General features: G+C 32.9%; 4 protein-coding genes across 5 annotated transcripts; 3 read left to right on the forward strand and 1 right to left on the reverse strand.

Moving 5' to 3' along the window:
- Positions 1-8,424: 8,424 nt before the first annotated feature.
- LOC125049498 (synaptic vesicle glycoprotein 2B-like) lies at positions 8,425-26,389 on the forward strand. 2 transcript variants are annotated; one of them, XM_047648836.1, is made up of 12 exons: positions 8,425-8,443; positions 9,233-9,353; positions 9,845-9,922; positions 14,132-14,293; positions 16,088-16,255; positions 18,006-18,122; positions 20,643-20,875; positions 21,019-21,191; positions 22,222-22,447; positions 23,064-23,344; positions 24,245-24,372; positions 25,156-26,389. In XM_047648836.1, exons 2-12 carry the CDS (start codon positions 9,320-9,322, stop codon positions 25,266-25,268), a joined length of 1,713 nt encoding a protein of 570 aa, XP_047504792.1. In that variant the 5' UTR covers positions 8,425-8,443; positions 9,233-9,319; the 3' UTR covers positions 25,269-26,389. The 2 variants fall into 2 exon arrangements, with proteins under 2 accessions (XP_047504792.1, XP_047504790.1); XM_047648834.1 differs by having other exon boundaries at positions 8,428-8,443; positions 9,230-9,353.
- Positions 26,390-26,828: 439 nt separating this feature from the next.
- Positions 26,829-39,401, reverse strand: LOC125049500 (organic cation/carnitine transporter 7-like). Its single transcript, XM_047648838.1, has 10 exons — positions 39,308-39,401; positions 34,917-35,075; positions 34,268-34,430; positions 32,070-32,191; positions 30,552-30,796; positions 29,918-30,066; positions 28,907-29,051; positions 28,032-28,312; positions 27,384-27,511; positions 26,829-27,270 (listed from the first exon to the last, which is right to left on the reverse strand). The coding sequence occupies exons 1-10, from the start codon at positions 39,357-39,359 to the stop codon at positions 27,212-27,214; spliced, it is 1,503 nt and encodes a 500-aa protein (XP_047504794.1). The 5' UTR covers positions 39,360-39,401; the 3' UTR covers positions 26,829-27,211.
- Positions 39,402-51,245: 11,844 nt separating this feature from the next.
- Positions 51,246-65,476, forward strand: LOC125049499 (synaptic vesicle glycoprotein 2C-like). Its single transcript, XM_047648837.1, has 11 exons — positions 51,246-51,656; positions 52,765-52,926; positions 57,146-57,308; positions 57,740-57,861; positions 59,865-60,103; positions 61,817-61,959; positions 62,294-62,417; positions 63,695-63,836; positions 64,228-64,384; positions 64,759-64,886; positions 65,035-65,476. Exons 1-11 carry the CDS (start codon positions 51,512-51,514, stop codon positions 65,112-65,114), a joined length of 1,605 nt encoding a protein of 534 aa, XP_047504793.1. The 5' UTR covers positions 51,246-51,511; the 3' UTR covers positions 65,115-65,476.
- A 21,115-nt stretch (positions 65,477-86,591) lies between these two features.
- On the forward strand, positions 86,592-87,660 carry LOC125049608 (protein atonal-like). The gene has a single exon (XM_047648995.1). It carries the CDS (start codon positions 86,803-86,805, stop codon positions 87,259-87,261), a length of 459 nt encoding a protein of 152 aa, XP_047504951.1. The 5' UTR covers positions 86,592-86,802; the 3' UTR covers positions 87,262-87,660.
- Positions 87,661-107,617: the final 19,957 nt, after the last annotated feature.

Here is a 107,617-nt window from a genome sequence, read left to right on the forward strand (position 1 = left end):
TTAGATTTAAAAATGATCATGAAACAGATTCAGAAATCTGAGGAGATCTGGAGAACCAAAAGACTACGCCACTGATTTATTTTATTTAGATATTTAAATTAGATTTGGGATCAATTGTCCCATTATTAGTCAAGACTCTATTTGGTAAAGAAATACCGTTGGCAACATCAGCCTGTCTAACTCCTAGAAGCGCTAAATCGCTTCAAGTAATCGCAAGCTTCACGACGGTCGTCGAAGATTCCTCCTGCTAGGTAATTCCTGTTTTACAAAAACCAAGATTTATTTAGAATTGTCATAAAAGTCTTCCACTGCCAATCAAGTCTTACATAATGTCAGTAGTATATTAAAAAAAACTTTATTACGCGTTATAAGTTATACTTCTTTGACAAAGACAAAAATCTTTTTAAAAATTTTATCTTTCTCCTTATTCTACGTTAGTAGAAAAAACGACACTAACAATAGAAAAAAGGTATTTAATATATTGAAAGTTTTATAATAAATCATTATCTAGTTAAATGTCACAAAAATATGTTTCTACATAATTAAAAAAATTAACATTTTTATTTTAAAATATTTGTATGCTAACTTCAGGGTGTCGGTTTTTTGTGACGGTGTGCGCGCGCATTGTAAAAAATTACTCTCATTATTTTTCCCTAACGCGCCAAAAGAAGTATACCTTCAAAAATCAGTGCCGTTACAACCTTTTTAGGTCTGGGCCTCAGATTTAAATAATCCTACATAATGTCATATGTAGTATATTATTATGTATTAATTCCAGAAAATACTTTTGCATTTTCTACAGTGGAAAAACATTAAGTAAGCAGTAATTTATGACAAAGTAACTTTAAAAATACATGAAATATACATAAATTCCCCATTACCCTTAGATTCTTGAGGGTGAATGATCGGGCTCATATTTGCTATAAACGTGTATCACTCGAAGCTGTCAAAACGTTTGCCCATTAGAAAATGATACTTTAATTGATTGGAAAACTTGTATTTTGTTAATGAACCTAAGAATAAGTGCAAGTTTTAAGTGAAATAAGTTAATACATTATGAATTCTAAGTTAAATCTAAGAATGTTGAGAACGTTTAGAGGTCTGGGATTCAAAATCGGGAATTAAACAAAAGACGCTTCCTACAAAAAACCACGTCAAACTAATAAGAGGTGGTGCTGGACTTTGCCACCGGAGAACTTATAGAATGGAGAGAGGGCTTGTCTTAGCGCACATTTAAATAATATAAGGAATATATTATTTAAATGTGCGCTATCACAATCAGTGATAAGCTAAGTGTGGAGAAGATTTTTATACAGCATTAACAAGATTTGGTAATCAATGGTCTCGAGATTGAAATGAAAAGGGGAATGGATCATGTGACTTCGCTGAAGCCAGAGTTCTTGTAAAGTTAATAGTTAATACGTATTTTATGGATTAGTCATGAGGAGGGCTAGGTTGACTGATTATTAAAAATATATTTTTTTATTGCCTCGAGTGTACATTTGATTTTTCCTCTCTTTGTTTCGATATATGTATGTTAACGTAAAATTGTAAAAACCGTTAGATTGTAATCTATCGGTTATCGGTTATCGGTATTCGGTAGATTGTAGTACACTAACTTAGTTATCATTCAAACTTCTTTGGTCAATTACAGATTAATTTTACTTCCCAACAATTTCATATAACTACCGAATAATAATACGTTAAATTGCAAGCAGTATGTTGAGTTGACAATCTTTCGACAGTTTACAATCTCGCGAGATAGATTACAATCTAACGGTTTTTACAATTTTACGGTGACATGTATATCAGAAACTTCTAGAATAGCAGATTAAAGAAAAAAACATTACACTAGAAAAACTTCTGGGCTTCCGATGTTAGAGACTAATGAAGAGTACTAATAGCAGTTGCTAATTTATTTGATAAACGCATCTTTCAGGATCAAAGTGTTAGGTAATTAAGTAACGAATATTGGCCTCAATCCCCCAAATTAAAAAGTAAATGATGGCTTTTGAGAAAGTTATTAACAAATATCATGTACCGTTTCCTGATAAATCCTCAACAATTCGATGTTATTATATTCTTTGAACTTGAATCCGTCCTTGGAATTGATCGCTTGCAACATAAATACTCCACGAAATTCAAGTGTGAGTAAGGGATCTTCATATGAGCGGCCTTTTTATAACGCTCAAAACATTTTAGAATGTATCTTCGTTAATAACGCGCTGTAATTCGTTAATAGGGCCAATTTCAACCGCATTACACACTTAAAACGTACCTTGTTCTTTAAAAGAAAAAAAAATTGCTATCTCTCATTCTTATTTTGATTAATGTTATTTTGTGTGTTTCCGTGTGTGTATTTTGTTAGTAATAAATGTTATGTCTATGTCTAATTCTAAATTGGGTATACTTATTCAATCTTTATAATAATACTAGCAAACCGGCCAAGCGTTGCTGTGGCTAAGTTTTTTGTTATATTACATAGTAGTAAACTATTTAAGGGAAACGGTAGGAGAACACCAGTCATGGGGACCACCATGCTTTATTGGTGGTTATGCCATTAAATTGTAGCTTATGTGAAACGTTGGTACTTTCAACGCAGCGCCATCTGTTAGAATTGTGACTATTAAATAATAAACGTCGTTGCAATAAAATAATATTGCGGGTATAAATTGAGATGTAAGCTATCCTATCTTTTAAGTTAGATCAAACCGCACACGGTGTGCAAATTCAATTGAAATCGGTTCAGTAGTTTGGGAGTCCATAGCGGACAAACAACGTGACACGTAATTTATATATATTAAGATTAAGCCTTTATTTATCCACATCTTATTTACATACAAAATAAGTGAGGGCCAGCGGTGAATCCCGAAAAAAATAAATAATTTTAAATAACTTTAATCAATTTATTACAGTTATTGAACTTAAATAAATATGACAATTAAATCGGCCCGATATGAGGTGCACGATCTATATTTTAGACTTATTACTAATTTGAGGATTAGACCGGTCCGATATGAGGTATCCGATCAAAGCAATCGACGTTGTGCTTCATGCTGCGTACTCCCTCGAGAGGGGTGAGCTTTTTTGAACATAGATGTAACGCTCGTATGAATTGCCCTTACAGCAAAAAGTCAAGTAGGCACATAACCGTACGTAACGTATGAACACTTTTGGGCGCGACGCAAACACAATTGGTTTTACTTTTGTTTCGGCGAAAAATTCCAAGATTGTACGACGGACAGTCCTTCCCATTATTCATATTTCATAATAATTCAATGGTGAGATGATCACACAATAGTTCGTTCGTGTCGGACTACATAACCCCATAATATATTACTGTCTTTATTGTATTCTAAAAGTCTTTGAAGTGTAGGAGACTTTCATGTGTACAATACATTGAATTATGAACTGTTTATTGATAAATTAATAAACGCTTTTTAGATATCGTGTTAAGTTATGTGTGTTTTGAATACTTAAATAATATTTAAAACGCTTTCGTCCGCGACTGTCCAAGTTCAAAGTCAAGTCTTGGATGATTTACGAAGGCTCGATACTCGTTTTTGATTCCTGGATACTGAATAATTACTTCGTACTAACTGTTACTAAAGATTTAAATTTGATTTTTGACACTTTGGCATGAGGTCAATGGCCTCAATACAATGCTAATCATAATTACAACACAAAATTATTTTTTTAACCTTATTAATATTTCTTATAAACATTTTTTCATATCTATAAAATAAATAAAAAATGTAATAAAAGCTTCCCAGTTACATAAATCTTTTAAAGGTATTAAAACAGTACTTTCGTATTTAGTACCTATCTGTGGCAAGTTGATTGCGTTTATAAGTATCTAATGAAATATTACAAGACATAATTTGATTTTAATACATAGGTACGAGTGAAAGTTAAGACGTAGGACGCGCGACTGTTTGACGCCGTCATTACCTAGACTTTTATTTGTTTATTACAATTTACTAGATTAGCGTTAACTAAGATGAATGAGAAGAAAACAAAGTATTTATCACCAACAGTATATGGAGTAGGCCTAGTCAAGTAAAAGATCCTACCTATTTTAAGCCTTCCACTTCCAGGTAATTTCTTAGGCTCGGAGGTCGGTGTTCCGGCCTGGCATGGCTAACCTAGATGTTAGTTGTTTCGACTATGTATTTGCGTGTTGCTCCCACGAGAATGTAAGTGCGTGCTCCTATTTCACCATGCCTCCTGCTGATAGAGGACAAATCTTTGTTAAACTTAAGATGTCATGTGGAACATGGTGTAATGGTTGCAGCTCCTTACAAACGTTGTGTAACACAAATACTTGGCGATTAAAAAGAGTGGCGGAGAGTTTATTGCCAGTTCTTCTCTTCCGTTCTACGCCCTTGATTTGAGAAATGGCAGTAAATGTAAAATTAGAAGCATTTAATGTATTTTTTTTGACGTTCATAAGTGTACATTGTGTTACCTACATGAATAAATGATTTTTTTAGAAACATTCAAGCGTAATACACAGAAGGTTAATAGCCTATTCGAATTTATTTAACTAAATACAGAGTTTATTGTATATTTCAGAACTATTAGATTGAAAAACTGCTATCATTTTAGCTCGGTCGACGCTGGATATTATTAAGTTGCAATCAATGTTTCCAACAAAAACGTTGTTGTGAAGCCTAACGTCCTCTAGGAATGTCTAAGTGTTCCATAAATAGACTTGCAGACGATTTATATACCGCCTTGTCACAGGACGAGATCTCGGCTACAGAGTTCATGTACAGTAAATACAACATGATTAGAATTTTGGTTTTAACAATCAAAGAAATTATTCAGTAAAGATTTATGGTATGGTGCAGGTAGCTGAAACAAGAATATACTGTATTCTAGTCTCCCTTAGGTGGTTGGAAGGATATCTTTTAAATAAAAACAGTTACGGAAACGGAAAATAGCAAAGTTTATAACGTCGATATTGGCTAAGTATTGTATGTATGTTAAGACCAAGACATGCCATCACTTTTTAAATAATTCCTACAGCCAATTTTAATGCATTTATAGCAAATGAATATATACAGATCCGTGTCTACTTTTCACAATCTATTTATTACAAGGGAAAAAGAAATACCTATAACTTAATATATATAAAAATAAAGGAATTTTTAGGTGCCTATCTCATACCTAACCCACTGGTAATTTTTTTTAGCTCGACAATTAGCAAAAATTACTAGTGTTTTTATTGTATTGTATTTTTAGTAACATTTATGTTTACCATAACAGTCAAGTATTTTAGAATAGATAGCTTGTAACATATACTGTAGATAAAGCATTATATATGATGTGGTAAACTTAAATAAATAAATAAATTATTGCCGGATCCGCATTGTTATGCAAACAATAAATAATAAAAACTAAAATTGGAAATGTAATATTTTTATTATATTTATCATTTAATTTTTTGTAACATGTATGATTATCATAATTGTCGTGAAATTTAGACAAAGATAGCTTATAATGTATACTGAAGATAAAGCATTATATATGATTGCTGAAATTTAATAAATAAATAAGAAAATACCATCTATTTGTTACAAAAAATTAAATTCATAGCGCGTTTGAGACGCCTTCTTAACGGCTAATTAAGTCACTTAAATTTCAATTTACCATCGATAAAAGAAATAAATTTTCTCTACGACTAGGATAGATCAGCGGTCTATACAAATCGAAAATCTTGATATTTCTTGGTAATTATAACTTACGAGACAGGGCTGTAAAATGAATATAATTGCAGAATTATATCTTACAAAACATAAAGTTTTAAAGCACTAACAAATTTTCAGAACTATCATTATTCTTCTAAGTTCTCTCTATATTTTTGATATCCTGCTTTGGATTTAGTATTTTAATAGACAGTATAAATGCCTAGACTATAATAATCAGTATTGAACAGGTATATAAATTATTAATTACATACATAGACAAATAGGACCGTGCATTGTCAAAAAATCTCCTTTATCAATATATATAATCATTTAATACATTTGAACAGATATTTAAATTAATTTTTAATGGTTTAACAAAAGACATAAATTGGGAACCCTATGATGTGGCTAAGTTCCTAAGTTATTAATGCGGCTACAGGCGGCGCCAGAGACTGGAATCTTCGCAAGAGAAAAGGCGGAATGTGGAAAATACTAAAATTATCTCATTTATTTTTAGAATAAATAACTTACATTAATCACATGATTAGCTAATCTCTGTCGCATATTAAGTAAGAATATTATTTCTTAACGGTGTGTTGTGTTATGAGAAGTCAGTAAAACCTTTTGAGTTCTTAAAATTATACTAAATTTAATTAAGCAACAATATTTTTTTCAATAGAAAAAAATTTAGAATAGAAATACAGTCAAACCTGGGTAAGTGAAAACTGGATAAGTGAGAAAACTCTATAAGTGAGAGTAATAGCCGGGACCCGTCATTTTAAGCTCCCAAAACCTCTATTAGCGAGAAACAGAAACCTCTGTAAGAGAGAGTCGTTTTTCCCTCATGGACCTCCGTAAAAATTCCATCCAACTGATAGGTACGCGGGCCTGATATTAATCGATAATACAATAAAATAAAAAAATAATAAATCAGTGGCTCTTCAACCTATTTTAGGTCCAGATCTCAGATATCTGGATCTGTTTCATTATCATTTGTCAAAAGTATGTCGTGTCTGACACACGCCGTCGATTTTTTGGATCTAAGGCAAGGCGGTTTCCTCACGATGTTTTCCTTCACCAAACAAATAAATACGCACACAGAAAGAAAATCCATTGGTGCATAGCCGATGATCGAAACTACGACCTCAGGGATGAGAGTCGCACGCTGAAGCCATGAAGCCAACACTGCTCAAAAAGTAATACAATTTATTTCTTAACATAAGAATTTATACCTTTTATATTTTTTTAAATTTAATTTATAATAATTTAATTTTTATTTAATTTAAATTTAATTTAATGAATTAATAATAATAATAAACTTGACGATAAGCTTAAAGCTATGTATTATACAATAAAATATAGAAATAACTACGCTTCATTCGCACTAATTTGATACAACAAACGTCACGGAAAACTTCATAACTTAACATTTTTGTAATTTTTCTAAGACAAAACTATTTTAATATTAATTGTTAGTTTATATTATGTCACCTTATCCTCACATACTCGGAAATAATCATACGATTAAATGTTAATGCATAATAATATGAAAAAAGATATGTCGCAATAAAAAATTACTTTAAATATTAATTGTACAAATTGGAGCCTAATAACCACTAAGGAATGATACACTGTTGTCTTGAAGAACCCTAACTCGAATTGGTTCCGAACTACTTCAGTGGGCAGCTGGTTCAAAATCGTGGCAAAAACGGCCCTGTAATGATTTGTCGTAATAAAGATATTTTTATTCACATTAATAGGATTTTTTCGCAGATTAAAGTTAGCTTGAGATGACGAAAATGTTTTTGGCTTTTTATAATAACACTCGCCTGTTACAAAAATCATAGCAAAATCACAAATTTTAACGCAGACATTAAAAAGTAATGATTCAAGTTAAGTCAAATTATTTATTTCAATACAAATATAAAGATACATCTAGTTGCCCCTTCCAAAAGGTAGTTTCGTGTGAAGAAGAATGGGCAAGGAACTCCAGACTTACTCTTTCTATTTAGATTCTAAAGACTGAATTGATTCCAAAGCCATTAAAAGTGATAGGAAGTGTACAAAAAACCTATGAAATATAGAACGAGAACATAAAAGAGTTGGCGTATGAACTCAGACTGAAAAAGAACATCATATCAGTATCGCTGTTGACTTGGAGGTAAAATACTTTAAAACAACTCGATCACACGAGTTCCCTTTTTTCGACACTAAGTTGACGCGCTATAACTTTTGTACCACATCCCAAATAAAAATGTTGTCTATAAGTGACTGAATTCTTCAAATTGTCCAGGAAATTGAATATCTCGACCAAGTATAATATACATCATATTCAAAAGCTGTAATGTACAGACACAGAAATGTCCCTGTTGTTGTATAGAACCTCCAGTATATAAAACAAGATAATTCTACCTCAGAAATAGAATTCTCCTCAGAGCTCATAACAAAAGAGAGTTCACAAACTTCATAATAACCAGCATCGATTTAAGTATACTTTTATGCAGTTAAATTATACACCTTATCTTAATTTAGAGGGTAACAAAACATTTTCGAATTAATTGCGGGTAGATCGAGCCGATAAGCTGTCTCTATCAATCGTTACTTACGTCCAACTGTCAAATGTTAACACATTATTAGACACGTGTCGCATCTATTTCTAACAGAATTGAATCGGAACAACAAATAAGTGAGAAAATGGCGATTCTACCTTGTGATAACCGTGGAAAGTTGGAAAAATATGAAAATTACTCGTAAGTAACGCAATTACGTTGGTACATATTTGTAGAAACCTTTCAGATATTTATAGTACATGACATATTTTAAATATTTTTATACAATACAGTACAATAAAATATAGTGTGAATAGAAAACATTGCTTTTTTCACGCTACAGTCATGATGTCTTCAAGCTGGCCTAAGCGTAAATTTATTAAGATTTTTTATAGGAAGGCGCTAGCCCCCGGTAGAAGGTTAATCTGATGTTAAGTGATATCAGCGCGCGTGGAAATTCACATTTAGAATAGGCTCACGAGTCTCTTTTAAGATTTGATTCCGTTACATATAATATATATTATATGTTTAGATGTTTATGTTCTTGTTTGAGGTAACTCAAGAGAAACAATAAGAAAAAATCATATTCGGCAAAATGCTTGGAATAACAATATATGCAACAAGCGTCGTATTTATACCCATTTTGACCATTAAAATTTCCAGATCTTCTCTATGGACGTGGGAAGCGCAGAAGCGCGATCTTTGAGAATGCCCCAGAGAGAACAGCCACAAGTGATATGTTTAATTATCAGGGATCCTTTCGATAGTTTCATCAATTACTATATCCCTACGTATATACCATCCTATATGTCTCACGAAACAGGACTTACACATATATATTATTTCGCAAATCATCGGATATGACGTTCATCATTGTACTTGATTACCTATATGAATAAAGTTATTTTGAGTTTGAACGAAAGGATATCTTTTATGATCTATGTATCCACTACACTTTCTCTATGTATGATATGTGATAAACATTAGTAGCAATGCCATGGTCGGTCAGTGCCTGGACGGACGCAGAGACACACGCACGCGGAGGCTTCGTAAATGCGTTTGTGAACCAGTGGCAAAATGGTGTGTAAGGTAGCGCCGAAGACCAGTAATCGTAAGTCATATTTTATTAATAATTATACAGTTATCTTAGTTATATTATTTATTTATATTGCGTCTTGTGCAGTATAATTTTTTTTTAATAAATTATATTGATTAATTATTCATAATTATTATAATTTTTATTTATAGAGATATTGATATTTTATATAGTTAATTTTGTTTCTGAAACTTTATCTTTAGAGGAAAATTTTTGTTTTATATAAATAAGAACTGTAAAGAAAACATATATTTAAATATTCAAGCGTTTGTTCAAAGAATAGCTGTACAATTTGGTGTATTAAACAATTTTTATCACGAACCAAACAACGCGATAAAACAATTGTGAAGTTTGTAAACGCAACTGGTCATTGGCAAACTTCGATTTTATAATTACATTTATTTCGATAAAACAATGCAAGAATATTAAAATAATAAAAAATATTGATAGTCGATTTTTTGCAGAAACATTTTTATTATTTATTTGAAGATTTTTATATATTGCAGCATCTCAGAGAGTTAATGGGGACTCACAAGAAACACCGCTGGAAATTGCTGATTTTGAAACTGCGTTAGACACAGCCGGTGAGTTTGCAAAACCAATCTTAGTTATAAAATCATATTAAATATTTTTAAAACACATGAATGTAAAAAAATATGATATTTTTTACTTTAAGAATTTACAAATCTCTTTGAACTGCATGACTAAAATCTCTTTCTACTTATAAAAAACTAATTATAAGCTCACAAATCCGTAAAAATATTTTGCCGTTTGATTCGTGCATGTTATTTCGGTGATAATAAAAATTTAATAAATCCCAACAATTAATTTAATCCGGAGATAGTGCTTTCATTCTAAGAAACTGTCGCTCACTGCTCAAAAATATTTTTTCCTGGTTTTGAAACATTTTTCATTAACACTCCGGCTTTACTAGCGAAATATTATATAGCCTCATTACTCGCTTTAAATGCGGTGATACAATAAAATCAGTCCAGTAACTGTATTTATCTATTTCAAACAAGAAATAAGTAATATTAGTGGTTGCAAGACGTAATTTCTATGTACTGCAGAATATTTGTATGCAATGAATAATACAACTGTTAAAAATTGTTGAGAGTTTATATTTAACAGTGTTAATTTATAAAGCCGTTTCACCATCAATCAAAGTTTTAAAAACTCTTTTGGGCATTTTGACAGCTGATGCAATAAGATCCTTTCCATCGTCATTAAACGGTATTTAAATTATTGTTATTCTTTTCTGACATAATTGTGACAGGCTTTTCTTGTGTTCCATTTTAAAGATAACTGGTTAGGAGTCAAACAACTGTGTAAAAACTAATTGATTCGTTCACTCTAACCTGCAATGCATTATACATTATATAATTTATAAATAAACACTTTACATTGAAAGTTGCCCTATTTAAAAATATTTTAATTAACTATTCTAATAATTTCATTCGATAGATTCGACTAGTTATATATTTATTATTTATACTTCAGATATCTGTCAGCATTATTTAGCTAGAAACGCGTGTTAATCAATACTTCAAAAACTGCTGAATTTAATAAATTTTGTACTGGGCCTAACTCACAATATGTAAGAACAAAAACTCACTACAATACTTTGTATAAATAAGAAATGTAGGTCGGAACAACTACTTTTATTTATTTTCTTGACTTCCTAAATATATCATCATACTCAAATATTCTCTTGAAAATTGTTACAATTTAATTTTTTTTATAAAAAACCAAGAACATTTTTAAATTAATTAAAATATAAATAAAAGATACTTTAACGAGTAAACATGCCTCTTGCCAACTTGACGCGTTAAAATCTAAAAAGAAAGATCTAAAAAAATTAAACGTAACATTGATAGTGGATTTTTTATTTATATTAATGGCTGCATCAGCACGTGTGTCGGAAATAGTGCACGTATCCATAGATAAAACCTAGTTTCTGCTAGATGTGTACTGTCTTATCTTATATTAACTTATTGCGCAACCACACCCCTTTTTGTAAGCTATATCTGCCGCCCGCAGCTTCGCCCAGATATCGTGTAAGATATTAGCAATATATATTTACCTTCTTCAGAAATACATTAGCTAGTTGTGAAACTACAATACTACATTTTTGAGTGTATCGCGTTAAGACTCGGCCGCGGTACTTCATTATATATAAAGATTTATTTTTGAATTAGATTTAGAGGCATTCCAAAAAAAAAAATTAAGAATCCAAATGTAATAACTTGTGTTTTCTAACAGGCAAGTAGATGATCAGGCTTGACCTGACACACGCCGTCAATTTTTGCAAAGCATGCCGGTTTCCTCAGGATGTTTTCGTTCACCGTACGAGCGAATGTATTGGAGACAGAAAGAATTGGTGCATCGCCGGGGTTTGAATGGGTCAAATTAAGATTAGGAATGAGAGTCAAACTGCTACAACCAAAATTACTGGGGGCAAAAAAAACAATTAAGTTTAAATATAGAATGAAGTTTTATTTTGCTTTAATGAATATTTACAAACAATATTCACGAATAACAATGTACCTACTGCCCTTGACATTGTGACGCTACATCAAGCTTAAATATTTACATTTTATTAAAGCTGACTCTTTTAGCTTACGATAATATAATCTTTATTTTTATAACATCTAACAATGCGGTAACAAGGCGATAGTTATATCTATATTATATAATAAAATTGTACTATAGTTAGTTTCTAAGAAGCTTTCTTAATAGCCCTACTGACCTCACATTGGCAAACAAACTAAATATTTTCATGACCCTTAGCACGACCTCGGAATGCGTTTTCAGTCGTAAAATGGACAAACCTTTCCAGTAGCTAGTTTATGGCACTTCTCTTTAATACGTATCGATGATATTTATTTATGACCCTGCACCTCTTGACGTATGCCAGTCCTAAAAGGAAATTATTAGTTTGGCCTGTATTGTTGGAGTCGGATAATATTTGAATGTTAAAAGGTTTCTTAGTTCCTATATATTTGTCGATATCAAAATCGCTTTCAACGTATTGAAAGTAGGTTTTATTTTTTGTAAATTACTTTTTATTTGGTTTCAATTTAGTATCAGTGGCGTCACCATCTGGGGCCCGTGGCAAATTCTTTTGATGGGGCCCTATCTGTAAAAATCGACACGTTGTACTCAGTTTAATTTTAATAAACTTCCAGATTTTCAGCGTACTCAATTACACGTTGTATAGGTCCCACTAATGTCCATAGGCCTCCTCTCTTAGGCGAGAGGGAATGGTCTGTAGTCCCCACGCTAGATGAGACTTCACTTTCATCCATAGAACATAATATCTCTTGGTCAGGGGTCCTTTTGGTTCGGGGGCCCGTGGCATTTTGCCAGCTGTGCCACCCTATTGTTACGCCACTGTGTATGAAACATGTTAAAAAATCCAATGACATTCGTATTTTTTTAGACAAAAGACTGCTACCTATTCGTCTACGACAAAAAATTATTTAACCTTACACCGAAATTTGTTCCACACTCGCCATTGGCAGCTTTCCATAAGAGTACCAACCGGTGAAATAGAATCATATAGATTGGAATTTGTAAATATTTTTTTTCATTTCAATAAAAATGTATGTACATACGAAAATTAACTACGGGCAAAAAATACTGAGGGGATTAACATGGTGCCTGGATAGTCATACCGAAGTACTAAGGTTCCTGGGTCATCGGGGTGCGTTGATTAATTAGATAAGGATATTATTTTTACCATATATTAATCACTATCGTATAACAATAAAGTAAATTCGAAATTATTAAATTCTAGCTATGAATCGAATGCTAAATGAATGTAATGTAACAGTTGGAGAGAGGGCCTACTAAGAAAGCCTGAGTGAGCAAAATGTACAGCCTTAGCTCTTACAACTCCTTTATCCATATAAAGTACTCGTATCTATCTTCATAAGCGTAAACCCAATTGGATAGAAGAAGTCGAAGGAATTCTTTTTATAAGAGTACGATTTGAATTGATTTTTTCTATGAATAATTTTAAATTTAAATCTCACGTCGTTATCTCATTTGCTAATCTTGTTGTGAGTATTATTATTTAGATCATCGTGTCATCTCAGACAATGCTTAGTTATTTAAACACGGTGAGTGTGTCATTGTTCGATATATTATTGTTCAATAAGATATGCGGTGAAGTTTATTGCCAGCCCAATTGGCCGGTAATCGTAAAATATATTGTAAACTAGCTGCCCCCGCGAACTTTGTTTAGCCTTAATATGATTTACTTAGCCTTCTTTTTAGTACATACCTACATATGGAACATTTTGCTATACAACCCCATAGAGACTGTGCGCTTTTCCGGTAAAAAAAACAGGTTTTTAGGTTTTTCCGTGCAATTTTTTTAATTTTCTCTCCATAAAAATCCCTCGAATTGGTCCTGCCGTCTTTGAGTTATGCATTTTTTTTAAATTTATCTATAGGTAAATTAGGTGACGTACGCATTTTTGTTATATAAATATAGATTTTTAAAGAAAATCAAATTCAAAATATATTTATATACCTAAGATTAGTAAACTTATCAACGTAAAAATTATGGAATGTCTCTAAATTTACATTTATCAGTTCATGAAAACCGTTGCCTTTTCCTAAAGGATATTTTTAATTTTTAATAAGGAAGTTTTTAAGTCTATCGGCTAAAAGATAGTAATGCACAAGAGTGGCAAGGGTATGTATTATGGCTGTCATGTGGTATAATGACTTCTTCAAATATATTATTATTAGACTATAAATTATAAATGTGAAATTCATTGCAGGTTATGGCCGCTTCAGTCGCAGCGTCCTAGGGGCGTGCGCTTGCGCGTTCTTCACTACAGGCGTGCAGAACTGCGTGATGTCTTACGTACTTCCTGCTGCGCGTTGTGAGCTCCAACTGACCACGTATCAGGCTGGATTAATTAACATGGCTTTTATGAGTGGTAAGTAGATACGGTGAGTGGTAAAGAACTCGTTTCGGGTACTTTACAGTAATCGTTGACACATTAATAATCGTTGATAATGATTGATTAATTATAAAAAAAACCCGCACAATCAGCCATATAATAGGCATGCAAACGTTATTTAACTTATCATAATGTCATAATAATTTTTATAATTGTTGTCAAAACTTATGGTCTAAATATTCTCCCATAGAGGCACTTTGCATTTATAAAAATATTAATCTGCATTTAAAGGAATATTAATTTAATATAATTTTAACGCTATATTATATATGAGTCATTGAGAATTGGAATGTAGGTTGTATCTCAGAAAACCTAGAACTCAAACGCGTCGCAGTATTCTTGAATTTAAATCAATTGATTGATAGCCGATTAAAACCTTCCGCCAAATGAAGTAAACTACGTAATCGCCTGAGACGTCTGTTAGCGAAATTAAGAATAATAGATACCTTATATAACGCAAAACGTAAAAGTTACATATATTCATTTGGTTTACAATTATTTATTCGTACTCACTAAAAATGGGTGGCCATGGGCTTCGATTATTAAGTGTTTTTTTATAAAATCATCAAAAAACATCTTGCTATCCATTTAATAATAATACATTTTTAAATCGTAGTATATTGCCACCCCCCATGAATAAATGCTAATAATAATTTATTTATTGCAATAATATGATACAAAATGTTAAAGTGATACAATCGTAAATCGTTCGCATATTCTGCCACATACGATGGCGCGCAAATTTGTCTTAAGGAATTTTACATTATTAGTCAAAGTCAATTCTTATATTATCTAGTCTATTATACTATATACATTACATCATAAATTTTATATCAATTACGGTGTTTCACGCAAATAATCATTTATTGAATAGTACATTTTTTCTAAAAGTAAGTCGCTTTTTAAATACTCTAGTCTAGACGAAAGATCTTTTAATTCTTTAGGCAATTATTGTAAACTTTAATTGCCATACAAAAGGTGTAATATGAATATACATGAATGCAGCTGGGGCATGGTCACGTCAAAACTATATCTACTAAACTATATTAAATGGCTACTAATGAAAAAACTTATTCAATATTTTTACTATTATAGGACATAAACAGTTCCACTGTTTTCTATCAATTTTATTATACACATGCTAATAACTCCAATTAGGGAGTTTCTGCTTATTATTATACGGAATTACTTTAAAGGCATGTTTATTCTGGCACACAATACCCACTTGAGTGCTAATTTTACAATTATTTAGTAATTATTACGTCATATTATTAAACCTCTATTTTTTTAACACCTTATACATTTTTGATAAACATTTAAAATTTTAATTGTATGTAGAGATAGTTCATGCTAAGTTTGATTCTTGTAAGCCAAACCCAATACATTTTTAACATATCGGAGTCTAACTTATGGCTCAATCAATAGTTAGTCAGTAATAAGAATAGTTTTACTCCGAAGTTGAAGTAATTTGCGAGGAGTGACATAAGAATTTTAACAGTTTCAAGGACAAAGTGACATTACGACAGCAGCCCTGCGATTCTGTAACTCACTTTTCTGAAAAGGTGGGAGCTTGTAGTTTATTGTTTATCAGAATGCCAAATTATAAAATGACTGCTTCACGACTGATTTGAGAGCGACCGCCGATGCGAAAACCGCTGTGTGAGTTCGAAAAGTAAGTTACAGAATCGCAAGGCAGAAGAGCGAAGTACATTAAGTTTATATTCACTTGTCTCTGGATAGCCCATCCTCACCATGATGTTTTCTCCACAGGTGGCGTAGCGTCTGCATTTTTCTGGGGCATCGTAGGAGATGTTTTTGGCAGAAAAAATATACTCAGTATCACACTCCTGGTAGATTCTGCTCTATTGCTGGCCCAGAGTACTGTAACGGACTACAGACTGCTTTTAGCTGCTAGATCGATTAACGGATTTCTAATAGGTAAGTTTAGAACCCTAAAGCTTAATCTTATTATTAAATACCATTTTTAATGCAAGGTACCTTCAATAAAATAATTTCTTAGAATTCGGCCTTGAAAATCAGGAGGTCTACTATGAGTTAACACGTTCGTTGCATTACGAGATCTATCAGATCTCTTGCAGGACTTTCGTATTGTGCGTTGAACATAATCGTGTTTTTTCACTTCTTGCGGGAGGATGTAACTTGTAAAGTTCTTTAAGGATGAGCAGGACAAATATACATATTTGCTTCCTACTTAAAGCTGAATTCAAGGACATTAAAAAATAAATTAGAGATGGATTAGGTCTCTAACGCACAGTACTGTAATTGTTTTAATTCCTTGCGTTAGGAGATATGTCGGTACTCGTGAAATCGTACGCCTCGTAGACGCAAGAGATGGAGGATGGGATTTTTAGTGTTGTCTTAGAATCGAAGTCGCGGGCACGTTTTGGAAACAACACTCGCGTATATACCAGCGTGTTGATTATTTTTGATAAACAATGAGTGATTATAAAAGAAAAAAGTGTAAAAAATATATTTTATTGGTAAGGTTTCTAACAAAAAATCAACGCCGGATTATACTGCTGCATCGTCCAGTAAAATATTTGTTTTGGAAAATGTTCAAATTTGCCTCCCATTGACTAATAATGACAGTGATTCTGATTATGAAATATTTAACGATAGACCTTTTTCGATGGAGCACAAGCAGTTAAACAGCACTGACGCTTCTAAAAAAAAACTAAATGAATTGTTACCATTTGCGCGTAATGTGCAAGCAATCAATGTGCTTACCACGTTTTAATGAAAAACACTTTGCATAATTAATAAAACTTTTACAATCGATAACTGAGATATTATTTTATTCCCATCACTACTTACTACACATATTGAACTATCTTCGGTTGCGGTACGAGATACTATCGATATCTAATTTTTTTTTTGGTATTTGTAGTTTATTCAAATGTCGTAACTGCGTGCGAACCTAGCAAAATATAAAGCAATTAGCTATCTTTCACCCACAAAAACTTCAAAATATATGTCATTGTTTTTTTGGAAGATATAAATTATTTTCAAAAGTGTATTTTTAGGAGACTGATTAGGTCTCAAACGCACCCAGGGATAGGCTTGTTACGAGATCTTTTAGGTATCCATAGCACCAGCTGAAAGTTCTTTAAAAATGATGGCGCAGTGAACGTGTTAAACATACATAAAACGCCAATTTAAAATTCGTTTGTGTATGCACATATATATAGATTACTACGAAAAATCTGTCAGCCAGATTGTTCATACAAAAAATTTTCATCAGTAAACCTCCTATCCCGGTACAAAAAAAAAATTTTGCTCTCAAATATCAAACTTGTTACAAGGACAATGAAATACTTATGAAAATATGTTATAGAAAACGTGTGTAAAAAGTACGAACTTCAGAAGGCGTAGTGCTAACCAGAGCCATGCAACTTCATTACAATCAAGTAGCCAGAAATAGCTCAGCCCTTAACTCCCGAGGGGAACCTTTGTATTGAAGAAGTCGCATGGGTTCGCCATACATCCGCAAAAATACACTGTAAATACATAATTATGTAGGAATACAGAGAATAATAATAATAGAAAATAACACAGTAAGGTTTCTAAAACGACTCAGAGAAAGGTCTTCATGGAGTAGCTGAAAATGTCCACCGATTGTTCCTCACCGTTTTATTGTAACCATTATACAATTTGTAATTTTCCTTAGGTGCGCCTTCTACGCTGGTGTTCACATATCTATCTGACCTGGTTGGTGTTAAGAGACGCCAGTTTTATTTGGACATAGTTGGTATGAGCTTTGTCGCAGCTTGGCTTATATTACCAGGTAAATTTTAATTCTTATTACTTTAGTTATTGCAGAATATAAAAATACAATAATAAAAATACATAGCTAAATGTTTTGCTCGTTGAACTAATACATAGAAATGGCTGAACAGAAGTCGAATAGACCATACAAAAAAGCTCATGAAATTTAAACTGGACTTAAATTTGACAGAAAAGAACAAAAAAAAACCCTTTATTACACATAATAAAAACGGATTAACATTTAAATATAATACTTAATTTTTAAAGACAATTTGAAAAACATCTTGATTTTATAATAAAACTGCACCAGAAGAATACTTTTCGTTTCAGCCTAGGACAGGTTGAGAAGTGCCTTGAGATTGTTAGTAAATGTATAAAGATTCAAATCTATAGAGAAAATTTTGTTTTAAGGATAGTGGTAAAAGATGAAAGGACTATCTATGAAAGATAAATATAGTAATACTGACACATTAAAATTCGTCAATTCGGCAATTATCGAAAGAGCAAATTAATAGTTTTAATGACTTTAAAGAAGCGAACGTGGCCTAGGTTCAATATAATACGGTAGATTTTGATATTTGTGTAAATCTATAAATAAATAAGAGTAAAATCGACTCTTATAACAATTAATTTTAAACCTGGGCCTAATAGAACCGTCATCTTCACCGTCGGCTTCCATTTTACGATTAAATCGAATCCAAATTGAATGCATACACATATTAACAGTTAATCACGGATTAGTACTCACATAAAAACATGAGGTTAACATTGCTGTCATTCAAATAGCGATCTAGGACATTTAATTCGGCACTTGCTGACCCGTTCAACGGTAAATCAATCTTAATGTATGATTGATAAATTTAAGAATTTATTTTAATGTTATTTAAATATTTGTATGAATCGTTAAAGTTTTTATAAGCACATGAGCGTAGTGTCTAAGGTGATGTGAATTTACATTTGACGTTAGCTTACATATAAAGTAAACAAACTGAACAAAATAAGACCTAGCTGTATCTATTAGAGTCCTTTGGAACTTGCTTACTATCTAATATATAAAATTCTCGTGTCGCGGTGTTTGTGGTTAAACTCCTCCGAAACGGCTCGACCGATTCTCATGAAATTTTGTGTGCATATTGGGGATGTCTGAGAATCGGACAATATCTATTTTTCATCCCACTGAATGTTAAGGGAAGTCCACCCCTAAATATTTTTTTTTATTTTTAGATATTTTTTTCTGTTTTTATTTTTTTATGATACAGCATTAAAAAATACATACAACCCCTAACTTTCACCCCTCTACGATCAATCCCTATTTTTTTATTATAAATGATATACGTGGCAAAACGACGTTTGCCGGTCAGCAAGTATTTCTATAGATTTTCAATGCTATTTTTGCAAAAGAATTCAATTAAAAGAACGAGTTAAGCATGACGTTCAGACCCGAGCTGTAACGCAACTTCGGCTCTGTACTTCGAGAGCAAACAACGTCTATGTGGAGAGAACGTCGCTACTAATAAATGCACTACCCGGTCAGTTATTAGATAACCCAACGTTAAGCAACATAAAAAACGAGTTGAAGAATTGTTTTCATATGCATTTGTCGCGCTCCTGACAAGACCGCTGTTACTATTGTAACCGAAAATGAAAATGAAAATGAAAACCACTGTCGTGTGTATTATTATACACACGACAGTGGTTTTCAAATTATTACCTTTAACTTACCAAGATTTAGATTATATTATTCTGTAAAATAAATAAATAAAAAAATTATTAATTTTTGTATGTGCAAATAAAATAATAATTTATATTCTATACAGTATTATCTATAACTGTAACAAAAAGTTTAGGTCAAATGAATAATTAATTAGCTTAGCTTTTAAGTGAGTGGGCTCGCATCATTTGACTAACGATTACGAAGAGAAATGTCAGTATAAACAAAAAATATTAACTTTGCATTTCATTTGCGATTGAGCGTATTGACTATTGATACAATAATATCTAGGTGACCTAGACTTTCTATGATCTTGAATCCTAGTTTAAGATCTTTTAAAACTAAATGTCTTAATTTATTGTATAATAATTTATATATTTATGCATCTGTTACGATGTTTTCTGTGATATAAAATAAATCAGTGGCGCTACAACCTTTTTAGTTCTGGGCCTCTGATTTATGTAAGAAGAGGAAGGAAGAAGCTGATCAGCCTCCTGAGACATGTTAAATGCCCACATAAAAAGAAAGATCATTGGTGCACAGCCAGGGATCGAACCTACAACCTCAGAGATACTAGTCACACTCTGTAGCTACTAGGCCAATACTACTCTTGTAGATAACACTTCAGTAATAATTACTCAAATAAAGATATATTGAAGTTGAAAAAATATTTTTTTTTGTAAATTTTATCAGTCTTACCATACATCATAACTTACAAATGGCGACGCTATTTTTAACGCGTTGCGTTTAGATATTTGGTTATAGTTTTAATTATAAGCAAGTAGGTACGTTTGTTCAATTTATACACAATAATATTTAAATTCACAGCTGTAGCATGGCTAGTCATTCCTTTCAACGTTGGAGCATCAACAATCTTCCCCACTCATTCCTGGAGGCTGTATATTGCTGTTGGAAGCATACCCGGATTCATCGCAGGCCTTTGGTTGATCTTCTTGCCCGAAAGCCCTCGACTTTTGACTGATACAAATAGAGCTGATGAGGCTTTGAACATTTTGAAACATATCAACAAGAAGAATAATGGTTCTGATACTCAGTTTAAGGTACGTTGTAAGGTCGAGGCAGGAACGTAATTTTTCTAAAAGTGAGCTTCAATTGATTTTATTTGAGATATTCGTATACATATTGTTTTTGCTTAATGAATCCTCGGCCAACTAGCATTACAGGTGTCTTATTGCCTTTCCAGATAAAGAAGATAATTCAAGACAACATATTTGTGACTAAATCTCTAAGCGGAGAAGAGAGTAGAACCAAAGCATTATTTGTAAGCGTACTCAAAGATCTGAAACTGTTTGTATCCAAAGCATACGCGATGAAGTCTTCTCTTATTTTATTCATTTTCTTCGCGAATATGGCAGCGTAAGTGTTTTTATTAATTATTAATTACTTTGCCACATTACAGGTTTGTATAAATGAAACAGACTCACTTCTGAATGAATGTTCTTTTTTTGCATAAAAAAATGATCGAACATCCCACCTTACTAAGTACAATTTGTGATTGATAACAAAACTTAACAGATAAACCCCAGCTGTTAATAAATTTGATGAATGAAGTAAAGCTGTAGTAGGAAGGAGGAGTAGGTGTAGCTATGGCACCTGGTAATGAAGTTTTAAAAGGAAGGAATCCGAACAGACCCTAAAATAATTAAAGCTCGGATTACCCAAGAACAAAAATCTACTTTCATTAATTCTAAAAAAAAACCCTAAATTAGCCCGATTAGATAAGTTAGTTCGGCATTATAAGATGTTATATTCTGATAAAAAATCATGTTTTTACCTAATAAATAAAATAAAAGCGCATTTACTATGGAGAGTGTTCAGAGGAGTTGTTCGGATAAACCTGCAGCTGAGTTTCATCATCGGACGTCGAGGCACAATACGAAATTCCAAGCGTATCACCTCGATGTCCGTGGTTCCACAACTAAGCGTTTTTAAGGCAGTTTTTGCCGCGCACTATGTGAAACCAGTTGCCTTCAAGAAAAGAGCGTACCTTTCTTAAATAGCAGACAACGCGCTTGCGGACCCTCTGGCGTTGAGAGTTTCCAGGGGCGGTGGTATCACTTAACATCAGGTGAGTCTCCTGCCGTTTGCCCTCTGTTCTATGAAAAAAGGAAAGGAAGTTTATAATGTCACTATAATCTTTTGGTGAATGATTTACAAATTAATTATTACAAAAAAGTTACATATATATGTATAACTTGTATATTTTTTTGTACTTCTTATTTATACTAAGTATTTTTCCTTACTATGTATGCCTGGAAGAGATCGCTTGTTAGCGATAAGGCCGCCCGTTGCATTCCTTATAATTTCTTTCTTGTATTTATTTGTACATGAATTGTTTAATAAATTAATTTTTGTAAGTTGTTATTATTATTATTCTTTATTTAAGTGGTTTCGGCCTCAACCTTTGGATCCCAGAATTGCTTCTTCGAATGCAAGGCAAGGACTGTAAATCATCATTACCTGAACATGCCAAACTGTTCAATGCTACCAACATAGCTTGGAAAGATTTGCCTAAAATTTACGATAATTTCGCTACTGAAGTGGACAGGTACAATGGAAGTACGAAGCTTGAAGACTCTCGCGAACCATGTCACGAGGGAATAGACGAATCTGTGAGTATTATGTAATTAACCTAATATTTCTTTAGTATAGTTTGGTCACCGTCACCTTAGACCCAAAGTGTCAGGTACAGATGGTTGATCACCTACTTGCCTATTAGAAATAATAACGGAACATCATCACAACAATCAGTGTCGCTACAACCTCTTTTAGGTCTTGGCCTCAGATAACTGAATCTGACTTTTTGGGTCTAAGATATGTCGGTTTCCTCACGATGTTTTCCTTCACCGTTCGAGCAAATGTTAAATGCGCACATAAAAAGAAAATCCATTGGTGCACAGCCGGGGATCGAACCTACGACCTCAGGTATGAGAGTCGCACGCTGAAGCCACTAGGCCAACACAAAACCTCGTGTAATACAGTGTATTCCATTTGCAATCACTTTCAACGAAACGGAGATATTTTAAGGAACTCAACTACCTTCAATACTACCTTAACTTCAGCTGTTCGTGGCTAATTAACTTACAAATTTTAGCATATATTATACTATTTGACTTTTTTATAGTAGAAAATATCGAATTTGTTATTTCCACACTAACAAAGAATGAAAAAAGAACTATACGATATAAAACATTTGAATAAATCATCTCAAACTTTCTAATTTTTTAGGTTTTTACTTCTGGCTTAATTGTGGGGGCATGCTGTGTCCTTGGGAACGCAGCGTGTGCCCTAATATCCTCCCGTGGTGGGGGCCAGGGGGTCAAAAGGGCCGCTACCATTTGCACATTAGCTTGCGCACTGGCGTGTGCCTGTTTGGCAGCCTGTGTGTGCGCATGTACTGCGTCAAGTAAAATTGCAGTTGCGGCGGCTGCAGCATTGAATGCTGCATCATTAAACGGGAATGTCCTGCTTATAAGGCTGTTATTACATGCGCTACCAGCGAAACTAAGGTACATTTAGTTTATATTCTTATTTGGCAATAGATATTATATGATCGTAAAAATCAAGACCAATACGTGACTTTTGTGAATTGTAAAATACAATATTGTTTTGTTTATATTTTATTAATAGAAAGATGCTGTGTCAAGAGATTTCAAAGTAAATAAATATTTCTAACAAGGTCAGACATCTTCATGCAAAATATACTTCAGTAAGTTTTTAAAAATTAGTAGTTTTTAGTAAAACTGTTGTGGATTCACAAAAACTCTTTTGCAGTGTAAGTGAAAGTCATGGTATGAAACAGTTAACTGTTTCGTTAACTTTTAACGTCCTTCTTAACCTCATCCTGTTGAATGACCCAATTAGATAATACGTTTGATCTAATCTTTAGATCAACTGCTCAGAGAACAAGACAGTACATTCCTACGAATTAGCGCTATTCCGTCGCATATATACTTATTTGTTAAGAAATTCTTTTATGACCATAAAATAAATTATACAAAAAAAAAATTGTATTTGATTTCAAAGGCATGATAAATATGGTCTCATGGTAACTGTCTACCAATGTATTTCCGAACCAATTCAACTTAGGGTTCATTAAGAAGTTTATTAATAGCTCGCTAGCTGTTCATAAAAGGCCGGCAACGCACTTACGAGCCCTCTGGCAATGTGAGTCTCTATGGGCGAAGATATCACTTAACATCAAGTGAGCCGCCTGCCCGGTAACAGGGAGGTACCCTGTTACATAAAAAATATAGGATAAGAAAAATATATTATTATAATAGTCCTTAATTAATTAAAAATCATAATTATAGTTTTATAAATAAAACAATAACCTATTTATATTTGAGAGAGAATGTATGTATCACCTTTCTTCAATATTCGTAAAAAGTGATTTTGTTATTTTTCAGTGGTCTCGGAGTGTGCTGGGGTGCGTGGTGGGGTCGCGCTGGAGGAGTTGCCTCCAACCTTGCTGTGGGTGTGTTGCTTGACTACTCCTGCCCAGCACCGTTCGTGTCGGTCGCTGCGTTACTGGCACGTATGTATTACCAGGACTTTATATGTCATTATATCTTAATTAAGTATTTAATCCATGGTGTATCTGTAGTACGTATATGTATGAACAGTAAAACTGTTTTCCTATATTTTATTGCGCCTGTCAAAATATTTATAGCCAATTTTGCAGAAGCAATATATAAATTAGTTCAGGCGCAGTTTTATCTTCATGTATGCCTTTTAATTCCTATCTTATAAAATTAATAAATTCTGAATAAAATATTATTTATATTTATTTATTATTATATTATTCCCTTGTATTAAATGCATATGTCCTTATTTCTATTAACAGAGGACTAGATACTAAGCACTGTTATATGTGATAAAACAACTTTGAAGTGCCGTGCATGTTTTTTCATATATGTGGTAATATTTCTGTCTGTAAATTACTCAAATATGCAGAAAGCTGTTAGTGACTTCCTAATTTTTTTATAGATTAAGCCTTCTGCCTAAAAGTAATTTTCTAGTTCAGGTTACTCAATGTACAAAAGAAATAACTTCATTCCAAGGTCGTATGTTAGGTTTTTCTTTCGGTAAGAAAAACATCGTAAGTAGACGTGTATTAAATCCGCCTGGCAGGCTTCTTGGCTGTACATAATATAACAGTTATAAATTATAATAGTCCCCGGAATGTGTTGGGGTTACAACAATTTATACTTTTAGGTTGGCTATATAAATATACAGATTTTATTCGATACAATGATAGTAGTTATTCTCATACCTAGTTATGATTAATAATTATTAATAGTAAAATACATTGTTTCAGTATCCATTGGTGGCATAATGATGATTAAACTAGAAGAGACTAAGGACCAAGAAGAAAAGACGGATACAGATAAAACACTCGGCTTAGAACGATACATATCAACACATATGTAGTAATAAGTCTGATAGTCTATCGGAGACAGTATTTATAGCCATTGAATTGGGATCTAGAACCTGATTGAACCAAGTGCCTTTTGCTTATAAATCTTCATCCATGGGTTTGACAATGTATAATAGTGCCGTGTATAACTGAAGCGTTTTATACTTTGTCAAACTGGTGGCGTTGGCTCTTTTGTACAAAATAAGCCGTTTTTCATATATTCAAATTAGGTTAAAAGATAATTTAGAGTCCTCTGTATTTTTGATAAATGTTTATATTTCACCATTCGGAAACCGATTCGTAGTAAATAATAAACACATATCACACAATTTCTTCAGTACGAACGAATTGGGAAAGTGTGGAAAATGCTTTTGGAAAATGTATTCAATGTTTGCTATTGCTATAATTTTAGAAAAAAATATACATATATATATAAATATATTGACTTGAATTTAGTAAAGTATCAATCACAATTATTTAGTAGCAATATGAAATTGGTACCAAAATATTAATTTTAATTTGTATCCAGCAGCTTTTAGAAAAATTATAACTTATTTTATTATATATAATAATACCACCAATAAATACAAAAAGGGCTTTCTAAAGATGGCTGGACTTGGAATTAGATAAAATTTTATATGTAAAACAATTACGTCTATAAGGTGATGACGTGGTTGCGTGGCGTCCAAAAGGCCACATCATACTTCATCAGATGGGTTGTGGCCAAAGGTCGGGCCACTTCTGTATAAAAAAGGCCGCGTTGCAAGCAATGACTATTTGTAATAGATTTCTATATATCTCTACGATATAAAATAATATTGATTCGTTTAAAAAAATCTATTACACTTTAGATTTTAGCAGTGTTGTTTTTACTTTTTATAGATAATAGTCGGTTTTTACCAAGTCCAGGATTTAAAACTACTTAAAACATTTATTCATTTTTATTACTTTGGATTTGAGTATATTATATCTATTTTTATAAAGGTGTATTGTTAACATACAATAATGCTTTATTCAGAGCATAGATCTCTTAAATCTAATTAAAATATGTTTTAGTAATAAGTAACTGTGATAGGTGTAATATTAAAGTATGTAATACTTAGGCATTTATAATTTTAATATATGCTTTATTTCATATTTGTTTTAATTCCTATTATTTTCTATTAAGTATTTGTCACAGATAATATTTATTTGATAATTTGTTCAAATATCCAAGGGGATATAAATATGTATGTAATTATTTTCGAAAGTATTAACATTAGATTTTTTATTTTCACTGGGTTAATTTGAATTTAAATTCAGTAATATTTATAAACAAGTATCTCTACCTCTATCTTACTTTTAAAATTAAATCACAGATAGTACATTAACGTTTTTTAACTAAATATCAATATAATAGAACCAATTAACTTTATAATTAGCATACTTAAAAAATAAGATAAATGTGATTTCTTAATTTTTATATAGCATATAAAATGTGGTGGGTCTTAGCGTGTTACCTGCGTAGATGACTTTCATATATGCAAGTGACAGTTTTTTCAAGTTTTTTGCTTAAAAAAAAAGTATTTATTACAAATCTAATATTATCGTGCTTAAATTACACTTGAATACTGACTAAATATATAATTTAGCCCTTATATACTTCTTTTTATAAGTTTCAAAGTGCTAATATTTATTGTCTACATTGGAAAAAGTAGAGTAACTTCATATATTCCAATATGTCAATTTCATTCGTTCTATTACAGTAAAATTTAATTCACCTCTTGCAACTTGTTAGGTTGAGTTATACATGAGTCTCTTTTCATGAAGAACAGGCCATTAGACTGGCGTGCACATAGACGTACCACTTCATTACCTCAACCCAAAATTGTATTAGTTTGAATAAAAAAGTCAGACGTCAACGCTTCATACACGAAATTGTTCTAGTTATAAAATATGTCTACTTAGGATTAAAATTTTAACTGGGAATTTCTTTGACTTTGTCTGGCGGAAGAAACCACGCCACGAGAACGCTGCCTGTAATGTAACATTGAAAAATTAGGGAAATTCTACTGTATGAACCTAAAAAAACAGATATATTATGCCACTTGTTTAGAAATTAAATTTAAATGTACGGTAATAATACTTACTTAAGACCAATAGAGCCCAGAGGTAGAAAGTTACTTCACAATGTGTAAAAATTGTGTTCCCGACGATATTGATACCAATAAAACTACTGGTTCTTCCAACCATTATACTGAGGCAGGTGGCCATTCCCCTGTAATTGAATTAAATTTATAAAAAAATGTAATAGATCAATGTTTGCCTAGTGGCTTCAGCATGACTCTCATCTATCAGGTCGTAGATTCAATCCCCGGCTGTGCACTAATGGACTTTCTATCTAATTGCGCATTTAACATTCGCTCGAAAGGCGAAGGAAAACATCGTGAGGAAACCGGCTTGCTTTAGACCCAAAAAGTAGACGGCGTGTAGGAGGCTGATCACCTACTTGCCTCTGTTCTCATCTCTATTAGATTTAAAAGGTCCCGGGCCTAAAAAGGTTGTAGCGCCACTAATTTATTTATTTTTATTTTTAAAATATGTAATAGAGATACAGATATTCAACATTCAGTTACGCACAAATATATGAGCATAGCAAATAATTATCAAGTAGCCTACTGTGGAAATGTAAGTATAAAGATAGAAAAATCCATTGGATTCCAGCCGGGACACAGCTTTGCGTGCCTCAGACTGATAATACAAATATAATTTTAAAATTGAATTAAAAAAGCACTAACCTACAAGACGTAGGGTATAGATCCACGAAGTACGATGCCAAAATGCCCATACCCAAATTGGTACATGTGAACATCATAAATAATACTACACTGGATATTGGTTCTGGCATAAAACTGATCAGCAATCCACTTAGGGTTGATAGGCTTAATATACTTAGGAGAACCAGCCGTCTCCATTTCATCAGGTAGGATATCACGAAGTTCAGAAACGAAAAAGTGAACTGTGAGATGACGAGAGTGAAGATTATGTTCTCCTCTATGTGGCCAAGACACGGTGGACCCTGGAATACAATTATAGGTTTTGTTTTGATTCCCGTGCCATTATAACTTCGCACGGGATTAAGGATAAATTCATGTTGATTAAGAATGTTTTCTGCAATTGAGAGCCACAAGAAGCAGATCACCTACTTGCTTATTGATTAAGATAATCACGAAACAGTTACGGAAGTCTGAAGCCAAGGCCAAGGGTTGTCAGTATCACGAAAAAGAAGTCACTAAAGTACAGGAGTCTGAGACCAAAATCAAGGGTTGCCACAGACAGAAGTCACTAAAGTACAGGAGTCTGAGACCAAAATCAAGGGTTGCCACAGACAGAAGTCACTAAAGTACAGGAGTCTGAGACCAAAATCAAGGGTTGCCACAGACAGAAGTCACTAAAGTACAGGAGTCTGATGTTAAGACTGGTTAAGTTAAGTTGTCCCGTTCTGATTATTTTTCCTAAATTGTCTATTCATCTACTATTCTTAAACGTCTACGATTACACATCACTTCATTGTATATCTTCAAAAACATTTAAGATAATAGATTTGAAATTATTTTTTAATATAGTTTAAGTTTTGTCGGAAACATAATTTTCTATAATAATGATAACGAACCTCAGTCGAGTTATCATGCATATATGTTTTATTGCTGGAATGTGTTGATATCAGCTCACAGAGATTGTTAAAATCGCTGGTCTTCTCCAAGGAAGCTCTCACAAGGTTCAGAATATATGGGAGCCACACGAGGAAACTATTGTTACTGAAATAAATGTTTCATTTATAAATTAAAGTAGTGAATACGATTACAAGAAAAAAAACATGGCATGTGAATGAACAAAACATAGCCAAGATTTTTATTTTATTTTCAAGCTATGAGTTTGGGACATCTAACTGACTACTTCTTTTGTTTTACATAGTAATTTGTTTTACACTTATAAAATTAACTTATTAATAATTTGGAATGAGACTCTTGGGCTCTGGGGTTCAAGTGCACATATTAAATTAGTAATTAAAGATTTAAGTTGTCGCCTGGTAGATAGTACCTACCGGTGACTTCAGAGCTGGTGGTTTCGAACGAATAGCGTTAAAGGTACACTGCCACAGGTACCAAACTTTTAAATTTGTTTTTATTAATGTTTAATTATTTTAATTATTACTATTTATGAATTAACTCTAGATTTACTAATAGTATATTTATTAACTGCATGTTTTAAAATCACATCGTAGACCGGACGAGAAGAACTGGCAAGAAAGGCTTCGCCAGTTTTTGAAATATTGACAAGATGTTTCTATGGAGTTCTAACCTTTACTCCACATGAAATGGAACTCATGTCTATAAAACTTGATTCTCCACTATAATATTTTTTTATTCCCCCTAAATTAACTCATGCCCGTGGGTCTAATCTAATACTAAGTAACCACCGGCTTCTTTATCGTACCACCAAGTATGTTTTCTGTAGTGACTGTACCAAGCTTTTTAACAGATAACAATTATTATTTTGGTTCTAGAAGACGGAGCTGAATGGTATGTATTAAGTATTTGAGGAAGGAACAAGGAAATATAAACCCGCGATGTTACTTAGCTTTATAAACTAAGTTAAATTAAGAATAAAACCTCTATCTCACGTCATGTACACGACGAAGACAATGAAGTAGAGTTGCACGGTCCGCAATAGAAGAGGCGGCTTGAATAGAGGGGAGCTTTGCTCTTGCATGGCGCGGAAGAGAGACTTATCCGTTTTTGAGGCGACATCCTCTATCACTAAGGTTGATAGCTGAAATAAATTTAGGCTTATTAAATGGTTTACTAAATTAACTCTTTAAAAATCCGTTGTGTCGATACAACAACCTTTTCTTTTATGTAACAGGGGGCAAACAGGCAAGAGGCTCACATAAAGTACGCCGCCCATGGACACTATCAATGTCACTGGGCTCACAATTGCGCTTCTGGCCTTTTAAGAATTGGTACGCTCTAGAAGGACCCTAAGTCGAATTGGTTCGGACTGCAGTGAACAGCTGGTTCCACATAGCGGTGATGCACGGCAAAAACTGCCTTAAAACGCTCAGTTGTGAAACGACGGACGTCGAGGTGATACGGGTGGAATTTCGCATTCTTGACGTTCGATGATCTTTCAGTCGTTAACATAACTATGGAGGCAGTAAACTAACTAAAAATTCTTGCTTGAAATATTATCAGTGACACAAGTCTTTTGACCTGAGCGATGGACAAAGAAACACGTCAATTAAAGATTGTGCTCACCTGCAAATCATGTTTATTCTTTCCGTGATTTATCCTATAAATCGATTTCAATACAGAAACTGCTTCCTCTTTCCGCCCACAATTTGCAAGGAACTTTGGTGATTCGTTAAAGAAGCATATGGCCAACCCTCCTAATCCAGCCGGTATTGCCAGAACGATGTTTAAAAATCGCCACGGTGTGAATGAAATTCCCAATAATGGTACGTTCCACTTGAACGAGAGCAGAAGTGTTGGGTATGTAAGTACTAAAAGAAAGAAAGGTTTTAATTTTTAATAAAATATAGAAATGAAACGGAAAGAAAAAACTTTATTACACATACTAAAAAAGAAGTGCACTAGCCACCACACTTAATGTAGCTGTAGGTAATCGTGTTATTCCCTGTGTCGTGGGTAGCTCGTTTTTTCCATTTAACACAATAATTTTTACATAACTATTACATTTTATACGTAAACTATTGTTGCATAGTAAGAATATTTTCAATTAAAGACAGGTTGAGATGTTGTTTAAGATTGTCAGAATGTATAAAGTTTTGAAACGTTACTGAAAATTTTGTTTTTAAAGATGAAAAGCTTCTGAAGGTGAAAAACCGCGAAGAAAGTGCGTTTTTGGGTAGCTTATAATATGTAGGTTTGCGTTGTGTATGATATGGTGTTACAAATAAAAGTATTTAAGGGTGATTCTCAGGAACGACACTCCCGAACTTCAAACATGTATTGAATTGTGTCTTAGATTTATTTAAAAATAAATCAGTGGCGCTACCATTGTTGGCCTAAGATTTCTGTATCAGTTTCATGATTATTTGTCAATGTAATAGACAAGTAGATAATCAACCTCCTGTACCTGACACACGCCGTCGACTTTTTGGGTCTAAGGCAAGCTGGTTTCCTCACGATGTTCTCCTTCACCGTTTGAATGTTAAATGCGCATATAGAAAGTATGTCCATTGGTGCACAGCCGGGGATTAAACCTACGACCTAAGGGATGAGAGTCGCAAGCTGAAGCCACTAGGCCAACACTGCTCATCACTGCCAAGAATTATTTACCTATCATTAATCTAGAAGCTAGGTGTGTCAAAGAGCGATGGAACGATGTATGATAGCGAAGAAAAGAAGAAAAAATAAAGAATACAGCGGTTAGAAAAATACCTAAGGTAACAGATGTTACAATAACAATAAATAAACTAAAGTGGAAATGGGCGGGTCACATGGCAAGAGGAACAGAAAAGTGAAGCAAAAACTACTAAACTGGTGCCCAAGGTACAGCAAACGAAAAAGAGGAAGACAACTCAGAAGGTGGATATACATTAAAGGAACAGCAGGTGGTACATGGCAGAGAGTGGCACAGAGCAGAGAGGAATGGCGGGATTTGGAAGAAGCCTTTGCCAAAAAAGGGCACACAGATACACTAGAAGAGGATTAAAATGGAGATTTGTTTAAATGTAAATGTATATTAATAAAGGCTATTATTATTATTATTAATCTAGAAGCTATACAAATTCTAGTTCGTGATCTACTTACTGGCTGCGACTGCTGGTGAAACAATAATAAGACATGTGATTATAAGCATGTACTTGCTACGAACGCGTGCAATACAGGATTCCCCCACTAGTGTGTACGTTGCCGAGTTTGCTGCGCAGGAGCTGAAATATTTTAATGACCGGAAATTAAGATCTATTCTAAGAAACAATTATTATTAAGTTATGTTTGAAACCTGATAACTTGTTTAATTAGCACAAATACAATCCATGTGCTTATTAATTATGTTATAAATAGATTTCTATTTTTTATTTCCAATCTGTACAAATGTGCAAACTTCCTTCAGTACCAATGGTCAGAACCCCTTTACGGGTAAAGGCATCTTCCGGCCTTTTCCAAAAAAAGGAAAACGGGCTCCAGCCTCCAGGCTCACCTTATGTTAAGTGATACCGCCGCCCATTGTCTCTCAAGGCCGATTTACATTATCTTAGTGTTTAGGAGAGTGCTTTAGGATAGTACTTTAGTTGAAACATGTAAACGCTACTTGCTTTAGTACGGTTCTACTTGACTTTCAAGTTGAATCAAAATAGAATCGCTTTTTATTTTTGTTTCAAGTGATACCCCTCCCGCGCCCGCGCAACCCCCGAGATCTTCCCTTGTTGTGTGTAAACACGTAATTTAGTCAAATCTTTAGGAGAGTGCATAAGTGCCGAGAAACGCGTGCGTGTTTTTTGATTTTTAAAGATGGCTAAATGGTCGGAAGATACAACTATCAAATTTGTGTCTGAATATGTTGTTCACGAATGTTTGTGGAACGTTAAAAACAATTTATACAAAAACAAACCGGCTAGGCATTAGGCATACACTGTCTTAAAATAAGCTATTTTGTTTATTATTTATATTTAGTTTATTTATTTCGAATAAAATCTCGTCTTCTATTTGTTCCATAACTACAGTTAGTATTTTGCGTAGAATAGAGCGTGTTTGCCGACATCGTTGCGCGTTCATTGTGGCGCTGTAATGATACTCTACTGGAAGAAATGTAAACGTTCACTCGCAACGCACTAAAGCACTAAAGAACTTGCCTTTCAAGTTGTACTAAAGCACTCTCCTTAACACTAAGATAATGTAAATCGGCCTTTATATTGCTATAACGCTCGCAAGTGCGTTGTCAGCCCTTTAAGAATTGGTGCTCTCTTTTCTTGACCCTAAGTCGAATTGGTCGTAAATACATTTATATGGTTCCACATAGTGGTGGTGCGCGGCAAAGACTGCCTTAAGAAACGCTCAGTTGTGAATTATCTGCTTCCTGTCTGCCCTCTAAATTCCACCTACGTATATTATTTACGCCCTAAATGCTGTATACTGCACGATACAAAGTCGTAAAGTAATAGAATATTCAATTTCAATTAATTTTTTGCTGCAAAACAAATGAATCATATTTACTATGTTGTGTAAGAATGTAGGAATTAATTCGACCCACTTTATTGATGAGAATGTTCCGGAGATGAATGTCAAGATCGTGTTTTTAATATTATGTTTTTACCACGTGTATAGTTGTTGTTTTGTAGTAACAGAAAATTTAAACCGATATAAATTATTCAATGATAGATTTCAGTGTTATAATTATTTTAATTATCAGAACACAATCACGAAATGAGTTTAGTTCTAAATAGCTCAAACACAAAATATCTTTATTCATATAGGTAAACAAGTACACTTATGAACGTCAAAAAAGAAGTTAAATTAATTGTAAATTTATATTTACTAGAACTAAAGTTCTCTATCATCAGTAGGATTGTAAAATCTCATCAAAAATGATTTCGTATAGCTCGTATAGCTTTATCTTCATTTATTGTTCATATAGCCTGGAAAACCTGTTTTTTAGCTATAAGGGAGTTTCGCTCTCCTTGTATGAGCCAAGGCTGTACATTTTTCTCACTCGGGCTTTATTAGTTTTATAAGCGTGGCAATTTCCTAAATCGACGGAGTTACGCCCCGAGAGTATATAGCCAGACGTAGGCACTCTCTTCAACTGTTACGTTGCATTCATTCGTTACATAGCAATTAACCTTTCATTATTTCACCTATCTTCTATTGTTGTACTCGAGTAGTCAATATAGAGTAAAAATAATCCTCTATTATTTAAAAGCACCCGATTCCCTGGTCATGGGAACGGTTCACTTCTGACGCCGATACCTTTGATTAATATAAGTGTTAAGATAATGTGAGAAACTTACAAGCAAACAGACACGAACTTGATCAGGCCGAGTAGTATCCAATTAGTGGCAAGACTAGCGAGGCAGGACAAAACAAATGCCGTCAGGACAGACACTATGAGAACGAACCGGCGTCCGCGCGTATCTGCCACGTAACCCCACGGATACGACACAAGAAGAATGCCTGAAAACAATTGCATTACCAAGTTCAGATGTGATTTGGCATTACAAATATTTAAGTATTAAGAATTCATTATAGTTCAGCAATGGTAAACTTTTTATAAATATATAGAAATTAATTGTATATATATTTGTACTTTATGAACCATATCAAGTAATGCAAAAACTAGCATTTTGTATATCTATATTTGAAAATTGAATATAAAAATATATTTCACGATAACTCATCAGACGTCATTGTCAAAATACGCAAATAAAAATAATTTTTAACAATGGGTACTTAATTATTATTAAAACAAATACAAAATTTGTAAAAATAATGATTGATTATTTATACAGATGCATTCAGTATAATCATTGAATGATACATTTTACTTAGGATTATTAATGTATGTTTTAATTTAAGTTTTTACTCACATTTACCCAGGTCTGAAAATAAATAACTGATGATTATTATGTATTGGTCGATCTTTAAAGGTTTACATCTTACCAATGAAGGGTAAAGAAGTGAGAATGCCTTTCTGACTGACTGATAAATTGAGGTCGCAGGCAGCAGCTACCACGAGACTAAACCCAAACAGATCAGCACCGATACCAAGAAGTATCAGCCCGCACGTAGCCACGAGCAAAATGTTGTAAAGTCCATTTCCTGCAATAACACAGGTTTCATTTATTACAATTTTTGTAGTTCGTTATCCTGCTGTGCCCGGGATATGAACCCTTGAAAGAAAGACTTTGTTTTTTGTATAATGTTTGAATGTAGGTAATAATATAAATATACTCACTGGAAAATAAAAAATGAATGAATCTTGGTTAATAACTGAAATACATAAAAAAATAACTAACAAATTCACACGTTTATAAATACAAACATTTTTAATTTGTTTGTATTGTCTATTTAGTCAAAATTATTTAATTTATCATAGGAGCGTGCCTAATATGAGTCGGCATGTAAGCAGTCTTTACTCGTAGGGCATCCCACGTTTTTATCATCCCAAATTTAATCAAAGTTAATTAATATTTACGCGGATAGACACTGCCTAAAATAATAAAATTGTAAATTATTTTTATTAAATTGTAAATTAAAAACCACACATAATGTTGACCACAGATCATAAGATTCAATAGAACCAAACAATTACTCATTCAATAACTTATAAAATATATAGTTTATTATGTGGTTGATAAATTAGGATAGTTTGTGTTAACGGAAATCATGGGGAAACCGACATACTCCCGTTGTATTAAGTTTAATACATTTTGACTTTTAATACTTATTTATAACAAGAAAAACTATCGTTCATTAATTTTGCAATAATATGTCTGCCCCGTGCCCCAATGGTTCCGGATACATGAAATAGTTATACATTATATTTTTATACATTTATACATTAAGGGATAGGATATAAGTTAAAACATCTCAATAAGGAAGTGAAATCACTTTCACAAAATAACTAACCCAATTTAAAATAATATTTATCCTTAAATATAAATAGTATTGTCTTATAATGGCTTAGTGGTTAATGAAAACGGTGGAGGTTGTGGGTTAGTCCCCGGAAAATAAATATTTGGGAGATTAGTTAGCGATAAGGCCGCGCCGTTAGCTTGTTGTTGCCAAAAGTTATATTTTTGTTATGTGTATGTTTTTGAATAAGGTAATAAAGTATATCTAAATAAATAAATATTTCGATTCGAAGGTACTTGCTGCAATTTCAACTTATATAGGTTTTTATATTTGTATACATTTCCTTAACTAAATTACTTGCATTGCGAAATTTAAAATCTTAATAGTTCAAAGTTTAATTCAGCAGAAATAATGTTATAGTAATCTTGACGATTATAGCTAAGTCTGTAATTTAAATTCATGTCAGAACTCACGAGCGCGTGTAAGTATAATTTATAGATTAACCGCTTAGCAATAAATACCCATCCAATTATCGCTACTGATACCAAGGAATCAGTACAATTAATCCTTAAATTTTTCAAATCATTTTACGTTTTTAACTAGAGACTATACGCAGAGACATATAACTATGCGCATTCGGCTATGTAGTAATTTTTTGTTTTATTATTTTTTAAATTATTAAATGGGAAAGTATTTATTTCTAACACACAACAACACAACACACAACAACAAATATACAGTATTTACAATACCTTACTAGAGACTATTATTTTCTGCCTTGGTACTTGATGCTACCACAATAAAGTAAGTATATGCTCCTATTTCACCGTGCCTTAATAAAGTTAAAGGTTTGGATTTCTTATTTGTTTATTATTCATATTATAAATAACTGCTTTAACATCTGATGCAAACTCATCAGTACCAATCTAGTGGATATTATGAAAAAGATACAGGATGTAGATTTCGTAAAGAAAATTTATGAAATATGTAGTATTTTATATTTTATGCAAAATATTTTATTGAAAACTCAAATAACGAATTGTAAACTAAAATTCCACGTGTTTTTATTATCGAAGAAATAGGAATATATAATATAAGAAATTAAAAAAAAAATATAATTTGTATTACTTACAATTAAAATCATAAAATTCCGCACTTTTTTGTCTATGGTTGTAACGAATAAACTAAATACATCGATTACACAAACCCTTTATCGGTGAGATAGGATTAATATTTTTGATGTTCCAGTGAGTTTTAGTGACAATCTTACGTAGCTGTATTCTTCTTGTCTTTACTACGAGTAAAGACAAGATTAAAAATATATTAGATGATATCATTATTATTAATTAAACTGACCGATATAGATTTTTCCGAGAAATAAGCTTTCAAACGTTTTCCTTGCGCTGGATTATATGAAGGCGGAAAATGTTTAAGGAAAATTGAAAAGCTAAGATTGGAAACTCTATACAACCGTCTTTTTATTTAGATGTTTTTCCCTATTAGTTGGCAGGCGTTTAATATAAAATATATTTTTTTGGTTTCCGTTTAGACACAACATTTTTTTTATTTATTTATTCTGAAGTTTACCCCATCATACTTAATACTATTCCACGGTATATGTTACACGCTCTTTTATCTTAAACATAATTGTTACAAAAAATTAAATAATTCATAAATTTGAATTATTTTATTTTTAATTAACGGTAAATCTTTGACCATACACATAGGTCAGTATCTTACTTAGAAATTTAATAATTTGCTTATGCTTGCAATGCATGCAGTTTATTTATAGAACAAACCATGGACACTCAAATTTCCAGAAAACTCGCAAGTACATTGGCGGCCTTTTAAGCGTTGGTACGCTCTTGCCTTAGTACCTTTGTACAAGTTGGACCTTAGTACAATAAATAGGTATAATTTTGGCCTAATAGTTTGCATAATCTGGCTTCAGCCTATAGATACCTTTTTTTATTTTACAGGAGGCAAACGGCCAGGAGGCTCATCTGATGTTAAGTGTTACCGCCGCCCATGGACACTCCCACTGCCAGGAAGCTCTTTTCTTGAAGTACCCTTATTCGATTTGGGTCGGAAATACTTCAGTGGGCAGCTGGTTCCACATAGTGGTGGTGCGCGGCAAAAACTGCCTTTAATTACGCTCAGTTGTGGAACGACGAACGTCGAGGTGATACGGATGGTATTTTGTATTTTGCCTTGACGTCCGATGATGAAACTAAGCAGCAAAAATATCTACATAGCTGTCAGTTGCCTTACTAATATAAATAACAGTACGTATAGAGAGGGTCCGTGTTGTCGGAACCCACTCCAGAATGTCGGTTTACTGGTTCGAAATTCAGCTAAGAATATACACAACTCCAAGTCCCCATCTGAAAAATAACCTATTTAGGCCGATAGTGTCTTATGTTACATTTATAATAGCTTGCAATGTGTTTGATTGTGGGATCATTTAAAGAATTGGCACTTCAGTTGCTACGCTATGATGCTGTATGATGCTAATGGAATGAATTTTGCACCAGTTTACGTTTTTGTGGCTTAGTCATTATAATATTATTGTTGTACACCATATTGTCTGTAATATCTGATAGAATGTAGAGCAAATTAATAACTGAATCTTGCGCATTAATTGTGAATAGGTATATATTACGCAATGCATAATAATTATCTATTAAATTGTTATTATGTTGCTACAAATTTGAAATATTTTGCAGAAGTTAGAGATACTTGAGCGCGGTCAGTGTGCTTCAGAATAATGTTACAGTTGTCAACTACGTTCTTTCAAAAATCATAATGATCAAAGTTCGTAAGGAGCATGACCACAGATGTACCTACATAGTCACATAGAATTATTAGATTAATGGAATATAAAGTCACGGATAACATTTCCAATAAAGATTAGCTCTGAATCGTTTTGTAAAGCTTTATAGCTAACTTCTGTGACTACAAATGCTTTAGGTAAAATTCGCAAAACTCGTACAACTGTGCACATTTCGTAGCAAATACCACTTATACGGTACACAGTACTCGGGCTATAATTATAATTTTAATTAAAAAACGTATTCATTCATGACGAATGTATTAGTGTTAAAAGCAAAAACGAACCGCCATAACAATAATTATAATATTTATAAAATAGTTAAGTGTTTTCATAACATTCATGCTTTATTAATTTTCGACCTTTCTAACGCTGTTACGAACTGTAATATAATATACTAGCATTTTATCGTTAATTAAAATACTAATTCACATTTCAACAATACATCTTTCAACGTGAGTGAAATGAGTAATGAGCAATATTTGTCAATTACGATCACTCTACAGTGGTAACTATACATGACATAATAATTTAAAAGTTTATTAAAACTTATATCATAAACAATATGTTTCATTTTCTAACGTATGCCAAAAACTCATCTCGTATCAAACAGAGATAGAGACATTATAAACAAAGCAATATTCACCAGTTCTCTCCAAAGCTGCCTCGAAGGTTGTTACATCTTCCTTCGTGGTCATGATCACACGACCGTCCACCGATATCTTCTAATTGGACTGAATGAAACTTCTGAAACGTTCGCAGTCACGGTATGACGCACAATAAAGCTAAGAGACGCAGCGCAAACGCGTCGTTTTCCGTCACACGTAAAATTATTCTTTAAATATTATTATAGTTATATAATCTTATATAGAAAACTACAAAGCTTATTAATAAGTCGACGAGAACTTTAGTTTTTCACGATAAAACTAAGTGGTTATAGCACGATACAGTTATTAAACACGCCACGAGTATGTCTTTGTTGCTAAGGAAAATACCCACCAAGTATTCTCCTTTTGATTGACTGATTATTAAAAGAAATCGTAAATTCTAAAGGTTAATCAGATGAAAATAAATTTTTCCGAAACCCTACAGAAATCAACAGAATGAAATTTTCGGACGATGTTTTGTTCAGTGATATCTCTTATACGAATAAGAGATATCTTTCTCGTTACTCTTAAATCGTTTGTAAAATCGTATATTTTTATAACATTACTTTATTCGCTGTTATCTATTGGGTTTCTTTTCGGGTATACTGTATGCTATGTATATCTCTTGAAATAGCGTTTCTTTAACTCAATGTAAAACTTTACTAATAGGGATGGGAAGTTTCGTCATCACGATCACTTCGCATAACTAGCAATATTTCTATATGAAACTGCGGGAGTAATGTACGTTTATTATATCTTTGTTTGAAGATGGCGTTCGGCCAAATAGGTATGAAATTGTAAAGACAAGGTCGGGAAAACTACACGTTCGAACCAAAATATCAATACGGCATGGCTTGCGTGTTGCCAGAAAGCTGAGATGTTTTTGATGGGTGACGTTTGCGATGCCAGCTGTTGAAAACAGAGAACGACACATATGTATAGATATAATGGCCGTATAATATATAATGGAGACACACTTCTTAAAAATGAATTCCAATAATAAAGTTTACTTAGGAAATGATTCTCAAATTTAATTCTGAATTTTAAACAAACGTCTCACTAAATACTACTTTTAAGAATCGAACAATGGCTGTTATGATTTTTTCTGTAAATTAAAATTCATGTGAACAGCGTAGAATTAACGCCTGATAGAACTTCGTAGCAATTTTACGTTATAACGAAGGAGTGATGAAATTTTTAATAATTTAAATGTTTTTTATTTATTAAACTTTTGTATTTTATAAAAAATAAATAGTTTTCCAATATATGTTATTTTAAAAATAATAAAAATGTTATCTGCCTGAGACCTATAGTTTTTTATCTACGTTATAAATTATTTCTCTTTGCTTTTGATCTTGTCTTGGGGTCCTTCTTGTACTTTTTATACTCTTATAAGACACACATACACACTAAAACACCCTGCTTAAAGTGAATTCTTCTTGTTAATTAAGGTACTGTACTAACATTTAACGCCTGCTAATAATATCTTAGCAAGTGCATGTTAAAAAATATTGCTATTTACATATTACAAGTAAGTTTTGGAAAGTATACACAAGTATTGAGTTTATAATGATGAGATGAAAAAAAATTATAGGGATTTGTATGACAATGAAACTAAAAACATTTTTAACAAACAGGAGTAGTAGCTCACCCTAACTCTCGTTCATCTCTCTCTCTCTCTCTCTCTCGTGTGAATCACAACATTAGACATTTAGAGCTCCTATATATCAAAAACCTATTGGATTTGACACAGTTTAAGTCATGAATCTTCCCTTAAACGTACACGCTAAAGCCTGTCTTTATGCCAGTCCTTTTGGAGGATTGCCAACCAAGATTTTAACTATATTGACTTTATTACTTGGTTTTAAAAGTGTTTTTACTACACACAATTTTTGAATAATATTTTATCGCAGTCTTTCATTTATCTTTTAATTTCATACAGTTTTTAATTTTAATATTACGGAAATAATTATATCATATGTGTAACTCAATAATAATATATTCGTTACAAGCATACACACATACAGAGTTATGAAATATTAGTATAGAAAACTGATTATTTATAGTAGATATTTATTCAACCCGTTTCCCAAAGCGTATACTAAAATTGTTAGTGCCTAATGCGGCTGAAAGTTAATCATAATAACAATATTTAGGTACTCGATCTATTTCTATTACTTAAATAATTATTTATTTTTATACATATATTTGTTTAAAAATAATAATTCTGTGTTAAGGTAGGCTATGGTTATAATTATTCCCGATTTAAATGGAATATGAAATATCGATCGTCAATTATTAGTTTTAGGTTCGCACGCCGCCGTGCATTTGAATCAGGGATCTTGAAACTATACAGATAATTGTGTGAAAATTTCCATATTCCCAGCATATACAATATGGCATATATTGCGAATGTCTAATGGTTGACGTCAGGTATTCTAAGGCTTAAGTACGACCTAATATGAAATACTGCTTACATCTCTGGGAATGTGTTTGCAAAAACCATCTTCTTCCTTATGCCAAATTCAGCTAAGGGCTTGTCGAATTGTCAATCTCTATGTATTATTGATCAGCTTGATTATCTCTCTCTACGCAGAGACATTGCGTCTCTATACGTATTCTACAAAGTGTATTATGGAGCCTCGTTTGCGTTGCCTGCTGCCTCGTGTCAACACCGTATTAACTCAAACTTTCATTTGCATCACCTTGATGGCTGGAAGGCAGACAATCCGCTACGAGAAATTTTATTTGCGTTAACGTACTGTGGAATCGACTCCCGGTGGGCGTCATCCTCGGTAAATACGACCTTCAACTGTTTAAAAAAGTGTATACTCATCCCGAGAAGGATCCTACTAAAATACACACCTACTTATATGGGAGTCCAAAGGCTGCGATGACTGCTCTTTGGGCGTCCCGCTCCTCAATCCCATAAAAAAATATAGTAATAGGCAAAGAGGCCGTAGCTTGCCTTGAAACAATCATATTTTGTTTACCAGAATTCAACCAGTGTTTCGACTTGTATTGCTTATTAATTACAAGTACGATAAAAGCAATTGTAATCCATTATAACGTTCGTTCTTGTAAGCACGAACGTTGTAAAATAAAGGTTATTTACAAGTTTGTTCCACAATTTATAAAAAATGGCTTTTCATTTATTTCTAAGAAAATCGTAACGTGAAAGCTCTCGTTTTGCTATTTTTATTTGTATATATATGTCAAACACTGTAAAATGTATTAGCAATAGTAAAAAAATAATCTACCTATATTTTATTTTATTTATTTAATTAAAAGTCCTAAATCAACATGAATGCTTATAATATGACCTCACAAATTTTACACACATACACATCAATTATACAAGAAATTAAATTTTCAAACTAACAAGAAAAAAATAAACAAGCAACCACATAATAAAAAAAACTAAAACTAAATGGAAACTTCAACCTCATTAAGAGCGTGATTGTAATTCAAACATAAGAGTTGGACAAAACAATCTATTTTTATTTTAAAATATTTAAGCGGATTAAAAGGTAATTATGACGCCAATAATTTTAAGTTATAACTTATTATAATTTACTATTCAAATTTTATTCTAGACAAATACTTAATTATTTTTCATTTTATATATTTGGTAGCTACTTTGTGTTTTTGGATATAATAACATATCACTTAATTAATTCAAATTATTTAAGTAAGTATAAAAGAAAAAACATTGTATTCAATTTTGTCTGTGGTGAGACTGGTCTAGGATGCTGGGAGCACCTTCCTTCCTCCACACCTGGAACTGGCACTATCTACGAAACTACCGGTACCAATAATTGTGACGTCATAACGAAACAATAATCATATATATAGTTCTTTCTACATCCGTCAATCTTAAAATTGTGTGGACTAACTATAAACTTAAACTCAAAATAACTTTATTCATATAGGTAACCAGTACACTTATGAACGTCAACAGATAAGATGTTAAATTGATTCTAAATTTACATTTACTACGAGTTCGCAACTCAAGGGCGTAGTGTGGGCAAGAACTATATTTATTTATTTATTAGGGAAACAAAACAAATATATTTCTATACAATAAAAAAATAAAACATAAAATAAACACATTGTATGTCTCCACAAAAAGTTTCACTAATAAAAAATATGATATAGAGCAAAGCAAAACAAAACATGACAACACAAAATTTATAAATCCGGAGAACGAAATACTAGTAGCTATAATAAAGATACAAGGATAAGAACATTAATAGTTGTTTTAAATTATTTTTAAATGAAGCATACTTTTGTGGTACAAAAAATTGGAAACAGAAACATTATTGATGTTAGAGTAAAAATCAAAGTAATCATTTCGAGGCCAAGGCACGTCTTATTTGTGGTAATAATAGGTAATTAGGTATGTACTAATTTGGGAGAGTTAAGTTGAAGGAATGGCAAGGAGTTCCTAAATTACCAAAACCATTCAACCATGCAACCATTCAATTCGAACTTCACGTTGCACAATAATTATGAAATTTTACAGGTTTTTGATACTACAATTTAAATTCTAAAAATAGCTGGACAACTTTTATTGTTTATAAGAATGTACTCGTATATCCGTATTTATTTATATATTAAACGATTGTATTACGCGTGCCATTTAAAATTAAACTTTACGGAAGACGAGTTTTACGACTTTATTACGTCAGTAAATGTTTATTTGTAATTTATAGCTTATATTCATATGTAATACCACAAGAGCTTCAAAATTATCGGGTATTTCCCGATAGGTTCGTTGCAAACAATTAATATAGTCGTCATGACGACTATAGTCGTCATGACGACTATATTTGTTTGCAACGAACCTTGAGGGAAATACCAGATAATTTTGAAGCTCGAGTGGTATTCGGGGGATTATTTTTCCGACCCAAATGTCGGCCAATAGAATTGCACCATGAGACGAAATGTACAGTTAACAAATAAGAATTTCATAATGAATAAAACAACTACTTAATACTTTTCTTGAAGCAACGACCAGAGAAAATTTTCACAAAAAATTTTCAGTATAATACCATGTAGGTTGTACCACGTGACGTCGAATGGTGCAATTCTATTGGCCGACATTAGGGTCGGAAAAATAATCATATATATTTTTTAAATCAAATTTATAAAATATTAATCAAATCACTCTAATATACCTACTACACCCTTTCTCCAGCTTACATACATGAATTTGGATATTAATTTCACTTAGATTTCTGGATGTAAGTTTGTGTGTTGGAGTGTTTCCTCACAATACTTTCGTTCTCTGAGAGTTTGCAGTGAGATAAATAAAAATTAATTAGTGTATCATAGTTCGAACAGACGAACTCGGGATTACAAATAGCAATTTTAAACTCAGTGAAAACAGAACTCTTTAATACGTAAAGTATTAGAAAATAAACTTACCGCAAACCATGCGGTCTTATAATTTCCCGAGGTCGTATTTGCCACAAACTACTCAACTTACAAGGTATTGGTTAAGCTTCCTTCCTACTTTTACTCATATTATTTTTAGCGCACAATTTATAGGGGTTATATTTTATGACGATCGATGGAAAATAATGGCGATCCGGTTGGAAGGCCCTATTGGGAAACGTAACGAAGGAAGACCGTTCACGAGATGGGCGGATGACATTATTAAAACGGCTGGCTCGAGCTGGATGCAACTAACCCAAGACCGAGACACCTGGAGAGCCTTTACCTGCGGAAGGGTTCTTGCAAAATAATTAGAAAATAGATATCTTAGTACAGGTAAAAAATAGGAAAACAAGAAGAAAAAAAAAAGTGTAATTTAAATTCTTAAATAAAAATAAGTTAAGTTCTTTTGCAAGAAATAGAATGGCTTCTTCATATTTTATTGTATTTATTTATAGTTTTATGAGATATACCTACATAAACACCTTCTTATACAGAGTGTTTTAAAAGGAAGTTCCTATTTAGTTGATCGATTTAAAAAAAAGTAGGTCGTCTATCAAAAAAGTGATTATTCATTATTAAAGAACACATTTGGGGACAAAAAACGTAATCCGTCTAAATGTAGAGCCTCGCGTTCGCGGCACTCATTTAATCGAACAATAAAATTACTTATGATGGCTCGGCAGATGGGCTCAATGATGGCTGCCATTTCGTGACGGATATTTTCTTTCAATTGCGCCAGAGAAGTTGGGTTATTGGCGTAGACTTTAGATTTAAGATAACCCCCCATAAGAAAATTAGAAAGTCCGTGCATACAAAGTAAACATGTCAGAAGTGAAACTTCTTTGGCAAACTAATTTTAACTCTTATTCATATTTATACAAATCTAAAACTTTAGATTTCCGAGACTTAGAGGGAGGGAAAAAGGAAGATATGTTAGGAATTTAATGAATTTATTTGTCATTAAAATAATAAATTAAATTTTTACTCAAACATCGATACTAAAAACACGTGGTATTTTAATTTACAATTTGTCATTTGAGATTTCAATAAATTATTTTGCATAAAATATAAAATTTTAATTTTAGAAATAGAATATTTATAAGGTAATTCGCCCTTCCTACTATCTTTCAATCGGTCTCAATCGCTCTCTTCCTTTTCTTGGACAAAAAAACTGCACATCTTAGTGATGTTACTTAAAAATTTTACCCTTATACTAAAGAAGTTTCACTTCAAAAATTCATAAGGGTTAAATCAGGACTGCGTGGAGGCCAATTTATGTCACCTCTCCTGGAGAACAATTTTCCTGTGAAAATTTCACGAACTTGTGGCAGAGACGTATTGGACGTGACGTTGCTCCGCCCTGTTGGAACCATATTCTTTGGTAAAGGCCAGAAGGGAAGTTCAGCCACCAAGAAGTCGTCTAACAGTTTCGCATAACGCTAAATAACTAAATGTAAAATTTATACCTTTTTGGCAAAAGAAATTTGACTAAAAAACAAAGAACGCAAGAAGCATAAATTAAATGGTTTCAACTAGTAAAATCTACTTAAAGGTACATTCCTACTGGTAAAATCAGCAGGCAATCGGTAGAGATAGGCGTTGCCTGTGACCAGCGCACTTTTTTGACCATAAATTATCATTTTATAATTGATATTTTGTGATCATGAATCAAAATAAAAAGTAACCTTTGGCTTTGACAATTTAAACTTAAGGAATGTACCTTGTCTGTATTAAGACTAGAGATGCTCTTGACATTTGAAACGAGGCAACATTTCGACTTTTACTATTCCCTGATGTTTAATCATGGCAATAAAAAATCAATGGCGTGTCAAGTTGGGTGGCGGTTGTTGGAGAGAAGTTCAAACGTGTGAAGGCCGGCAACGCACTTGCGAGCCCTATGGCTTTGAGAGTGTCCATGGGCGGCGGTATCACTTAACATCAGGTGAGCCTCCTGCCCGTTTGTGCCCTGTTCTATAAAAAAAAGTGTGTTAAAGAAAACTCTTTGTTTAAAGCTGGGTGTCAACTGGCTTTAATCGTTCAATACATGACCTTATAACTATAATTAAAAGCCCTACAGACGTAGGTACCCTGACACATAAATAGTGACTATATAAATAAGTACGGGATGTCTCCACCAAGAGACCTAAGGTAAGAGACGGAGCCCTACGGGTAGGATCAAAGGTTCGAGGTGGTGGGATTATCTCAAAGCAACCGGGCAGGCTCACCACGATAATTAAGGGCTTGAAGTAGTCTTCGCCACTTGAGAGGAAGCGAGAAATGAATATGTCAGAGCAATATTCAAATCTGATTTATTATTCAAAAACATTATCTTGAATACTAATTACACCTATTCACACATACATGATATTATTCTAGTGAGCTGTTGGTGTTTCGCGCATCTTCAGCTGTTAAGATTTGGAACACACGTGATCCGTGTCAGCAGTTGGTCAATATTCAAATAAAATATAATTAAAATTGCTCTTCAGCTGCTAAGATTTAGAACACACGATGTCAGCAGCTGGTTGATGTTCAGGTGATGAAATCTGAATAATCATTTGTCAATAATAAGCAATAATAGGCAAGTGCCTGATGATTACCCCTATTAAATAGGGGATTTAGGTGAACAGCCTCCTGTGTCTGATGCACGCCGTCGACTTTTTGGGTTTAAGGCAAGTCTTCATCGTTCGAGCAGAGTCGAACTGGGGATGACGAATTTCAGGTATGAGAGTCGCACGCCACTAGTCCATCACAGTTTATTATAGCATGTATAATCCAACGGAGTGTATTGGTAATACAATATTTAATTGAGCTATTTTTATCGCCGATTGCAAAGATGCGCAAAATAACATTGTTAATTGCAACTATGTAATGTAATACACCTGATATCTTTAACACGTGGCATCGTTATACAGTGATATACATATATGCTTTGTTTAACATAATTGAAATCTGACGACGTAGTTCGCAACTGTTTATGACCCGAATCACAATTGAATAGTATCTACCTCAAGAGGAAAATATACATGATACACATAAGGAACTTACCTATTATGCTTAAAAATATATAAAGATAACAGATTACTGAAAATCAGCCATAGGTCAATGTACTTAAGGGTTTATATTATAAATTATATGCCAATTATCGGTAAAAACTAATAATGAGCTAAATCAATTCCGCTTTATCAGTTAAAAGTTTTTAATTATGATTTAATATTAATTTTTGAAGGTTAATTAATAAGGAAAATTGAACTGTAAAGCCTTTCCGTGCTAAATATAGATCGGTATAGCTTAAAATTATTGAAATATTGATGAGTAAGAAACTCTTCATATGCACCTGGTCATATACCGCAATGCTGAGGTCGTAGGAATTAGGATCGAACCCCACAGCACCAATGGAAAGTTTTTATGTACACATTTAACATTCAATTGAACGGTGAAGGAAAACATCGTGAGGAAAGCGACATGCCTTAAGGCCCATTAAGATGGAGAGAGAAATCGTACGCGACTATCACCAGCAATAATCGCCATAGCATTATCTTTTAAAAATGTTTACATACAGACAAGAACAAAATTCTCACCTACGATTATGTCATACGAGTAATTTATCGTTAGGCGATGATTTCCTGCGTCTGTTTACACATCGAATTTTATAGTAAGAAGATTCTTTCTTAAGAGAATCTCGACTATTATAAACACGATCTCGTATGACATTTATTATGTTCATACGAGTATCATACAAATCGGTTTGAATTGTTTTGGGTGCGAGAATTTTCATACGAGTTTGGTGATTACTAGGGTAGTGTTCTCAAAAATCACACAAAAATCCTTTAAATTTGGCGATAGTATTAAGTTCATTTAACTCTATAGAAGTTACAAGTGTGTGTAGAACACGGAAAATTAAAATGATAAATACTGTGATGTGAGAAATGAAGCTCTTAATGCATTTACGAGAGAGTTGTGTTGAAGGATTTGATCCCAAAGAAATTAATGAAAATTTGATTTAATTACGACGCACTGCACTCGTGGTAGCAACTGGCAAAAAACCTCGAAATACGATTTTTGCTTTTGAAATTCTGTTTACACGGACACAATAAATTTTCCATTGCGAGGCAATTCTCGCCAAAGTGGAAGAGCGAGAGGTGTGAATGTTTAGACAAAGAAACTTTTTTATATTCTTTCGATAATTGTATCTTCGAGACGAGAAACTCAGGTAGTTGAGTTTCATATATTGTCTACGTAAGTTTTTTGATAGATTCTTAGTAACATATATATATATATTCTTGGTAACTTAGCGACTGAACTACCTCATATATCTAATTCGACATCGATGGTGGCCCATTTCAATAATGCGGAACTGATCCAATTACAAGATTAGGAGCAAGGAAGTTTTCATAAAATTGATTAACGTAGACCAATGTTCTGCCAAGAAGTGGTTACTTTTATAACTAAAAAAAAGTGCGTATAAAGTACACATTTCAATAAATTATTTTGTATAAAATTTAAAATACTAATATTTCATAAATTCTCTTTACGAAATTTAATTTTAATAATATAATTTCTATAAGGTACCACTCTCACTCTCTCTCAATCGGCCTCAATCGCTCTCTCCCTTTCCTTCGACAAAAACTCTGTACATCTTCCTGACGTTTTTAAAAATTTTACCCACATACGCCTAAAGAAGTTTCACTTCAAAAATCATGAATTACTAATATGGAATACTCTCGGTCATCAAGCAGTCTTATTGGGGAGCAAGAAGACTGATAGATGTAATCGACGGCTTCTGCCTTCTGTGTGTAACGTAGCGAATCTCTCAAACTTCTGTCGATTACATAGGTACATCCGGGCTCTACTAACGGATTTCTCCATAGATCCAGGCGCACATTTTACCCTTATTTGGTTGACATTCCGATTCTTGCAAGACCTGTTTCGTTTCATTTCGGTCCAGTTCGCACATTGCAATTAGAAGTGCTTGCGTCTGTTTTTTCGGATGTTGCTGTTCAAGGTTCAAGGTTGACAATTAAATTCCTAACATATCTTCCTTCCCTCGCTCGCACTTTTTTTAAATTTATATTAAGGCAAATGAAAAAAAAACGGGCTAGTTTGTTATATGTTCTGTGTTTGTCGATTTACTACTAATCAAATCATTAGCCTTATTTCTTTTAGGTAAGATACAAGCTAAACGGAAGCCAATCAAGTGTAAGCTTAAACAAACGGATTTACTGTCTTCAAAGATATATTATTAATTATTTATTATTTACCTCAGGTTTCCAATGCAAGGGCGAGGCTTCTTAAGAATGACCATGATTGTAATCCCATTTACTGAGACCGGAAACATGGTCATGTTTTGATCCTAATTTGTTAATTTTAATCTAAACCTATATTATATCCGTTAGTCGTGTGGGCAAAACGTTTCGGAATACAAACAGAATATAATCTTATTTAGTATTATTCCTTAATTAAATGCTAACAAATTATCTGTCATACATGTAATTTTGTGTGTGTGAAGATTACCTATAATTCGTATTAAGTAAGGACATGATCTATGTAAGTACGCATACGCAAGATTTAATGCATTTTTGTATTTGTTGGTGCGACATTTTTGGCGATAAAGCCTCCTCCGAATTTTCCTGCAAGAATCTTAAAAATAACTTCATTCGCTCGTTTAAAAATAACTTAAAAAGTTTACATAACATTTTACAACATTGACCATTCTAACAAACAATTGTGCTTTTCTAAATTTTTTCTATAAAAACGTTGTCTTAATTTTAAAAAAAACTAAAGCATTAAATAAAGCATTTCATTAATGTTTTTGGCATACGCACATTTTTGGGTCGTGCGGGTTTCCTCACCATAGAGACATTTACAGACATAGAATATTCATTGTTGCAACGCCGGACCTCAGACGTCTAGTCTAGTCTATATAATAAATATTTATTTTAAGTTTTAGTCAAATATGTTACATTTCATACAGAAATAAAATGACAGCTCTTGAAATTACATAAAAGTTTGGTTGAAGCAACACTGGTTTGTTATTTTAGACATTTTGTGACATCGGAGTTGGATTGAAACATGATTATAGGTTAACTGGATTAAAGTATGAGCTCTTGTAAGAATGTTACTGGCTTAGACACAAAATTATTCTACCCTTTTATTTATTATTTTGTAAAATTACCCAAGAATGCACTTAAGTAACACAATTTAAAATGTATCAATTAACACATTACTTAACAATTATACATTAAGTAAACTTTAAATATTACTCATGTTTAAGTTATTGGACCGATCCAAATAGTATCACAATTTAGTTGCACTTTCTCAAAAGGTTATATTTAACTTCCTTAAAACCAATATTTTATTGCGTGTTTAAGCTAAGGTATGTGCTTTTTAAATAATAATAAGACCTATGTCTAACACTGTAGAGCTAGTTTTCACTGCACGCGCATTCTTTGACACACGCGGGCGTTATTTATACGCATACGGCATAACCTATATTTTTGTTTAGTTCATTCCTGGCTATCATTCAGTGTGGACGTTGAGTTTATAAAAAGATAACAGGCGAAATTAAAAGATATAAGAATAAATTAAATTATCCCGCAAACTGGCTTAAAATTAAAAAAAATCGGCGAATTTGGAGTTTTTTGTTTTAATGACGGTTTAGAAGAGACAATAAAATTGTTATTGTTACGATTAGATAAAATGGTGTCAAAGATACACAAATTAACACGTTTTTGAGTTGCGTTAATTTTTATTTGTGAATTACGATGTCGGCAAATAATTCTGATAGTGATAGACTGAAAGAAAGTTTGAATTTAAAAAGAAATATAGATAATGATCGCTCCAGTGATGTCGAGAGAAGTTCAGAAAAATTAAACGAAGTTTGTTTCGAAGATGCATTCGAGTTGACTGGTATGTTCCCATTTATTAAATTCTGAAACGTCAAGAAAAAAGTATTTTTTATATAATCCTTAATTGAGATGGAATGATTTTTTAATTTGAGTCAGATCTAATAAAATATAAAAGTCCGTGTTAAATAATTTCAAATCGAAATGGTACCATGTCAAATTTATGGTTTTCTTCAGTTTACAACAAGATATTGGTGAAGGATAAATTGTGTGTATAACTCTGATTCAGAACTTAATTTGTTGATACATCGCTTATAATGTTTTACATAATATATTATAATGGGATATGTACGGCATAACATACGTTCATATTTAGCAAAATTAAATATTGATAAGTATAAAATATATGTAAGTACAAGAATTTGTGCTAGTAGAGTATATAATATTCCATATGGATACGGGTGATTATTGATTAATGCGACGCAAGCCCGCCGACTATCATTTTTGTTGTTAGACCTCAATTTGTAACAAATTATTAAATTTGTTTAAGCCACCAAGGACCAAACTTTTAAATTTATTTTGGGGTTTTTTATTAATTCAAATTTAAATTCATTTATTCATTTAGGTAACACAGTGTACACTCAAGAAAGATTTTTCCTCTATCAGCAGTAGGCAAATAGGAGCACGCACTTTTATTCTCGTGAGAACAACACGTAAAAACATAGTCGTAAAAACATATTTTAGGGAGAGAGACAACCCGACGCATGGATTAATGTATTGTAGTTTGAGTTTAATATTCAGTGTTTTATAAAATACGTTGTAAGTTTAATTAAAAACCGACATATTCTAAAATTTATAAAAAAGACATTCTTTTCATAATAATAATTAAACATTTACTTTTTCATTCGCTAGTTGTTATCTTATAATACGTTAATTATCTGTACCATTTATATAATATACTAAATTTATAGGTACATTAATACATATACTTAAGTATAATGCGTTAGGTATATATGTTTATTTAGACAATATCAATAAGTACATAGTAATTTAATTACGAATCTCCTCCATTCATCAAAAACTTCACACAATATATCAATTCTTTTATCAGTCGAAGAATGAATACTTTTTTATACGTATAAATTATAAAATTGTTTTGATATGGTTTCCAGGTCACGGCAAGTTCAATCACCTGGTGCTGCTGACATGTGGTCTGATCATGCTAAACGTGTCTATGGAGTCTGTCGGTATGAGCTACGTCATTACAGCTGCAGAATGTGAACTGGAGCTGACGAGTGAGCACAAGGGCCTGTTGAATGCTGCTGCGTTCATTGGTAAGATTAGTAACTATCGTATTGGTTGTTGAAAATTATTTATATTGTATGCGCTGTATTGGAGTTGGCTAACAACTTGTACGAGAAGTTCTTAAAAGACCGGCAACGGACCCGCAAGCCTTCTGGTATTGAGAGTGTTCATTAGGGGCGGTATCACTTAACATCAGATGAGCCTCCTGCCCCTTTTGCCCTCTGTTTTATAAAAAAGGGTACTCTACCTTAAAAGTACATATGTCCTTGGAAGTAGTCTTATCATTTCTAGCAAATATTCTACTTTCTGTCTCGTTCTGTCTTTCTATTCTTTCTCTTTAAAGCAAATTGGAATATGCTAAAGAATTTTAGTTGCCAATAACTTTCCCTTTGGATCCGTGTAAGGTGTGCAAGACTTTCTGGACGGCATTAGTTATAACTGGTATTACTTGAAACAAAAACTTATCTAAGTACTTATGTATTTTACTCTGATGGTTGTGTGTATAAATGTATAACACATACATTAGAGTAGCAGACTATATTTAATAAAAATATATATGGCCGATATAGGAACGAAACATCGAATAGCTAATGAATTTCAGAGAAAAGATTCTTCGATTATAAGTAGAGTTAGGGAGTGGCAGAAACTTCTGCTGTCATAATTAAATATAACCTTACACAATGAAATAATATCAACAATTACACATCGTCTTGTCAATGAAAGTTAACAAGTTAATTATTTAAATTCTCAATCAAGTCGTCAATATCGACAATTAATTCTCTGAAAACTAAAACTCAAAATAACTTTTATCATATAGGTAACCAAGTACACTTATGAACGTTAACAGATAAAATTTTAAATTGACATTAAATTTAAATTAACTACCCGTTCGCAAGTCAAAGGCGTAGAGCAAGAAGAAGAGTTACTTTAGCAAAAACTTGCAGCCAGTAGCGCTTGCTTGGTTGCTCAAACTTGATGTATTCAGTAGGTTCAATCCTTAATGGGTTGAATTTCTAGGCCTTTTTTGTTTTGTTTTTGGAACAAACACAAAAGATACACCTGCGAGGCTTTTTGGTAGATGGACGACGGTGGTGTAATATTTTACTTTTATGTTTTTATTTTAATTTAATCTAAGTGACATGTATGTTTTTGTTTTTTTTAATGAGAATAAACTTCTTTAAACCAAAGACACAGCATTATCTCTGCCACTTCATACAAAATTTACCAATTTTTTTTTACTGATTACATAAAATCACATGTGAATACCAGTTTGGTTTATTTATTAGTAATCTTACAGCTCACATACATATTATAAAACAAAAGACTTAGACAATATAGAAAGCCAAAACAGATTACATATATAAACAATATATATATGAAACAGAAAACATACGTACAATATATAAAAAAATTAAAGAAAATTGAAATTTAACATTAAGCAAACGATAACGACTCAAAGAAAAAACTAGAGTGTTATATGGGTTAATGATTAAGAAGCAATCCTTAATTAATTCTAATTAAAAAAGTAAGATGTTTTTTTATTGTTATCTTTATGAAGTAATTAAAAGGTTATTGCATCACTGACATGCCACTGGATTTATCGTTCGATGACCACGAGTTTTTTATAGCATTCGGATACTATAGTGTCCAATAATACTACTTACAGTCTCTATTAAGGGGAATACACTCAGTTTTTGTGTACTATATTTTCAACTTACCACTGTTTAGCACTTAAGACTAACGTGCTCACACTAATTCGAATGGTTTTGTCCATTTCAATCTTCTCACTAAAGTACGGGGCACTAGGAAAATCGAGGGCTGAGAAAGAAAGACGAAGAATTTTTGCACACACATAGGGTATTAAATGGGGCTTCAAATAAAGTTAAGATGTTTTATTTTTAATAGAGTCTGTATGTGTAAATAAAAACAACAGTTTAAAGAAACGTCCTTTATTTTATTTCCTTAACGAAAATATAGTGAATAAAGAGTTATTTTTTGATCACTTTATTATAAAACAACAATAATAAAGCTCATACATATATCAATAAGTAATTAACAGATATGATTACTATTTATTTCATAAAATATTTAAATTTTAAAAACAAATTTTGTAAAATTTATACTTAAGTACTTGTAAAAATATGTATATTAATGTGTAATTTACACATTTTATACTGCAAAATGAGTGCAAAATAAAGATAAAATGCCCAGATATTAATAAATAACAACATACTAATCAATTAATTAGTTCAACAGTAGAAACCACAATAAATAGAGGTTTTCTGTTTCCTGACTTACTCGTATATCATACTTTTCGCGATAACTTCCGAAACCGCACGTATCCGCATCTAATTTTAATAAATGTTATTCTTAAATATCTACGCTACAAAAAAAATCAAATTTAAAGCGCCGGGAGACGTTGGCAACTGTCAAAAGTCTCGACGAAGTTAAAATTTTATATTTTGCTTAAAATCTGCATACCTACCAGGTTTTATAAAATGTATTATACTTTATAACAGCTATTCCTACAAATATTTGAAAGAAATTAATTAAAAAAAACTACAAAACTAAAAATAAACTACATTATATTAAAGTTCCACTCTTATACTATTCAATTAACTGGGTCAATAACAACATTAGTAAAAACGATTTTTGATATGCCGTTGTTCTAACATTTTCCATAGTGCCGTGGTGTCTTGGATCTTGTGCCCCAACAATCTTTTTGATTATTGTGGTGACGTCCTCTACATTAAGGTCCCGATGGAGGTCGTCATTGCGAATATACAGGGAGAAATCGAGATAATTAACTAGCGTATAATTCTATTAATAGATCAAATAGCGTCGAAAACCATATCACACAATTATAATTACCAGAGTCAAAAGTATTAAAAATACCAAACTGGTTTGTTTAAAAATAAATACGAGACCATGACATTTCTGAAACCGTGTTTTAAAGTCTGATTAATATTGTATAACTTTCGATTACAGCTAGGTCATTGAACTTTCATACATGTTAAAGTTACAATGAAGTGCCACAGTTCACACATCTCTGTGCCCGCTAAGCTATTCTCATAACACAGATTGTGATGTTTTTTTTATTAGTATTATATTATTTGAATTTTGAACGGTCTATGTTTGTACATCCAAATATGCCCCTATTCTATAACAACGGTTATTATTATTATTACCAGAAACTTCTCACGAAAAAAACAACAATGAAATTTCGTTGGCTGTTTCTTTTATAGTAAACTTCTAGGGGTGAATTTAATGACTGTGGGTTGTGTTGCACCACGATGCATTCAAAAAATTGTTACGGCTATCAAACTATTTGAAATCACCTTCCTTGAATTTATAGATCACTGTCGGGTAATGGTTTCAAGGGGAAGGTGATTACATTTTTAAAGCCAAGGTGCTTTTATAGCGTGGGCAAGTATTTAGACCATAAGTATTGACAACAATTACAAATAACTTAACTTATTATTATGACATTATAATAATTAATATGACATTTGCATGCCTATTGTTATATGGCTTATTGTGCGTATTTTTATAATTAATCATTCTCAATGTACCACTTTCTTTGCAAATAAACGATTTTTATTATTATGTTTTACAAAAGGATTCTTAGATGTCAGGGACGCTTGAAACTTGTCTTTAACTATTCTCTTGATTAAGTTTTCTACAGAATGCAACCTTTTCTATAAAGTTGGTAACGCTAGCGGATTGTGACACGTCAATGCTCACTTTAAAATATAGAGTACCATAGGAGATTTGCTTAGTGAAGTGGGTTTATTTTTCTTTTGCATTTAAGACGCGGTCGTAAAGGAAAATATTCCGCTTTAGATGCCTCTACTATTAATTAGCAGATCTTTTTGAAGTGAAACTTCTTTAAGCGCATGAGGGTAAATTTTTACGGAAACGTCACGAAGGTGTGCAGCGTTTTTGTCGAAGAAAAGGGAGAGAGAGTGAGAAGGGTGAATTAAATTTTACATTCAAAGTGATACCGCCTTCCATGGACACTCAATGCCAGAGGGCTTGCGAGTGCGTTGCTAGCCTTTTAAGAATTGATACGCTCTTATCTTGAAGAGCCCTAAGAATAATTGTTTCGGAAATACTACAGTGGGTAGCTGGTTCCACATAGTGGTGGTGCGCGGCAAAAACTTAAAAAACCGCTTAGTTGTGAAACGACGGACGAACGAAATCTTCATAAGTCTGATATTTAAAATAGTAATTTAATGCTTTGCATAGGTATTATAAGCACATCATTTCTATGGGGATACCTGGGTGATCGATTCGGCCGACGGGCAGTGATGCTGCCATCAATGATAGCGTCTGCCGCTCTATCTATTACCTCATCGTTCTCAACTAATGTGTGGATGCTACTAATTTTGCGGATACTTACGGGCTGTTTGTGAGTATAAATTGTATTATCATTGTGGTAGTTTGTAGAGAAATGTTAGTTTTCGTATGATGTTTTCGTACTGCATAACTTTAAGTTAACATAAAAACTTACGCAATGTACAGTGTATGCGTAAATGTTTTTTGTTTTAAGGTTATTGGTAGTATATCTTTGAGCATATTATGAACTATATAGCGTTTATTGTGGAGAATTACAAAAGCGTAGGTATTCAATTATAAAAATATCAAATTTTTACATTATCATAGAGTAAAATTATGTACTTACGTTATTATGTGATGTTTGTAATTAGTAATATTTTCGGTAATATATATTTGTATTTATAGTTTTGCATTTCTACTTTTACTATAGTATTTTAAATGTTTTTCTTTATTATAGGTAGCTTAGCTTACTTAAGTTTTCTAATTGTGTATGTTTATTCTCAGGGTGTCAGCATCAAGCGCGACGGTGTATGCCTATCTTGGTGAAATGCACACCGGATCCCGTAGGGCGGCAGCTATAGCTTGGGGATCAGCCTTCATATCTTTCTCATTTATTATTCTTCCAGGTACTACATGAATTTTTATGGTTCTTGTGTGACCATAATTCTTCTTTATAGGTTAGATTTAATTAGCCGTCTTGGTAAACAGTATTGACAATATTATCGATAGAACATGATATTTACTGAACCACAAACGGAATTTTTATGACTTACTAGATTTAATGTCCCATAACCCCTAGATGGGGCAGGGGGCGTCCATCGCGTTCGGTCTTGAGCCTCGTACTTCACTCTTTGTACTTTTTAAGATTTTTGTACTTTTTAAATTTTTTATGGCTTTTTTTTCACGCAAACATTTAATTACCGAGTTGAACCATATCGGGGTAATTTTCTTTTAAGCGGTGTATTATTAGCGATGCAGGAGTTCAAGGTACAATAAAATGTATCAATACGAAGCAATAATTTATAAATTGATATGTAATTCATTTAAATGCGTATAAAGCTCGCAGTTTGACTCTTAGCTATCGTAGGGAGAGCTTCTTAATGAATAGTAAAAAGTGATGTATGATATAAAAACAGCTGTGATGCGAATAAAGGTTACAATAACATTTTCCTAATGGAGATCATAACACGATTAATATGTTATTGCATAGATTCTGTTATCTATGGGTCAACATGAACGTTGGTACGAAGATTTGGTACGCGCAATGTCAATGTGCTCTGAAACTGTGTTATAGCCTAGTTCTATTTATTAAAGTTCAACACATCATATATAATGCTATATCTACAGTATATGCTACTATATTTTCTTAAATACATGACAATTATGGTAAATAATATTACACTTCTAATTTTAGATTTTATTAGTATTTTTTTGCTTTATTATTTATTAACACTTCGTTGCATATAGATATATAATACAACTGAGATAATTAAATGAAAAGGAGGGCAACTGGCGGTCTTATGGCTTTGGCTTTATGGCGAGCGATCTCTTTCAGGCAACCACTATTAACATAGTTGCCAAGAAATAATTATATTTAAATAAAATATTAAAATAATTTAAATACTTAGGGAATCTTTATCCTCTGAAACTGACTTTAAGCTTGGAATCTGAAACAGTATAAACGAAGTTAATAATAATTGTTATAGTATTGTCATTTATTAACATAACTTTTACACATTTAAAGAAAACACTTTTTTATCACCGTGACCACGCACGCTGTAAAGCACGCGAAACGTCGGAAAATAAATTAATTATGTAAAATAACTATATATTTATAATAATACATAACTTCAATCCGGTAAAAAAAGTGTTTTCTTTAAATTATTGATATATTTTTACATATAGGTACATATTTTTAAAACAAGATTCAACGATCGGTGTCTGGCATGTTTTTTTTCACAAGAAAAACCTCAATTGTTCCCATAAGATCGCGGTGTTTGAACACGGTGTGGGAAATAGAATAAATAAGTATATTTGTCAAACGAATTGATCAAATGTACTCTAAAAATAGTTAACCCACTTAGATATTAGGCTGTATATGACTTTAGGTTCATTGTTAACTCTGATACTAAATGAAGACCTAGACAAACAGATAAATGAGAATTAAATTGCTCTAATCAGTTATCAGTCAAGTAATTAACGCCTGCACGTGAAACCAGTTAGTGATAAAGGTGACATAAAATATTATTATTAAAACTAATATTTTTTTATTTACTTTATTATTAAAAAGGAAGTAACATTTTTTATTTCTTCTTCCTTATTTTGTTATTTAATCATTTCGACTATTTATATGAATAATTATTAAAATAATACAGGTTACAATGATAATACAGGTTGATAAGTACATAAAAGTGATATCTATACTAGCCTTTTTTATAGTACAGGGGGCGAACGAGCAGGACGCTCACCTGATGATAAATGATACCGCCGTCGCCCATGGACACTCAATGACAGATGGCTCGCGAGTGCGTTGCCAGCCTTTAAACTGACTGTTTCATATGTAACTGAAGAAAATGATACGTTGATAGACACTAGAAAACATAAACAATACTTTAAATATACGTTCTAGGTCTTGCCTGGATCATAATTCCAGGCCAATGGTCCTGGACGATCAGTGGCTTCAGGATAGTACCTTGGCGAGCCTTCATATGGTCATGGTGTGCCCCTGGTCTCATAGCTTCGGTGTTCCTGTTCTGGCTGCCAGAAAGTCCGAGATACCTATTGTCTGCTAAAGGTCCAGACGCCGCAATGCCAGTATTGGCGAAAATGTATGCGTTCAACAAAAATGCTGGAAAGGATAATTTTCCCGTAAGTTTAATACGTGAGGTTTCTACCTACTACAAATAAACACCTTTCAATAGAAATATATAACATAGAAATCCTACAGAATCAAAAGCTGTTTAGACATGATTTGTTCTCATTCTTCTACGATTAGTCGGACAGTTGTTGCACAAAAAATACTCAAAAAGCGTATTCCATTTAAAACCAAGCCTAACCAGTTACTCTTTCTCGAGATGGCATAAAAAAACGCGCGCTCTGACAATAGTACTGTTACATTATTACAAACAACAGTGGTTTTCAAATGTAATATACCATGATTAAGATTGCATTATTCTGTAAAAACATATATAAAAATCATAATAATAAAATGTATGCGGCTCCATTTCCTCTCGGGGTGTAATTATTATAAAATTTGAGATTTGTCAATCACAACTACCGGAGCGACCTCACTGCTCCGAGGATTTCTGTACATTTATATATATTTTTTTTTTTTTTCAAGTAGGTAACTAAACTAAGTACACTTTTGAATAGTCAAGTTAAATTAATCGTAAATTTACATTTACTACCAGTTCGCAAGTCAAGGGCGTAGAGCGGGTAAGAAGAACTGGCAAGAAACTTTCCGCCACTCTTTTTAATCGCCAAGTATTGTCATACAAATTGTTTGAACTGGAGCAATTCAATCCCAAGGATTAGGATCATTTAAGTAGTCCTCAAATTTATAAAAAGCTTTGTTGATTAATTTTCGTTTAACGAGGACTTTGAATTTATTTAGTGATAATTCTCTAATTGCGCTTGGGAGTTTGTTGTAAAAACGAATACAATTTCCATATAAGGAGTGATTTATCTTTTGGAGCCTGGTTGGTCGTACACTCAAATTAGTTCTATTTCGCGTATTATACTGGTGAAAGTCACCATTTGTTTGAAAATCGTTTATATTTTTTTGGACATACAACAAGGCTTCAAGAATATATTGACCAGATAGTGTCATAATATTTAATTCCTTAAACTTATTCCGTACCGACTCCCTCGGAGAAACACAACAAATACCCCGAACAGCCCGCTTCTGCAGCACAAATATGGATTGAACCTCTGCAGCAGCACCCCACAATAAAATGCCGTACGACATAACGCTATGAAAGTAGCTATGATACACAATTTTAGCCGTGTCCTCATCAGTAAACTGTCGGATTTTCTTTACTGCATATGCTGCAGAGCTCAGCCTATTCGAAAGAGTCTCTATGTGTGGGCCCCATTGGAGTTTACTATCTATTGTTATGCCTAGAAAAACAGTTTTGTCAACAAAGTTTAGTTCACTGTCCTTAATTTTCAGGTTACCAATATCTCGCTTTACGCTAGTAGTTGTAAATCTAATACATTTTGTTTTATTCTCATTAAGCAATAAGTTATTTACATTAAACCAGTTAACTATACGAGAGATAGAATTGTTTACATCGTCCAATAATACGTTATTCCTATTCACTTTAAATAGAAGTGAAGTGTCATCAGCAAACAATACCATCTCATGAACTTCGTTGACAAAGAATGGGAGGTCATTTATGTAAATCAGAAATAAGAAAGGCCCGAGAATCGATCCTTGGGGGACGCCCATTGATACCTGCGAACCCGGAGAGGTGACTCCATTGACATGAACTCTTTGGATCCTTCCCTTTAAATATGAATTCATCAGGCTGGAAGCTTTGCCATCATATTCTTACCCTAATGCATATAATTTTATTTTAGGTAGAGAAAATTGTTACAAGCAGCATAGAGTCGAGGTCTGGTGGTTTCGTTGGAGCAGTGAGGAACATTTCCTTACTTTTCAGACCACCACTGCTTAAATGTGTCTTCATATCGCACATATCAATGTTTGCCGTGTTTATGCTGTAAGTATTATCATCTGTTCATACTTAGAAACTAAATAGCTTGTTCTTAAAAAAAACTATAATGGGCTTATTGGGAGAAATAAACAGATTAACACACCAGTAAATCAAACATGCGCACTCAATAATTAAAATTATTTATCTAAATATTATGGGGTTCGATTTACATTGTATATTTATAATCTTATCAAAATAATTGACCGTTAATTCCTAATGAAAAATCAAAGCTGTTAAAAACTAAATACTTGGGACAAGACAGACCACAGTTTTGTGCTATTAACTAACTGAAACTAAATTTAAAAGCCCACGAATTTTAACAGTAGCGACGTTTTTTCAGCTCAAGCGGTTTGTACGTGTGGGTACCAGATATCCTAAATAACATGCTCAGTGATACAAGCGAAAAGAGCATAACTATTTGTGAAATTATACACAATAAGTTCCAAGCGACGAGGAATGCTTCAGTAAGTTTCATACATTTTTCATAATTTAATTATTTATTTGTGATCGCTCAGTATTAAATTTTATGGACACAAGTGCGACTTGTCTGCAAAGAGAAATGTAGTTTAAAAAAGTGCGTGCGTACAAAGTACACATGTCAGAAGTGAAACTTCTTTGTAAATAAATTATTACTGAGATAAAAGCCCCAATAGATGATCATGTACCAGTATATGATCACTCCATGTATTTGTATATCTATATTCACACTGTATACGTACTTAATATACATAAATAAAAAATCTGCGTTTACTGCACAAGACGTTATGTTTGTTTCATGCTACGTTCGCCCTTTCTCACTCTCTCAATCGGTCTCAATCGCTCTCTCCCTTTTCTTCTACAAAAACGCTGCACATCTTCGTGACGCTAATATTATTATTATTGCGTTTCATGCGTACAAATTTTACCCTCATGCGCCTAAAGTAGATTCACTTCAAAGATCTTGCTTTCTTGATACATACATGTTAATATCTCTTCTTATTAGTAGAACCTCGTTAAGTCGAACCTAAAAAAGTCAAAAACCTCCAAATCTCGAAAAAATGTTTTGTTCCCTTCCCTTAAAACACCAAAACCTCCATTACAATCTTGACCCTCTGTTAATCGAAATAATCACCGAGTCCCTCCAAGCCATTTTGGTACATATTTTCACTCTATAACTCGAAAAAATAAATTTGACCTCTGTATCTCGAACATAGGAACGTTTTATTTTACAACCTTTACAACTTGAACATTTGGAATTTATTATCTCTATTGTTCGAACAAAATTAAGTTACCGACTTTAAGAACTTGCCGACAATGTGAGTACACTATTGTTTCTTAGAAAACATTTTAGGAGTATACAATAATAAATTTATGACTCATGGAAACACGTGTTTGCTTGCTTTGTGTCAGGTGTTCAAAATTTATAAGAATAAACCTCAAACTCTTTATGTCGAATCAAAATCCGCCTAAGTCGAAATCCTCCATAAGTTGAAAACTCTATAACTCGAATTTTTTGGCGTCTCCCTTGATGTTCGACTTATAGAGGTTCTACGTATATAGAGACTCATCTCTTACTCTAGACCGATTCGAAAACGTTGGCTTGTCTCTATTTAAATTATCAATTAAAGCAGGAAATATTGTTGTCTACAAGATGGTAGGGGAATTTAAAAAAATCTAATTATAAAAGTCTGGATACAAATCAATAAATTTTAAAAAAAGTTCTGCGAATGTGGGACCCACAATGTTTTTTTTACATTTCTAGTTGGAAGTAAGCCATGGCTCATGCAAGGCCCACGTAACGACAAGTGTCTTCTCTATATCAATGGGTATGGGTGCAGTGTTTGCTGTCACCTACCTGGCTATAGGACTCTTCATCACTAGGGTTGGAAGAAAGACGTTCTATTGTAAGAGATATATTTTGTTAATAATTTAGTTTACATTATATAATATAGTTTTATTGGTTTCATTTATTCTTGAATTATATATTGTTCAATGAATAAATAAAACACAACTTCAAACATGGATATATGTATAAATATATGTCCGATGTCTTGAACATATAGATTTATAATCTTAAGCTAACTGCTAAAAATAAAGTAACTAGAAGAGTAGTGGAAACTTACTGCGACTGTCAATTCTGAGGTTTGAACCCTCTTTGATAATTCACTCGTCATGTGCAAGGCTTAATAATTAAAAAGTGTTTCAAACGCTGAAGATCCATCCTGAAAATGGAGACAGAAACGTGTCTGACATTTTCCTACAATCTCTTTAATCGCCTTCTTAACTTTCTGTTAGGTTGCATAATGTTCGTGTGCGGACTCGCCACTATCGGTGCAGCGTTTGTACCACAAGGTGGCGCTGCAACGGCGCTACTCATTCTCGCTCTATGCGCGGGATGCGCTGCTTCTATTCTCGCCGCTATTGCTGTTGACGTGTTTCCAACATGTTTGAGGTAATTGATTGTATGTAGGGCATAGGGCTCTACAAAGCTCTATTCTAAATTATTCAACCTGTTACAAAACTTTTTGGCTTATGTGCAAATCCGATCGCTCCGATCTAACCCTGAACATACACAAAAACTTTACAAAAGGAAAGGAATCTCCTCATTCAGGGTTTCTGGTGTATGTTAAAAAAACAATGTTATTTTATGGTTCTTACAAAGTAGGTCAATGGTTTTATTTGCAGGGCGCGATATTTTTTGCAGCCATTTTATGGCACACTGACTTATTATGTGTTAAATTCAATACTAATTTATGAAATTATGTACAAAATAGCAATCGAGTGTAAACAATAATGCCCTCTCTATAGTTGGTTATATTTTTTCAGAGCGATGGCTATGTGCGTCATGTACATGGTGGGTCGAACAGGAGCGGCCGTGGGTTCGAACATCCTCGGTGCCACGCTGGACAGGCACTGCCAACTTGCGTTCAGCGTATTTGGCGTATTCACTGCTGGTAAATTATAAGAGCAAATATAGATTTAAAAAACCTCACTAACACCTGTTTCTCTTCTCAATTATGAAATTTCATATTCCATTAAATAATTTAATTATTGTAAATTCTTATAGTACATAATTTCATAGAAATATTGTTTCTTTTTCAGGTTCAGTGATACTTATGATATTTTGGCCGAAACCAGAAAAGATACGCGAAGAAATGGAACGCAAGGGATTAAATTACTAATTTAAGACTAATTAAGACATTTGTTAATTGATTTTTAAGACACTGCATTTGTTAGGGCAAAGAATGTAAATTGTATCTAAATATAAAGATGAAGTTACATCACTGATCTCAGGAACTACAGATTCGATTTGACAAAAATATGTCCGTATCTTACTATGGTCCATTTGTCGAGTAATTATATAAATTCAGACTACAACCAAATTAAGGTTGGGCACAGCTACAGTAAAATTATTACGGTTTAATCTTATCTTCTTCTTTATACTGCTCCTACCAATTATCTTAATATAAATCAGTGAGAGACTGAATTTAGCCAAACGTTGCTATTTAGTATAATAATGTGTAATAAAATATATTTTCCTACATTTGTTTTATTATTGCATTTTTCTTGTTAGCACTGCCATCTAGCGGAGTAAAAACGCAACACTTGTGTTTTCATTCTGTTACAAGTACGTGGACTTCTGAGAAAATGCAACAGGTGTCAGCAGTAGTATTAAAACCACATCATCAGTTTACAAATACATATCTATATTATCTTATAGATATAACCAAACTAGAAAATAAATAATAAAATGGTATTTATTTTTTTCATAAAGTGTTTATATAGGCACCAGGTTAGTAAAATAAAATAAATTTGATATATTATTCGATTGTTAACACATTTTGATAGCGTAAAACACTGAATTAACACAACTATTATTTTTGTATATCTCCAAATTTATATTTTGATGTACATAAAACTCATAGTAATTCCTTCGATCAACGCTTTGTCTAGTGCGAGGAAATTTTTTATTAATTAAAAATAGTACCTAATAGTATTAAAGAGGCCTAAGTATTAGTATTTGCCGGGTATAATAATTAGAATCGTTGCGTTAGAATAAAAAATCGTCCAAAGGATAAAACTTGAGTCGGTGACGTTAAATCTTAAGGTGGGAACTGACCAATGTTACGAGGTGTAATGTAACATGTAATGTAATGTTGTACAGCGAGCATTCGTGCAGTCAGTACGTCGTGTTACGTTGTTTTTCCCCGTAACACGACGTACTGACTGCACGAATGCTCGCTGTGTAACATTACATTACATGTTACATTACACCTCGTAACGTTGGTCAGTTCCCACCTTTACCCTTTACCTTGTTAAGAACAAACCGCCATGATTAGCTGTTCCATTTTTCTAATTATGTCACCTGCGAAAGGGTTTGAGGGTGACAAATGACCGCGATTATTTATCAGTTTAATGTTGATCTGGTTTGAACTGGATGGTTAAACATCACCTTTGACTACTTATCACACCTTTTTACAAGGTTTTATCACAGCTGATAAAAAACATGCGTAAGAATTTTAATCATTTTATATGTTGTTACGATAGACGGCTATGTGCGTAATGTAGGTACATGGTGGGTTGGGCAAATATAGATTAAAAAACTTCATTAAAACCTGTTTCTTTTCTCAATTATGAAATATCATATTGCAACACATAATTCAATTAATTTAAATTCAATATAAATAATGATATATTTTTATATCCCTTCAACAAAAGTAGGTATTTGATAAAATACAAAACAAAGTCGACGTTTGTACACTTAGATATTTTCTATACTATGGTATTTTTACGGGAACATGACACGTTCACACGAAGAGTTTCATATAGGTATACTTTATCTATTTGTTATTTTTATTAAGTTAAAAGTATGCGTTCATATTAATTTACAACATTCTTGTTAATTATCCCATTATTGGGGTTTCAGAGAGCTTCGAGGGAATAATGAAATTATTATTTATTATTAGACGTATGACACTAATTATTTAAAGCTATGTATGTTTATTACGTCTAGGTGTGTCTCGTTTATGAAAAAGTATAAAATATATAGAGTTAATATATTAGAAATCGATAAAACCTTACTGATATTTATTTATAGTTTAGGTTATATTTTCAAATTAATAGAAGAAATTCCTAAATTCAAAATGTTATATTTATAAAACGCATTCGGTAAACCTATCCCAAGTAATTTCGTAAACGGTTTATGACAAAATAATAGCGGTAAGCTATCAACGTAAAAAACTGACGTGAAATTAAGAAAAAAACTGGAAAACGCCGACCCAGGTAGGACGTGAGCGGTACCTTTGCGTGGCGTAGTTGCACTCTTGACTGTTTAACATCTTCAACACTTTAATAGATATTTCGGAAATTTTACAGAAAACATTTTTAATAAATTTTGCAATCGAATATAAATAAAATAAGATTTAAGATTTATTCAGTTTAGAAGACAGAGTTGTGATACGATTCCTAATAAGCAATCGTTTGCGTAAAAGTTATTGAAATTTAATACTTTTTTTTTCTTTTCTTCTGTGCGTATTTGCAATCAGCTCTAAGGCTATGCGCAAATTTGTGATATGGTGCTGTCATGTAAAGTGGCTTCCCATTGAAGGCATCTACTCATCTACTGCCTAGAGCTACTGCCGGTCTTCTAGCTCTAGAAATAGGTGACGTTTTAGTCGTCTCACATACTGTTCTATGGTGAGATGGCGAGCAATTTCGTTCGGGTGACAGATTAACCGCTCTGTGTATTTAGCTGCCAGTCCCTGGATTTCCTATTTGATTGTTCTCATTTCAAGGTGTTTGTGAACTTCGTTGTTGGTTATGTACCATGGTAGTCTTAGGATATTGTTCTGTAGCTGTGATATTTCAGTTTAATGTTGCTATCACTTGCGCTGCCCACAGTTGGAGGAATTTTAATACATACTTACAAAGTAACATATTTATATTGTATTACCTTAGATACTAAATAATAATTCATAGACTAATATTTTATTTTTGTAATGAATACACATTCACCCCACTTAATCCAGTGCAATACTTTTGACCTTGACATTAGGAGGGCTTCAATGTAAGGGTCGCTCGAGGCCTCCTAATTAGCTTACAGTCATCAGTTAGCATCGTGTGTATGTAAATATATGTATTATAGAAGTATGTAATTGAATATAATTTTTTAAAATATTTAATAATATATCTTGCAAAATATTGTAGATCTATTGAATATTTAGGTACTTATGGAGAAAGAAAATTAATTATCGTGTAGTGATAATTACTTTAATTTTGTTATAACAAATTATACGTAGATACACATATTAAAAAATTAAATAACTTAACTAATAATTTTCTATTCAATAAAAATAAAATAAATATTCATATCTTTAAGATTTGTGCCGCAGCTACACGTAGTACCTAGCTACCTACTGTGTAGCTTACTTAATTGTAAAAGACAAAAGTCAAAATTCATTTATTCATATAGGTTTCATTATTCACAATGTACACTTATGAAAGTCAAAAAGGAAATATATACATTAAATGCTTCTAATTTTACATTTACTGCCAGTACTGTAGCTGAGAACCACCACCTCAGATCATTTGTTTAGGAGCTCCGATGCCACAGACACCTTATATATCTTATAATTTCCTAAATTTACTGACAATCACGGGCCACTGTCTCCTTAATAAACATCTCTTTGTCCTTGAGCGACAGACAGTCCCTTGTGCAGAGGGTGCTCCAGCCAGCACTTGACGCACAACGGACCAAATGGGCGTCAAGTGCGAAACCTAAATCCACACTACATATTACCCCTTAATGCGTTGTCTTTAGATCTCTTGACTCAAACAATACACACACATACCGCTCGGTATATATAATTTGTGCTGTGTGTCTACGTTATGATTAGCAGCAAAAAAAATTACAAAAACGGTAGAGCACGTGCAGTAATCAGGTGGCGTATCGTGTGCCAACGGATCGGCCATATGTCGTCGGTTCCGGAGGTGCTAGTTTTTGTTCCGGATATTCGCCAATAAAGTTTTTCCATTTCCCACAATCTATACAATACGTAATAATCAGTCTTTTGAAGACAAAGTTCTAAGGTTTAATGCTGCGGTTATTTCCGAATATCACATATGTACTTATAAATTTTTACTTATAACTTTTAGTTAAAATTTACAATGTTTTTATGATCAGTGGCGCTACAACCTTTTTTAGGTCTCAGATTTCTGTTTCATGATCAATTGTCAATTGATTTGTCAATCTCATAGGCAAGTAGGTGATAACCCTCTTGTGCCTGACACGTTAAATGTGCACATGGACAGAAAGTCCATTGGTGCACAGCCGGGGATCGAACCTACACGACCTCAGGGATGAGAGTCACAGACTGAAGTCACTAGGCAAACGCTGCTCTTATCTATAACATACTTCAACTAGATAAAAACTAGATAAAAGATCACAAGGATGAAAGAGAACTCCAACATCAGTGTTTATGATTTATTTTTTAATAATTTATTTTATTTTCAGTATTTCCGAATAAAGCGAGTACTGAAAATAATGAAAGTATCTCACGAACTTCTTTTCCTTAATATGATTTACTTAGCCTACCTTTTTCGTAGCTTAATACCAACATATGGAACATTTTGCTATGCTTCCCCATAGAGACTGTTCGCGTTCCGAAATAAACCATTTTTGGGTATGCCCGTGCAATTTTTTAAATACAACAAAAACAACACAATAAACACATTCCTCCAGATTCAAGGTTAATATATTATATAAATAGCTACATATAATATATAAAGCCGTCGTCGACTTGCTCTTAGTATTATATTTTGCGTTAAACGTTTTGAACTAAACCTTTCGAAAACTCTTAACACTTAATTTGTATTGGAAATCGCGTGTAACTTACCTATTACCTAATATTGCGTTGAATAAATTATGATATAAATACTTGAAAAAAAAAATTGTAGTTTTATACCAACAGCTTGTGTAGTCATAGAAGTATCATCCCCCAGCTATAAGTCAAGCGATAAGTATCAAAATTGTAATTGCGTGCAGTTGTACCGCGACAGCGTGCTTTACCGTTGGTATTTTAATGGTGGTCAGTCAGCGTGAACGATGTCATCAGAAATAAATGTAGATTGTAAGCCTAATCGTTAGGTGTGCGAGTCACAACGATGAGCGTCTTCTATAGAACAGGAGGCAAACGGGTAGGAGGCTCATCTGATGTTAAGTGATACCGCCCATGAATACTACCAATGCCAGAGAGATCGCGCGTGGCGCGTCTTTTAGGAATTGGTACGCTCTTTTGAAACTCAAACTCAAAATAACTTTATTAATATAGGTAACCAAATACACTTATAAATGTCAAAAGAAAAGATGTTAAATTAATTCTTAATTTACATTTACTACCAGTTCGCACATCAAGGGCGTAGAGCGGGCAAGAAGAACTGGCAAGAAACTCTCCGCCACTCTTTACAATCGCCAAGTTTTAAGTCATACAAATGTTTGAACTGGAGCAAATCAATCCCAAAGATTAGGATCAATTTAATAATCGTCGAATTTATAAAAAGCTTTATTGATTAATTTACGTTTAACGAGAGTAATTTATTCAGTGATAATTCTCTAATTTCGCTTGGGAGTGGTTTATCTTCTGGAGCCTGGTTGGTCGTACGTTTAGATTATTTCTTGAAGGACGCTAAGTCGAATTATGTTTTCGAGCCTCGATGTGTTCTTTATGTTTCCTTTTATGTTACAAATATATTCGTCAAACGAGCTTAGCTGTCAGGTTTTAAAAATAAGTTACAATTAGCGCTTTAAGGTAAAGAGTGATAAAAGCTACCGTGTCTTGAATCGAGAAATCGATGGACGTATAGCACAGGTTTGAAAACGTTTTATTAATTAAAAATATGTAAAAAAAATTGTGACGCCTTATAAAGAGTGGCTTATTTATTAGCTCCGTTGACAGCCTCAAAATGAGCTTCCGAAACTAGAGAACGCTGCCTAACACACTACGGTTGCCAAACGGCCAAACTGTTACTACATAGATTATTATTTAATATTTAGAACCGCGTAACTGAAACTATAATTCATTTTGGTCAAATAGGTTATTCTATGGCTCTGCTATGCTATTATAGGCTCGCAAGTACATGGCAAGTTTTTTTTTAATTTCGCGTCTTTTCTTAAGGTTCTTCTAGTGTATTCTTTTCTTCCCTTTCCACTGGTACATCTATGGTGTTGGGCCCAGAAGAAGATTATTGTATTAAATGTTCTATTATAATTAGCTACACTTGAAGGGTCAAAAGTCAAACATGTAATTGGCTGTATCGTGGGAACCTAACCTGAACGCTTCTTCAGTTCCCATAAGGCACGTCCAGTCACCGTGACCACCCTTTGCCCATTGCTATGTATTTATGCGAAACATATCTTATGGGTATTTAATTATTTTATACTCCATATGGTACAATACATGTACAATTTGTCGAGATATGACGAAATCTAACAATTTAATTGAAAATTAATTTTAAGTAAGGTATGTACCTAAATATAAATATATAGTATAAATGAAAGAAAAATAAAAATACTTCTCACTCTTTGAGAAGTTCTCTAACCCTTTCCACTGTTCTCTATCCTCCTCGACTCTTCTCCGGTTATAGCCTGCTGTTTGAGTTCGTTCTCCCACCTGTTGCGTTGTCGGGAGCTCTGTAGCATATGACCCGTCCATCTCTATTTCATTTGGTCTATCTTAGTTAGAATGTCTGTCACACCTATTCTAGGTCTTATGTTTACTTTTGTGTGTATTACTTTTAAGATAAAGTAAAGTACTATGTAACTATGTAATAGATCATAAAATTTTTGTAATAAAAGACATTCTAACACTTTAAATCCCTATTTGGCAGACAAATTATTAAGAACATCCAGACATTAGAAAAATGTTGTTAAGACTATACTCCGAAGCCATAAAACACCTGTATCGAAAGCAAACAAGACATTATCAAGTCAATTTGTTCGTCAGCACTTAAGGCGCCGATGCTGTGAACTGTTAAGGCGGTAGTCATAATACCTGTAATCGATTAAACAAACATCCGCCGGAATCACCCCCGCAATAAATCATCGACACTGATTGGATTGGGCCATAGACTATTATCACAGATACAGTATGCATTGGTCTTGCAGCTTTGATTGAGTGTTGTAATCTTTTGAATACGGTTTTGTATATTTATTCATTGCCATAAATAAAATAAAAACAATAATAGAAGAATATTTACTTATTGGTATTCATCGTTCCTTAAATTTATTGGTAGTTATCAGTTAAGATTAAATAATGACCTTGGTTTTTTTTAATAAGTATGATGACCTCCATACCGTCTTCTTTTATTATATTATAAGATATTGTTTTATACAATTTAGTATACAAGAGTATCTAGTAAATAAAACACAGATAACATTTACAACTTTTGAGCTACATATGAAAAAAGCGACTACAACTGGTCTCTGGCCGAATACTCGTACGTCAACTAGGTATTTAGCGTTTATTTTAAGTAATGTATGATAGGGAAGAGAAGAATAGATAAAATAAAGAAGAATAACTAACGTAGAAGATATCATAATGGAAATAAGTAAACTTAAGGGCATGGACATAGAGGAACAGAGAAGTGGAGCAATAAAAGGTTAGGAGAAAGACAATTTAGAAGATAAACCAGATTAAGGAAACAGCAGGTGGTACTTTTTTAATGTAACAGGAGGAAAACGGGCATTAGATGTTATGTGATACCGCCGCCCATCGACACTCACATTGCCAGAAGGCTCGCAAGTTGGCCTTTAAAAATTGGTACGCTCTTATCTTGAAGGACCCTAAGTCGAATTAGTTCGGAAACCTTCAGTGGGCAGCTGGTTCTACATAGATCGCAAAAATTTCATTCAGAAATGCTCAGTTGTGGAACGACGAACGTCGAGGTACTTCTTAAACTAACGCCCGTGTTTATCTTTGACACATGAAAACGCGTTCTCAGTTTTTGCCAAACCAATTAATGAACCAGCCTGTGCCTTATTGGATGTTTGTAACACCATAATTTGCTTTTATTACTTCTATTATAAAGATTTTATTTTCACAGAAGTCTGAGCGTTAACTGCTTCTTTTTAATCATTATAGCCACTTTATTCCAGGGGTCATAATGGTTATATTGTGTATTCAAGGTGTCTTGTCTGTTCGACGCTCTAAATGTGAAAAAAGAGCAGTGTTGACCTGGAGTCTTCAGCGTGCGACTCTCATCCCTGAGGTCGTAGTTTCGATCTCCGGCTGTGCACCAATGGACTTTCTTTCTATGTGCGCATTTAACATTCGCTAGAATGGTAAAGGAAAACATCATGAGGAAACCGGCTTGCCTTAGACCCAAAAACTCGACGGCATGTGTCAGGTACAGGAGGCTGACCTGCTTGCCTATTAAATAAACTACTGCTGGCCCGAGAAGATTTCTAACGAGCAACTTTGGAAGCGCTACCGAGAAACCCCGATAAGCCAGCAGATCAAGTGACGCAAGTGGATAGGCCATACACTCTGAAGAGATTATAATTATATCCCTAAGAAGATTGGAATCCGCAAGGAATGAGGAAGTATCCCAAGCAAATCTGACGTCATACAGTTGCAGAAGAGGCAAAAAGAACCTGAAAGACTTGGAGCGAGGTGAAAGACGAGGCTCAGGACCGAGCGCGATGGAGACTCTTTGTGGACGCCCTCTGCCCCATCTAGGTGACATTAAGCAGACACATTTAAATATTCTTTTGTTTTTTCAGCAGTCATGGCCAGCGAAGTTGACAAATAAATGTCATATGACAAGAGTCCATTGAAGTGTTGCCATATTAACGTTATCTATTATAACGACGTTGGGGTTTACGATATTTCAAATAGTTTACGAGTTACGAAACAATATTATAAAACATTGACCAATTAGCAATAGTATCGGCGCCATAGTTTTTTATGATATAAAACGGTTTATTGTCTGTTCGTAAAACTCCCGAATCTATAAAATTATTTCAATTGGTCTATTATAGAAAAACGATTGATATAATCAGAGCATTGTTGCGGTTTTATTTTACGGTATTCTTTTTACATATTCGACTGGGATTTTTACAAAAATATACATTTTCAATTTAGCAACGTCAGGTTTAAATTTACAATAAATTACTGTGTAAAGGCGTTACTTTGGTTAATTCTATTTTATGTTAAATGAGTGTATTGCGTTCGGCCACAGACCATAGTTAATAGATACTAAACTTGTATTTCTTCTGAATTCAGCAAAAACTCTGCTGTTATGAAAAATCGAGACTCTCATTTAAGACTAGCCAAACGTATCGATTAAGAGCAGTGTTGGCCTAGTGAGTTAATCGTGCGACTCTAATTTCTGAGGTCGTAGTTTTGAACCTCAGCTATACTCCAATGGACTTTCTTTCTAAGTGCGCATTTAACATTCGCTAGAAGAAAGCAAAGGTGTAAAGGAAAACGTTGTGAGGAAACCGGCTTGCCTTAGACCAAAAAAGTCGACGGTGTGCGTCAGGCGCAGGAGGCTGACCTGCTTGCCTATTAGATTGATTGATCATGAAACAAAAACAGATTTTTTATTCGTATATACACGAATAAAAATATAAATCTACGAGACGCTCTCTACGAAAAATCTATGTTTATCTTAAATGTAACTTAACATTGCACAAAAACAACAAAGGCAAACACCCATTCGCGGTAAACCTTATAATTTTTAACAATCAAAAACAAAAAACGGCGCCGAAACGATGAACAAACAAACATAATTTATTATATTTACACAGCGAAATGAGATTGAGCCTAAAAAAGCTAAATCTATATAATCGAACCTGCACCCGATCGCACCCGTACCAATTAAATCCCCTTATTCGAGAGAGTAGGATTTAAGCAATAAGCAGCCTGGCATGGTCATCAAACAATCCGTTGGAGTGTGTTGGCTGAACCAATGGTTTTCTTTCTATATTCGCAAATAAGGCTAATGGAAAACGCGGTGTGGAAATCGGCAGGTCTTACAAATAAATGATAGACACATGGCTGATCAGTGATCATTGATCACCTAGCTAGCCTTCTGGTGTAGTAAATGCCCATGGGCACAGGATTGGTGAGGTCTACCCGTTTGCCCCATTTTATATAAACCCTGCCAACAAAGACAGTTAATAATAATATATTGTAATAATGTGATAAAAATGCTTAAACTATTTAAGCAACTTCTATATAAAATTCTTTCTTTTAAGACAATTTTGCACGCAATGCGGTAGAATATGGAAAGATTAGATTTTACCACCATCATATCGTACCATATTGTTTCAAATAAATTAAGGTTTCCATTTTCAATCCTTTGCAAGGCAATACAAAAACCTATCATTCAGTTATCATCTATATTTTGGTCCTTATATTAAATTAATTCTAATTTAATTTCTTAGTAATAATAATAAGGAAAGACACATCTAATAGCAGCTATACTCAGCGGTTTAACTCAAATGAAATTAACCAGAACGCTGTCACATAGTTTTTGCACAAAATATCGATTATAATAACCAATATTTTACGAAAGATGAATACAATGGTAATTACTTTTTTTGAAAAATCAGTATTTGTTTAACAAAGTGTGCTAATACACCGTTTTGACAAACCTTAAATTGCTGTTGATAGTGCCGATTTAATCCTTGTTTCTGAAGAAATAAAACACAATATCGCAAAAGGTATATGAATTGTCAACTTTTTGCGACAGAAACGAACGTTTTCATAGTGAACAATGTTTTTGAAATATGAACTTTATTGTAGAGTAATAGAGTTAAAATATACTACATTGACTATTTTAAAGGCATCATTATATTTGTATGTTACGTTTTGCGGTTTGCGACAAAGATGTTTTTGCAATTTTGCGCTAGTAAGGGTGGCCGGCGCCTGCGCAGTGACTCGCGCTTTTTGGGATCTGTTTGTAATAAGCGCGGTGAGCTTTTGAAAAAAATGTAAATATTATTTTTGCGAGACATAATTATTGGTTTAGTGTCCAGTAATTAAATACACAAACAGACCGCAATTCACGACTTTCAGGTGACCGAATTAAAAAAACAAATCAGTTTCCTTCATTCAATTACAAATGAAACATTTAGGATAATAACCCATAATCTAGTCAAAGAGGTATATATTTTATATAATTTGCCCACATCCTTTCCTTCGTCCTTGGAGGAAATAAACAAACACACACAATGTTCTTAACCTCAAAAGCCTTATTCCATTGCGTGATCATTGTTGATGTAACTCAATAGGCCCTGTTCATTATAAAATTGAATGGAAAACAGGGCCGCACTCTCGCAAATATAACATCAGATATTACTGGTTATTTTTACTGTTGTTGGTTTAATTTTTAACACTCCTGCCTCACGTATACCTATAGCACGTGATAAAATATTATTAAATGAATCCTTAAATCCTAAGTTTGTTGTATCGACAAAGACCTAAGTTTAGAGAATGAAATCCTTAAAAATTGTTCAAACGAAGACAAAATTTTCTTAGAGCCTAATACAACTTTCAAGAGAGAAAATGCAACTAATATGTATCCGGGACATTTGGAAGTTCTCGTCAGACTCAAACTCAAAATAACTTTATTCATATAGGTAAACAAGTACACTTATGAACGTCTGAAAAGAAGTTAAATTAATTCTAAATTTACATTAACTACCACTTCGCAAGTCATGGGCGTAGACCGGTTTTAGATTATAGACTTTAAAATTATTAAATTAATTACCAAATAATTATAATGTTAATAATGATTGGCCCAACATTTCTTTTTCGTTCATAAGTGTACATTTATTCATACTATACCTATGAATAAATGATTTTTGTCTTTGACATTTCAAATTGTAAATTCATTCATAATGGCCCTTATATACAACTTCAGATTTATTTATCAATCCATCACTGTCGTAACAAGGGCAAGATACCGTTTACTTCAAAATTATCCTTTTTGTCTCAAAGGTCAGAGAATGAGGTCTCCTATTCAGTAGCATTTGCAAAAGGATTTTCATAGCCTGTTCTTGTAATTTCATAATATATTACTACATTCTCGTAACGATAATGCTCTTACGGTTTCTGCTTCTGAATGATGGACGATATAATATAAAATTAAATAATTTACTATCCAATCGATAATAAAATATGAGGCATATGTGTACTCGGCGATTAAAAGGAGTGGTGGAGGGTTTCTTGCCATTGCTTCTTGGTCTGGAAGATGGTGGAAAATTCAGAATCCATTCTTTAACTAACACTCTCGAGTACTGTATTTGATTTGACTTTTTATAACAGGCGGCAAACGGACTGGAGGCTCACCCGATGTTAAGTGATACCATTCTTGATAATCGAAACTCAAATTGCCAGAAGGCTCGCAAGTGCGTTGCCGGTCTTTTAATAATTGGTACGTTGTTTTTGTAGTGCCTAAAAATACGCCCAGTTGCAAATCGATGGACTGCCTTGATGAAACTCAGCTGCAGGTAATAATCCGAACAATTTCTCTGAACGAAATCAGTAGTAGATAGTACCGGTGACCCCAAAGCTGGTGCTTTTCTCGCTCAACAGATAAGTGTCAAAATACAGCGAGGAAATTCTGCCAGCATTAAAGGTACACTGCCACAGGGACTAAACTTTTAAATTTGTTTTAATTTTCAATTTTACCAATATTATTACTATATATAAACTTGTGTGTTGGAAATAAATGGATAACATTTATGGCTGAATATAGTAGCGCAAAATATATCTCAAAAATTACTACTAAATTACGAATTAAATGTAGGTACACATAGATTTAGCGTAAGAAAACATGCGTACAATACGCATGTTTTCTATAGACAGTTTATTGTTCGTCACGGTCACTCAACATAGTCGACAGTTTTGCGCAATTTCTTAGGAATCTTGCAATTTTTTCAATTGTCTAACTGTTACTAATTGTACTACACATTTTCAAGAAATGTACGGAGATGTAACGTTCCATATCTCTTAAGATATGTACGACTTGCTGGATTGTTAAAATTCTTCGAAATATGAGGACATTAGAATAAGTTCGGAACAACAACAAGATATATTATATAAAACTTACGACATTAAAATTTAGAATTAAGTAGGCATTAGACAACGGAACAAAATATAATGTATATAATATTTTTTATCAAAAATCGCGTGATTAAATCCAGTTTAAATTATAATGCGCCTATTGATTAATTGAAAACATACTTTCAAAATGATAATTGAAAAATTTTAAAGTCAAAATGCTCCAGGGCATTACAATTAAAGATTCCGAACATAATCCTAATAATATAAATTCCTTACTACTTGGTGCTCTGTTATCAATATAATAATATTGATCAAATTAATTAATTAAAATAACTTATTGATAAACTTTTTAAAAACCACTTCCAAATGCCTGTTTTTACTTCAAACAATCCACAATCTGAGTTGCAAAACCTCAAATAAATATATTTATATATTATATTTGTAAGCTTAGTGGACCGAAAAAGATAGCGACATTCGAGATGTGGTGTTGGAGGAGAATGTTGCGAATACCATGGACTGCAAAAAAAACCAATAAGCCCATTCTCAACCAACTAAAGATCACCACAAGACTCTCAACAAACGGGAGCTTAGCTACTTTGGCCATATTGCCAGGAGAAAAGAGTCTCGACCAGCTGGTTATAGTAGGGTGAGACTGGCTGGCAGGAGGAGTCGGTGTACCCAACGGTACCCTACCCGTACTTCTGACCAAATTAAGACAAGTATGGGGCTCAACATCCCTAATGCCCTGAGACAAGCTAAGTGGCGTGGAGGCAGCAAGTCGACGTACCGGTTAGGGCTTTTCAAGACTGGCAGGACCTTCAGTAATTAAGACTACGAAGAAAAAGAGTGCCTATGTATTCAAATGTTGGTACATACAAGGACAGGCAGTTGGAAGGTAGGAAGAAAACAATCACCAACAGTAGTTAAACACACGAACCGATTATAATAATATCATAATGATATTAAATCGATTTAAATCAACGAAAACGAAAGTGATGATTTTAGCTTGAGGGCATAATTTACACCTGCCTAGCTTAACAAAACAAAGTCTACACGCACAATAATTTTATAATATAAAATTAAAAGGAATTAGAATAACCAAGCAACAAGTGTATATGACTTTAAAAAGTTTAGGTATTTTATTTTATACCTATAGGTTCTAGACATATAATCGACTACTGAATTCTACAGTTACCAAACAACTAACGAAATAATTGTCTGATTTACTACCTTAATTGCCTAGAAAAGAAGCATAAAATATATCTATATATTGTATAACTAATAAACTATTGATATATATGTAGTGTTTTCAACTGTTACATTGCATTCATTCGTTCCGTAGCAATTAACATTTATTTATTTCGCATATCTTCTATTCTTCTATAAAATAGACAGTAACCGTACATAATATAGATTATTAGTTTAATTTTAACGCCACCAAATTACGTTTAATATCAACCATAGTATGTAAAGAACAAAATTACACGTATTCTGTCGCCTTAACTACCGCATTCTCCGGAAATCATAATGTCATAATATTATATAAACCTACCGGAACCGTTTATCTGCAATCCATAGACAATATGTGCAACCTCCCAAGAAGTCTATGGTCATTAAATGTGTCAATTTTAACAGCTTCTGAGCGCCGCTCTGCAATTTTATCAAAGTTATATTGACGGACTTTTTTAATAGCTCTTCAAAAATGATAGGTTTATAGACTTTTTTAAATTGTTCCATATATTATATTCGTATACAAAAGAATTACAACATGGTAATGTTTTTTTTATATTTCTTTAATACAATTAACACGGACTAAGTTTTGGTATTTTCATTGCTACTTGTATACATTTGAACGGACCGGTATTGCCATCATTTGAAAGTAAATTTCGATAGCCCTATTAAGGCTTAATCAAAATAGGGGAAAGTTTTATGTATTCTTGTAACATCCGCAATTCTGTGTGGCCATGTAAGATAAATTCCCAAATTATGATAATTTTTGTCTGATAGCATAATCAAGCCAAATTATCAATAATTAGAATTAGGCTATTGTTTCCATAATTTTATTAAGAAATTTTATGCTTGAATTGATTTGTCTGATTACTATTTATTCCGTTTTGTTAAATACTTGTCGTTTTAACTACTTCAAAATAATCTTCTTTGTCTACGCTCGCTTCAGTTTTGGTTTTACGAGGCGAGAAATAAATTAACATGCATATGTATAATGTAAGGCGCCTGTGACACGTAAAGTATTTACTCTATTTCGCCAATAAATCCTCATGTATCATGGTATTTATTGAAAGTGTAACGTACTGATGAATGTCAATATTTAATAATGGATATAGATTTCTTGATTCCGTCAGATCCTTCAGAATGTGATAAATATTGAACGTTTAATCTCAATAGGTTCACTTTTCAAGTATTTTAGATCTACTTGAATACCTAACACAATAATATGCTTTTAAGTAGATAGATAGAGATAGAAGTTCTTCAAAGCAGATAATATGGGGCATTCGAAAACAAATTTCGTAATCATTATTTTCGCCATTTATTTCGGACATTAAATTTAAATACTATAAAAACCTTTACTCTTTGTAGATGCCAGTTTTTTGACCATCGTCTTCTTTTCACTTTTTTTAAACCAATTGCTAAAATAAGCCACACAAGCTTTAATTTTTAGTTTTGTGTCCCTTTTAACGTGTTATCAGCAAGAAACCGAACTATAATAAATATGGAACGTGTGTCTGGAATATTAATCCATCATTAAAAGCAGCATCTATCAACAAATACTGAACTGACGAATCACAGTAAATACTTAACGTGTAACAGGCGCCTTATGACGTTTTTAACTCATGAATCTATGAGTGACTTTTCAATAAAGGGTATCCAATAAGTTACGATATTTTTTCGGAAGTAACCCGGAACAAGTGATCAGCATAACGGTTAACCCTTCGCTAACTGTATACAGTTACAAACGACCCCTTCCACGAGTTTTTGTTGGGATTACTACGCTTGACTTACTGCGGCATCCCGTTACATTCGACTTGGTTTCGTCTGAATATCAATAGTTATATTTGTATTGACACCGCATTGAAAATATTTTCTAAGATCTCCTTAATATTAACTAGAACAATCCCCCAAATTATTCCTATGATATGCTTACTTGACGATGCTGTAAGCGTTCTTGAAAAATGTAAATAAAGCAGCTTACTTTAGAAAAGCTTTAAAAATTAATGAAATTTATTTCAACCGCGAGATCTTATCAGGGAGTGTCTCATCACGCTTTTAGCAGTCGCTGAAAAGCACACGAAATTTCGTGTTTAAAAGGATTTATTTAAATGTGTATTATTAGCAGTGGCGGATTTATAGATTTGCCGCCCGTAGGCTATTCTATTTGTGCCGCCTCTAAATTTTGATATCTTAGTTCACAATCATATAAATTTTTCAATTTCAAGTAGGTATGCTCTACTCTTGCCTAAAAATCTAAATCCGATGTTTTCTCACATTAAACCGTACCTAACAAATATGATGTACATGAATATTATGAATATCGTGTTCACAGTAAACACGATAACATTCGAAAAAATAATTTTTTCACTTCAATTTTTTTTAATATACTTGTTTAACTGGAGAGAACCCGTTGAATAAAAAATTGCAACTGAGTATTGTTTTATCTTATTATAATTAATTCATTCCGATTGGCATTTTCTGAAAAAGTTGGCTTTGCGAAAAAGTTATTAAATCTACTGGTGCAAACATTTAATTTCAATAATTCGTGTACGACCTGAGCGCTTAAGACCTGCTCATTTGGATTTTCCAAACTTTTTCTTACTGCAAATAAAATAATTAACTGATAAAATGTATCAATTTTCTAATGAGCAAATTGTCTCACTTCATATTTTGTGGAGGGATTTTTTTATTGTCAAGTCACAGTCGTTCAACTATCAGTTATTTGATTAATATGATCTCTATAAGATATTAAACTAGTTTTTTATTTAATAAAAGTTTGTAAATTTTAGTCAGTATTTTTATTAGACCATCAGTATTATATCGATTGAATTGGGTAAGCAGATCTCATAATTATTAGGTACACGGAGAAAAAATTATAGCAGTTATCAGTGAAGAATATATGTAAAAATTACTAAATTTCGATTATAATATCGAATCGCGATATTCTAAAAGTTCATAATCATTAATGTATAATTAGTAAAGCGTTTAGGAATTGTTCATGCAGAGATGTTGAAATATTTATTAATTAGCACTGTAAATGAGAATATTTCGATTTTTGTTAAATATTTTAATTTCTCTCCAATTTTCGAAATTCGTATTATGTGTGTGTATAATAATTTTTTTTTAAATTTGTAAACCGAAATAAAAAATTTATGAACTAAATTTGCCGCCCCTTAAAATTTGCCGCCCTAGGCTCCAGCCTACTCAGCCTGCTGGTAAATCCGCCACTGATTATTAGTCACATTACTCAAAAACAATATCAGGTAATAATTTGTCCGATATGTTGGTGTATGACCAAGAATGATTCCTTCATACCTGACCTGGAAGATTGGTGCTAGATGATTCGTCGGAGCTGCAAAACTAATGACAATTTCTTTCTTTCTTTCCAATGTTTTAGCTACAATATAATTTAAGAAGGTGACATTTTCCATCTTATCAAAGAGGGTAAGAAAATATCTTATGTAGCGGGAAGAATTTGATTTTATTTAGAAGTAGTAACAATTTATTTGTGGTTTGTTTAATGTTTAATTTCAGTTGTCTTTTTTAATGTATTTAATTGACGTATGTTTTCGGTTTCGTCTATTTTGTTTAAAAATGTATACTGTCTTTGACAATATACAAAGCTAAACAGCAACATTGTATATTGTCTGTCTTTGTTTTAAAATATGGATATGTGTAGCTCAAAGATTACTTATAAATAAGTAAATAAACAATTAGCCTTACTATATAAAAAATATTCATATGGCACGTCGCAGTCTTACGAAATATCATTACACAATTAACGAAATCAAAATCATGGCGATCTCAAACGATGTGCTTATTGTGTTTCCCACAAAGCCACCGTGGCAAGTGGGCACTTTAGCCCGTGAGGACGTTTTTTTTTTCGAAATCTGAGCCGTGTTGGCGGCTTAATGACGCGGAAAATGATGCAAAAAACCACGGTTTTGACCTGAATCAACCCGTTCTTAATATTTAGACATAGTTGTGACAGATTTGACATACGATAAAACATATTACCTGAGCTGTTATTATTCATGCTGCAAATTCAAATTAAAATTCAAAATCATTTATTCATATAAGTAACACAATGTACACTTACGAACGTCAATAAAGAAATTCATTTTAAATGCTAAATGCTTCTAATTTTACATTTAGGTACTGCCAGTTCACAAATTAAAGGCATAAAACGGACGCGACTGCTATATATTATACAGTTTATAGAAAACATTCTAGTAGCTATATAATAAAAGAAAATAAGGGTCCAATACCATAAATAGCTAGTCTATGATTGTCACTTATTACACGCTTTATATTAGCTTGACCTGTATGTATGTATGTATGTATGTATGTATGTATGTAACCGACTCCTTCGGACTCGATTTTGATCCACTTTTAACGGACAGATTTAATTCAAACTTTGCGCACCTGTCAAAGATCGATGACAATGCAAGAATCCGAAAAAAAATAAAAAAATAATTAACTAAAAAAATAAATAATAGTTAAAAAAAAATAAAAAACACGCTTTTAAAGCACATCAGCACCAGTATTTTTGTTCATTACCATTTTCAGCCTAAATTAGGAATTATTTTTCACTTTTTAGTTTGATGTGCTTTAAAAGCGTGTTTTTTAGTTTCTTTTAACTATTATTTATTTTTAATATAAATTTAGGTTAAAAATTATGTATTCCGGGCAGTTCAGGTACGGTCATAGTATGTTGTGTCTTTACGCTATGGTCCCTTGCCTAACAGTTGTTAAACAACAATGAAATCATCAGAAAAATAAGTTTAAATGTTGTAGTTCTTAGAAGATTATATGTAAGATTAGATGGTATGTGCAAAAATATTCGTCTATCGTCTAGTTCTCTATGTGTTGATGAACCAGTTTATAATCGAAAGTGACCTTGGTGCTTCCAAGCTTACGTAATCTAATACTTATGTTACGGTAGGTCTAGGTCATCGTTTTTAGTTTCAGTATAAGCTAGTTCAATGATTTTTGAATCTAATCAATTAAATCTCATGCCTTGTTAGTAACAATTCTGCATAAAATTAAGTAAATGCAATAAAATATTTCTTCAGATAACATTTCTATTGTATATATGTATCATCCTTATGATTTTAGATGATTTCAAAATACCAAAAGAGGAGGTTATAATTTCGATGTTTTTTTTTAAAATTAAATAAACGTAAGGAACTGTGGCCTGTAAGTTAGAGGGTAATAGCGATTCAATAGCGACTTCAATGTTGAGATGTACCGCGGAATTTTAAGTTGCGACATCAGAGAATTTCAAAATTGCATACAAATCCGTTGCGATCGTAATTGCTATTAGAACTTCAGAGTTCCATGCCAGGACACAATGTGTATTAGATAGTATCTCTTACATAATTTACACGTATAGATTACTTACTAACTAACAATAAAGTGCAAGTAAAAAAGGTAGTTGTTACATAGTTTTATAAGTGATTTTTTATATATAACGGAGGTTGGAGGCTTTTCTGATGTTACGTGACACCGCCCATGGACACTCACATTACCAGAAGGCTCGGGAGTGCGTTACCGGTGAATTGGTTCAGAAATACTTCAGTGGGCAGCTGGTTCCACATAGTGGTGGTGAGTGGCAAAAACTGCCTTGATGCCTAATGTGGAACGACGGATGATGAGGTGATATTTCGTTTGCCTCGACGTCCGATGATGAAACTCAACTGCATCTTAATCGGAATAACATCTCTAAACACTCTCCATTTGTGTTATATTTATCCTTAGTTTTATGGCGTAGGTACCAGCGTGATAAAACGTCGAAAATATATAATAGTCAATATATATTCTTATATTGATGTGTAAATTTGCAAAACTGTGAGATTCTGAAAATCAACCGGACCACCGGGGGTAGAAAACTCACACGAAGCTATATAAGTATGGAGAGAGCAAGTGTTTGAAGCTTTTTAAAATATATAGTGGATTATTAAGAAAACATTGATAATATACATTTTATTTTTAACTTGAATTAAGGGTATGAAAATTTAAAAAAAAAAAAACAATGTTCAGCACCTATCTGGTATCTAATCCGCAGTGTTAAGCTAAAAAAATAATATTAAAGTTAAATTGGAAATGTAATATTTTTATAATTTTTGTAAAATTTTAGTATAGATAGATTGTAACTTATAAATAATATAAAATACAAAATAAATGGGTGAACATTAATAAATAAATAAAAAACATAATCATAAGATTTTGTTTTTTTTTTAAATATTTACATTACATATTAAAACAGTTGATATAATAAATAAGCTATTATTTATCCACATATGCTGTATGACATTTCATTTTGTTATAAAACTATTTTTTAATACCGATTAAAATGTACCAATTATATTAATCAAAAGTTGTATCCATAATTAAAGATCTTTGTAAATCTCAGGCCACCTACTCTCTCGTGTTGAGTTTCACCCACCTCGCGACTTAACTGAAAACTATATCGGGTTCGATTCCCTCCGGTGTCAAATGGTGACTGGTTCACGTGAACATTTCATTCAGCTTATCTCATTTAATTTGTTTCATTTTAATTACTTTATCAAAATTCAAAATTTTAATTATAATTAATCTGATAGATTAATGCAAAAAGTGTAGGTTCATATTAATTCGTAAATAAAAGAGTCTTTTCTCCAACTTCGATTTTGTTCCTTTTGGAGTAGAAATTTGGGCCGTGGGGTTCAAGTGCACAGGCGCTATTTAAAGATTTAAGTTGGCACCTGGTAGGTACCGGTGACCTCAGAGCTGGTGCTTTCCTCGCTTAACTAATAAGTATCACAATACAGCGAAGAACTGCTGCCAGCGTTAAAGGTAGGTACACTGCCACAGGGACCAAACTTTTTAAACTTATTTTTATTAATTGTTAATTATTTTTATTATTACTATGTAGGTTAAGATATTATAATAGAATTGTATATACTATATATATTTGTTTGTTATGATTACTAATATGGGATTGTATATTCGTCACTAAATCACATTATTTGATTTCTAATAGGTACTTTGCGCCTTTAATTAGGATACTATTTAAAAAGCAGGCTATCTTTAGCTTCTACCCAAGAAATGAACCCAGATATTCGCGCTGTTCGGATCCGTTAAGCTACTGCGACGATTACGTCAAAACATTAAATAATAATTTTTAGAAATTTCAGCGACGATATTCTATCCACATTTATCAGTTTTAATCTGAACTTAGAACAATTTACAATAACAGAATCCCACTGGGTATTATATAATAAATGTCTATAAAGCTATTGAATAATTTTTATCAATAGTTACTGAACTATTGCAAAAGTCAAAAATAGGTTGGCACGGAAAGTCGAGCGTCAAACAATAGTATCGGCACACGCACTGCCCCAAGAATAAAATAATTAATGATGATTGCCCTCAAATTACCCTCTCGATCTCGTCGTTCGTCCCTTTCTAACACACACCGCAATCCTCACCTCGCTCGTTCCAACATACCGGGAAAATATATAAGGGTTGACAGGTAAACGGGAGCGGCAGAACCCTTCGGGACATCAAACTGTGCACCTGTGTCAAAATGGCAACCGATACGTACGGACATCGACTTTTGTACTCCGAAAAGGACATCTTTTCGTCCGATGTAATGTTGGAGTACTCCACTGAGGAGTGCTACCTAAATTGGCCGCGGTCACCGGACTCTGGACGCTCTAGTCTGGAGCCCACGTCTTCATTGGACGGCAACCACGAGTCGACCCACATCGCGTATAGAGGTTTACCAAACGACATTCTTGAAGAAGAAGATCTAGACGAAGGCTCTGGGAAACGTCGAGGGCGTGCCACCAGCGCTGCAGTGTTGAAACGTCGTCGTCTAGCCGCTAATGCCAGGGAGAGGCGGCGAATGCAGAACCTCAATAAAGCTTTCGACAGACTACGAGGCCACTTGCCGTCTCTGGGAGCCGATCGTCAACTGTCCAAGTACGAGACCCTGCAAATGGCTCAGACCTACATCGCGGCGTTGTATGAACTATTGCAGTAGTGGAGTGAAGTGATATCGTTAGGCAAAGGTTCTTATGTGAGCTGTTGTGCAGTTTATTCGTAAGAAATAGTTGTAATTGTACATTGAAAATGAAGCCAGCATGAGATTATAGGTAATCTGCCAAATTATAGCTGTACAGGGATATTTATGACTAGCATTAAACACGTTACCACCGTAGACTAACCTTTGTGCTTTTTGCAAATTTACGCTTATGTAATTAAGTTTTGGAAAATTACTTTTATCAGCAATCCGTCCTACCGATTATTGTTATTTTTAAGGTTTATATTTATGTAAAACATCTTGCCGTGAAAGTATTAATTTTAATTTAGTTTAAGTTTAGTTGTAGTAGAAATTGAATAAATTATTGTTAAATTTGTAAAACACATTCATGTTTGTAAATACACGAAGTCTGTTTATACATTTTCTTTTATTCTATCCTATATAATATGAATCAACTATTTAACCAAATAGTTAACATTTAACTTGGAAAGTTTAATTAATTTAAATCTATGCAGAGGTAAGTTGACTTCTAGCATAAATAAAAGACATCTTTTGATTTAGTGAATTATTTTTTGGTCTTATTTTTTACTAACATAGGTATTAAATAATATAGTATACATCCTTATGATGCAGTAAGTATATTTATTTATATACGAGAATATTTATTTATTTTTAAATTCTACTCGATATTTCAACAAAATAAAAAAGCACACAAAAACTAAACCGATGCTACTTTCATGAAATATGGCATATTATAGCAATATTGCACGCAATCTACAAATATATCTTTGTGTTTTAGGCAATTCGGAGTATTATATTATTTTTAATAATGCTTATAGGACGGTGACATGAACAGTTGCCATTTATACCAATTCTACACAACAAATAAATACTTTTTGATTATTTATGTATTAGTTAAAATCCAACTATAAACCCGGCCTTTCCAGGCTTCGAACAGCTAAAGATTGTTTTACTATTTTGCAAAGAAATATAGTTTAGAATCAAATTGTGAAAGAATTTTAAAATCATATTTTGACTATTCTTTACAAACATACATTAGCCATCTTTATTTAAAAAGCATGTATAGCACACACGTTCGCCATCGAGTTGCATACGAAAACAATAATAATAAAATGAGTATGAAGACTATATAAATAGTATTATTAGCTATAGAGATTGGCCGGTAAAAAGCCAGTAGATAGGGTACGTTATCACCGGAATCGACAGAACAATCCGTCGCTCTATGCAAATTAGGCAGATGTTCACTAAAACTGTTACACATTGCTTCAACGCATTGTTTTGCATAGTTTACCGACTTCAGAAATGTAAGGGTTTATCTTCTAAGGATAAGATTTAGGGTCTAGACTTAGCCCGAAACATAACTCTCGTTTTTCAATGATACATTTTTGATCCTCACGAGTCGTACGCTTATTCGTAACTATTCGTACTCATAATATATAAATTGTATTCGTTTTTACAGTAAACTCCCAAGCGAAATTAGAGAATTATCACTGAATAAATTCAAAACTCTCGTTAAATGTTAATTAATCAATACATTCTTTAAATGATCCTAATCCTTGGGATTGATTTGCTCCAGTTCAAACAATTTGTATGACTCAAAACTTGGCGATTAGAGAGTGGCGGAGAGTTTCTTGCTAGTTTTTCTTGCCCGCTCTATTCTTAACTTACGAACTGGTAGTAAATGTAAAGTAAATTTAGAATCAATTTAATATCTTACTGTTGACATTAATACGATCATAACCTATATGAATAAAGTTATTTTGAGCTGGAGATATTTGAAATTTGATAAAACAAAGCATAACATAAACATAAGAAAAGAAAACATTTAAGAAATTTGATTTGTTGTGAGGACTTATGTTGTAATATACCTAATCTGCGGCTCTAGACATCTTAAGAAAATTTATAATTAGTAAAAAATGTTAAATTGTACGATAATTTTTATATGGGTTAATGGGAATGCATTCGAACCAACGGATAAATTATGCCATTTAAAAATGGAATCATTTTTTAAGTTTTCTAATCATTACGTCTTCCGCCGTGTAATTAAAAAAAGGCGCGAACATAATTACCGGTTCTGTACACTTCTGACACCTTACGTCTTCATCGAGCTGTCCGATCTGGCAGCTATCAAACTTGACAGCTGTCAAATGCGCCGAGTCATACGCAATTCTATAAAGTGATACGTTATTATTAGTGGTATATTTCGCATTGTTAATAGCATGTTTCTTTTTGGGTGACTGGAGTATTTTTGTGTGAGAAATTTTCGCTTGTCTCGTTAGTGAAGTGATGCTTCAGTAGCCCTTGCTTCCTTTGATCAAAAACAACTTTAAATTATAGTTTCCAAATCGATACTAAATTTATGTTATTAAAAGGCGATCTGTTCACACTGAAACACACTTCCTAGAAGATAAAAAGTTCTTAATTTGACTTGATATCTTTTTTGGTTCGTCTTAGATCGTGCTAAAGACAGATAGAAAGTATCGTGCCTAAAGAAAAACTTTCTAGATTCATCAAAATCAAAGTCCTTAACAAAATTTCCTTTCGATCTTGTGCTATCACTGCGAGTTGTTCATTATATTAATCTTAAATTATATACATTATACAGAATTTACAACGGATCTTCAAAATCCGGTCCCCAATACCTATTCATAGCAGTGTACTTTATTGGCTGGGACTTGGCCAATAGCAGGCGAGGCATAGCGCACGCGCACTGAATAGAATTAGAATCATAAAGGGGAATTATTATGTACGTACACAAAAGCGGGACTTAATATCTCGTGAATGCTATGTTATGTCTTATATACAAGATGGAGAATATTCAGATGTCAGCTGTAATTCTTACTACTTATGATATATATTTTAATATTTATCGATTGAGAGAGAAATATAGGTAGATAAGCTTACCTATTATGAAATAATATTTTTAGGACCTACCTATTTGTAACTAAATAATTTTTTTGCCCTAGTGGCTTCAGCGGGAGACTCGCATCCCTGAGGTCGTAGGTTCGATCCCCGGCTGTGCACCAATGGACTTCCTTTCTATGTGCGCATTTAACATTTGCTCGAATGGTGAAGGAAAACACCGTGAGTAAACCGGTGTGTCAGGCACAGAAGGCTGATCACCTCCTTTCCTACGCCTATTAGATTGAGAAATGATCATAAAACAGATACTGTCTGTATCTGTTTGTCTGAGGCTCAGACCTAAAAAGGTTGTAGCGATAGATGATTTATTTATTTATTGTTACAAAGCTGTTAGCTAACAAATTGTATCGACTCCTTACAGATCAACACGAAAATACTCTTTTACGTTTTCTAATTACCAACAGCCTTAAACTCTTTGAAAACAATTAAAAAAGTATTTCGCGTACTATTAACAACTCAAGGGTGAAATTATTTTAAATTACCGATTGAACAATTACCACTCGATAGTCCAAATTAAAGTTAATCACGATTTACAGACAGACGGATGTAATGTAATTACGCTGTCGGCTAAATCTCAAGTGCCAAGTAGGATCTTAAAATAGATATATATTTGCAGGTGCTTTCATCAATGCTTTTCATGCTGCCTTTTCCTACATTTGCATTGGGTTGCGGTTGTGGTAGTTTGGTGGTTTTTCTGGCAGTTAAGCCTGCAGATGAAAATTGAGTAAGTACTCTGAGTTGTTCGGAGTTTCATCGTCGGACGTCGAGGCAGAATACGAAATTCTACTCATATCATCTGGACGTCACTTTCACAACTGAGCTTTATCTAGCTATCTAGCTTAAGGCAGTTTTTGCACCACAACTAGGTACGTGTTACCAATTCGATTTAGGGTCGTTCAGAAAAATCGTGTACCAATTCTTTAAAGGCCGGCCACGCACTTAAAAGCCTTTTTGCACTGAGAGTGTAAATATGTATCACTTAAAATGTGAGCCTCCTGCCCGTTTGACCCCTTAATTTAAAAAAAGATTATTTACCAGGTAGATTATAATAGAGATAGATTATAGATATAGATGATAGATATAATATAGATAGATTATAAAAACATACAAAAAGTAGTCACAACATAGCGTGGAAAAATAGTTTGACCCGAAGTAGTGTTTTTCCTTCTTTAACCATTTTCTAATAAAAAGTATTAAGTATTCTAAAATAAGAGCTCAAAGACGTGCTGAGAATAATTAAAACTACCATTTGTAAAATAGATCAGTTTCCTATAGGAAACACTTTGAAGTACCTATCGTTACAATAATATTTATTTATTAATTGAAATTTACCACATCTTACATAATATTACTATAACTTTGGTATATGTTACAAGCTATCTTTTCTAAAATATATGAAAATGTTGGTAAATATGAATGTTACAAAAAATAAAAAATACAAGTAAATTTTTGCTTATTGTAAAAAAAATCCAGCAAAACAGCGGATTACGTATGAGATAGGCAATTATCAATGCTCTCTTTAAAATTGATGATACATATTTTATAACATAACATAACATTACAAGAAACAACCATTAGAAACTGATTTCGCCCTAATTATAAACGCGGATGGAGATTTTTTTGTAATAAGATGTAAAAATCTCTCTTTAAACAAATCATTTAAAGTGAAACTAAAAAACTGATACAGTTAACGAATAATGACATCAAACGAACACCCAGTAGTAAATGATCGAAAAATTAATGTTTTAATCATAAATTATAAGTATTAATTACGAATAACGGATGAGGCGTGGCCACGATCATCAGAATTATTAAAAAAGCTAATTTCCACAAGTTTTTGGGTTCAGTTTACGAAAGAAGAATTTGGAATTAATTTTGACAAATCTATGGAGAAAAGTTACAGTAAAAATGTTACATACAGTCCTACCACGTAAACAGGAAAGTATGTGTACCTAGGTAAACATCGCACCAAGCACGATACTATTTGAAGACAACAAGAAAATTAAATATAAGAGTGCAGGTAAATGATCGGGGTAGGTACTTCTATTCGAAATCTAAAAGCTTGGTGAACGATTTTGTCCATTTTATACCACATCAAACCTACTTTGGCCTAAAACCAAATTTCGGGGATTTGAGTTAAAATAAAACAAGTATTTAAAGTTTACTTTTTATCAAGGAATTTTAATAATTACTTCCAACACACAAATATACAGTATTTACAATATTCTTAACTTACATAGTAATAATAATAATTAAAAACTAATAAATAGATAATTTAAACCAATTTAAAAAGTTTGGTCACTGTGGCAGTGCACTTTTAATACTGGCTGTATTCAAAGTCAAAGTCAAATCATTTATTTCAATTAGACCATCTAAAACGGCACTTTTGAACGTCAAAAAAAAAATATAAATGAATGGGCAAGAAACTGCACACTAACTCTTTTAAAATAGGTTTACAATATTTTGTTACATTTGTTAAATAATTATATGTGAAGACAATGTACTCTTAGAATACTCTTAAATTGCGTTTATTTTTGCGTAATATATTGCGATACTTATTCGTTGAGCGAGGTAAGCAGCTCTTTTTATTATAAGATTTAGAAGGTAATAATAATAATAATTTATTTGCAAGAACATACTACAAAAATATTATGGTGGTACAATATAAACTTCGCTTATGCCAAATAATGGCGTGCGAATTTGTCTTACATAATTAAAAGGTAGAATTTTACATAGTAGTTACATATTACATTATCAATATCATCATAGTCAATTTTTATACTATTTTGTCACATCATCACATTACTATATTATTATTTTATGACGGAACCAATTTTAAATATTTCTGTTAATTAAGTTACACAAATAATATTTTTCTCCATTAACTAGAAGCCAGCTGATCTAATTGTTTTTAAGTAGTAGCAATATTTTAAAATCTTTTTGGGTACCAAAAACGAAATTTATTTATAATTCATAACTCAAAAAGCATACCCATCTTGTAAAAAGCCACACATTTGTCAGTCGTAAATGTCATAAATTTATATTTAATATTTTTAATTTATTGATAAAAGCTTGGCAACGTTCGGCACACTGATACATTGGTAAAAGAACCTATATTTGTTATAGGCAATCATGACATACACTAAGAGATAATAGAAATATTAAACAAAACTAAACACTAATATAAATGTGCCTTTCAAAGAAACACAATTAGTTTACAAAAAACACTCACGAAATAATATAATATTGACGGCGTAATTATAAGCAAAATAGATCAAATATTTTTTTTAAGATTATAAATCTATTGCGAACTAAGGAACAATATTTTATCACGTCTAGGCTTACGCAGATCTTAGCTTAGCTTAGACAAATACAAGTGATGACCCGTCTGTCTTTTCTTTACCAAAGGAGCCTGAGCTTCTTTGGACATATAGCACGCAGAGGTCCCGATTACATAGACAAGCTTATGGTGACCGGTAGAGTCGAAGGCACGAGATCCCGAGGCCGACCCCCAAGGACCAAGTTAAGATTCGTACAAGCCTTAATACGGCTAAGGCTTGCCGAAGACAAGGGGAATGGAAGAAGAACGCGACTAAAGAGAAGAATCTTACACACTGGCTTATAATTAACGTATTATATGAAAAAAAACTGTGGTCTACTCTCTGCATCTTCTACCGCATTTACCATGGAAAGTGTTCAGTGGAGTTGTTCGAATTAATACCTGCATCTGAGCTTGCAAAATACCGTCCTCGACGTTCGTCGTTCTACAACAGAGCATTTCTTAAGGCATTTTTTGCCGCAACAAACAATAAAGTACAAGCTCCCACCTTTTCAGAATGCCAAATCATAAAATGACTGCTTCACGACTGATTTGAGAGAGACCGCCGATGCGAAAACTGCTGTGTGAGTTCGTGAAGTGAGTTACAGAATCGCAGGGCTGAAGTCACAAGGCCAAAACTGTTCCTATGTTAACTATTAAAAAGTAAGATGCCGATGAAAACTACAGAAAAAGTTTACGGACAATTTCTTTATGTTTCACGAAAACACTCTTCGTTTTTATATGTTATTTAATTCATTCATTATTCAACACATATCAGGACGTCCAGTCCTACAACTGAGCGTTTTTTAAGGCAGAATCTGCCACGCACCACCACTATCTGGAACCAGCCGCCCACTGAAGTATTTCCAAAGCAATTCGACTTAGGGTCTGAAAAGGCCGGCAACGCACTTGCGAGCTTCCTGGCAATGTGAGTGTCCAGTGTGCGCGGTATCGAAAAAAAAATTACGCTTTAGGCATCCTCGTGTATGTTAATGAATGCTCAGATGCGCCGTGTTTATTAGTGTAGATAACAATGGTCTAGCGATACAAATCTATATTCTAGTTCACCTGTTAGCGCCTCTACAAATTGCTAGCAACGTATCAAAGCAAAGATCTACGAAAATGTAGCTTAAAGAAATTTATCGCATTTAAAACCGGCATAAAAATTATCTCCATACAAATCTTCGGGAGTCAAAGCGAAACAAATAATAAAACATAAGAAGATAGACGGTGATAACGCTATACGCGCGAAAGAGATGAAACGACTCACTTCTTCCGGTTGCGCGGGCGCAGGTGACATGAAATTTATTCCGAATTTGAAAATCGAAGTATATTTTAAACGAAATGATTCAAACGGCTTTTTAAATATGGACATCTTTTATGTTGCGGCTACGGTTGACAGTTTTATATTTGTCGACGATAAAATTGTACAAAAACGTATGATTTATTTGAAAATAATGCAATGGGTCGCGGGATTCTGTCAAAGAATAAAGAAATGGTAACTATTTGTTACCATATCATGTTATAATTGAGACCTAAAAAGGTTCTAGCTAAAGTTCTTTTTATTAATATAACTCTAGGGCTTATAAGATACCCATATTCTTTATTAATGTCAACTTCAGCACTAATATAATCCAATAGTTCTTAAATTGTTTTAACAGTGTTCACAATACTCTTCAATAACTTGATCTAATTTTCATGTATTTAAAATTAGGACATAGTAGTTTTTGTTTTTATAAACTAAAACGCATCTGCGAAATAACAAATCTTTGTATTATCATTGAGATATCGCATCAGCCTCAACACTTTCACGTGAGCCCGCTCATAAATCTGCCATAATTTAAGTAGGATACATCTGATTATCATCAGAGGTTCTCAGGACCTATCTACAAAGCATAACTTGGTCTATTGGAAGCTCCAATGCCAAATGTTCCTGAGGCTGAAAAAAACCTTCAAAATAGAAAAATTTACGACATGAATATTATTTAAAAAAATATATACAAACAAATAATGTAAGAGGTAGATGCGCAAGCGTCGATTGTTACAGCTAACAGTACATGCGCAAAGATTCCCAATCGTGTCGTTCCAATATAACAGGGGGGCAAGAGACTAAGTTGGTGGCACTCACATTGGCAGAAGGCTCGCAAGTTGCCTTTTAAGAATTGGTAAAACAGAAGATTGGTTTAAAAGACTGGTTGGAACAATAGAGCCCTTCTTTCTTTCTTTAATTTATAAAACTGTCTTTTTTATTAATGAATTTAAATAATTCATCGAAGCAAATTTGATAACATACTTTTGCCAGAAGACGATCAAGAAGTGCATTGTTGGCCTTTTGAGAAATGGTAAAATCTTTTTATCAAAAGATTGGTTGGAAGAATAGAACATCATTCCTTATTCAATTATAACTTTGTTGTCACTTAATTTAAATGAGTCATCAAAGCGAATGTGATAACATATATTATTTAAAAATTCAGTTAATAAAAAAACTTAATCAAAAGAAGGATTTTGGTCATTTGAATTCTTCTGAACGCATTCCTCCGGTGTAGATGTTTCTAATCGATACAAGAAATAAATTCTCAAAGCGATAATGATATATTAAATATTAATTTAGTCACGGTTGACAAATGCAAGGCACTTAAAATGATGTAGTCTTTTAATGACGCCCTAATGGCTCCCGAATTGTTAGAAATGGCATTTTTGGAATGTAATATACATAAATCTAACATTTGTTCTTTGTGAGAAAGTTTTTATGAAGCTACGCTGAATTTGGTAATTAATATATCAGATATTTTATTATCTATATAGTAAAAACTAAATTATGGCATTGGTAAAATAACATACAACATATGTATATTAATACTTATTAAACTAAAAGTGCGAGGTTGCTTTGTTCAGTGCCAGAACACTTGGGCTAACTTTTTTAAAGAAATAATTATGAAATTGTATTTAAGAGATTTTTTTTATTTCATTAATAAAAACTACAGGGTGTCAAAAAGGTCTAGATTGTCGAAAGCTTAACAAGATAAAATAAACCTAAAAACGAGCAGGACGCGTCATCAAGAAGGCTTTAAGCATCGTTTTATTTCAGCAAACCGGAAGTCGACAGATAGATGGGCGTAAGCCTCCGACAAATTGAGCTTCCGGCCTCTTATTATGGTAATATATCGTGAGAATATAAGGCTTTACTTTAATAAGATTTATTTGATGGTGCCTACTTATAGGCAGATGTAGGCTTCAGTTTATACTCTTAACTTTTTGTCTTGACAATTCCAAGCAATACATATTATATCAAATTTGTTATTTTAAAATCAACAAAATATAATAATAAATGTACATTGCTTTTTTGCAGCTTAAAATATAAAACCATGTTAGTTGCCATAGCCCCACAAATAAATAACAATTAAACACAAAAAAATCTTCAAAAAGAGAAAAGAGAACTTTTGTTGTTAAGAAATGAAGTTGAGAAATGAAGCTGGTATTTTTTATACACTGAGTATTATATATGTAAGTCAAGCCACAAATTTTATTGTTTCTTATCATAGGGTACGAGGGATGATGTAATAATATATTTAATAAGTATCGCAATACAGCGAGGAAATGCTGCCAGCATTAAAGGTATGCTGATGCTGGTACAGGGACTAAACTATTTAAATTTGTTTTAATTTTCTTTTTTTTAATTTTTCAATTATTACTTTGTAGGTTATGAAAATTGTAAATACTGTAAAGATATTTGATTTTTATGTTAAGTTTAAATAAACGCTATAAGTTGCCTAATTTAACATACTCCATATTAGTTATTAGATAGTAGTAAAAAAAAATATTTTAACGTCATATTACAAGTATTTTTATAACCACGAATTTATTTACGCTTTTAATATTAGCAAAATTGAGTGATGTCAAGTTAACAAGCCAGTAATAAGAATCATTATTTCACGGAACTGCTCTCGTCAATCAAGATTATAACATACGTCATGTAGATTAATACAAACCAGAGATGCTTTTATATTTTTTATTGATTAAGAAGTTTATATTTCTTTTTCTTGTCAAAGTTGTTCAAGTGTTCTGTGAAACATTGTTTTACTGGAGACTATTTTTGAACAAATAATGCAACAATACTTCCGACGAGAGCAAGCATCGTACTACTTGAATTTTATTAGTAAAATTCACGACGGGCGTCAACCACCAACGCCTACAGTGCCAGCTTGATGAATAGGTAACCTATAAGCATTCATGGTGCATGTCACATGTCAACACACAGTGATGCTGTTAACCAATCACAATAAAACGAAGCTGTCATTTCGTTTTACATTCCCTTCACTCTGATCATTCAAAAAGCATGCTATGAAGTACTCTCTACTCCCAAGTAACTCTGTGTTCATTAAATGAGCTGGCACGCGTTCTCGTAATATTAGCCTCCAGCAATTTTATCGTCACGCCATCTAGTAGCACTGAAACGCATTTATTGAGATTCAATTTAGGGAAATCAGTGGCTTATTAGCGTGTGGTTTACACGTTTATTTTTGGCATATTAGCCGGTATTTTGAAGGTATTTAATGACTTCAATCTTTCGTTCAAATCCGCTTAACATGAACGAAAAGATTTATTTATAAAAACTTACTTACACATTGGTACAAGAATAATTATTCGAAATACATATTTTTTATTTTATGGTTTAGATTATGCTAGACGCATTATTATTTTCTTATACTAATTATATTCATTGTTAGTTACGTCCTCAATTTTAAAATGTTTAGTGAATGTTTGTGCGTATTGTTAAACATTATAAAGGCAAAGTATTAGTAATATATTATCATTCTAACCTCTCTTATTGTTCCCTAAGTAATTTTCTCCTGACAGTTGTGTGCCTTTCATGTTAAGAATATATGGAAACTAGGTATGTATGTACTCAAGGCTTATTATTTTAATATAAAATTGTGTATCAACGGACATAGAACTGCAGTTCTTTGTAGCACATTGATGAAATACAATACTCAATGTGACAAACAGGTATAGGCAAACATAACAATCACGAAGAGATTTTTTTTTTTATTAAAACTAAAGGAAAGTCGATTTCAAAGTGTGAAAGCAACTATGAATATGAATTTAGCTTATTTATCAGAATGCTCAATTTGAATATCGGCGAGTTGAAAAGATGCATTTTTTAAACACGCTTTAACATTATCAATTTTTTTTATTAAAATCACTATTTATTATAATATTATACAATATCTATTTTGCAACTGTTTTTTTATAGAGCAAATGGGCTAGAGCCTCATCTGATGTTAAGTGAGAGGTGATGAGAGTGGTGCCGCCGCCTATGATGTTACCACTTGATGCCAGAGGGCTCGCGAATGCGTTTCCAGCCTTTTAAGAATTCGTACGGTTTTCTTATAGGACCCTTAGTCGAATTGGTTCGGACCTCGGTGGCTAGCCTGTATTGGCATTGTTAATAAATATATTATTTAAATATACTTTCCAAAGCCTTATTATTTAAGGTTTAGGCATATGTTTCGAATAATGAACGAATAAGGATGAGCTGAAGGAGTATAGTACATGTATGTATTATACACAAAATCAGAAAAAAATAAATCCAGTTTGCGAAGAATACGCCAGCCACGGGTGCTGAATTACAATAAGAATAATTCACCGTAAACTTCGCCTTACATGAGGTAAGTTTTGAACCATTTAACAATAATATTAACTCATTCAGGTTCGCTAAAGTTCAAAGTAATGAGAAGCTTTAACATGCGATTTCATGTCAGTTACAATGCAGAGTTCAACCGTACTTAAGATTCAACAATGGCTTAAACATAACACGTTTTTTTATTTATTTTCCATGAAGAGATATAAAGGTTTCGTCGTAATGGTCGAAGAAAATCGTTTACACCATTTACTCCATTAGGAAAAGAGATAAATGTAGAACTTTAATCATATGTTTTATTCCCTTCCTCCCCTCTACGCGCCTACGGGCTGCCCAAAATGGACTTTCTATCTATATGCGTGAGGAATGAAAACATCGTGAGGAATGAAATGCCTTAGACCCAAAAAGTCGGCACAGGTCTGTCAGGCACAGGAGGCTGATCACCTACTAGATTGACAAATGATCATGAGACAGATACAGAAATCTGTGGACAGACCTAAAATGTTGTAGCGCCATCAGTAAATTTGCGTTTATAACAAGTTATCAGCGAAATAAAAAAGGGAGCATCTAAATCTTAGATGCGATATCGAGGTGTCCCAGGTGTATGATAAGCGGCGAGCGGAGCGGAGCGTAACCGACACCTGCGCACGCGCCGATAGTGATGTAACGAACGCGAGAGTAAAATATCGGTTATTTAAGCTTTTGTATGATTTTATTTACATTTTTGACATATTTGGAAATTTGCCTTGTCTTCAAAAAATAATATACTATTAACTAACTATGTGTCATACATAGCAGGTGATATTCCCATGTACACACACAGGGAGATATCCTCTATTATTAACTAAAACATCTTAACAGTGTAACTAATATTTACAGTGAGATTATCTACACTAATATTATAAAGAGGAAAACTTTGTTTGTTTGTTTGTTTGATTGTAATGAATAGGCTCATAAACTACTGGACCGATTTTAAAAATTCTTTCACCATTCGAAAGCTACATTATCCACGAGTAATATAGGCTATATTTAATTTTGAACAGAAATAGGGTTCCGTAAGATATTAGGGTTTTTCGGACACAAGGTGTAAAAAATCAACCAAAAAAGTTACTTATTTTGCGTACCCTGCCTAAACTATTAAAGATAGAACCATAAAATGTTCTAAGTAATTGTAGATCTTATAAATATCTACAAGCGACACACTATACCTATCTATGTCGAGTGAGGCACAATAACCATAAATGATATAATGACATGGCAAAACGGCGTTTGCCGGATCAGCTAGTTGTTTATAAATAAGTATTAGGATCAACGGATACCTAAGTATCGCAATTCGCAATACAGCGAGGAAATGCGTTATACACGATACACTGCCACAGGGACCAAACTTTTAAATTTGTTTTAATTCTTAAACAAATTTAAAAGTTATATTTATCAATGTTTAATTATTATTATTATTACTATGTAGGTTAAGTTGTAAATACTGTATAGAAAAACACGTTTAATAAATGATATTGTTTATCTACAATATCGAAAATAGCAAAGAAACGTAAGGAGTATTTTATCGACAAAGGAGCATCCCCAATCAACCCCACGATCGCTAGGGAAGATACAGTACTTGCGCGTACGACAGGCCTCGTGCCACCTTTTTTCTTCAATTACACGTACATTTTACAACCTTAATACGTTCAAACGATTCTCAGCTCTACGTAATAAACATAAAGTTAATTTTTCTTTAAAATAAATGTCTGAAATAGGTAGATTTTTTGAAGATGAATAAAATAATTGTTTCGGAATATAGTAATGCTTTGTTAATTTGAATACGGGGTGATTGTTAGGGGAGGGTGTGCGCACGCGCCGTTGAGTTAATTATTTAGAACTAATTCCATGGTTAAAATGACCGTTGCTTTTGAATAAACAACTCGAAATTAATTTCGTATTTAGAAGAAGAATACAACTAGTGAGCAGAGGTTCTTCTTTTTATAGTGCCTTTCGAAGGTTGGCCATCCTCATGGTCAGTTTAATTTTGGATGCCACACTTCAGGACAATGATTTGGTGCTTAGACCAAGCCATTGGCTAATGCAGTGCTTAGATAGCACGCAAATTTCTGTATACTGTTAATTATTTATTTATTTATAAGAAATCTTACAGCTACATATATACATATAATAAAATAACTTTGACAATATACAAAGCCAAAACAGATTACATTGATTAACCAAATATACGAAACAGAAAGCAAATTAAGTATATTAATTATAAAAAAGAAAACAGAAATTAAACATTAAACAACTTAATATTTTGTAGAAAAACCTAGATTGTTACTACTGCTAAATAAATTCAAAGTCTACCCGCTTCCTAAAATATTTCCACATTACCTCTTTGGTAAGGTAGAAAATCTCTTTATAAATTATATTGTATGTTTTTCTTAGTGCGAACTGTCACTCGCATTTGTCAAAATCCATTTATAACAAACGGAGTCAAAGACATCTCGATTCTCTAGTATTTCTATTTCTATCAAAGTAAATAAACCTACCACTAACTCAATGGTAAAAACAATTGAATACAGAAATTTAAATATATTACAGAATCAATATTAGCATCGTATTGGCCACGATAGGGCGTGTACGCATTAGTTAGGGCTCATTGAGTGGCATATGGGGTGGCGTCCCTTATTGGAGCTATCATCAATTCTGTTGTCGAATGTTTAAGTATTTTATTATATCAGTCGATAAGGAATTAATAAAATAGTAATCAATAAACTTAGTGGTGAAGTTTCTTATGCTTAACAATGAGCAAAAGTTACTAGTATTTTCATTGTATTTCTATTTTTTTTGTAACATTTATGTTTACCGAATTTGTTTTATATTTTAGAAGAGATAACTTAGTAATATATACTGTACTATGTATGATGTTGTAAACTTCAATAAATAAATATTAGGGTACCTACACAAAAAGTTTTTAAAAGGTAGTTAAGAATCAAATGATATTTGTAACTAATCAGCTGTTTAACTGACATTTAAAATAAGAATATACTTATCAAGCCATTGTATTTTTTAACAACAATAAAATAATATATATAAAATAATAATATTGTATATTTGTAAAAACTTCGACTCTTGCTAACGAACTGCTGTATCCGGCGAAATTGCTATTAATTCATAATTTATGATTACCTATTGGAAGGGGATGGTCAAAATCATATAAGCTAGTTATCCAGTAACTAACAAATAGTATAAAAACTAAATTAGGCGCGTGCGCATCTGAGGGGCTGTAATGAGTCACAATGTATAGAGCGCGTAAATTTATTATGGCTAGCACCTAGGCTTCGATTGTTTTATTATTATGTTACTAATGGTAGTCCTACAAGCTTATAGGAAGGGAGGCGTAGGGAGGCGTGAAATTTCTGTATTTGTTCCGTGATTTCTAATAGGCAAGTGGGTGATGAAGCTTGTGTGCCTGACACACGCAGTCGACTATTTTGGTCTAAGCCGTCCGGTTACCTTCACCGTACTAGCGAGTCTTAAATCTGCACAAGTCCATTGGTGCACGGCTGGGGATCGAAACGACACAGGGAAGAAAGTCAAAAGTTGAAACCACTAGGCCAACACTGCTCATTAGTATATTTATATTTATGTGGCCAGTTATGTCAATTTTAACAATGTCAAGTGATTGTAAAGTGTTCTTTAAATCTACTACAATACAACACTACATAATGGGTAAATAGTAGGTACTCGTAATGGCAGTAATATTTAATTCCAACACACAAGTAAGTATTTGCAATATTCTTAACCTAAATAATAATAATAATTGAAAAAAGATAAATATAAATTTAAAACAAATTTAAAAGTTTGATCCCTGTGACAGCGTACCTTTAGTTTATATTTGTTAAGCGAGGAATGCACCAGCTCTGGAGTCACCAGTACTATCAGGGGCCAACTTAAATCTGTAATTAGAGTCTGTTAATAGTAAATTAAGTTTAAATTATTCATACTCGGTAGGCCGAGCTCTACGTAATTTCGCCCAATACTCGCGTGCCAGCCATGGCATGAGGATGATTGGTTACTCTTCATACTAAACACCATACGCCGACTTCTCATTATAAAACATGAAACTGATCGAAATAGCCACGAATAAAATAATAAATTATGAAATCTACAAAGGTACAACGTATTGTAATAAAAAATTATATGATATGTTTAGAATTTTGATAATACATATAACAGCTCTTATTTAAATTGAATTGGATTTCGAAGTCGTGTTTATATATCAGAAATCTGTTACTATAACTATAATATATGATATTTAATATTTACGAGGCCACAGAATTTATGAAAAATGAAAATTTATGCTCGTTTCTTTTTCATCTTCTTGTGTATGAACGCCCATGGACACTCTTAATGCTAGAAGCTTACGAGTGCCTTGCTGTCCTTTTAAAAATCTGCACGCTCTTTTCTTTAAGGACCCTAAGTCGAATTGGTTCGGAAATACTTCAGTGGGCAGCTGGTTCCACATAGTGGTAGTGCGTGGCAGAAGCTGCCTTAAAAAACGCTCAGTTGTAGTCTGTAGAACGCTGGTCGTCCTGATATGTGTGGAATAATGAATGAATTAAATAACATATAAAAACGAAGAGTGTTTTCGTGAAACATAAACAAATTGTCCGTAAACTTTTTCTGTAGTTTTCATCAGCATCTTACTTTTTAATAGTTAACTGTTCCTATAGTTTTGGCCTTGTGACTTCAGACTTCATGATTTGGCATTCTGATAAACAATAAAATACAAGCTCCCACCTTTTCAGAATGCCAAATCATAAAATGACTGCTTCACGACTGATTTGAGAGAGACCGCCGATGCGAAAACTGCTGTGTGAGTTCGTGAAGTGAGTTACAGAATCGCAGGGCAGACCCAAAAAGTCGACGGCGTCTGTCAGGCACAGGAGGCTGATCACCTACTTGTCATATGTCTACCATGAAACAGATTCAGAAATCACTTATAACATATTATCAGTGTTCAAACCAAAACAAGAACACGGAATTGAACCCAAAAAAGAAATTCGTAAGTTAATAGGGAGAGAACATTCTCTATTTAATGTCAGTTAATGAACGCAAGCGCATCGTAGGGGAAGAATGTCGCGTGCCAGCCATCGAGGGTAATATGGGTATTAATTATCATGTTTGTTGTTTATGTTTCGTGTTCGAGGAAAACATTTTAGTTTTCTGCTTCACGAGTATACCACTAACCAAGCTTTGGTGTTTTTTTGGTTATTAATTATACTAACACGATGCTTTTTGGTACTAAATGAACTCTGAATGAAAAGACTAAAGCTTTTATAAAGAGCAGGGGTTGCCCCCTGATGTTAAGTGATACCACCGCCCATGGACACTCTCAATACCAGAGGGCTCGCGAGTGCCTAGCCGGCCTTTAAAGGATTATTGAAAGACTCTAAGTCGATTTGGTTCAGAAATACTTCAGTGGGCAGCCGGTTCCACATAGTGGTGGTGCGCGGCCAAAACTGCCGACTGCCGAATTAGTCTAAATATTAGACATTTTAGATTATATTTTATTATAATAAAACTAGGACTGTATGGTAGATGTAAACATTGAATTACAATAGCATCTTAACCTAAGTTGTATATAAAAATAATTAAAACATAACTATCAATATAAAAGTACTATTAAGACCAAAATGGAGTGACAGAGTACCTACCTTTAATTGTCAATAATTCCGTAATGTATTACGATACCTATACGTTATTTATTTGTTAATTTAAATTTATTTAATGTCTTTTTGGCGAAAAACTTACATAGGTAACATTAAAGAACAATACTCATAGTTAACGAATTTAAAAATCGTTTTATGGACGTCCAAAATAATATTTGTTACAGGGCAGCGAGGTCGCGATAAACAGTCCACTCGTCAAACACCATCACAGCCTCTCTCTGTGAAAATATAAACAAATGTTAAGGGAAAGCTATTCAACATTTTAATGCCACAAGCACCATAACATTTTCAAATTCTTATAATAAATTTTTTGTAACCGTCATCATCAGCCTCTTTATTTGATTAATTTCTGGACGTAGACCTCCTCCATTTTCGTCCAGGACTGCATTGGCCTCTCTATATCCACTGAGAGCATTATATGTGGCCTCGTATAAAGATTTACATCAGTTTGCATTGGCTAACGTGTCGCACCCTTGAGGGGAAGAAAAAAGCCGTACGACCAACGCAGTACAACAACCATTAGGGTGAATTCTGTTTATCGTGAATTTATCTCTTATATAATGTACAGATATATCTATAGCTGTTCTCATCCTCTGGAGGTCCACCCGAGGAATCTCCAGCACGCTGCTTGCACCACGCTAAAGCAGCACTTATATTGTGATTTTTTTGATAATATGGACGATGGAACTCTATGCTTTTATTATTAATATTAAATTTATTTCATTGGATTTAAAAAAACAATATAATATTTATTTAAATAATATTTTGATAATTTCTAACATGATAGACCAAATTTATTCCATAGTGAAGTTTATTCCTAAAGCAACTCAATATTTTAATTCAAAAATACATCTAATGAATTAAAATATTGAGTTGATTTGTATGATAAACAATTTCTGGAAAATTCCTAGATCAATATGATATTTAGGAATGGAACTGCAAATGCCGTTCTTAAGCGTGTATTTAAAAGTAGAAAGAGTAAGCTACAAGACATCACTTTGATATTACATATATTCAAGTCAATAATTGTCTTACAGTTCTTAGTTCTGTCGGATCCAGGAGGGATTGTCATGCGGATCATTACCGCCTTATCTGGAAGTCACTTTATGACATTTATTTTTAGTGTATATTACAGATTGTACATAAAACTAATTAATTATATGTGAAAGTATCTTAACTTTAAATGGATCTATCTGCTCTGTTCTATATCTTTAAAACATAGTACGAACTTGAATAAAAGTACCCTTAACGCGATGCGGACGAAGAGCAAACAGACAAAATTGTGTTGACGTGAGTTCATCGGATCTGCTAACAATCCTTTTGTTCGCCAAATGAATTTGCACTACAGTTTTTTGAGGCATTTTTCATATGAGCGGAAATGGTACTGTATTTTTTCCACACTAGTTTCCTGTTTTCAGATCGATAAACTTATATATATAGAGAGGACATTAACATTCCGTCGTATTATTGACGATTCTTAAATGTCTTTGATATATAAGTCGGTTTATTTCAAACACATAAAAAATCCAAAATACAAACAGTATTTACAATATCTTAATCTACATAGTAATCAAAAATTGATAAAAGGAAAATTTAAACAAATTAAAAAAGTACCTTTAATGCTGGCAACATCGCTATTGCAACTTTTTCGTTGAGCGAGGAAAGCACCAGGTATGGGGTCGCCGCGACTATCTACCAGGCGCTAACTTAGATCTTTAATTAGCGCCTGTGCACTTGAACCCCACGGCCCAAGAGACTTCTCCAAAGGGAACAAAATAAAAGTTGAAAGAAAGACTCTTGCCGTTTTTATTAAAATATTTTTGCCGCTTATTATTATCCAGCTTTTATGCTACATCACAATGTTTTGAGTTGATGATTGTTGGAGCTGGACTACTGGAGCTCAGAACTGCTTTAAATAATAGCGTGCGACTCTCATCCCTGAGGTCGTAGGTTCTATCCCCGGCTGTGCACCAAACAAACCAATATTTCTGTTTATGTGCGCATTTAGCATTTGGTCGAACGGCGAAGGAAAACCTTAAGGAAACCGGCTTGCCTTAAAACCAAAAAGTCGACAGCGTGTGTCAGCCACCTACTTGCCTATTAGATTGACAAAATATGATCATGAAACAGATACAGAAGTCGGAGGCCCAGACCTTTTAAGTACGAATAAAAAGTTGCTATTATCTTCCATAAGTAGGTAGGTAATACTAACTAACCTAACTAACCTATATATATTACATAATTATCTAATTACATTATTATCTTAAAACGTAACGAATATGAAATAAAATATAGAAATACCCTTTCTTATTAAACAATCCGATGTTGTTATACCTTCAAATGCGTCGTAAGTTCGCACTCACTTCACAATTGCGGTAATTTTGCCTAAATTAGTATGAAATTAAATCAGTTGTCGAGTCGGGAGTCGAACTCCGGTTCGACGTAATCGTAACACTCGACACAAAGTCAACACGTTAACGAGCTGAGCTGAGTACATTGAATATAGAGTGTTCAAAATAGTATTTATTGTTTAGACTAAAATTTCGTTGCTGTTCGTAGTCACGCTATATATTTGGAAATTATAATCCATTTAATTATTAAACACAGCGTCATTTTTATTTATTTATTCCCAAAAATTAATACATAGTGTACATTACAGTACAGCCAATACGATAATGTCGAAAAAAAATACATAAGATACATAATTTCGCTACTGTGACCTCACTCTGC

This window comes from Pieris napi, chromosome 5 (genome assembly GCF_905475465.1).
Source record: "Pieris napi chromosome 5, ilPieNapi1.2, whole genome shotgun sequence".
Classification (NCBI taxonomy): Eukaryota; Metazoa; Arthropoda; class Insecta; order Lepidoptera; family Pieridae; genus Pieris; species Pieris napi.

Bases quoted from the DNA above. Each gene is read 5' to 3' on its own strand.
- LOC125049500 (XM_047648838.1), bottom strand. From the start codon at position 39,359: ATGACCACGAAGGAAGATGTAACAACCTTCGAGGCAGCTTTGGAGAGA. The intron at 32,192-34,267 runs GTAAGTTTCTCA...AAAATATTTCAG, and splicing joins AAGTTCGTGTCTGTTTGCTT to CTCCTGCGCAGCAAACTCGG. The intron at 30,797-32,069 runs GTAAGTAGATCA...TCTTTCTTTTAG, and splicing joins TTCACCAGCAGTCGCAGCCA to TACTTACATACCCAACACTT.
- LOC125049499 (XM_047648837.1), top strand. From the start codon at position 51,512: ATGTCGGCAAATAATTCTGATAGTGATAGACTGAAAGAAAGTTTGAAT. The intron at 62,418-63,694 runs GTAAGTTTCATA...TTACATTTCTAG, and splicing joins AAGCGACGAGGAATGCTTCA to TTGGAAGTAAGCCATGGCTC. The intron at 64,887-65,034 runs GTAAATTATAAG...TTTCTTTTTCAG, and splicing joins ATTTGGCGTATTCACTGCTG to GTTCAGTGATACTTATGATA.
- LOC125049608 (XM_047648995.1), top strand. From the start codon at position 86,803: ATGGCAACCGATACGTACGGACATCGACTTTTGTACTCCGAAAAGGAC.
- LOC125049498 (XM_047648836.1), top strand. From the start codon at position 9,320: ATGGTGTGTAAGGTAGCGCCGAAGACCAGTAATC. The intron at 16,256-18,005 runs GTAAGTTTAGAA...AATTTTCCTTAG, and splicing joins GATTAACGGATTTCTAATAG to GTGCGCCTTCTACGCTGGTG. The intron at 21,192-22,221 runs GTAAGTGTTTTT...TCTTTATTTAAG, and splicing joins TTCTTCGCGAATATGGCAGC to TGGTTTCGGCCTCAACCTTT.